The following is a 139,553-nucleotide window of genomic DNA, read 5'->3' as shown; positions in this document are numbered from 1 at the left end:
AATTTTGTTTAGCTGTGTATTGATTTAAAACATGTCCCCTTTCATATGCACATATGTGTTTTCCACAGATTCTAAAAGGTTAACACCTGTTATATATCATCATGTACTAACAGTGTGGTCTAATGGATAAGAACTGAATCAGCAGTCTTAGTATCTTCCTCTTAACTCGATGACCCTGGCAAGCCATTAACATCTATCACCCCAGTTTCTTTTTCAAAACAAATAATAGTAATTGTTGAATTAGGAAAATATCTATAAAGTTTATTAAGAGCCTTTAGTGAAAAATGAGAAATGAATGTAAATGAGTATACTATAAAGACCCAGTTCAGTCTACTTTTCTAATACATGAAATTTCAATTTGATAGAAATGTGTTCTTGGATTATAACTAAGATTATTGGCTGGCATGTAAATTAGACTCTTAGTACATTAAAAACATATTAATAAATATCAGAATAATATTTTGACATAAATTTTCAATGAGAGACATAGTATGACATGTAAATATATATAATTCTTTGCATGGCCCAAAGATAGGATTTACAATTGTAAAGAAAAAAAAAAAGAAAAAAAATTGTAAAGAAAAGAATTAATTGGTAACTGCTGCTGCTAAGTTGCTTCAGTCATGTCCGACTCTGTGCAACCCCATAGACGGCAGCCCACCAGCCTCCTCTGTCCCTGGGATTCTCCAGGCAAGAATACTGGAGTGGGTTGCCATTTCCCTCTCCAATGCATGCAAGTGAAAAGTGAAAGTGAAGTCGCTCAGTCATGTTCGACTCTTCATGACCCCATGGACTGTAGCCCACCAGGCCCCTCTGTCCATGGGATTTTCCAGGCAAGAGTACTGGAGTGGGTTGCCATGTCCTTCTCCAATTAATTGGTAAAGATGACTGTTAATTAGCAAATGGCAATCTCAAACTAAAAATTTTAAACTTCCTTTCAAATGTATAGTAATAATTCTACAGATTCACATATCACTGTAATGATACTCTAACAAAATTCCTACTTTTTCACAAGTAATTGAAGAAATATTGCAGCAAAGATTAATTACCATTCTATTGTCTAAAAGTGTACCTTCAAGCTGTTAAATGAGTGAACAGAGATCTATTATGACCTTAACAAGAACGTTACTCTCCATGGGGATTACTGCCATTAACAGTAGGAAATGCATCATTTAAAGACATTAAAATTAAGTGGAAATGTTTTTACCCATTTAAATAAAAGTCCTTCATCTTTACTTCACAATAAAACTTGCTTTCACTTTATTCAAGTGAGTTTATTGTAGGAGTTTATTCAATTTCATTGTAGGAGTTTATTTAAAATTTTCCTGGTCAAGCCATTTCAGATGGTTTTTATACTTATTAATCTCTATATTCCACTTTCTTCCATCTCCTCACTTGTTAAAAGGAAAAATGTGCTTGCAATTCCCAACCCAATGATTTTTTTTATGGTTATAAAAATACTCCATTCTCATTATAAAATGCTTAGAAAGTACTGAAAATTATTAAGAACCAGAAAAAAATCACCTATAATCTCCTCAATCTAGAAACTACCCCTACTATTTTTTTGACACAGTTCCTTTTAATCTTTTTTTAAAAATTCACTTTCCTATCTGCATTCACAGTTAGATTATCAAACACATGCAACTTAACTTTATTATTATTTTTAATTGAAGTATAGTCAATTTACAGTGTTGTTTTAGTTACTGGCATACAGCAAAGTGATTCAATTATACATATACATTATTTTTCATATTCTTTTCTATTATGGTGTATTACAGGATATTGAATATCCTTGTGCTATACAATAGTACCTAGTTGTTTATCTATTTTATATATAGTAGTTTGTATCTGCTAGCCCCATACTTCTAATTTACCCTAGAGCCCATGCTTCACAACAAAAGAAACCACCACAATAAGAAGCCAACGCACTGCAACAAGAGAGTAGCCTCTGCTCACCACAACTAGAGAAAAGCCCATGCAGCCAACAAAGACCCAGGACAGTCATAAAAAAAATAAAAACTTAAAAAAAAAAAAGATATGGTATATATCCTACAATGGAATACTACTTAGCCATAAAAAAGAATGAAATACTGCAGCAACATGGGTGGATCTAGAAATTATCATACTAAGTGAAGAAAGTCAGACAGAGAAAGAAAAACATTACATGATATCACTTACATATGGGATCTAAAATATGACACTAATGAACTAATTTTAAATCAGAAACCAACTCACAGATATTGTAAACAAACTTATGGTTACCAAAGGGGAAAAGGGTTGGGGGAGGGATAAATTAGGAGTATGGGGCTAGCAGATACAAACTACTATATATGAAATAGATAAACAACTAGGTACTACTGTATAGCACAAGGATATTCAATATCCTGTAATAAACCATAATAGAAGAGAATATGAAAAATAATGTCTATATATAATTGAATCGCTCTGCTGTATGCCAGAAACTAACACAATTTGAATATTTTCAGTAAACCAATACTACTTTTACATCTTTTTTTTTCTTAATTTGGGGTAAAACCTAAATCCATTTGTGGTTTCTTGATCTTAATTGCTATAACTTTGAATGAAAGAGTAATGAGCTAAATCACTCATATCCAGTTTAGCAGGCAATAGAAGCATGCAGCCTGCAGGTCAAAGCAAGACTGGGAAACATTTAAATACATGTATTGTTTCCCTCAGAAGTTACCTGAACTTTTACATCAACTTTCCAAAGTATTGCATAAAGAAATGATTACAGTACTTAAGGGATAGAATTGAATAAATGAAAGATATAAAAACTACTGGAGTTAATATCCAACATATACAAATAGCTCACATCAAAGTAAGTCAACATCAACCTACATGATTCAAAAATGGGCAGAAGAACTGAACAGACACTTTTCAAAAGAGGAAATGCTGATGGCATTTTAAATATTTCCTGGGCACCACCTATGTAGTTAGCACTGTGCTAAGCTGGTAGCAATTGTTACAGAGGAATGTGGAAAGGCCACTATTACCTCCATACAATTAGCTTTTAAAATAGAACTTTAAAATTAGAAGGAGTATCAAAGCAGTCATTTCTTACTTTTTTGATTTGTATGTGCTTAGTCGTTCAGTCGTGTCTGACTCTTTGCGACCCCACGGACTGCAGCCCACTAGGCTCCTCTTTCCATGGGGATTTTTCAGGCAAGAATACTGGACTGGGTTGTCATGCTCTCCTCCAGGGGATCTTCCCAACCCAGAGATCAAACCCAGGTCTCTCTCATTGTAGGGAGATTCTTTACTGACTGAGCAACCAGGGAAGCCCAAGAATACTCCAGTATTCCTTCTCCAGGGGATTTTCTGGACCCAGGAAGCAAACCAGCGTCTCCTGCACTGCAGGAGGATTCTTTACCAGCTAAGCTACAACAATTTTTAATGAACTGATGATTCTATTAGATGGTATTTATTTTCCTTAAAGCCTTCAGTTCAGTTCAGTTCAATTGCTCAGTCGTGTCCGACTCTGCGACCCCATGAATCACAGCACGCCAGGCCTCCCTGTCCATCATCAACTCCCGGAGTTTACCCAAACTCATGTCCATTGAGTCAGTGATGCCATCCAGCCATCTCATCCTCTGTCATCCCCTACTCCTCCTGCCCCCAATCCTTCCCAGCATCAGGGTCTTTTCCAATGAGTCAACTCTTCGCATGAGGTGGCCAAAGTATTGGCATTTAGCTTCAACATCAGTCCTTCCAATGAACACCCAGGATTGATCTCTTTTAGGATGGACTGGTTGGATCTCCTTGCAGTCCAAGGGACTCTCAAGAGTCTTCTCCAACACACAGTTCAAAAGCATCAATTCTTCGGTGCTCAGTTTTCTTCACAGTCCAACTCTCACATCCATACATGACCACTGGAAAAACCATAGCCTTGACTAGATGGACCTTTGCTGACAAAGTAATGCCTCTGCTTTTTAATATGCTATCTAGGTTGGTCATAACTTTCCTTCCAAGGAGTAAGCGTCTTTTAATTTCATGGCTGCAATCACCATCTGCAGTGATTTTGGAGCCCAAAAAAATAAAGTTTGACACTGTTTCCACTGTTTCCCCATCCACTTCCCATGAAGTGATGGGACCAGATGCCATGATCTTAGTTTTCTGAATGTTGAGCTTTAAGCCAGCTTTTTCACTCTCCTCTCTCACTTTCATCAAGAGGCTTTTTACTTCCTCTTCACTTTCTGCCATAACGGTGGTGTCATCTGCATATCTGAGGTTATTGATATTTCTCCCAGCAATCTTGATTCCAGTTTGTGCTTCTTCCAACCCAGCATTTCTCATGATGTACTCTGCATAGAAGTTAATAAGCAGGGGGACAATATACAGCCTTGACGTACTCCTTTTCCTATTTGGAACCAGTCTGCTGTTCCATGTCCAGTTCTAACTGTTGCTTCCTGCCCTGCATACAGGTTTCTCAAGAGGCAGGTCAGGTGGTCTGGTTTCCCATATCTTGAAGAATTCTCCAGTTTATTGTGATCCACACAGTCAAAGGCTTTGGCATAGTCAATAAAGCAGAAATACATGTTTTTCTGGAACTCTCTTGTTTTTTAGATGATCCAATGGATGTTGGCAGTTTGATCTCTGGTTCCCCTGCCTTTTCTAAAACGAGCTTAAACATCTGGAAGTTCACAGTTCACGTATTGCTGAAGCCTGGCTTGGAGAATTTTGAGCATTACTTTACTAGCATGTGAGATGAGTGCAATTGTGTGGTAGTTTGAGCATTCTTTGGCATTGCCTTTCTTTGGGATTGGAATAAACACTGACCTTTTCCAGTCCTGTGGCCACTGCTGAGTTTTCCAAATTTGTTGACATATTGAGTGCAGCACTTTCACAGCGTCATCTTTCAGGATTTGAAATAGCTCAACTGGAATTCCATCACCTCCACTAGCTTTGTTCGTAGTGATGCTTTCTAAGGCTCACTTGACTTCACATTCCAGGATGTCTGGCTCTAGGTGAGTGATCACACCATCATGATTATCTGGGTTGTGAAGATCTTTTTTCACAGTTCTTCTGTGTATTCTTACCACCTCTTCTTAATATCTTCTGCTTCTGTTAGGTCCATACCATTTCTGTCCTTTATTGAGCCCATCTTTGCATGAAATGTTCCCTTGGTATTTCTAATTTCCTTGAAGAGATCTCTAGTCTTTCCCATTCTATTGTTTTCCTCTATTTCTTTGCATTGATTGCTGAGGAAGGCTTTCTTATCTCTCCTTGCTATTCTTTGGAACTCTGCATTCAAATGGGTTAGTTGGGAAAATAACACATTTGAAATCATATGAGTTCTCTTATTTTAAACTTTTACAAGTGTATGAAATCCAAAAGCTTAGAAATAATTTTCCTAAAGGTCATCTAAAGAAAAGTATGTATTTAATTCCATAGGCAACTGGAATGGTCTGTAAGTAATAGAATGGTAAGATTGAAGCAGTGTAATTGTGACATATTAGAGGCTCATTATTTGTTGACAACTCCTTACCAGATTTTAGTAAAGGCAATTTAGTGAAATGTAAAAAGCTAAAAATACATAAAAAGGAGAACCTATTGCATAGAATAATTTAATACAGAAAATACGAAAGACAAATAGAATGACTAGGATATGTTTCAATGGTTCAAATCATTTCCAAACATACCCACATGCACACATACACTCATATTCAGTGGTAATATTGACATTTCAAAATCAACTCAATACATTACATATACCCTGTTCAACAGTGCTGTTCACTAAGCCTAAGGAAAACAGTAAGTCTCAAGGTGTTGCCTCTAATTTTTTCAAGTCAGCGAGATATTATTTGTTTAATATTTTTGTAAGTGGAGTTAGTAGTGCCCCATTTTTAATTTTTGATGATGACACTGACCCAAATATAATTTGTCACTGCCTTGGCTTTCTCAGAGTAGGCAGTAAGAGAAAAAGGAAGACTGATAAACTCTCTTACTTATTTTGGATGAATGTACCAGGAGCAGTCCTGCAAATAATGGGATGAATCACTGGATTCCAGAAGACAGCATCTGCCAAAGTTCCATTTTAAAAAGCTAACATTTCTATAGCTCCCTTTGTTCTTCCTTTGCTGTAGGGCAGATGTCTCACACTATTTGGAACATCAAATAATGGCTGAACATCAGGACTCAATAATTTGACTGTCAAATTGACAGCTTCATTTTTATTTCTCTTCTAAAATATATATGTTACCTTTGATTTTCTTCTTGTATCATTTTTCTATTGAAAAGCTGCTCTTTTAATTTTTTATCTTTACACAAGACTTATCAAGCTCTCTGCTCTGGGCTTTGTGATTATACCCTGAACACATTTGTTTATAAACATGAACTTCTGGATATTATATTAATATAAACTATTTGATTCCAGCCTTGATCTTCAAGGAAACTTTCCAGGGCTTGTGATTTCTTGTGTGAACCTGCCTGGAAACTACCAACATTTGCTCACTGGAGCCACACCTTTGTCCTCAGCAATAGTTCATAACCTTGATGGCATTAGAATCACCCATGTGGCTACTTTGGAGGAGGAAATGGCAACCTACTCCAGTACAGTATTCTTGCCTGGAGAATTCCATGGACAGAGGGACCTGGAGGGCTACAGTCCATGGAGTCACAAAGAATTGAACACAACTGAGTGACTGAGCATTTATGGCTTCTTAAACACATGGAGCCCAACTTCAACCCAGTTCAATTAAGATGAGAAATTCTGGCGATGGCACCTAGGCATATGGATTAACAGTTTCTAACTGTCTCTACTTTGCCTGAAATGAGAAACACTGAAAAAAGAAATTAACTAGTATGTCCAAAGTTATCTCATTGACTTGTCATTATTTCTTTGTATGTCTGTCTCCTCTGTTAGAGTGTGAATCCCTTGAAGATAGTATTTGGTATAGCAGATTTTCAATAATTTCGTTAAAAAAAATCCAAACTTTTTACCATGGCCTACAGGGCCTGATGTGATCTGTTTCCTGCCTGTCCACCTCATAATCACCCTCCTCACCCCTGAGTTTCTTGCAAACATTCCAAATTTATTCTTACTTCCTGGCCTTTGCATTTACTACCCACTGCCCACCCCCCAAACAGATACACTCTTCTCCCAGTCCTTTATTTATATGGCTCTATTTCATCATAAAAGTCTCTGATTTGTCCTTAGAAAGTCCTTTCCTGATCGACCTATACAAAATAAGCACTCTCCCCACAGTTTCTATTATCTCTCACCCTTATTTCCTTCATGTTACTCACCTCTAAAACAATTAACATTCTTATTTATTATGTTCTTATTTACTGTTTCCACACACCCATTCCACTCACCCCCATACTGGATTCCAAATTTTCTTAAAGAGTCAGAACTTTGACTTCTTTGCCATTACAACCCCAGAGCTTACTTATTGTGCTTGGATTGGATAATAAAATAATAAATAATTTTGAATGAACATTGAATAAGCATGTAAGTGTGTAGGGCCATCCAAGACAGATGGGTCATGTTGGAGAGTTCTAATAAAATGTGGTCCACTGGAGAAGAGAATGGCAAATCCTTTGGTATTCTTGCCTTGAGAACCCCATGAACAGTATAAAAAGGCAAAAAGATAGGACACTCAAAGATGAACTCCCCAGGTCAGTAGGTGCCCAATATGCTACTGGAAATCAGTGGAGAACTAATTCCAGAAAAAAGAGATGGAGCCAAAGCAAAAACAACACCCAGCTGTGTATGTGACTGGTGATAGAAGTAAAGTCCGATACTGTAAAGAGCAATATTGCATAGGAACCTAGAATTGTTAGGTCCATGAATCAAGGCAAATTGGAAGTGGTCACCCAGGAGATGGCAAGAGTGAACATTGACATTTTAGGAATCAGCAAACTAAAATGGACTGGAATGGGTGAATTTAACTCAGATGACCATTATATCTACTACTGTGGGCAAGAATCCCTTAGAAGAAATGGAGTAGCCATCATAGTCAACAAAAGAGTCCAAAATGCAGTCCTTGGATGTGATCTCAAAAACGACAGAATGATCTCTGTTCATTTCCAAGGCAAACCATTCAATATCACAGTAATCCAAGTCTATTCCCTGACCAGTAATGCTGAAGAAGCTGAAGTTGAACGGTTCTATGAAGACCTATAAGATCTTCTAGAACTAACACTCAAAACAGATGTCCTTTTCATTATAGGGAACTGGAATGCAAACGTAGGAAGTCAAGAAACACCTGGAGTAACAGGCAAATTTGGCCTTGGACTATAGAACGAAGTAGGGCAAAGGCTAGCAAAGTTTTGCCAAGAAAACGCACTGGTCATAGCAAACATCCTCTTCGAACAACACAAGAGAAGACTCTACATATGGACATTACAAGATAGTCAGTACTGAAATCAGGTTAATTATATTCTTTGCAGCCAAAGATGAAGAAGCTCTATACAGTCAGCAAAAACAAGACCAGGAGCTGACTGAGGCTCAGATCATGAACTCCTTATTGCCAAATTCAGACTTAAATTTAAGAAAGTAGGGAAAACCACTAGACCATTCAGATATGACTTAAATCAAATCCCTTATGATTATTTAGTGGAAGTGACAAATAGATTCAAGGGATTAAATCTGATAGAGTGTCTGAAGAACTATGGACAGAGGTTTGTGACATTGTACAGGAGGCAGTGATCAAGACCATCTCTAAGAAAAAGAAATGCAGAAAGGCAAAATGGTTGTCTGAGGAGGCCTTACAAATAGCTGTGAAAAGAACAGAAGTAAAAGGCAAAGGAGAAAAGGAAAGATATATGCATTTGAATGCAGAGTTCCAAAGAATAGCAAGGAGAGATAAGAAAGCCTTCCTCAGTGATCAATGCAAAGAAATAGAGGAAAACAATAGAATGGGAAAGACTAGACATCTCTTCAAGAAAATTAGAGATATCAAAGGAACATTTCATGCAAAGACGGGCACATTAAAGGACAGAAATGGTAGGGACCTAACAGAAGCAGCAGATATTAAGAAGAGGTGGCAAGAATACACAGAAGAACTATACGAAAGAGATCTTTATGACCCAGATAACCATGATGGTGCGATCACCCTCCTAGAGCCAGACATCCTGGAATGTGAAGTCAAATGGGCCTTAGGAAGCATCACTATGAACGAAACTAGTGGAGTTTGGTTCAACCAGAATTCCAGTTGAGCTATTTCAAATTCTGAAAGATGATGCTGTTAATGTGTTGCGCTCAGTATGCCAGCAAATTTGGAAAACTCAGCAGTAGCCACAGGACTGGAAAAGGTCAGTTTCCACTCCAATCCCAAAGAAAGGCAATGCCAAAGAATGTTCAAACTACTGCACAATTGCACTCATCTCACACACTAGCAAAGTAATGTTCAAAATTCTCCAAGCCAGGCTTCAATAATACGTGAACTGTGAACTTCCAGATGTTCAAGCTGGATTTAGAAAAGGCAGAGGAACCAGAGATCAAATTGCCAACATCCTTTGGATCATCGAAAAAGCAAGAGAGTTCCAGAAAAACATCTACTTCTGCTTTATTGACTATGCCAAAGGCTTTGAATGCATGGATCACAACAAACTGTGGAAAATTCTTCAAGATATGGGAAACCAGACCACCTGACCTGCCTCCTGAGAAGTCTGTATGCAGGTCAAGAAGCAACAGTTAGAACTGGACATGGAACAACAGACTGGTTCCAAGTCAGGAAAGAAGTACATCAAGGCTATATAGTGTCACCCTGCTTATTTAACTTATATGCAGAGTACATCATGAGAAATGCTGGACTGGATGAAGCACAAGCTGGAATCAAGATTGCTGGGAACAATATCAGTAAACTCAGATATACAGGAGACACCACTCTTATGGCAGAAAGCGAAGAAGAACTAAAGAGCCTCTTGATGAAAGTGAAAGAGGATAGTGAAAAAGTTGACTTAAAACTCAACATTCAGAAAGCTAAGATCATGGCATCTGGTCCCATCCCTTCATGGCAAATAGATGGGGAAACAGTGGAAACAGTGACAGACTTTATTTTGGGGGGATCCAAAATCACTACAGATGGTGACTACAGCCATGAAATTAAAAGACATTTGCTCCTTGGAATAAAAGTTATGACCAACCTAGACAGCATATTAAAAAGCATATTGTTACTTTGCCAACAAACTTCTGTCTAGTCAAAGCTATCGTTTTTCTATTAGTCGTGTATGGATGTGAGAGTTGGACTATAAAGAAATCTGAGTGCCGAAAAATTGATGCTTTTGAACTGTGGTGTTGGAGAAGACTCTTGAGAGTCCCTTGGATGGCAAGGATATTCAACAAGTCCATCCTAAAGGAAATCAGTCCTGAATATTCATTGGAAGGACTGATGTTGAAGCTGAAACTCCAATACTTTGGCCACCTGATGCGAAGAACTGACTCATTGGAAAAGAACCTGATGCTGGGAAAGATTTAAGGCAGGAGGAGAAGGGGACAACAGAAGATGAGATGTTTGGATGGCATCACCGACTCAATGGACATTAGTTTGAGCAAACTCCAGGAGCTGGTGATGGACAGGGAGGTCTGGCGTGCTGCAGTACATGGGGTTGCAGAGAGTCGGACACGACTGAGCTACTGAAATGAACTGAACTGAACTGAACTGAATAAGCATTTGAATGAATGAAAGCATCAACCCAGCAGACTGTTCAAAAGTCAGGACTTCTTGGCCTGTGTTTTAGTAACATCTTTTGATGTTACTTTCTTATCACTCTGTTTCCCTTTGAAAAAGTGTCAATAAATGTATTATTCCATTCATTCTTTATTTTAAATTGTTGCATTAGATTTTTCTGTAATTTCCTCCCTTTTCTGCCCAGATTAACTTCTGTTTCCTAAAGTCATCAAGAAACAGAATATGGAAAACCACATGCCATCCTGCTATAGATTATTGAGGTCTAGAGGCTGATTAATTATTAAGATTATTCATCCTACGGTACTATAGTCAATCAAGTCATTGGCATCTCTCTAGAATTACCTTTATTTCATTGTCTTAAAAATAGAAATAATCCTAACTTATTTAAATTTATATATTAAATATACATAAATGTATAAATTAAACTTGAATTAAATTATTATATTTTCATTTCCCTTCAACAGATAATGTTTGAAAGTTAAAATTTCAAATCTTAAAGTCAACAGTGCTTTCAGAAGGATCGATTTCTAATTCAATAGTGAGATCTGGTATGGAAAGCACTTAAAATGTAAAAATTCACTTTATAGAGGACAGAATTCATTTCTTCCATAAAGCAAACTTTAGCTAAATAGCTCATGTAATAAACAAGATAGGAAAAAATATTAACAAACTATATTCAGAGTAAATGTATTGTGGTATCTATTACTATTTACTATTCTGTAACATAACACTCAACTATTTTTTTTCAGTTGCTTATATTTTTGATCACACACATCAACCCTGATCAAATGATCATGGAGGACCTTTCAAACAATGGTAACAAAATTCAAATTTTATCTTAAGAGCTATGCAGTACCATTGAGGGGTTGGTTCTTAAGCAAGGAAAATATTATCAGGTTGGTGTCTTAGAAATTTCACTCCACTGCATGGTGAATGGAATAGAAGAGATCAGAACTAAAGGCAGGGAGAACTATTGATCTAGAATTTGATAGTGACAACATGTGTGTGTGTGAAATTTGCTCAGTCGTGTCTAACTCTTTGCATCCCTATGGACCGTATAGTTATTGGAATTCTCCAATCTATAATACTGGAATGGGGACCCTTTCTCTTCTCCAGGGGATCTTCCCAACCCAGGGATCGAACCCAGGTCTCCCACACTGCAGACAGATTCTCTAGCAGCTGAGCCACAAGGGAAGCCCAATAGTGACAATAAACGTGAGGAAAAACAAACAGATTCAAGACAGACTCAAGCGGAAAAAAACAGAACTTAATCATTGCCGTTTACTATATCCTGTCCCCTTTTATTTATACTTTTTGTGTATTTTATATAAGGGGAGGGTGTTCAAAGTTTGCGAATTAAAGTTATTTCACATTAAAGACTGATGGAAGCAATATCTTATCTTGCTCCCTGTTCATCCCCAAATCTTGGAAGGGTTACAGAAGCAAAGCTATAACAGAGTCACAGAATATTGATCAGATAAAGCATCAGAATATTTGACATGTGATTTCTTTTGTCCTTTTTACAATATCCTTGTTACAAATTTTACATAAGTTATTTTTCTAGGAATTTCTAGAAAAGAAAACAATCACGTCAAAACCTTGAAAAAGAAAACTTCAATCCCATAATAAAGAGACTGAAGATGATCAGACCCACACATGTGGCAGCTGTGGTATAAGTTGTACCTAATACATATATAACGGAGAAGGCAATGGCAGCCCCACTCCAGTACTCTTGCCTGGAAAATTCCATGGATGGAGGAGCCTGGTAGGCTGCAGTCTATGGGGTCGCTAAGAGTCGGACACGACTGAGCGACTTCACTTTCACTTTTCACTTTCATGCATTGGAGAAGGAAATGGCAACCCACTCAAGTGTTCTTGCCTGGAGAATCCCAGGGACGGGGGAGCCTGGTGGGCTGCCGTGTATGGGGTCGCACCGAGTCGGACATGACTGAAGCGACTTAGCAGCAGCAGGAGCGATACATATATAAAGAAAGCTGAGCGCCAAAGAATTGATGCTTTTGAACTGTTGTGTTGGAGAAGACTCTTGAGAGTCCCTTGGACTGCAGGGAGATCCAACCAGTCCATCCTAAAGGAGATCAGTTCTCGGTGTTCATTGGAAAGACTGATGTTGAAGCTGAAACTCCAATACTTTGGCCACCTGATGCGAAGAACTGACTCATTGGAAAAGACCCTGATGCTGGGAAAGATTGAGGGCAGGAGGAGAAGGGAACGACAGAGGATGAGAAGGTTAGATGGCATCACCGACTCGATGGACATGGGTTTGGGTGGACTCTGAGAGTTGGTGATTGGGCTTCCCTTGTGGCTCAGCTGGTAAAGAGAGTTGGTGATGGACAGGGAGGCCTGGCGTGCTGTGGTTTATGGGGTCGCAAAGAGTTGGACATGACTGAGCGACTGAACTGAACTGAATACATAAGTAACATATGAGACACAAGTTGACAAACAGCAATACCCTTGTTTGTCTGTACAACCAAAGGACCATGGCAGGAGCCTCCCTATGCTCCTCTGTAAACGATATAATGGTTCATAATGGTCTTCAGGCCCTTTATTTTCTTTCCTGCCCAAGACTGCCTGTCCAAGTCCAAAATATACCCCCAGCTCATTTTAACTGCCATCTCTCTGCCCTGCAGCTGTCTCAGATCCCAGAGTCTGTAAGTATCAAATCTTTTCCCCTACAGAATTCCCATATTTCTTTTATGACACTTCATGGGCTACTTTGTGTAAAGCTCTTATCTAAGGTAGACTATAAGCTACTTGTAACCAGGGTCTTTATCATCTCTTCTATGCCAGGCACTTAGCATAGTGCCTGGCATGTAACAGAATCTCCATACATATTTGTCAAATGAATAAATCAATAGCTATTTCCAGCTGCTCTTTCCACCTCTGCCTTATTTCACCTAGATCAATAGCAATGGAAATGCTGCCAAAGATCAAAGCCTCATGGGATGTTCTGAATTATAGGTTCAGCAAACAAGGATCACTGGCAACTTTGTACAAACTATATCGACTATTTCACTTAAAGAGATACTGCTAAACCACCTCTAAACTTTTATTTATAGTCTCTCAGACAACAATCCCAATCAAATATTTTAGCATAAAAATTCTAACCACAAGTTTCTCTTCCCTCGTGGCTCAGATGGTAAAGAATCTGCCTGCAATGCAGGAGACTGGGGTTCAATCCCTGGAATGGGAAAACCCCCTGGAGAAGGAAATGGCAACCCTCTCCAGTATTCTTGCCCGGAGAATCTCATGGACAGAGGAGCCTGGCGGGCTACAGTCCATGGAATTGGAAAGAATTGGGCACAACTGAGAGACTAATACTTTCTACTTTCTTTCAACCCCCACATATCAAACTATACATAAGAAAATGTCTCAAGATAACCAGATTGGGGTGCCTGTATTGAAACGCAAGTGATTATTAACATTAAAATAAACTTTGAGCTTCACATTCATTTTATAAATGGTTTCCTAAGGAAAGCAATTTCTGGAAAAGAAAACAATCACGTCAAAACCTCGAAAAAGAAAACTTCAATCCCATAATAAAAAGACTGAAGATCCCCTCCCCCATCCTCCCCTCCCTCTCCCCAGGAAAAAAAAAAAAAAAGGCTGAAGATGATCAGACCCACACATGTGGTAGCTATGGTATCTTTCAGATGTCTAGCCTGCTTCAACAGGAAGCTAGCCAAAGTCTTGCCCATGTAGGCCCAGAACATACCTATTTTTTAAATTCCTTTCTTACTGTATGGAATGCTGCAATCTTTCAATATTATGAATATTCTGTAAGCCTGGTACTGAGTTAGAGGTGTATTTGGCTTCTGTGGTTTTAGGAGAAAGGAGTTTAAGCTCCTTAAAGCCCAGAATACTTGGGTTTATAGCTGAATCATTTCTATTTGTATTAAATAACAATAACAAAACAAGGCTATTAAAAAGGGGGCATTTGATACTGAAGTATTTAGAGATAAAATGGCATGAATTCAGGATCTCCTTTAAAACATTTCAGCAAAGGGGAAAAGGAGATAATAGATGAAGAAAATGACAAAATCTAGATGGTGATTTAATTTGGGTAGTGAGTTTACAGGGGTTCATTACACCACCTTTCTACATTTGTGGATGTTTGAATTTTTAAGTATTACATTATAGTAAAAACAATTTTAAATTAAAAATTAAAATCCAGACAAAGTGTGCCCAGAGTCCTGAATCATCCTTGAGAACTGCAGGGTGTGTTGCATTATGGGTCACCTCAAACTGCAGGGTATGTTGCATTATGTGACCATAATGCAACAGTCTTTAAAGCTGACTCTCAGCTTTGATATCATTTGTTTCATGGGAAAAAAAAGAAAAAGAAAGTGCTTTCAGAGAGCCATCTGGACCTGTGGCCCAGAACACTGAAACATAGCCAGAATTTCAGGATGGTTCTTGACTTCATCTATCCCCCTAGATAACTGGGAGTTTCTGTGACATCCAGGCTGGGGCTAGAAGAACAGGAGTAGACATTTGCTTAAGATTTCCTCTGGCTTGTGACCCTAGAATAAGGAAGATAATTTCCAGAAAGAAAGCTGAGACCAAGCAACACAATCCCATCAAAGCAATAAATTGAGGGGGACGGGCACAGAATGAGACAAAAACAAATGGGAGCTGATGAAGAAATCAGGAGCAACTGGTTGGAACAGAAAGTAGAAGATGGAAAGCCTCCGAGACCCAGGTTTTGACACCTGGAAAAGGGCTATGAAGGTACTAAGCTGTCTCAGATGAACAGTAAGAAAAATGTTGTAGAATCATCATTATTTTAACTATGCTAGTGAAAAAAAATTCACTTGTCAAAATGAAAATCAATTGACATCAGAAAGAGAAAAAGATCACGTGGATTTTCTATCCTATTACACCTTTTTTGCTTCTTTAGACCATGAAGTGAAAAGAGTGTATTAGCAATCAACATCTACCCCAGTTCCCCTCTAGTGTCCTTTCCAGTTGTGCAGAGACTAGAAAACTCATAAGCATATTTCCCTACATTCCCCTGTAGCAAGAGTTCTGGAATCAGGACCCACCAAACAAATGTAACTGCATGAGATTTGGAAGGTGGAGGGAGATGAGAGCAATCACTCTGCTCTTGCTTTGCTAGCTGCTGACAAGTAGGATGGGGAGGCATGGTTGGATGGGGGGGCGTGGTCAGAGGGGGGACATGTTGGGTTTTTCTGCAGCATAATCCCAGAGTGCAGTCACAAGATCTGTGAGGCTGTTGTGGGGTGTTCTTGAATTCCACAGTTCCATACTGATTCCCCATCTTCCTGATCAAACAGCAGCTAAAATTTCACGCCAGTTCAGCAGTTCTGGGAGTCACTCCTGCAGGCCCAGCCATGTACTCACAACTCCAAACTTAAAAAAAACAAAATACCTTATATTTAAATCTCTCCTTAAAAGAGCGAAATGGTTTCTGCTTCCTGAAATTGAACCATGAAATAGTCTACTTCTTGAAGCATTACAGGTTTGTGATGATAAACAAGTCAAGCCAAATATGAATCCCATTTATAGGGAGGGGTCATTTGGACACAAATGATAATACCCATAAAAGAAAAAGCATTGGGGTGTATGCAAATGAGCAAAGCAGCAAAACATACATATCTCTGCAGCAGCTGATAGGGTCTTACTCTTCTATCTTTGTCCTCAGGTAGAAGAGTTTCCATGAGGCAAACTTCCCTTAGGCCAAGCCATCCGTTTAGAAGTGTTAGCCAAATTAATTAGGTTACTGGTCCTCACTTGTCATTCCCCCATTGTAGGCACTTAGATCAAATGTGGAATATTAATAAACTGAATAGGTTACCAAATACAGTGGTCTCATCAAGATGGAGCTGTTCGTAGAAGGTTATGAATCAGATTAAAATCCTCATTTGTCACAGAGCCAGAGAGGTAATACTCTTCCCTTAGCCACAGATCCCTCCACACTTTTCAGAAAACTAATTCTATAAACCCAGATTACAATATTATTAGAAAACATTGCCAATTGGAGTATGCAGATCGCTACCTGTTTCTCTCATTAAGAGCACAGCAAGTAATAATAACCATGAAATATCCTGGGAAAAGCACAGGCTTGAAAGTAAATACAGCAGTTGAATTTGGAGTCCTGTCATGGCCCTGGAGGGAAGGTAATTCACCTAAAACTTGGTATTTGTGAAGATCTGACTCAAAACCTATACCATTTTCCAGCACTGCAATTAGGACACAGAGGGCTTTTTTCTTTTTTCCAGTGGAATTAGATGGGAGCTCCCGCTGTGTCCTGCGTTTAGCACTGCCTCAGAGTCAAAGACCTCTAAAAGACCTGGGAGTCCAGTCCCTACAGTGCTGCTGCAGTGGAACTTTCAAAGTGACTCTGGCAAATTCTAAAAACAGGGTCAATTTGTGAGCTGCAGTGGTCTTTGAAAAGCTAAAAATGAGAGAAACTTCAGAGAAACAGAGGATTTTTATGATTATTTATTTTTGGGCTTCCCTCACAGCTCAGTTGGTAAAGAATCTGCCTGCAATGCAGGAGACCCAGTTTCAATTCCTGGGTCAGGAAGATCCCTTGGAGACGGAAACAGCAACCCACTCCAGTATTCTTGCCTGGAGAATCCCATGGACAGAGGATCCTGGTAGGCTACAGTCCATGGGGTCACAAGAGTTGGACACGACTTAGTGACTAAACCACGACCACAAGTTTTTGTGAATAATTGTTAAGTGCACTTTACACCTGGAAGAGATTGTACATATATGATATTTGTATTTTTACCAGTTGATTGTAAACATTTCAGTAATTATGCATATGCTAATAATTTATCTTTTTTTAAGGTGTTGTTGCTGTTCAGCTGCTAAGTCATATCTCACTCTTTGTAACCCCACAGACTGCAGCACACCAGGCTTCCCTGTCCTTCACTATTTCACGAGTTAGCTCAAACTCATGTCCATTGAGTCAGTCATGCCATCCAATCACCTCATCTCATTTTTTAAGGTGAGTGTATCTATTTTTCATGCATGAGAATCTGAGGGGAAAAGTGTTACATGAGAAAACAACAGAAAACTCTCCACTTTAGTCATCAAAAGCTAATGCAGTAATCTGCATTCCTGTTGCTTACCTCCTCCAAATGTCTATCCTCTTACTAACAATTCTGCTTTATGAAAATAACTGTTTCACATGGCATTTCTACAACAAGGGAGCATGACAATCAAGCCTAAATCCATATTCTGCAGCCCTTGGTATGCTTGGTGTGCTTCCCCTAAACTATCATTTTTAACCAGGCTATAAAGATTTAAGCAAGAAATTTAAAATGCAAGCAACTTTTAGGGATAAAGAGCTACCAAAAACAAAACAAAGGCTAAATTTTACCATAAAATGCCATGTGTAATTTTAAGCACTTTAGAATATGTTGTTCCACCACTGTAAAATTAATTCTTGATGTATGTATGTGTAAAACATATACACACTCAAGTACAAGTATTTGAAGATATGGTTAAATTAGAATATTTTAAATACAATAAAAACTTATTAATTGTTCCCCTATGGATCTTAACTTTACAAAGCAGGGAGCATCTAAAGTCAACATTAAACCCTCAGAAATTTATTTCATGGAGTTGGCATGGAGTTGGCATCCTTGTCACCTATGTGTATATCAGGCCTTGCAAGTGATTCTGCAGTTGCCTCAGAATGGGGCCCTCCAAGTCTATTAGATATCTGATTCCTGTGCTCTGCGACATATCTAACTTCTGCATCCAGCAGAGCTCAGGGTCATTCTTAGGTCACAGTGGTTAAAGATGGCTGTCAATTCACTGCATGGGCTGTGTTTCAAGTCTCCTTTATCTCTGTCATATTGATGATTCCTAGTGATATCTTGGGAACTTAACCACACCATCAATATGCATCTTAATGGCATGTTTTGTAGCACCAAAGTGACTGTGTTTAAAGCTCAGTGTGCTGTATTTGAGTCTGTTACCCTTTGAAAGCTAAGAACTGGAACAAATACACACTTGTGTCTGAATAAACCATATGGTTCTATGCTGCCTTGGAAATTTTTTAAACGGGGGGTTGGAATAAAACAAGTTGAAACTAGCTGATTTTGCCTTTTCTCAGTACAAAAGTAATTATTATTCAGTCAAAAAATATGCAGTGAAAAGAATAATTGCATAAGAGGACAATATGATCCTGAAAGTATCCACCTTGTGTTTTTATTTTGATGAATACCCTTTTGGATCCTTAGGCCTGCACAACTTAATGGTTGTCACAATTCTCTACGACTAAGGAGAAAGATGAGCCTAAATTGTAAATTTGCACATGCTTTATTGCCAATGCAATGGCATGAACACATTTAATAGGATTGTCATTCCATTTAATTACTCCAATTTTGACATCGACCTACCACAGATAAAATTGATGGCATGGGTTAGGAGTACCATAAAAAATCACTGCTTTCTCCTCAAGGGGTGAGTATTAAGGTGTTCTTCCATATTCTCTACAGCTATCTGCATTAGGCAAAGGAAAAATAAAGCATGGTAATAGGATACCCATCCTCAAACTTCTTCCTTCCAAAGTGAGATATGACTGTGACATGACAATGATGTATGGTCATTTTTTTAAGCTTGCCTGGGTAAGATCTGTGACTGTCATAGAAAAATAAATAAATAATAGGTCAGTGGACAAAACTAGAAAAAAGTTTTCTGCCAAATGAATCCTATGTTTAATTTCTGACATATTTGCTATTCCTCAGCTTTTTCTCAGCAATATTTAATGATATTCATTATATTTTTGCCTGAAACAAGTGAATCAGTATCTCAGGAACTAAGCACTAAGCTTAAGATGTGGGCAGATGAACAGGAGGTATGACATGGCTATGGTAACAGTCATCGTCATAAATATAAAACTGGCAACAAGAGGAAATCAGCAGCTCTATTCAAGAGAGAGTGGTGGTGAAGCGCCTGGCATCTTGGCACATGTAGCCAAGTGGAAAGGTGCCAGATACTAGCTGGAAGAGCGTAAAGAGCTGGCTTTCCCCTCCACAAGTTGAGGGAAGGGCTTTAGCAGCACAACATCAATGTTTTATTTGGCCACATTAATGTGTCTGCCACTTGAGTTCATTTTCCACATTCTAGTTTATGACTCACTGAAAATAGGAGCTAGTGTCTTCTTAAAATGTCTCTATAAGCCTCCTTCTCCAGCCCATGGAGAAAACCTAAGTTTCTAAGTAAATCTATAAATCGATTACTCAAATAGATGATGAATCAAAGCATTTTTTTTTTTTTGGTCTTTTAAACTTGAAACTGTCATTGAAAATAAGCTCATATTTATTTGGCTATTGATCAAGTAGAAATCTTCAATAAAAATATTCTGCCATTTGGTTCCATCCCAAGCTTCCTTTGTCTTTCAATTAAGAAATGGTTTTATGCTACACCCATAGAATGAGATATTCAGAGAATTAAATCAATAGACTATAAATTATATGTAAAAGAAAACATCAGGTCATTGCCCTGACACAACAGATTTATTATTAAAGTAGGCAACTCCATGGCAATTCACTACATTAGTTTTTATAAAGTAAGAGACAGGGAGAGATCAATGATAACTTTGGCTTACTGTTGCTTTTAATGGTTCATTTATAATAGCTACTTATCTCCTATTATTTTAGCTTGCTATAATAATGTCAAGCCATGAAAAAAAAAAAAAGATAATCACCATTATGGGAATATATATTTAATTTACATCTGACTGACTATTCCTTAATCTGATTCATGTATTTGTAGAGTAGCCAGAAATACACTAAAATGCATAGTGATTCTTAGGTACACATAAAAACTCCATTATACCAGTTACATTAGGTTTAGAGTACAAAAAATTAGGCAGTTTTGGGTGTACTTTCATAGGTATGTTATTAGATGAACATACACATTGCAAGGCCCACCCACAGCCCATAAGCTCAAATCTGCTAGGAACATCAAGAATAATAGCTGATGGGGACTTCCCTGGTGGTCCAGTGGTTAAGAATCTGCATTCCAATGCAGGGAATGTGGGTTCAATCCCTACTCAGGGAACTAAGATCCCACATGCAGCGGGGCAACTAAGTCAGCATGCTGCAACTACAGAGGCTACATGTCACAACTAGAGAGAAGACTGCACGCCCACAACGAAGACCCAATGCAGCCAAAAATAAACAAATAAACAAAAAACTTTTTTAAAAAAGAGTAACTGCTGAATCCTAAAAGGACCCTTCAGCTTCACTATGTTTCCTGGAAAACTATTGTCATCGACAATATAAAGCAAATTTTTGCTGCAGACATGCATATGGACCCATACTCCATTTGTGGATTCTCTACATTTGCTTTGCCATTCTTGAATAACTATTACTCTGATTTCAGTGGAGGTTTGATCAGGCTTCTAAAGGCCATCTCAAATGAAGGAGGAATAAACTCATCTATTTCTTTTGATAAGGCTGAAAGAAGGGGATCCCTAGCAACCTACTGCCCAGATATTTTCTCCCAGGGAAAATGGGATTAAATAAATATTAAAAGGGATGAAGCATGATTGAATCAGGGAGGCAAGGCTCACTACCACCACTTTTACTTCTTAGTGACACAAAAATGATAAAAAAAAAAACACCTCGGGTCTTCTTGGCACACATGGTAGCTCCACCACTGCTTACCCTTGCTGGTTGTCTTACTACTGATCACTCCAGATTCTCCACATGTCTGAATTGCACTACTGGTGTTGCGCATGCAATTTGACTCTATTTAAAAGTAGTGATAACTAATATCCAGACTATAGAGAATTGCTAAAACTCAACAATGAAAGACAATTCAAAAATGAGCAAAGGACTTGGTACGCATTTCTACAAAGAAGATATACAAACTACCAATAAGTACATGAAAAGATGCTCAATATCACTAATCATCACGGAAATTCAAATCAAAACTACTACAGTGATGGAAGCAACCTAGATGTCCATCAACAGATGAATGGATAAAGCTGTGGTACATATACATAATGGAATATTACCCAGCTATTAAATAGAACACATTTGCATAGTTCTAATGAGGTGGATGAAACTGGAGCCTATTGTACAGAGTGAAGTAAGTCAGAAAGAAAAGCACCAATACAGTATACTAACGCATATATATGGAATTTAGTAAGTTAGTAAAGATAACCTTGTATGCAAGACAGCAAAAGAGACACAGATGTATAGAACAGTCTTTTGGACTTGATGGGAGAGGGCGAGGACAGGATGATATGGGAAAATGGCACTGAAGCATGTAAATTATCATATGTGAAACAAATCACCAGTTCAGGTTCGATGCATGATACAGGGTGCTCGGGGCTGGTGCACCAGGATGACCTAGAGGGATGGGATGGGGAGGGAGGTGGGAGGGGGGTTCTGGAAGGGGAACACATGTACACCCATGGCAGATTCATGTCAGTGTTTGGCAAAACCAATACAATATTGTAAAGTAAAAAAATAAATAAATATATAAAAAAAATAAAAGCACCAATACAGTATGTTAACGCATATATATGGAATTTAGAAAGATGGTAATGATGACCCCATTTGCGAGACAGCAAAAGAGACACAGATATAAAGAACAGACTTTTGGACTCTGTGGGAGAAGGCGAGGGTGGGATGATTTAAAAGAATAGCATTGAAACATGTATATTACCATATGTGAAATAGATCACCAGTCCAAGTTTGATGCATGAAACGGGGCATTCAAAGCCGATGCACTGGGACAATCCTGAGGGATGGGATGGGGAGGGGGGTGGGAGGGGGGTTCAGGATGGGGGACATGTGTACACCCATGGCTGATTCATGTCAATGTATGGCAAAAACCACCACAATATTGTAAATTAGCCTCCAATTAAAATTAATTAATTAATTAAAAAAAAAACTACAATGAGATACCACCTCACACTCATTAGGATGACTACTATTTAAAAGTGCCAGAAAACAAGTATTGACAAGGATATGGAACAATTAGAAATCTAGTGCACTGTTGGTGGGAATGTAAAATGGGACAGCCTTTGTGGAAAATAGTATGGCGGTTCCTAAAAAAAATTAAAAATAGAATTATCATATAATCCAGCAATTCCATTTCTGAGTATATACTCAAAGGAAGTGAAAGCGAGGACTCAAAGGAAGTGAAAGCAAGGTCTCAACGAGATATCTGTATGTCCATGTTTATTTATAGCAGTATTGCTCATAAAAGCTAAAACGTAGAAGTAACACAAGTGTCCAATGATAAATGAATTAATAAGCAAAATGTGCTAAATACTACTTAGCCTTAAAAAAGAAGGTACATGGGTGAAACTTGAGGACATTATGCAAGTAAAATAAGCCAATCATAAAAAACAAAGACTGTATGATCTCATTTATATGAGAGCCGTCAAAATCATAGGGACAGAAAGGAGCATGGTGGTTGCCAGGAGCTGGAGAGAAGAGAGGAATGGGAGTTACTGTTCAGTGGGCATAGAGTTTCAGTTTTATAAGATGAAGAGTTCTAGAGATGGATGGTGGTGATGGTAGCACAACATTATGAATGTATTAAAACTACAGAACTTTATACTCAAAACTTGTTAAGACAATAAATTCTATGTTATGTGTATTTTGACACAATATAAAAATAGGAAAAAAAAAAGGGTAGTGGTACTCTAGTCTACAACTCTCTATAAAGGCTAAAGCATAACTGACAATTCCAAGTGTTGGCAAGAATGTGGAGTAATTAGAACTCTCATACATTGATGATGAGAGTGTAAATTGGTACAACCACTTTAGAAAAGTTTTTGGCAACATACGTTAAAACTAAGTATATGCCTAGCCCATGATCCAGCAATTCCACTCTTAAGAAAATATCAAAGCGATATGAGTGTACATTTTCACAAAAGTCATCAGCAAGAATGTTCAACTTTCCTCAAAATAGCCAAATGTTAGAAAGAACCCAAATGCCATCACAGTAGGATGGATAAATGAAATGTGGTATATTCATACAATGGAATATTATACAGTGATTTTTTTAAATAAAAAACTATTATTATTAGTTATAACATGAGTGAATCTTATAAGTATTACATTAGGCAAAAAAAAAGTCATTATAGTACTGTATAATTCATTTATATTAAATACAAGACAGATAAAACTAATACATTGGTAGAAGTCAGAATAGTGAGAGGAGGGTAGTGACTGGAAAAGCACAGGAGAGAAGCTTTTGGGGTGCTGGGACAGTATTAGATCTTGATCTAGGTGGCAACTATACAAATATGTGATGAATCTTAGAAGCATTATGGAAAAAAGTCAGAAAAGTCTACATAGGATATGATTTCACTTATACAACATTTTGGAAAGGGCAAAACTATAGGGATAGAAAACAGATCAGTGGTTTCCAGGAACGTAGGGTGGAAGGAGGTGACTGACTTGCAAAGGGACACAAAGGAACTTTTGGGGTTGATGGAAATAGCCTATATCTTGACAATGGTGGTGCTAGATGACAGAATACAGCTATCAAATTTTATCAAACTATATATTTTAAAAGGTTGAATCTTCTTATAGCTGCTGAAATAACTTTCTAGGCCCAAGATGGAGCCACTCCTGCCTAGGATGCTGTGTCAGGAAACCAGAACTTAGATAACTTTTGTGTCCCTATGACTGCTCCACTTGACCAGAAGCTTAGCGTACCCAGTCAGCCAACTCCCAAGGGCCAAGCCAACGCTTGGCTTTCTCATCCCAAACAAGGTTGCCTATGTGGCCCCACCCAATCATATATTTTCTATTTGTCTCTTCCTTGTTCTTAATTCTTTTCCCTGTTAAAGGATCCATTTTGCAGTTCTCCGAAAGGAGAATATCCACTTCTTGAACTGTTAAATAAGTTTATTTGTATAACTTGAGTTGTCTTTTTAAAGTATTTTCTAACATAACTAAATTATAATTCAATACCTACTTTAAAAATATTGAACAATCTGTACACTTCAGATTAGTGCAACTTATTAACTTACTATACTATGTATATTTTATATTTCAATAAAAAATAGAAAATTAAAAAATTTTTAAGTAGAGGTTAAGTGGGTCCTAAGACCTGTGTTCCAGTCCAAACTCTGATACCAGTTTGCTGTGTCAAACACTCTAGCTGTTGCAACTGAGTAGAAACAGTATTATGTCTGAAATGAGCCCTGAGATTCACACAGGCTCACATCACCCCAGAGAGGAGAAGTGACCTGTGGTGTGCCACACAGCTACTCAGTATGGAGCCAGAAACTAAAAACTGAAACATCTGACTCTCAAACTGATACTCTAGTTCAATTCCAGTTAAAAGGAGATTTTTAAAAGAAAAGAAAGAAAAGTCAAACTGATCATCTGGCACTGCATAAGCTGCACATTTTCAACCAATTGTACAGCACTGGGTCTCTGCTGGCATGTATTTGAGCTCCACTTCCAAAGATACTAAGAGAACCAATCAGAAGTTTGCAAAGTGCCTTGAGCTATTTAAGCAGCTCTACCTGAATAATCTGAAGTATCAGAGATCCTTTGATAACAGCAATTTACCATAAAATGTAGAGGATGTCAGTCCCCATTTAGGGAGCTCCAACTCAAAATCCAGTCTTGGCATATCCCCTACATGTTCAGGGCCATCTCCAAAACCGCTTAGTCAGTCACGCAAAGTACACAAACTGCTCTACTCCTCAGAGAGTTATTTTAGGGTATAATCTAGGCTGTATGACCCTTAATCAACTCCTATGAAAATGTAATTCCTCTGCAACAAAGTTAACTTGTTTACATACACATATGCATACACATACAGATTTTAACAAATCTTACAGAGCAGTGTTCATGTAACCAACAGTGTCCAACACTGTCCTAACAAAAGCACAAACATGAGTGGCCATACCATGCTTCTCTCTAAAACTGAGACATTAAGGAAGTGCTCAATCAGTGACCCCTAGTTCCCCTTTCTGCGCTCTGCTTCTACCTAGATGACCCTTTGACCTCCCACCCTTTCCTGCTACCTCTAAGGCCAGAGCACCAACTTCTCTCTAACTTCCACTCCACCCCACCACCTTCCTCACCCCCCAATCCCTGTCAAAACAGAAAAGGCTCTAGTATCAGTTATTTACACTTTTTGACTGATTGGTTACACTTTAGCTTCAATAAGCTTTGGTGGGTATGTTAATTCAAGCAGCATTTACACTTAAACCATTTTACATTTCATTGTATAATGAAGCATGAAAGTATTTTGAACTTCTATTTAACTTTAGTAAGCAAGTAAGAAAATATTTTGGAAACATGGAAGAACTTGAGATCACACTATGTGGACTCAGCCTTGGTAAGCCATGAGCCACGTTAGAATAGCTGAGAGGCTATAGAAAGAACCCAAAGAATTTTTCCCTCACCCACTCACTCATTCACCCATTCATCCATTCAGCAAACATTTATCAAGTGTCTACCGTGTGCCAGGGATTGTACAAGGCAGAGAAAATGATTAACAAGATATGGTCTTTATCTTGGAGTAGTTTACAAAGAAGAGTAACAGACTGGTTAAAAGAATGTAATGCCCAAAAGTAGGAAGTGCTCTAACAAATAAAATGCTGAAGGAGGATGATTCACTCTTTCTGGAGCAGGTTTCACAGAAGACAGACCCATGAGCTCAGCTGGAAGGAGTCTGATAGGTCACAAGGCAGAAAGGGGGCAAAATGGGTTCCCTGAATCTTTTAGCCAAATATATTGGGGAGATGGGAGGGGAATGGTAACCTTTTTTTGTGCAAGGAGCTTTGAAGGCAGGAAGGGTCTCCTGCGGCCATAAACAAAGAGGACTTGGGCTGTGGCAGCAGCTGGGCCCCTTCCTTTCATCTCTAGTCACCTGACCAGGCCAGCTGATGATAAGCCAAGATGCCAAGTCACGCAAAGGGAAGGACAGGTGCAAGGACTGTCATACAGCTCCACACTCAAGCCACACTTGTAAAAATGTGACTTCTCTATCAGGACACATCACTGAAACATAAATTTTATCCATATTCTTTAAAATAATTACTATTTGGGGGCTTCCCTGGTGGCTCAGTGGTAAAGAATGCACCTGCCAATGCAGGAGACACGGGTTTGATCCCTGATCCAGGAAGATCCCACATGAAACTAACACAGCAACTAAGCCTGCACGCCACAACTATTAAGCCTGGAAGCCCCAACTACTGAGCCCATGAGCCTACAACCCGTGCTCCCCAACAAGAGAAGCCACCGCAATGAGAAGCCTGCACATGCAACTAGAGAGCAGCCACCACTAATGAAGACCCAAAACAGTCAAAAATAAATAAAATTATTTTAAAAAATAGTACTATTTTGTTTTGCTCTATTTTGGTCCTTAGAAATTCAAAGCCTTTGTTAGAGTCAAGTCTAGGTTAACAAAGAGAAAAGGCTGGTAATCAAGTAATGCCCTTCCTTCAGACTAGCTCCTTTCTGATCAAGGAGTGTTAGTCACTCAGTCGTGTCTGACCCTTTGTGACCCCATTGACTGTAGCCCACCAGGCTCCTCTGTCCATGGGATTCTCCAGGCAAGAATACCGTAGTAGGTTGCCATTCCCTTCTCAATCCAGGGGATCTTCCCAATCCAGGGATTGAATCCAGGTCTCCTACATTGCAGGAGGATTCTTTTACTGTCTGAGCCACCAGGGAAGCTCCCTTCTGGTCAGGGAAGTCTTACCTAACTATAGCAGCTAAAAGTTTATTTCTGGGCGCTTGCTGAAGACAGAGAATTCATCTCCCAATTCGAACAAAGCCAGGTGCACACCCACAATACCCAGAGCTGCCCATGCTCTCTTTGCTCAATTTCTTGGCCTGAACAAATTTCTTAGACCTTTAAACTCCCTTGTTCCAAAATTTTCAGGTGAATAGGTTGTGTCATGAAATGTATTTGATGTTATCTTAGTCTGTATCTAAAGTTTTTGTATCACAAATATTTTTCTAGAGTTCTAAAACATAGCCCTCAAACCCTTATGTCATTCCAACTCTGATAATGTAAAAATGAATATTCATTCTTTCAACATTTAGCCAACAGTGATACAAATGATTAGTTATCCCTCAAATACTGATTCTCTTTTTCTTCCATTTTAGATGGCTATGGGCACCGCCCAAAGACAGCATTTTCCAGTATCCTCTGCAGCTAGGTGTGGCCATGTGACTAAGTTCATCACAATAAAATGTGCCTACAAGCCACTTACTTTGTAGGAAACTGCTTGTCTTCCACTTTCCCTCTACTACTCTTCCTAAAAACTGAAATGTGAAGGTAACACAGCTTCAACTATGCAGGAAAGACCTAAGGAATGTAGGAACAGCACAGTGGAGGAAATCCAGCTTGTGAATGGTTTCATGAAACTAAAGCACAACAGCAGTCTGAGCTCTTACATTTTTCTGAAAATTTACATGCAAGAGAATTAAATTTAGCCACATTTAAACTACTGTATTTTTAGATTTCTTTGTAACAGCAACTTAGCTAGACCATAGTTAATATAAACATTCATTCAATGTCCATTGAGCATTTACTATATGACAAGAACAGTATGCTGAGGAAACATAAAGTAATGAATGGACAGAAAAGCTCTCTGGACATAGGCCGCTATGGTCTAGAAGAAGAGACGTGTGTGTGTGTGTGTGTGTGTGTGTGTGTGTGTATCTCCATGAGGTTGCAAAGAGTTAGATATGACTGAGACTAACACTAACTAACTAAATATACATATTTACTTATATATATAAATATATTTTTATTTTATTTAGATGAGCTTCCCTGGTGGCTCAGACAGTAAAGAATCTACCTGCAATGCAGGAGACCTGGGTTCGATCCCTGGGTTGGGAAAATCCTCTGGAGAAGGGAATGGCAACCCACTCCAATATTCTTGCCTGGAGAATTCCATGGGCAGAGGAGGCTGGCGGGCTACAGTCCATGGGATCGCAAAGAGTCAGACACAACTGAGTGCCTAACACTTTCACTTTCATATTTATTAAACATAAATATATTTTTATTTATATATTTATTTTGTCATATATATTTTTAGCTAAGGCTTCAAAATCTGAGGAAATAATGGGACAACCTTGATTCCAGGTTGCAAGTCCCTGAGACAAGAAAGAGATTGGCTCTTTGTATAGAATTCAAGGCAAGTGAACAATGTGAGTAGTGAGGCATTAGAAGGAAAGGTTTTCCTAAAGAGATACTCACATATATGTATTGCTGCATAGATATATTAAATTATCTTGCTTTTAGAGTTGTTCCTAACTCTATGTTTTTTTTTAAGCAGGTTTTTTTTTTTTTTTAATTCCTCTAGTCATTCACATATTCCAGCACTGGATCACCTTGAAACCATAAGAATCTTGTCTAATTTGGTAGCATCCCTAGATTCTATCTATAGAATTTTCCCCAAAATTAAATCCTCTTTTTCCTAAGCACACAACTTCACCAGGATCAGTTCCATCTATCTCATCCTCCGTTTTCATCCTTTCTAACTCACAAAACCCAAAAAGCCCCAACTTTATATAATTCTGACCCTCTCCTCTTTCCATTCCCTTGCTTGTCACAGTCAAATGGGGGACATGAAGCTTATGTTGACATTTCCCCAACATCTTGTCTTCTCCAGCAAAGGTCATCATAAAACCTTATCAACTGACCTAAATGATATGTTGATCACAGTCCCAATCCGAATTAAAGGCTTACTCTCAAGTTACACATTTTGGGGAGAAAAGAACGTCACCTGCAATTACTCTATAAGTCTTTTACAATAAAATCCTAAAAGTTTAAACGTATAACTAAGTTCTAATAAAAATATTAATTTAAAATGTTATATAACATAGATCAAGTTATATACTTCATTATGAAGTGTAAACTCCTTGAAAGGAGATGGCATCTTCTCTCTGTAAAATTTTGCATCATCTCTGAAAAAATATTATAATTAATGAAGGAGCAGCGTCATAAGACAGGATTCAAATAGAAGGCAGCAAGAAAGAAACCAGATGACAAGAGAGCAGAAGTTCCATGTGGGGGGAGGGACGGAGGTCAGGAAGAGGTGAAGCCAGGGGAATTCCTGGAGCCAGGAGAGCAAAACTAGAAGTATTCTCAATGGCACCTGCAAATAATAGGTACTGAATCACTCACCTCCCACAATTATAGATGCTCAGTTACAGACTGCATGGGATGCCTTCGTGTCATTCTCAAATAAGAAAGAAAAAATTAGAGGATGAGAAAGAGGAAAAGTAAGAGAAGGAACAATTGGATGAGTCAAGCAAGTCAGGGGAAAGAGTATATACAATGTTATTAAGAATGAATCCTCAGGAATCAGATTGCAAAGTTGAAAAATAAGTGTTATTCCATTTTCTAGCTGGGTGACCCCTCCTCTCAGTTAAAACAGGATGAGGTCTAGTATCTATTCCCCATAATGTTGTGGAGAGGAGTTTAGGGAGACAATCCAGGTAAAGTGCTTAGCCCAGTGCCTAGCAAAATGTGAGCTGTCAATATGTGTCAGCTGCTGCTGCTAAGTCGCTTCAGTCGTGTCCGACTCTGTGCGACCCCATAGACGGAAGCCCACCAGGCTCCCCCATCCCTGGGATTCTCCAGGCAAGAATACTGGAGTGGGCTGCCATTTCCTTCTCCATATGTGTCAGCTACTCTCCTACATATAGGCTCAGCCTCAGAATAACTAGTCGAGGTGATAAGATAGGAAAGCTGTAAAATAAAATAGGAAATAAGTTCTGTCCTACAACTCAGTTAGATAAATTTCTGTTTTCTTGGTGGGCAAACAAGGGGCCAACTTTGGCTCTTTTCATGTACTTGTTCAGATTTCACAAGGTGAAAAGGGTGTGTTAAAAGAGTCCAAAGCTGGGGAAGGAGAGGAAATGGGATTAAAAGAAGTTGCCATCTGGCCATCTTACATAGATACTCTCTAAACCATATAGTCCAACTTCCCTCCCACAATCCCAGGCCATAAGTCACAATCTCTGAAAAAATTCAAAGCACCATCATTTGCTATGTCACATGGCACATTATCAGGACTCTTCTTTATAAGCAACAAAAACTAACTATTGGTTATTTAATTGGAAAAGGGACACATGGATAGCTCAGAAAATTGCTAGGAAGACTGGAAATCAAACTTGAAAAATGGAATATTTGGCAGCCAGAGCCAGAGCTAAACATCCACACAGCCAGTTTGGTGAGGAGACAACTACCCTCACCACAAACCCTGATGCCACCAAGCCACTAGGCCTGATTCCTGCTAGATACAATCTCTTGCACCTTCATCATGGCTATGTTGGAAATAGCAGAGGAAACGGAGAAAGTAAGGATACGGCCTTTTCTGGCTCACAGTGAAAAATTCCCTAAACATAAAAGGTTCACATGCTGGCCAATCCTACTCAAAAAAAAGGGAAGAGGGGGAGGAAGGAAAAGAAAGAAAAATATCTTATATAATAAGTAATGATACTTCCATTGTTTTACCTAAACATCAAATAAAAATTATACCACATAAACACAGATGTTTATGATATAACATAAGAGGGAAAAAGTGGGCTTCCCTGATAGCTCAGTTGGTAAAGAATCTACCTGCAATGCAGGAGACATGGGTTCGATCCCTGGGTTGGGAAGATCCCCTGGAGAAGGGAGTAACCACTCCAGTATTCTGGCCTGGAGAATTCCATGGGGTTGCAAAGAGTCGGGCACGACTGAGTGACTTTCACTTCACTTCACTTCAAGAGGGGGAAAAAGCAGAATTCAAAATTGTGACACACAATAATTGTCTTTAAGTAAAGTATCTGCTATGCTTAGTTGCTCAGTCATGTACAACTCTTTGCAGCCCTATGGACTGTAGCCCACCAGGCTCCTCTGTCCATGGGGATTCTCCAGGCAAGAATACTGGAGTGGATTGCCATGCCCTCCTCCAGGGGATCTTCCCAATCCAGGGATCAAATCCAGGCCTCCTGCATTGCAGGTGGATCCTTTACTGTCTGAGCCACCAGGGTAGCCCAAGTAAAGTTTGAATAAGGTCAAACACTGAACAATAGAAAAAAACTATATTTGGAGGAATGTGATGGTACCTGGGTTATTTTCTTTATTAACAATTGTATCTGTATGCTATTATAGAACCATGCTATTTCTTTACCAGGCTATGAGTATTACAAGCAAATCACTGTTATTCTGAGAGCTTTAATTCTATCAGGAATAAAACCCCAAATAGAAAAATTAACTTTTCCCTATGCATGTGCATAATTATATATTTTTAACAGAACTAAGATCATTCATAGTGTACATATAGGCTTACAACAATCTGACGCTAGGCTTCTAAAATATAAACATCTTAAATCTGAAATTAATTTCAAGGTTAGTCTTAATTACATTATTACTGTCACATATGAGAGTAATATGAGGCTTCAACACGTGAGAATTAAATACATGGGCTGTAAATTTCAACTTTACTGACCACTCACTATGTAATGGTGAGAAACTGAGAGAATTTTTCTAAGCTTCAGTTTCTTGATCTGTGTGTGTGTTAGTCACTCAGTCATGTCCCACTCTCTGCAACGCCATGACTGTAGCCTGACAGGCTCCTCTGTCCATAGAATTCTCCAGGCAAGAATATGGAAGTGGGTTGCCATTGCCTTCTTCAGCGGATCTTCCCGACCCAGGGATTGAACCCTGGTCTCCTGCATTGCAGACAAATTCTTTACCGTCTGAGCAACCAGGAAAGCCTGTTCTCTATCTGTAAATGAGGATAATAAAACTGATATCATGATGGCCATTAAAGACATGAAAAGATGCTCAACAAAGATAAAGATAATCATAGAAAAATGTAGATCAAAACTACAAAGAAGTATCACTTCATACCAGTCAGAATGGCCATCATATATATATATATACATACCTACAAACAATAAATGCTTAAGAGGACATGTACAAAAGGTAAACCTCTTGCACTGAAGGTGGGAATGTAAATTGATACAGCCACTATGGAGAACAATATGGTGGTGATTCCTTCTCTTTAACAAGTGGTGCTGGGAAAACTGGTCAACCACTTGTAAAAGAATGAAACTAGAACACTTCCTAACACCATACACAAAAATAAACTCAAAATGGATTAAAGATCTAAACATAAGACCAGAAACTATAAAACTCCTAGAGGAAAACATAGGCAAAACACTCTCTGACATAAATCACAGCAGGATCCTCCATGACCCACCTCCCAGAATATTGGAAATAAAAGCAAAAATAAACAAATGGGACCTAATTAAAATTAAAAGCTTTTGCACAACAAAGGAAACTATAAGCAAGGTGAAAAGACAGCCTTCAGAATGGGAGAAAATAATAGCAAACAAAGCAACAAACAATTAATCTCAAAAATATACAAGCAACTTCTGCAGCTGAATTCCAGAAAAATAAACGACCCAATCAAAAAATGGGCCAAAGAACTAAACAGACATTTCTCCAAAGAAGACATACAGATGGCTAACAAACACATGAAAAGATGCTCAACATCACTCATCATTAGAGAAATGCAAATCAAAACCACAATGAGGTATCATTTCACACCAGTCAGAATGGCTGCTATCCAAAAGTCTACAAGCAATAAATGCTGGGGAGGGTGTGGAGAAAAGGGAACCCTCTTACACTGTTGGTGGGAATGCAAACTAGTACAGCCACTATGGAGAACAGTGTGGAGATTCCTTAAAAAACTGGGAATAGAACTGCCATATGACCCAGCAATCCCACTACTGGGCATATACACCGAGGAAACCAGAATTGAAAGAGACGCGTGTACCCCAATGTTCATCGCAGCACTGTTTACAATAGCCAGGACATGGAAGCAACCTAGATGTCCATCAGCAGATGAATGGATAAGGAAGCTGTGGTACATATACACAATGGAATATTACTCAGCCATTAAAAAAAATACATTTGAATCGGTTCTACTGAGATGGATGAAACTGGAGCCCATTATACAGAGTGAAGTAAGCCAGAAAGAAAAACAACAATACAGTATACTAATGCATATATATGGAATTTGAAAGATGGTAACGATAACCCTATATGCGAGACAGAATAAGAGACACAGATGCATAGAACAATTTTATGGACTCTGAGGGAGAAGGTGAGGGTGGGACGTTCTGGGAGAATAGCATTGAAACATGTATATTATCATATGTGAAACAGAACACCATTCCATGTTCGATGCATGAGACAAGGGCTCAGGGCCGGGGCATTGGGATGACCCAGAGGGATGGGATGGGGAGGGAAGTGGGTGGGGGGTCCAGGAAGGGGAACACATGTAAACCCATGGCTGATTCATGTCAATGTATGGCAAAAACTATTACAATATTGTAAAGTAATTAGCCCCCAACTAAAATAAATAAATTTATAAAAAAAAAAAAAACTAGGAATAAAACTACCACATGACTCAGCAATCCCACTACTGGGCATATACCCTGAAAAAAGCATAATTGAAAAAGGAACATATACCCCAATGTTTATAGCAGCACTATTTACAATAGCTAAGACATGGAAGCAACCTAGATATTCATCAACAGATAAATGTATAAAGATACAGTACATATATACAGTAGAATATTACTCAGCTATAAAAAAGAACAAAAATTTGTCAGTCCTAGTGAGGTAGAGCCTGTTATACAGAGTGAAGTCAGAAAGGGAAAAACAAATACAGTATATTAATGCATATATATGGAATCTAGAAAAATGGTATTGATGAACATATTCACAGGGAAGGAATGGAGATGCAGATACAGAGAATGGATTTGTGGACACAATGAGGGAAGGAAAGAGTGGGACAAATGAAGAAAGTAGCATTGACATATATACCATGTGTAAAATAGATAGCTGATGAAAAGTTGCTATATAACACAGGGAGCCCAGCCTGGCACTCCATGATGACCTAGAACGGTGGGATGGAGGGAGGAGAGGGAGGGGAGGGAGGCTCAAGAGGGAGGGAACATATGTATAATTACTGCTGATTCACGTTGTTGTACAGCAGAAACCAACACAACATTGTAAAGCAATTTTTCTCCAATTAAAAAGAAATTTGAAAAAGCCACATCACAAGGCTGTTATGAAGACTAACTTAGATATAATACAAATAAAATTCTTAGCTCAGCATCCGGTACTAAGAAAATGAATAATAAATATTAAGATAAAAAGAATAAGTTCTCACAACTTGCTAAAGTCTGGATCTCTCTCATAGAAGGAGTGTATATGTATTAATAAGATAATGAATTGCAAATGAAGTCCTTATGGTTCATAGGAACCAAAATGCTCTCAACTTCCATGGTGCCTGAATCAGGGAAAACCAAGGAGTTAACGTGTCATCTGAGTGCCTTGGGCAGGGCAATTAAGAAGCCTGATCTTTTCTTGATTTTGTCTCTGTTTCAGTAAAAAAATTTCTGAAATGGAAAAAATAAAATGGATCAGCCAGTTCTTTATCCATGGGATAGGAAGGATCTGAGCAGTCACCTTTTCTGTAGGAGTCTAGGAAGGAAGAAACCCTCTGGCCGTTTATCTAGTTATCCAAATCTACTTATTCTTAATAACTTTTGGATCTTCAGCATTTAATTATTATTGAAATTAATTACTATAATTACAATACTTAACATAGTAATCATTAATGTTATTAATATATCTAGCTTGAGATTAACTTTTGCCTGCCAGTTTTAATACCCACTTAAGTACATATTAAAGATATATGTAAATATTTTTTCTTACCGCTAGCACTGCTAGCACCTTTCTGGGCCTTGGGTTCTTCACCTGTAAAGTGGAGAAACCAAGTTAGATGACTTCTAATGTCTCTTCTTACCTTATATTCTATGATTCAAAGCTAAATAACATCAGCAACAGTGTAATTTTTGCAATTATGCCAAGTCCTTGTTCACTTATGGAAGTTAGAAAGGTAAGAGGAAGTAAATTATAGCAAATGTAGCACTTTTCTATATACAACTCAGCCTGACTTCATGCAAATTGAGTTCTGAGAATAACTGGCTTCTAAAGATTGGATCTCTTTAGGCTTCATAATATATGCCTCTAAGTTCTTGTTGAGTCTGGTTCCTCTTGTTATTCTCAGTCAGCAAGTGTTAAGTGGTAAAATAACAGGGTGAGTAATCCCTATTGGTGAGGATGAATTATTCTTTGCTTTTTTTCTTTAATGCAAATTGTGACTGGATTTTCGGTATATAAAATAAACAAACGGAAACTGGTGTGTGGGACATCATGCATGCAAATGTTTCCAGCTGTATGGATGCTAGCTTTCATAGAGACAGCACATCTATAATTTACATTAAATATTTCTAATTTTGTCCACATGTTAGGCATGCCACAGACATAATTTGTGAATATAAGTGGTATCTTTCCTTTCCTTGCAAATAATTTCCTTAACCAATTACTGTAAGATATGAAAAAACATCTTTTATTCTTAAATCAATCCTCTCACTGACTGAATTGTTAAATTTGATCTCTCTTTAGCTTTGCTTTCATTCAAATATTTGCCATTTGCTAATTTTCCCAAGAATGTACAGCCACAGTTTGCATATACATCTGATATTAAACAATTTCCCAACTCTCTAATTCTTTACCAGTGAGCAATCATCCATGCTAGTACCTGTATCAAACACTGACAGTCTGATAACTCTTCGCAGAGGACTTACGTGGTTAGCTATCTGGAGAAGCACTACAACAAAATGGATAAGAATTTTGGCTCTGGATTCAGTGGACAAGTCACTTAACATCTTAGAATTCTCCATTTCCTTATCTGAAAATCAAAATAATAAAATACTTCCTTCTCTGGGCTGATTAAATGAATTACTATCTGTGAAGTATTTGACATAGGACCTGGCTTACGGTAACCATAAATAAACACCAGATTTACAAAAATCTGAAAAATCACATAAATTTTAGAGAATAACTTAGAAGTCAACAAAAACATACATCTTATTTTATAATTTAAGAATCTCAAAGCACAGAAACATTAAGTATCCTACCTAAGCCTATACTGTGAAGGAGAAAAGATTAAACACAGGTGTCTTGAATTCCAGTGCAGAGCACTTTCCAGAGAGACTATTTCATCATTATTAAACGTCAAGAGCCCTGCCCTCAGGAAGCATAAGATCTCTTACGGGGAGTCAAGATTAACATACAACTCCAGTTAGTTGTTCTGTAACAAAAGATGGAGTACTGAGGTACTCAGCTGAAAGAGTAGGAAGTAGTTCAGGGAACCTTCTAGAAAGAAATGAGACCAGAAGCAAGGCGGAGTTTGACTCTACAACTGAATGAGAAGACGGACATTTGAGAACCAAGGATGTTTCCCTGAGCAGAGAAGTATTTGTCTCTCCAGGAACATTCACTATTGAGGAACTGTTTAGAACTCACCACACCTGCAAACCCCCACCTCTACCCTCAGAGCATCTAAGTTGAACCAGAAGGGGAATTAATATATTACTCAATTAAATACACTTTGAAAATCTGGGAAGAGGAGACAGGCCGGGAGTAAAGTCTCCCTGCGCTTTCAAATCTAAAAGGTGAAGTCTAGGCTTCCGACCTGGGTTTCTTCTCCTCGGGGAGAATGTCCTGTCCAGCACCCCAGGTGGGTTCGCGGGCGGGACACAAGGCCCTCACCTAGGCCGCGAGGAGTTAGGCGGCCGCCTGCGGCATTGTAGGCCGCAGCTCAGCCCCTGGGACTCGCTCCCAGGAGCCCAGACTCAGGGGTGCTGGCTGGGAAAGAAGGAGGAGACGGGAGGCGAGATGGTCCACAGAGGCACTGCGGGGCTCTCGGCCGCCGCAGGGGGCACGCCCCGACTCCCGCGGCGTTCACTGTCAACCCCGCCGACGTTCGGCCGGGATAGGCAGCGCCCGCACACCTCGGAGACCCGGCTGCTGCTGCCTCCTGATCCGCATGGGTCCCGTGAGGACGCGAAAGGCAGCTGCGGCGTTCGCTCCGGGTCTCAGAGCGAGAGGGCAGAGAAGCCGAGGTGGGGAAGTAGTAGTAGCCGTGACGTCTGGGCTCTCTCCACCCCCGCGGGCCTGTGGAGACCGGACGGCACGCCCCTGCCTCCGCCAACCCAGTCCCCAGAGGCCAGGTCTCTGCGCCCGCGATGCTCTCCCCGAGGTTCAGGCAGCTGCTCCCCGTGAGCCCTGAAGCAAGGACCCTATTTGCTTCTCAGAATGGAAAATTCCTGTCCAAGAACATTGCTGATATTGGGTGGGGGCGGGGGAAGGGTCCCTACCATCTTAAGTCATTGCTTTCTGCCTTTACGTTATGGGTCTGGGCGATTTTTCTTTTAAAAGGCAGCAGGTCGTAATTTGTGAAATGTCCAGCGCGGCTAAAATGTTTCCCGACTTAAAAAGAAAAAAGCCATTCAATAATTTTTCCTTTTTTTTTTCTGTTGCAAACAGTTGCTTAGTGCTTAAAAAACAAAAAACACCGAAAAACCAAATAACCACCCAAACCTAAAAGGAAAACGTAAAACAATCTGATTTCTATTGATTAGCCCTGTGACTAGACGTTTTACAAACACATTTTTAACAAGAAAAATATAATGGGATTATATTTAAAATGGAGACATCCTAGATGTGTCTAGAAATGTTGGAAAAAATTGGTCTTTTCATTTATTTGAAATAAGCTAAAACACAGTCTTTCTAGACTATTTTGCATGGTATAACTGGGATTTGGGATGGGGTGGGGGCGGACCACAGGCTAGAGTCTACTGAGCAGCTTTGCTTGCTTGATACTTGGTTTTCAGTTCTGCAGCCCGAAAGGCGGCTATATTGGATAATTGGTTTTATTTAAAATAAGGCTCTAAAACGCTAGGGATTCCAGTCCAGTTCTTCAAACATTGACAGGCATAGATGTCTCTTTGGGCAGCAAGTTCTGCTGAGATCAGGACCCACTGAGGAAGGAAATCAAGGCATGTTGTGATGCAAGGAAACCTGATGTTAATTGTTTGGGCTTAGAGTGTGTGCTTGTGTATGTGTATCTATGTCTGAGTTTTAGGATCATGAGTGAGTCTTGGAGAAAATTAAGAAATTTGGACCAGACACCATTTAGGAGGATATGCTGTGCCACAAAACAAACAGAAACAAACAAGCACACACACACACACATAAAGAGTCAGGGTTAAGACACCCCCTGGAATCTTCCTGCATCTCTAAGCCTTTTCTGAGTGATTCCTCTTGCAATTTAAGGGAGGTAGAACTTGGGTTCAGGGAACTCCTCTTTCATTTACTCTTCTCTAGTATAGATTTAAAAACAACAAAAATATATGTATGTTGAACATTGCCTGCTCTACCTCTATTTTTATATTTTAAGAACACATGTGCTTAACAGCAAGTAGCCCAACATTTTGTTGTTCAAACAAGATGACAAAAACATTCCATCTGCCATACTGGGAAATTCGTTTCAAAGATTCTGTTATCCTGATGGCCTCAAAATCAAAAGCTTGACTGAGTGTGTGGTTAGTAAGCCAGAAGTAAAAAAATTTAAACAATATCCAGCCTGAAACTAATCATATTGAATAAAATAGGAAGAAACAAATAAAATTAGGAATTTAGAATTCAGAGCACTGACCTCAGGTGCTAAGCCACTCTGGTTTTCATTCAGGAAGTGAGAATATTGATATTATGGGCTCTGTGGCAAATTAATACACCTTTGGGTGACTTATCTCTCTGATTCATAAAATGGGAGCTTGAGTAGATGGATTTCTTTCTGTTCTGGTCACCTAGGTACAAGAATTCCTAAGACAGAACTTCTAGATGTTCTCAGAAACGCAGGCCAAAAGGTGATTATTTACAGCACAGGGTCACCAAAGTTAGCAGTCTAGTGAGTAGCTTATCTGATAGGGGCATGCTAATTCATGTGTGTATTGAAAAACCATAGCATTTCTGAGAGAGGTATTGTTCAGTCCCAACCAATATAAACAAAGATACTGTTCATGTACCAATTTCAAAATTTTAAAACAGAAGTGTTGCCTGTCATTCAAAATAGTAAATTAAAGACTCAGACTCCTACTCAGACTTCAACGGCAAGGATGATTATTCTTCAGGAAGAAACACAATCTTCAGTGACCGTTTTTCTTCACAGACGTGCTCGGCCATTAGAAAAGCTTAATAAATCCCTATTTAGTATGCATTTATGCAGTGATTACATGAACTTCGACCTCTGAAGAGCTGTAGCAATTAGCTTCAGTGTCCAGCATCTTCTCCCACCATTCCCCACTGGCTTCCTTGGGTCTTCCTTTCTCATCTCAGCAGTTTGTGTGCTAGGAAACATACAGTTTTAAAGTTGACTTTCCGCCTGAGGTATTTGCTTCTGCACAAGTCACTTCCCCCTCTGCTCCCCCTACTCCTGTCTAAACAGCCATCTCAGATGGATATTGGGGCTCTGATCGTTGATATTACTCAAACGCAAATGGATTTCAATTCAATCTTGCCCTGTACTTTCGCAAAGAAGATAAACTCTAATGGCCCAAAGAGTTTCATTTCATAGTTCGTGGCATCTGAAATAAATCGGATCTCTTCTGTCAGGCTAATTTAACATTTTTTGAATATTCAGTGTAATTTATTTTAAGTCAAATGAAACCTAGTGCCTTGGCAGAAAACTAGAGGAGATGGCAGGAGGACCGCTGAAAAGCCCGTCTCCATGCGCTAACCACCCTCCCCACCAAAAAAAAAGCCAGGAAGGCAGAAGAAAGTGTTTTTAAGTTTCTAGTAAACACCGTTTAGCAAAAGAATAATAGGAAAGTTATCCCTTTCTCAAAGAGGGATGGAACTATAATTGTTGCCTTTAGCGGAGAGCTCAGATAAACCGCTGGGACTCATTCTAAAGTGACCCATCACTGCATTCATCTCTTCTTGAACTTTCGGTGAACCTGAGATTAAACAGGGGTGAGCAGCTAAGCAGTTTGTTGTTAGCAGCCTTTTCAACAACCCTTTCAGACTGAGTAAATATTGATCGGTTTGAATCTGATTGCCCCAGAGGAAAACACCAGGGCATCTGAATAGCCTCCAAAAGTAAACTTCCAAAGGTGAAGCCGAGAACAGACTTCAGAGTCACAGCACAATTTCAACTCAGTCTCATTTGAGGACACCCTGAATTTCTGGAGTACTCTGAATGAAGGTGAGAGAAGAAAGGAAAAGCATTTGAAAAGTGGAATTTTATACTGCGATTAGCCCAAGTCCCTAATTGAGACTCTTGTCCTTTTTAAATTTATCAGTAAAATGTTAATTTCTATTTTCCATCCTCTGTCATTTCAGTTACCATGGCTATCATTTTTTCAAGGAGCTAACTGTGCTCTTCAGAGACCTAAACAGAAAAAGAGAGACCTTGAAATAAGATGTGTTAAGTGCCTTTGATTTAATCCATTGGGACAACTAAAAAGATACAAATGTTTTCCTTGTTGAAAGGTATATTAATGCTTCTTAAATGCATTGCTTGTTAACTGATTTATTCCATGACCTAGAGAAGGCTTGGGATGTTTTGCCATAATTCATTGTTCTCCTCTCAGCTACATTAAAACAAACCAGCACCTTGAAGATTGGAATCTCTGGGATTCCAGTGCGTCGGCTCTGCTTTTAGATATTGAAATCTCGGCAGTGGCATGCAAATGACACTTTAACACATTAAAGTATTTCAAAATCAGCCATCTGTTTTGCTGTGTGGTCTTATACTAATAAACAAAAGATACTGTATATGGCCAGGCGGGAAATGAAAGAAAGAGTTGACTGACTTTGAAGTTCTCTTGCATCCTCTTGAGTCTTTTAGAAATAACCCCAAAACCCAGGAGCCCGGGAGTAGGGGGCGCTGGGTATAGGGTGCTCTTGATATGGCCGCGGCAACTGCGCCTGCAGAGTCCAGGCTTGCTCCCTTTGACAGGGAACTACAGGAAATCTCAAGGATGCTCTAGGAGGCCTGCAAATTATAAGCTTTTGTAGGATTTCTCCCCTCTCACCCTGAACCCCAGCCCATCCTTTGTAAAACACCCTTTGGAAAGGAAGGAAGTCATATGTCTGTATTTGTTTGTGATGCTGTAAAATTTCTGCTCTGCTCTTGGGGCTAAATTACAGCCTCCAAAAATGTGTGAAAGTAAAGGGAACATGGTAACAGGTCTGGGAGAAGGGTCACTTAGAACTCTTTGCTTTGCTGGCTTCCTCTATTTGAGAGCAGCAGATACAAGGTTGGTCAGAAGCAACTTGAATATTGACCAACTTCAGGGTGGCTTCCACAAGTTCACCTGGAAGAACCTGTTGAACCTAGAGAAAATTAATTTTTTTTCCTGGGATATATGGCATGGAATTAGAGCGGTAGACCCTTTAAAGCCATGAGAGCTGTGAAATCAAAGCTGAATCTGATGGGAATGAGATGTGTAACCCAGAAGGAATTGGGAGCAGGGGTTTAAAAAGTGGCAGGAAGGAGTGGGTATTGACAGGAGGAACTGGAGGAGGGATGCGGGGTTTACTCAGTACAGACCACACTGAGTTTAAATAGTGGAATATTTTGGCACACTGACAACCCAAAAAGAAGGAAGAGGGGTGGGGTGGGGACCTCATCCTCAAACAGCTTTATACTGGAGCTAATTAAATGTGAATCTCTTGGTTCACTGATGTGAGGAAAGACTGACTGAAGAGTTTCAGCTTTTGAAGGAGATTCTGTTTATACATATGTCAACATTGAGTTGGAGGTGAAAAGGTTAGCACTTGACCCAGGAAGTATCCATGTTTGTTTCAAAAATAGATCTGCTTCATAAATTTCTTCACCATTCATTTTTTTTTCCATGATGAACTTTGATTATAATATAGCAACTGCTGCTCTTTTAGAGAAAACCAACCTATTCCATAGACAATGTTAGGTGCAATTACGCTCATAGGGGAAGCTTTAGCTACATGATGAAAAGCTTTTACTTTTTTTTCCTCAAGAAAAGGCCCACCTCTTTGAAAATACACGCCATGCTTCTCCCCTTCCCCACATGAAATGAGCCAACTTTGGAGAAACCAGCAAATTGTAGCCATGCTAAAGCATATCTGAAACTTGAATATATTTATTACAGACATCTTAAGACCCGTAAACTCTGCTCTGGATCACACCACCCCGGGATCCCAGAGCTGTTCATGATTGTACAGGAAATGGGAAATATCACAAAAGGATAACTGATAGAACTCAGTGTGGTACTTCAGGGACACTAAAACGTTGTGGGACATGCAAAAGACTATTCACGAATCACACAAAATATACATTCATTGTGCCATCCATCACATTAACAATTGAGCTGAAAATACATATCCAGCTAAGATAACTGTGGAAGGAAGAAGCTGGTTTGAATAATACTTTTAGGTCCCAGATAATCCAATACAAATTTTAAATAGAGTGTGGCCAGAGAAACAAGAAAGGGGTGGGAATGGGGAGAGATTTAGCCCAGGAAGCAAGGTTTCTGACCCTTGTATTCTACAGGCCTTCTTAACTCACTGAAAGAACAAACTGAGGCTACTCTCTGAGGCATCTGATTGATTTTAAGTGAGAACTTTTATTCTTTAACCTATAATCACATACAAAGTTGTACCAGCTTTGAGAGTTTGCCCACCCTGTTTTAATCTAAACATTAATCTAAACATTTCTAGAAAATCTGTATAAAGATAAATCTTTCAGGACAAAGTATTTACAACCAGCAAACTCACGCACATGGAATTAAATTAAATTAAGGGATGAATTAACTGTGTAAACATGCTCATAGAGAATCTCTTCTTCATGAGCTCTTGGACTCTTTTCTCTCTCTCCAGCATACTTTCAGGGCAAAATAGGAGAGAACTGTAAATATACAGATAGATAAAAGATGAGAGGCCTCCCTCTGATATATTTCTGCTGGCAAAGGAGACTGTTTTCCAAAGGGCATTTGAAAGGAGCAATAGGTTCAGTCAAAATTTCCTAAAAGTAGGGGTGTTAGGGACCATCAGAAAATTGATGCTGGCACTCAAGCTGCATTAGAGAGCTAACACCCCTTTCCACCCCACCGCCCCAATCAAGTCCCTCATCCAGAATTCTCTGGAAACACATTATCCCCAGCCAGGAGTTCCCCAGATAGGATCAGAAAGGAAGAGAGAGATTGTAAATGGAAAGGAAGATAAGCTAAGAATGTGCTTTGGGTAAGAAGTCCCAGTCTGAGGAGGAGCCCTGGCTGCTGAGTGGGGCTGGGGCAGCCTCAGTGGGAGGTAGGTAGAGTGTCTGAGGTAGAAGAACCCGGGGAAGGAATGCAGGGCGAGGAGCTGGACTTCTCTGAGGATTCCTCAGCCTTCTCCTCACTTCCCGTCGGAGTGGCTGGAGAGATGGGCAAGAGACCCTCCTTCTCTCGTTTCTTCTGCTTCATTCGGCGGTTCTGGAACCAGATCTTCACCTGGGTCTCATTGAGCTGCAGGGATGCGGCAATTTCCACCCTGCGGGCGCGTGTCAGGTACTTGTTAAAGTGAAACTCCTTCTCCAGCTCCGTGAGCTGCTTGGTGGTGAAGTTGGTGCGCACCGCATTGGGCTGACCCACGTAGCCATACTCTCCAATTTTCCCTGGGGGCAATGAGAGGAAAAGGTAAAAATGTTTATAATCATATCAGATTCCCTACACGCTTCAGAGCAACCTTCAGGTAAAGGAGGGAATCAAGACTTTCTCAACCTAATCCGGTCTTAGGAGGGTGAATGATGAGGTGTAAAGTGTTGATCTGAAGTCAACCATTAGCATGGTCAGACCATGATTAATGGAGCCTGGAGATATTAACAGAATGCCCTCCACACACACACACACATAAACACACACACACACACACCCCTACACACACACACACACCTACCCACTTCCTACTTCCTAAACCTCTAAAATTAAGCCCCTTTGGAAACACAGAAGTCCCAGACGCTCCTTTGCCTCCAAAGCACCTGGGCAATCTCTCCACACCCTGTAACAGAAGTGGGAAGCAAGAACTTTTCTTAAGAGGAAAAAAAAAAAAAAACATGATTAATTTTCCTTGGAAACTAAGTACACCAGCTCCTTCCAGAATCATAAAGGAGCATTTATGGTAAGACTGACCTGTTTTGGGAGGGTTTCTTTTAACTTTCATCCAGTCAAAGGTCTGTGCTGGAGAAGACGCCTCTGATGCAGGGGAGCGACAGGCTTCCTGGTGGCTGGCGTGGAGAGGGGACAAGGAGTTATTATACGTGGCCAGGGCCAGGCTCTGGTGCTCTTGTCCATAAGAGTGGTGAATGTACTGAGGCGAGCCCACCGCGCCCCCGGCATAACCCTGGTGGTGGTGGTGATGCTGGACCATGGGAGATGAGAGGTTTCCAGAGTAAACAGCGGGAGCGCACGAGGGGTACCCACCACTTACTTCTGCTTCCTGATTTAACGCATAGGGGCTGTAAGGCGCGCCGAAATTCTGCGCGCCCGCGTAGCTTGGACCACAACTCGAGTGGGAGTAGGACACTCCCAGGTTCCCAGAAGTCTGATAGGTGGTCGGCTGGGGGTGGTGATGGTGGTGGTGGTGGTGGTGGGGCGGGCTGATCTGCACCCCCCTGCCCATTAGGAAGCGGTCGTCGCTGCCACAGCTGTTGGCACTGACCGCGCACGACTGGAAAGTTGTAATTCCGTGGTCGGAGGGGTAGGCTCGCGCTGAGCAGGTCCCCGAGTCGCCACCGCTGAGGATGGGGTATTCCAGAAAGGAGCTCATTCTTGCATTGTCCATCTGTCACTGAGTGACCGGGTCCTGCGAAGTCCTGGGTGACCGTGCCAACTTTCTCACTTCCTCCATGGGGCCCGAGAAGAAAAATGATATGAATGTACAGTGCGCAAGAGGGGGGGCGGTAGGGCCGAGGGCGCTACGGGAGGGGCACGTGATTCTATCAGCCAATGGCGGAGCCTCCTGAGAAAGTTTGTTGGCTCCTGCGGTGATGGATCACCGTTTCAGTGGCATTTAAATCCCCGGCGCTCCTCAGTCTAGGTGACGCGCAGTCGCCCCCCCAGGCAGCCTGGGCGGCAGCGGCAGCAGCTGCGGCGGCCGCAGGGGCAGAATCGGAGCGCTAAGGCGAAGGGGAGCAGAGGCTGCTTTCTGCGCGCGCCGACTCCGATCGCCCTCCCCCCTCCGGGAGGTGGGGGCTGGAAGGCATCCCCCGTCACCGCCCCCCTCCCTACCGCGCACGGAAAGATGAATTGGCAAAAGGTGAGAAGCACGAAGGGCTCCGCGATCTCTCGGGCTGGGAATCAGTGGGGAGGAGGAGCTCGCTGGGCCGCCACTAGCACACTGGCCGAGCCCGGAAAGCCAGGAACTGAAAGGGTCGCTCTCCAGGCTCTTTCCCTTCGTCCCTTCTATGGTGCCTTGAGGAGGGCCGAGAACGGTGGCGTAGGACGTGGTTAGGCCACCAGGTCTCTAAAGTCGGGATGGAGAGGGAAGTACGCAGAGGGCTGGCTGGGAGGAACCCGAGTGGGCGTGGAGGGAACGAGGGCAAGAAAGGAAACTTCCCTTCCTCAAGAAGGGTCTTGAAGCCTCCTTTCCTCCCCACCCCCACACCTCCCCATCCTCCCTACCCTCTGGCTATTACTGTGGCAACCCGGAGCTTCTGTAATTCGACGCCCGGGAGAGGGGGTGAGCCTTGGGAGCTAGGCTTGCTGGCCAAGGCTGGGGGTGGCCCGGCTCTTCGCCCTCCCTCTCTCCTCGCTCTCCGCCCCTTTCTCCTCCCCACTCAGTTTTGCTGCGGGAGCCCTACGGGATCCGGAGCAACTCCGCTGCTGGATTTTGAGGGGTAGGAGGAGGGGGGAGAGAGATGACGATAGCGGACGTGGCCAGCGTGGGGGCCGGGCCCTGCGCTGCAGGCCATCTGCCGGCTCCCTAGGAACCAGGAGCCTGCAGGCTCCCACCAGGGCCTCAAAGGGTGAGACAACAGCTACGGCGAAGTACGATGAACTCCTCCTCCCCACCCCCACCCCCGCAAGGTTGCTTGTTTTCTGGAGGGGGACGTTAGAAGTGGTAGAGCCTCTTTTATCTACACCACCCCCATTCTACTGCACAGCTTAAGTGGGGGTGGGAGCTGGCATGTGGGAGGGGCGGGGGACAGATGGCTGATGGTGGACGGGACATTCTCTTCTTCCCCAGCAACACCTCCTCCCTTTTGTAACTGTGTAGTTCCTTGTGTAAACCTGCAAGTCTACCCCTAGAGAGACGCTTGCAAATCTGAGCGTCATCCCAGGACAGCGTTCCTGTTCTCCATCACCTTCCTCTTAGCCCGATGCCCACGGGGTCGTTAAATGCTCTTTACTATTAGGCCTCGTGTCAGCCTTTGGCTTGTAGAGAGAAAAGGCCAAACAGAGGCCAAGAACTGATGCATTCTTAGGTAAAAGAAGTCCAGACATCATACAAGAATTTCGCAGCCAATGGTGAACAGATTTTTCTCTGACCATGTTCACCACATGGGGATCCAACGGATCAAATTTATCTGATGATTGTGTGTGGCTTTGGGGTTCCCACTCCCCTCCAGCTTTCCCTCCCCAGTTAAAAGAAGGAAGTGTTGCTTGAGGCAGGCACATTTCAGAGGTGTTAGCCTTTCAGGTTTCTGTGTTCTGTTCTCCACCTATACAAGTTCCCTCCTAACCTGTCTCACCAAGAGGGAAAACGGACAGACATTTGACCGTGGATTCCCTAAGAAGCAAAGGCGCATTTTTTCCTAAACATTTCCTTTTGAAAGGTATTTTCCTGTGACCTGTGACCTATCCCCAATCACAGTTAAGAGGGAGGCCGGGAAAGGTCACTCCTGCCCCCCAATTTCAGCACCTGGAGACCTTTATCCTGGAGAAGGGAAAAGGCAAGGAGGCCCTCCTGGAGGTGGCTTCCTTGGGAGTGCCAGGCATCCAGCCAGCGGGGAGAGAAGGGGCTCTTGCGGGGGTTGGAGACAGGACATTAGGGGGTCCAGGCTGGCTTTGCGGACGACCTGCTCTTCCAGCCGAAGCTCGTCGGTAGGTTCTGGCCCTTGCCTCACTCCTGTCCCTTTGTTGGCTTCCTCGGCCCGGGTCTGCACGACCCCCTCCGCCGTAGGGCTCGCACCACAAAATCACCCCAGTCTGCAACCTCTCTCCTTCCTCTGCTAGTTCTGGGCCTCTGAGCTCCTCTCCCTCCACCTCTCTTCCTCCCTCCGGGCTTCTTTTCCTGGCCTTCGTGGGTGGAATGTTTTTCTTGGGATCACACATAAGCTTGCGCTCGCACATAAGTCTGCTGCACAACGGCGAGCGACCGACCCGCCTCCGCGCACCGCTACCAGCAGGCAGGCTCCAGCGGCCGAGCCGACTCCGCCCAGGCTGGTCGCCCAGAGCGCCGCTCTCCCCGTGCGGCTCACAAAGGCAGCCTCCTCTGGCCTGGAGCCCGGGGGCTTCCGTAGCGCGGTTCCTTCCCCACCCCCAAGAAATCCCAGGGCTCATTCCGCCGGGTAAGAGACCCGAGGTCCGTGGGGCAAGTAGGCCAGCGCCCCACGACTCGAGCCAAAATCTCTTAAACCGCCCGTGAAGACTGGGTGAAAGGCGAGCCCGGTCACTTGCAAGCCGCTTGTTGGGCTCAAAGCGCGTTCTGCTAGAAAGGGAAGGAGCGAGGAAGAGACAAAACGCCGCCGAGGCCCGGATCTGTTCATGGCATCCGCAGCTCAGCCAAGCTGCTGTTGTTTTAAAAGAGCAATAAAAATGAATTATGACTAAACGCCTTCTAACTTAATGCTTTCGGACGGGGATCCCTGGCAAATACGTAAGAGGATTTTTATTTGTGCATGTGTTCCTGCAATTGATCTCTTTGATGACATTCTCATTCATAGAAAGCGTTTGATTTATGAGTGGAGGTTGAATCGCAAACAGCAGCGGCTTAGCCCTGGCCGCGGCCCGGCCGCCTGCTCCGCTCCGCTCCGCGCCGAGGGCAGGAGACCTGCCCGGGTCCTCACTCGCCTCCGCCGCTGCCAGGATTTAGGGGGCAAAAGGGTGGGGGAGGTAGGCAGTAAACCCGTGGAGAAAGATCGCGATTTCCTCATAACTTCCAATCCTTTGCTATTAAGAGCCGGGTTCTTAAATCAACCCACCCCCCACACATGTTGCTTACACTCTGCGTTTTCTCACGGTAAGTAGCCATCAGAACAGAGCTCAGTAAGGGAAAAATAAACATGGGGAGACATAAGAAGGGAGGAAAAAAAAAAAACAGAACAATCCAGCAACATCCCTAGATCATATTTTATTGATATTTCATTTAAAGTGCTTTTTCTCTTTCTCTAGAAACTGGGTTAATCTATAAACTGGGGTGTAGAAACACTCCACTTTAAATCTCATCTTGCTAACCTGACTTCAAAGCTTTAATGATCCATTATTTGCCATGTAAACAGATTTAAGAATGAAATATTGATTTTTCTGACCCTGGGGGGAAAAAAAAAAGACTCCTAGAATGACTGAACCAGAGGATTGGAGAGAACCCTTTCTGAAGTGCATTTTCCAGCTAGTAACCATTGTTTTGTTTTATTTTTGTTTTTCTGTTTTAGACCTGTTTGCCTGGACCCGTCAACAGCTGGGAGACTAATCAACCACACTGAAAATGTTTGGAGATTTGTGGGGGAGGGGGTTGGAATGTAGATATTTGAAACAAACATGTATAAATAAATGAATTGTTGATAACTTAGTTATTGACCTGGAGACTGGTAGCTTGTTAAAGAAACTCCATGTTCCTCCTTCCTGGAGTTGGAGGTTTCTGTAGGCACTTTATTTCTCCACTTTCAAAAGCTTGGGCTTGGCCCAACTCTGAGGCTGCCCAATCCTGTTTCTGTTACCAATTTAAATCTATGGCTTGAACCTCTACGTTGAAAACCTAATCCATTCCCTTAAAAAAACAAAACAAAACACACTTCTCAGAAGCCCTAACCCTTTTCTGGCTTTCCTTTTTGTTGCTGTTTCTGTCTATTGAAGACTTTGAACATGCCCATTCAATAAATATATTAAAATTGGAAAAGAAAATGGATTGTGACCAGAATTTTATTTACCAAGTTAGACTAAAAGAGGAAAAAGAAACTGTTATGAGCCTTGAGAAAGAGGGGGAGGAAAAAATAAGAAAGTTACTTATAGCAAAGGAGAATTTATTCTACCAAAAATACGCATGACAATGCACCCTAATGTAATACAAAAATAAAAAGAAAGTGAAGATACAGTTATATGATCACTTTCTTGCAGGCCTCATATATTGCTTTCAGGAAATCACATAGAGGGTTGTTGGATTAGATTTAAAACAACTAAAACTCCAAAATAGTCTGGAGAAAAGATGACTCTGAAACTGGGTCAAGGGAATCACTAAACAGAAAAATCTTCCAACATTTAAAAGAGGGAGAGGGTAAGTCAAGAAAAAAATAAAAATTAGAATAAAGGAAGGCAAAACCACCTGGTCAAAGGGTTTTTTTTTTTTTGTGATGCTTTGTTTTGCTTTAATGTTTTTAGTAATTCAGATGCTGCAAGTCGATTGTGGTGAGTGTGTCTGTAAAAAAGTCAAAGCTGTCAGCTGAAATATCTACTGGACTGTCGAGGGAACCCGGCAAACTGGGCGAGACTGCATCTGAAAGCTGCAGGCAGGAATCTGTGGAAAAAACGTTAAAGTCCTGCAAAGAGGGGACCTCGAGGGCCTCGGGACTGTCATTGTTTAGGCCAGAGCCACAGTTCTGGCCCATTGTTGACAAGCAGTTAGGAACAGTGGGTGACTGGTGCTGAAAATGTTTCAGATTTTTCTCATTGCTGGTTAAAGGCGAAACTGGGAAACTTTGGGAGTCGCCATTGTGTCCATTGGAAGCCTGCTGCTGAGAGAGGGCATTTTGCTGAAAAGTGTAACCTTCCCTCTCCAGAAGGGCCCCGGAGACGCTGAGGGCTTGCTCAAAGAGCGACTTCTCTTCCTCGTCCTCGTCCACTTTCTCAGAGTCCTCGAGACTTTTAAATTTTCCTTCGCTGTTTTGGTTCTCCTTGCACTGGGTCTGCCTCTTGTGCTTCATCCTCCGGTTCTGAAACCACACTTTCACTTGTCTCTCAGTCAAGTCCAGCAGCGCTGCAATTTCCACCCTTCGGGGTCTGCAAAGGTACTTGTTGAAATGAAATTCTTTTTCCAGCTCTAAAAGCTGCGTGTTGGTGTAAGCAGTTCTCAGGCGCCGAGAGCCCCCGCCGCTGCCATCGGCGATTTCCAGGGATTCTGAGGAAAGGGAAACCAACAAGAGACACACGCACAGTTGGAGGTGGAGGGGTCCGAGCGGGGTTATTCCACTGGAGAATAAATATAGCAGAAAAGATCAACTGCAACAAAATGGCCGCCCCTGGATGCAGTAAAGCTATTGTGCTGCCCTTCCTGGGAGCCTAGCCTGGGGAGACCCCATCTCTTCCACCTCCATCAGATTCCTGCCTGTAGCTCCCCCCAACCTCTCCATCCGGGAGCAAACTTTATATTAGCCACACCACAATTTATAATTAATGCATCAGCTGCTTAGCTGAGCAAGAGCGATCTATCACTCTTCATTACTGTCAAAAAGCCAAACTCTAGGACAACTAGACAAGAGGAGGTCAGTTCCAACTCAAATAAATCATCCCACATTACACAAGTTAGGGAAAGTTCCCCCACCCCCTCCTTAAAAATATATATATGTCTCATTGTGGATCCCTTGTCTCCACATCAAACCCACTCCTGAGCCCACAGGGGAAGGGAAAGCAGCCAAGCATCTCTCCCTCTCCCCCTTCTCTCCCAACCCACGCTCCCCTCCCCCATAGCCGCTCTCGGGGCAGCCCAGAAGGGGAAGAGGGTCCCAGGACCTGGGGCCAAGTCTTTGGACTGACCTTTGTGGCTGAGGCAGGCAGGGCCGGTGGCGGCGGCGGCCGAGGCGGGCGGCAGCACGGTTTTCTTGGCCGCCTTCTTCTCCTTCATCCAGGGGTACTCGGGCGGCTGCAGGGCGCCGGCGGGCACTGGGCTGCCGCGGCTGCCCGCGGGGCTCGGCTTGGGGCGGCCGCCAGCGCCGTGGCGAGGGTGACTGCCCGGGTTCAGGCTGGGAATGGTCTGCTCAAAAGGAGGAGGAATCAGTGTCGAGTGTGAAAGCGTCGAGGTCTTGATTGATGAACTTTGAAATGTATCAGCGACAGGGGGAAAAGATGTCAGGCACTCAGCGAGCGACGGCTGGCTATTGATAAAACCAATCTCTCGCTCAAATTCGTAATTCATGGCCTTCTCCTTGGAGCCCCCTCGGAGAAAAAGTTCCCTCTTCTGGAGGGGTTTGGGGGGGCAAGGCCCAGGAAAAAGGCGAGCGCGGAGGGGGAAAAAAAATCTATCATAGAAGATCGCTGCTGGGGTGTTTTTTTTCTAATTCACTGATTACAGCCGTATGGGGACCGCGCTACTATTAAACTATTGAATTCATGGAGACAAGGTTGAAATTGGACCGAATTGGCTGTCACATGATTGCTTCTGCCCAATGACAATTTGGGCTTTAATCAAAAGAAGCCACTGTCTGTTTGATTGATCCAAAAAAGTCGGGAAGGAACGCCTCATTGGGGGCCAGCGAGGCTTTATTTACACTTTTTTCAGGGCAAAAATACATATATGTGGGTGTGGGTTGGGGATGCGTGGCAGTGCGTGAGAGCGAGGGTGCCTGCTTGCCTCCTGATCCACACGGAGGTGGTGTGTGCGCCTGGGAGTGTGTGTGAGTGTGTGAGTGCGTGCGAGTGCTGATCCCTGCTGCCGGTCCCGCCGGCCGCCCTCTGCCTCCCCCGCACACTCCGCGCATTGTTTGGGACTGTCGGGAAGACGCCTCGCACCTCACAAATCATTTAAGCACCTCAGTTTGACGCCTGCAGTCATTAACAAAGTAATCCATTAATCTTCAAAGTTTTGACACCCGAGGGCCACGCATCCCAGCCACATAAGTTCTGCTAAGGCAGAAGGAAGAAGCAGAGGGAGAGGGGAGATGAGACAGAGTAAGGGGGGGTCGGGGACAGAAAAAGAGAGGATTATTTAGGGGACTCCCCCCTTTTATTTCCCTTTTCCTCCTCCGCTTTTTCTAAAACCAGTTCCTAGATCTCAGAACTGATCTGCCTCTGTTTTCCTTCCCGTCGTTCCCTCTTTTCCTCTTTTTTCCTTTTTCTTCCGTCTTCCTCCTCCCTCTCCCCTCTTTCCACCTCTCCTCCCCCCACTTCCCTCAGGCCCTCACCCCTCCTCCCAAAGCCCGGCTCGGAGTCCGCGTTCCCCGGACCCCGGACCCCGGCCCATTATTAGCCGGCTTTTCCACGACAGCTTCGCATCTGGCTCCAGCGGGAAGCGGAAAACGGGAGGCAGCTCTCCAGGCTTCCCGACCCTCCTGCGCCATCAACTTTTCAGGAGTGGCTCGAGAAAGATAGAGGCATGTGCCAAGCGAGACAACAACCCCAGATCCATGTGCCCAAATCCCTGTAGCCAGGGCGGCGGCCAGCCAAAGAAATGCCGCCCCGAGCAGGCGCGTGCGGCTCCTGGCATTCTGGGTTTCATACCCGTAGGGCTCGGGTGCGGTAAGTATTTCTGATTTCCAGGAAGTCTGTTGGAAGTGAGCAGCACGGAGGGAGAAGGCGCTTGCTTGTTCTCTCTTTTTTTCTTTTTCTTCTCCTTCCCTTCTCCTCATCCTTGTCGCTCTGATGGGGCTTGTTGATTCAGATGCAGTGAGTGCTCCTTGGCAGCCAGAATCGTCTCCTGAACTGTCTCGCTTCTTGGCCACCAGGGATGTTTGCACTCGGGGTCTGTTGTGGGAAACAGCACCGCGGGTGAGAGAGGGCGACCCAAGGAGGAATTGTAAAGGTTCTGTTTCTCTGTTCACTGTCTTTTTATCCAACTCGGAGACTTGAGACTGAGCGCATCTTGGACTGTGCTGGAGAGTTCAAAAGATAACACCTTTAGATACCAAACAATAACTCTGCAAAAATCCACCAAGCCAGAAAAAGGGAAGGAGGCTGAGAGAGCAATCTGAAGGTATCTCTTTTCCCCCACACCGAGGATGATGATTCGCTTTTGCTTCCTTTGAAATGGACCAAGTGATCAGACTCCCCCTGGCCGGCAGGCATCGGTGGCAGGAAAATAAATCATTCTGATGGCCAGGGAGAGAGAGATTGTTGGGGGAGAAAAATCTACCTAGAAAACAAGAAAGGCTGACCAAGCCACAAGGACAGGACTCCATCTCTTGAGGCTGGCATCAAAGAGGGCTTGGGTTGGAAATTAGATAGAAAGTAGCCTCTCTCATTGACTAGCCCGGAGCAATGTCTTACAGATAGAGATGCTATTTTCGAAAATGTGAAGTTTTTTCAGTTTTCTTGCTTTTATTCCAAACAAAGCTCTGAAGGAAGTCTGGGTGCGATCAATCTTGCTCACCAAAAGCCTTGACAGCTTCTGGCCCTTAAGAACACATTTCAGCTTCGAGCTCTTTCCAAGATCAAATGTGGCCGAGCAAAGAGGAGAGCAGGAAACGCAAGTAAACAAGGAAAACTAGTCTTTTTAAAGATACTTTTGGCAGCAGAGTTAGAGGGCTGCTTTTAGGAAAGGTGCTTTGCGGACTCTGGGATGGTGGCTTTTGGCATTTGCTTTTACCAGAAAATATTGAGGGGTTAAGGGGAGGGGGAGTGCGGAGAGGAAACAACGCTGCCCCCATATCGCTGAGGCTTTGTCAGGGGCTGCGTGGGTGAGAGCTTTCTGCTTGCCTCAGCGGCCTTAATTCAAATACCATCTGGAAGAACTCCCCCCCCTCCTTTTTAACCACTCAACACTGAAATCTTCCCCAAATCTATTACTTTAACTCAGGAGATATTTTAATACAGATTTCTTCTTAATATCTAGAAAGTGGAGGTTGAGATTGATATTTTTTCTCTGAAAGTCAAAATGAATGTCTTGACTGGCAAGATATGGGAAATCATATTGGAATCTCACTTTAAAAATCTGCCCTGAGGGAAGGTGGAAGCCTCCAAACCAGTTCTTCCTCAGCTAAAGGGTAGATTTTAGAAACTACACATAGCAGTATCCCTGAAAGATTTTTTTCTCTCTAGATGGGTAGCTTTCTCTCTGCCTTCTCTTTCTCCCCTCCCCCCACTGTCCTGTATTCTCCCAGGTAATTTTACACACTTCTCTAAAATTATTACTTAACAGAAGACTCCCTTGTCTGCTCAGTCTACTGTGTTCATATCTGAACAAGCAAAAGGGTGGAAGCTCCAGTCCTCACTGGAGAAAAGACTGGTTTTCCAATTCTGCATTTCTGAGTTGTGCCATATTTCAGCAGGGATGTTGGAGTGGGGTAGAGAGCAAAATCTACTTCTTCCACATCCTAAACTCTTTTGGAAAAAAAAAAAAGAAATGTAGCAGGAGCTCCAGGACAGATTTGGGGGAAGCACCTCTAGCAGTGAAACATCCAGCTCTTTACAGCTGCCTGACTTTGCATTTTCCCAGTCTTTTTCTTTTCTTTTTTTTTTAGACTTCAGGAGGCTCCCTAAAAGCAGCTCCTCCAGGCCCAGAAGGTACCCCTAAAATGGCTCCATTGCCTGGTTTGAAAGCTCATCTTCGGAAGTTTCTCAGGGGAAAGATAGAGACCATGATGATGTATATTTTGGATTGCAAACAAAATGGCGACATTTCCCATCTCTGACTCTGAAAGATACAATCCAGGGAGATGGGGGGTATATTTCTCACATCAGATGCTCCTGATACCCAGACACAGGTGGTTCCTCACTTCCTGCTTTGGAGGGGGGAGTTGCTGATGGGGATGCAGTTCCGAGGTTTGCACTTTCTGATTTTGGTTTCTTCTTTGAGCAATTCTTTAATCTGAAGATGAAAATATTTCCCTTTCCTATGCCTGCCTTTGCGTCTGCCAGCCAGTCAGTAAGCAGCCCTATCTTAAATCCAGCAGTAGAAATAAAATGTTTAGCTCCTGTAGCATCAAATAAAACAAGTACTTGTAAAACTGCATTTTTATTAGAAAGATACCAATCTCTCTCTCTCTCCCTCTCCCTGGACCATAAAAGGAAAGCAGGGAGGGAAGGAGAGGAAATAAATCCAGAGAATGCCAAATCCTATATTCCGGGAAGAAGCCAATGCTAGGACTCAAACAGTCTATGGAAGGACTTGAAGAGGCTTCTCGGAGTTCAGCCGTTCTTTTGCTGGAGTCGTGGGTGAACCCTAGTCTCTTCCGAACTGCCCCAATCCCAGGGGCGATTTTAGCTGTGATTCTTTCCTCTTGGCGCGGTAAGGAACAGCGAAGCATCCGCGGACCTTTGGGTTGCTCCTAGAAAATGCATCCTCAGTGCGGCCGGCGATTCCCCGAGTTAAGGCGTTGGCTGGTCCGCTTTGATCCGAGAAAGATCGTGGAGAAGACAGCCCTACCTTACTCCCTGTCGGGGCTGCCGGGTCACCTGTGCGCCCCTCGCCGCGTCTCAGCCGGGCCTCCTTTGTTCCTTCCGCACTTAGCACTCTGCCGCCCCTGCGCCCGCGGCTGGCCACGGTGGCAGCTGGGAACCGGGCAGCCCAGCGGGCTGGCAGCTCGGCGTTTCCAGAGAGGCCGCCGCCAGAAGCTCCGGCTGCCTTCCCCGAGAATTCGCCGCGCTCCCGGGCGAGCCGCCTGGCCAGGCCTCACGCCGGAGCTGGAGGGCTGCCGCGGCCTGCTCCGCCAATTCGCCTCTGCCTGGACTCCATGCAGACCCTTCTCTTCGGCCAAAGAATCTCTTCTGAACACGGATATTATTCAGAATAAAAACTTTATTTTTTTGTTTTGTTTCTCAGAATGTGAGCAGCAAGGAATGTAGAACTCTCAAAACAAATCTAGCATTTTTCGCGTTTACAGATTTTTTTTTTTTTTCAGTTTCGCCGGATGTTACAAACCTAAATCACTGTTTTCAAAAGCTGGATCCTCTCTGGTATTATTGCATCATTACCATCTTTATAAAGGAATTATATGTCCCTTTTGAATAAATTTTTTTTCTATGTACGCCAATACACCATTGAACAAAAGGCCCAAGAAACCTTCTGAACAATCAGGGTACAGAATTTCTTTAATATAAATACAGACGGATGGGGATAAATAATATTTAAAACTTAAGATTATTCAATGCTTGCAAAAAAAATATAAATAAATCTGACTTCACCAGCATACACACACGGAAAGACGTACACTTAGTCATCCTTGTACAGGGAGCCCCTGTCTCAAAGCGCCTTTGATTTTTTTCTCGCTCTTTACAAGAAGTGCAATAAAAAAAACACTAAAAATTAAAAGTAATTGCTTCCCCTCGGGAGCCATAATGTACGAACAAATTCACACTGAACAACTCGGCTAGAAAATTTGTTCATATACCCTGTTTCTGATCAAAGAGTAGAGAAGGTAAAGGGTGCAAGGCCAGCGGCCCAGCGAGGGGCGGGAGCAGATACATATCGCTACTGATACCGACAGCCATTCCAGCAACCAAGATTGCTACGTCACATAAACCATAAAAACGTGTTACCAAAGAAAACAAAACTCGTGGCGGCGGGGAGAGCGGGGGCGGGGGGGGGGGTGCCGGTGGAGAAGAGAGGAAAGGGAGGAGCAGAAAAACCTTAAACGAAACAAAACAAAATAAGCAAATGAAGAAAGATGGTGGGGGTGAGGGTCGGGGGACTCTCCTGGCGCGCAGCCCCAAGCCCACCATCACAGATGGGTGAGCTTGGGGGCTTCCTGAATTCTTCCCTGAGAAGGATGGTGGGCGGTAAGGTCCGTGTAGGTTGGATGCGGTTCCCCTGGCCCGGGCCCGTGATGGTGACCGCTACCCAGTGGCCCAGCGCCCCCATAGTCCATGGCAGCCGAGGTGGCGTGGGGCAGGTGAGTTAGGCCAAAGAGGGGCGGGCCAGAGTTGCTCATAGGCTCCACATAGCTGCCCCCCACGAAGACGGGGCTTCCCTGTAAGTGTGGAGTCCCATAGCTGCCGTTGCCCTGCAGGCCATGCGCGTGTGGATCATAGTCGGGTGTGCCCCCCGCGCCCGCCCCTGCCGCCGTGTAGCGCTTCTGTGGAGGCGGCGGAGGTGCACAGCTGGGCAGGGGAGCGGGGTAGGAGGCGGGGGGCAACCCATAGGCGCCCTGAGGGGGCTTGGAGAAAGGCGGGGGCGACTGGGGCTCGTATGGGACGCTGTTAACCAACGAATGCATAGAGTTCAGATACCCGCCAGGGCCTGGGGGCACGGGACTACGACTCGGGGACTGGCCCCCTGATGACGTCAGCATGCCCTTGCCCTTCTGATCCTTCTTGTACTTCATGCGTCGATTCTGGAACCAGATCTTGATCTGGCGCTCAGTGAGGTTCAGGAGGTTGGCCATCTCCACCCTGCGCGGCCGGCACAGGTAGCGGTTGAAGTGAAATTCCTTCTCTAGTTCCACTAGCTGCGCGCTTGTGTAGGCCGTGCGCGCCCTCTTGGATGATGCCTGCCCAGGTGGGCTCTTGTCACCTGCGCAGCTCTCCCCTGCGAGATCAGAGGAGAGAGGAAGAGTGGCATCAGGGGCTGCCCCGCCCAGCCCCTGACCTAGCCAGGCCCATCCTTCCTCCAGGCCCCGAAGATCCCTCCATCTATCAGGGCCCAGAAAGAGGAAGGAGGACGTAGGTACTATTTTCTGTCCTGGTGGGTAAACAGTGTCAGCAGTTTCTCACTGACTAAAGCTGCAAGTCATAAGCCTCTCCAAGGGGGCAAGGAACAGAAAAGCAGAACGCCCTGTTTGCATTCCTAGTCTGTGTTTCCCTTCTGGAGCTACTCAGTTTCTGATTCATTTCCTGATCCTTTGCCCTATCAGACTACAAGTTCTGCGTGGGCAGGTCTCATCCTGTTTATTCCCTTCACAGTAACTGGAATGTGGGGCACCTAGTATACACTAAATAAACCTTCCCTCCATCACTATCTCACTGAAGGAGTGGACAGTTGCCTCCACTGGCCTCTTATTTAATCTGTCCAGTAAAGAGGACTGGAGTGGAAGCTCCAATCTGGAAGGCTTTCTCTGGCCAAAGAAGGAGATCCCATTGAAAAGAGATCCCATTTCTGGTGGGGAGGCCCAGGCACCTGGTGCTGGATGCCATTAATTAAGGTTCTTCATGTCACCAAGCAGTATGCCCCAGCTATGCCCACTAAATCCTGACCCTCCTTTTCTCCCTGCTCCCCACTCCCCCCAATTCCTGGCTCCGGATGGCTCCACATGCTCAGGTTCAGAACAGAGCACTAGCAAGCGGAGAAGGCAGTGGCAAAGGAAACCAAGATGCTGGGAAGCACAAGACCCAGAGCCTGTCCTGGAATCTGGTTCCAGGAGGCCCATGTGGTTCCCATTAGGATGACAAGTCTGAATCCCCTCCCCCAGGAAATCCCTGGCGACCTTCATTGTACTAAGTCTGAGCAGGGCCTTCCCAGAGGTAAGGCAGCCACTCCATCTGCTGGAGCAAAAATTAAAAATAGGCTCTGATTATAGGCAAACCATTGATTCTAACTTGGAGGCCTGCTTTTATTCTGCCACATTTCCTTGTGGGGTGGGTACCACTGTTTCATTAGAAATGAGGAGCTGTGCTAAAAAGAGAAACAGTGGTGCCCATGTCGATTCTGCCCAAAAGTCCTAATTCTACAAGGAGGTATTCCAAAGTCACTAGGGCCCACTTGCTCTTAGAGAGATCCAGAAAGACTCCTCCCATCAAGTCTCCCTCTAGGGTTTCCCAAGTACACAGGGTCCAATCATTTCCCTAGTTGCAAAGACTCTGGAAACCTTTGAGGGTTGGGGAAGAGGAGCAGTGAATTCTGGAAATATTCCAGCACTCCCAGACCCTGCTGGCTGTGGCTGGAGGTGGCTTGGGGAGCTGGAAGCCAGGACGGAGGGCCCTCTTGCGGAAGGCACCTCTTTACCTGAGCTGGAGCCGCTGGTTTTCTGCTTTGTGTTTTGCCGAGACTCTTTCATCCAGGGGAAGATTTGTTTGGCCACGGTGGGCGAGTTGAGTAGGGGGCTCTTGGCTGCACTGGCGGGGGTGGGGTTGCTGCTGCCATTCTGAGGTGGGGAGACTGAAGAGGGGGGCGGGGGCGCAGCAGGGGTGGGCGCAGGGGGTTGCGGCGGGGCTGGAGGCTGCGGTGGGGCAGGGGGCGCAGCCTGGGGTGGCGGTGGGGCCAGGGGCGGCTCGCCGAGAACCGGAGGCTGGCTGGGCGGACCGCTCAGGGTGCGCAGACAGGCCTCGCTCAGCTCGTGCGCCTTGGGGTGGCTCCCGGCATTTGCAGGCGACTGCAGTGAACAGGCGGGTCGGTGATACTCGCCATCGGCGCCCAGCGCTGTGGATGCTGGGTACGGCTGCTGATTGGCATTATAACCGAACCCGTTGGCTGCCTGGTAAGGGTAGCCACCGTAGATCGCCGAACTGTCGTAGTAGGTCGCTTTTTGCATCGCGTTGTTTCACGATCTTGATCGCACACTCTGACAGGGGCTTGACACCCGTGAGGGCGCACATTGGCACGCCCCCGCGGTCACGTGACGCTCCGCAGCCAATGGCCGCCCCGCGCAGACCTGGGGGGCGAGAATCGCAGCGCCGTGAGGGCTCCGCGCAAATCCATCTTACTCTCAATAGCTAAGTGACATGAAAGCCATAAAAGAAAAAGTGGTCAGCAATATTTAGCAGCACGACTTGGCCCCGGGCGCAGAGAGCCGCGCTATAAAAAGCCGCTGGAATTTACTGGCAGCTACAAATATTTGCTTAACTTGCGTCTGGAGTTGGGGGGTTTTCCAGGGAGAGAGGAGGAGAGAGAGAGGTAGGGAAGCCGGGGCTGGAGTTCAAAAGGATAAAGGCCTGATGAGCTAGAAAGGAACAGGGTCCGAATCCCTTGTTCTCCAGGGAAGAAGAAACTTGGAGTCTCAGCTCCTTGCATTCCTCCCTTCTGGAGATCATGGGGAGGGGCAAAGGAGAGTTTGGGTCACCAACTTTTCCTCCAGTATTCTCTTTAGGATTAATATTTGCCAAAAGAACCATGATGAGGGGTGACTTCCCATCCAGGCCCTTCTTGGACCTTCCAGCACCCAAGAGAGGTACGCACAAAATCTTTTTAGGCAATAGCCCTACTGGACCCTTGTTGATTTCAGAAACTGAGCTTGTTAGACACTTAATCTACCCTTGTGTAAGGATATGACCCACCTCCTCCTAATGAGACCTCTGTGGTCAAGAAGGGGAGAGAAAACGTTGGATGGAACATTCTTGGTGGGAAGAGACAGACCACAAGACCCTCTCCAGAAAGTCAAACTCAAATCTTGAACAATTCTTTACTTCTCCCTCTCATTTCTCAGGCAGGTCCCAGCAGGCCACTCCCACCTCTTTCCCCCTGTTACAGAAGTCTCCAGACCCTCCTTAGACTTTCTGAGGTCCTGTTATTCAGGACAACTATCAAATTCTACCTGTTAAAACATGATGGATTAGAGGAAAAAAAAAAAACCATCAGGAACCTGAAAAACCAGCGTCATCTCCATGACCACGGCTTGAACTCTCCTTCCAACTTAACGATAATAGGTTCTGTCTTAGAAACTGCTATGTAATTTGATGTATGGGGGTCATTTGGCTCCGGACGAGGGATGGAAGCACAAGCCATAAAATCCTGCCAGAGTTCTCTGATCTTTGTGTGCTGTTGTTGTTGTTGATATGTGCTACTTGGCCTGTTTACCTGCTTCAGAAATACAAAGTAAAGGACAAACCTGGAAATCTAAAAAGCAATTGAAAGCCTTCTCAATCCCTTTTCATTTAGAAAGCATGTTGTAAAAGTGAAATCTGTTTTATGTTTTCACCTTTGCATGGTCAACCTCTGGCTCTCAGCTCAGAAAACTTTCATGTGAGTTCATATAGTCGCCCCCCCACCACGCAATCAGAATGTTAGTCTCTCAGACCATTTAAGAAAATTACAATAACAAATTCATGAAAAGGGTTTACACTTCATACCTCAACTATGTGTATTTGTGCCCTGGAGTTATTCAAGATTTCCAGAAATAGCAGACCCTTTGTTAACTAGAAAAAAATTAGTGTAATAAGCATCTACCAGTGAATGATTATAATTTTGGTTTTAATAATAGACTCCTTTGGATTTCATTATTAAACCAACAATATGACCAACATCTGGAAAACAGGCACAATTAATTTTCCAGAACCACAATTAAAAATCACAGCATCCTTTATCCAGAGTTATTGTATGTGATCTTGAGCCTGTACAGTTTCTCTTTTGGAAACAGATAGGAAGCTACAGATCCCATGATCAAAAGTAAATAAAGGATAAAATAAAATTTAAAACAGAATAGCAATTTAATGTCTCTGTTTCCTGTTCTTTTACTGAAAACAGTTCCAATTACATTTGGCAGTGTTAATGTCTGCCATTATAAATTTTTAAGATACTGGGCTTGTATGTCTTTGTAAAATAAAACGTCAGGTTAAGAAAATTACTCCAGACACTTGAACAGCAAGATACTAGATAAAACAAAATTAAGCTGATCTTGAACATGCAATATTTCAAGTGACTTGCTAATCCATTATCAGAGGCTACACCCGCCTGTGGCTTACTTAAGTCTTTTCATCAAGTTATGCATTGCCTTGTAAAATAATTTAAAATACCTTTAAACCTCTAAGAGCAAACAACAAACTCCATAATCTTAAAATGTGAACTCACCCACCAAAGCCCTTTCTATTGTTTGAGGTCAGCAGATAACCACCTTGGGGCCCACACAATCCACAAACCTCCTCGCTACCCCAACCCAGCCCCCAAAGTTTGCAACCTGGTAAAGAAGTTGGAGATTTGCCAGCCAGGAAACTTTGCTTTGCACCCCCAAGCAAAGGTTGGGGATGGGAGGAGATTCCTCTGAAAAGCTCCGTTTCTGGAGAATAACCCCCAGGTGCAAGAACTGAAAGAGAGTTGAGAAGGCTAAACTGACTGCAGGAAGCAAGCCCTATTGTCTCTCTGGAAGATCTGCCCAAATTGAACCTCCTTCCTTCAGACACCGCTCTCTTTTCCCACTCCCGCCCCTTCCTCGGCCTGCCTTCAACCCGAGTTCATGCGGGAACGGTGGGTAAGAGACCCCGCGTCCCTTCGCCCACCCCTTCCTCTCCTTCCTAACCCCGAAAAGTTGAGGCTGGGCTTGGAAGACGGAAGAGGTGGGGGCGGGGATGGGAAAGCGGCCTGAACTCGAAGTGTAAGGGTATCAGTCACTGCCGGGAAGGAAGCTCCGGCTTGTGAACTCTTCTTGAACCGAGATTTAAGTCTGCAGCCATAAATCACCGAGACGTAAACTCCACCATTCAGCGCTGAGAGCGGCCGGTTGGAGCCCTGCTTACCTTAACTTCTGACGAGCTCGGGCTCGGGCGCAGGCTCGGGCTCCGGCCCCCGGCCCGGCTCGGCGGCCCGGCCGGGTCCCCTCGGCGCGGGATGGGCACCGACCCTCAGCATCGGCCGAGACGGCGGGCGGGAGGGAGACCCCGAGGCCCGGACGTCGCGGTGCAGAGCGTGGCCGCCTCGCTGCTCCGGCACGGCTAGCCCAGGGCGGACTGGGGCGGCTCGGACCCCCCCTCCCCCCTCCCCACCCACCCTCCCCTCCCCCACACCCCCGCCCCCTGCCCTTCCCGAGGGCAGCAGCCGCGGCCCGGAGATAAGCGCTAGCGCAGCGCGGGGCTCTGCCTGGGCTAGTGGCACCGACTTGGGTATGTTTCTTATGACTATTACACGCGGAGCAGCGTCTGGTCGGGGGGTGCGGTGGGGGTGCTGGGGGCGGGCGGGAAGGGAGGCCGAGACGGCCGGATGGGGGGGAGGACGCGGCCGGCGTGGGGGATGGGGCGGAGGCGAGCGAGAGGGGGAGATCGGCGGCGGTGGGGGGAGGGCAGTCTCCCCCCAACCCCCAACGCCCTCCCTCTCCCCGCTCCTAAGTGTCACTAAAGTCTAGGAAAATTATGCTAATGAGGACAAACGGCTCTCACAAAGGGGCTTTCTTGCTGGGCTCTATTTCTTAGGAATCCGTTTGAGAAACTAACACCCCGTGCTCTGAACATTTCCAGTTGCGGGGCAAAGGGAAGAGAAACAGGAGAAGAGAGTCCCCCAGACTTTGGGCAGTTTACCTCACCTGCCAACCCCAAGCTGAGAACCTCAAAGCCAGTCTCTAGGGGCTGGGATAGGGCCTCCTTTCTTGGGAGTCCTCCCCCAGAGCCAACTGGGCTCTCCTTGGTAATATATTTTTAGGTGGAAATCCTTGAAATCTTGGTGGCCGGGAGGGAGGTAGCCTGGGGAAGATACAGTTTGTCCAGGCAGTGAAACGGGCCGCTCTGGGCTCAGGTACACACAAAGGTGTTAGAATTCTAGGTGTCCAACTCTTCTGTACCCATTTCACAGTACAAACACGCGGCTCACTCTCGGGCTAAGACAGACAGAGCTCCGACCCCAATAGGAAACTGCGTCTATATTTTCTGCCCTAATTAGCGGCAGATAGGGACGCTGAGCAGACGAAAGGCCCAATACGCCCAGCAATATTGCCAAAACTTTAAGGAGGATAGTCTTTCTCCCTCCTAATGCCTCCCTCAACTTCTCAGATTCGGAAGTGAACTCTGTAAGGATATGTGTGTGGCAAAAGAGAGAAATGGAGCATTCGTGCAATTCCAAGGTGTCAACGGCCGGTCCTTCTCAAAGGAAGGTGTGAAAAATATAAGTAGTATGTTTAAACTGTCAGGGAGCCAAAGTGTCACCTTAGAGCAAAAACAAAGCCAAGGAAAAAGGGAGAAATCAAAAAGCACTCCGGGCCAGGGTGGCCTCATGCATACCAATGGTTTTTGTCATTTATGGCTGGGCAAGATTTATGACTCGGCGCCCCAAAGCTGTAAACAGAGCACAAAAAAGCAAACACTTGCTCCTTATGGCATACTGCTACAGCGCGACTTGAAAGGGGGAGCGAGGCAGCGTAGGAGGCAAGAGCCCGCCGCAAAAATCCGCTCGGCGGCATTTTCTCTTCAAACCGGCTGGGTCGGATGTAGCATTTGAAGAAAGAAGGCGTGGGTCAATAATCAACCCGCACTTTCTCCTCCAAACTGCTGACGCGACTCACCGCCTTCTCAGCTAAGCCAGCTGCCGGGAAGGCCCGCTCTCCGTGAGAACCTGCCAGGGGAGGGGACGGCCCGGGGCGCCGAGGTGAGGGCTGGGGCACTGGGACGCATACCTTTCCGCCGGCGCCCAGAGGGGCCGGGAGCCGCCGAGCAGGGAGCCCAGGGAAAGACAGGGCGGGAGCTTGGGCCAGAACCTCCTCTGGGCAGCGGGCAGAAGTGGGGCTTGGACCTCAAGACTAGGGTCTGGCGACCTAGCACGCAGATTGCCAGGGCCCAGGCCTCTCTGCTAAAATCCAAAGGACTGACCTTCGGAGCTAGACGGGCGAGTTGATTAAAAATAATAATGTATAATAACTGAAGGATTTTTGTTTGTTTGTTACTGCTTTTTAAAAGAAAAATACCGCCTGTCGATTTCCGCCCCTATTCAAGCTCCCTGAGTAAATCCCGCAGCCATTCACCCGGCTCTGCCAAAACCACTGAGGTTCTCTCTGGGGAGAGGACCCCTTGGCTCCCCAGTACTCATAAGCCCTGTTCCCTGCCCCCATCTTTCACCCATGAAGACTAGAAGAAAACATATTTTCAGCACTAGAAGAGTATCTGGAACATCAGAAGTGCCCTGGTGCCTTTCTATCCTTTACAGGAGGACCTTTATGAACTTATCTGTGAGAGCCTGCGGGTGGCTGTGCAGCCAGGGAGGAAGGTAGGGAATAACTGTTGGCTAGAAGAGGCACAGAAATCCCAGATTGGGGAAGAAAGTCAATGAGGAAATAAACTTGCTTCTGAGGATGAGGTTGGCATTTTGAGGGTAAAGGGGAAGACTAGCCTTTATTTTTTTAATGGCTGTAGTTTAGCTATGATGGAGTGGCTTTGGCTCTTTCCATGGGGAAAAAACCAACCAGTTCTCTATAAACACCTCTATTGGCTTCTGTCTGTGTACACTTTTATACAGAACCAGCTCGGGAGTCCATCCTTAGATATTTATTCTGCTTGCTGGCACTGAAGCGACAATAAAAAGATGCGTTTAACAAACCTCTATTCCTTCTCTCATTCCTTCTAGTGAAACTATATTATTTATGAGTCTTTAACTGGGTCAAAAATGCACCAGAACTGGGTCATAAATCATATGAAATGCTGACAAGTAATTGAACAGCAATTAAAGCTTACATTTTATTTCCAAGGGGTGTTTTAGAGCACTTGAAACGGCCTCAGTTAAACACGGTTAGTGCCTGGGCCAGCAGCGGGGAGGGCTGAAGCAGCCCTTCTGTCTGGGGAAGTAAATCTCACTCAAGTAGGGGAAATCTGATTTGATTTCTTTTTTTTTCCAGTGCAGAAAGAAGTTTTGTTTTGTTTTGTTTTTGTTTTTGTTTTTGTTTTAAGTCAGGAGACAGATCTGATTCCCAGCTCCTTGGTAGGCATCCCTTTCCTCTGCTCCAAGAACTCCAAGAGCAGAGGAAAGTGAAGTTTCCCTCACCTTTTTAGGGAGTTTCCATCCTTCCTATGGGGTCCCTAAAGCCCAATTAGCTTGGGCTTTCCCAGTAATTTGGAAGCACACTATTTAACTCGCATCTGCCCGCATTCTGACTACGGCATCGCTCCTGGGACTCTGAAGATGTCTGCCTCTGCTTTCTGCAGACTTTGCTTTCAGACTTCCCTCCAGCCCACGGCACACCGGCCAGTTCTCCAACTCTCCTAGCCGGCTGGGGGTGAAACAGGGGGCGCCCCAGCCTTGTGTCTTACGAAGCTCAGCTAGCCCCAGCTCCCTCCTTTCTCTGTCTCCTGAATGTTAGAATAACAGAGCTTCTGGGCATTCAGCATGCTTGCCCCCAGCCCAAGCCTCTCCTAGATTTGAGCTGTCCTTCTCCACCCCTGCTCAGGCAGAGCGTACTTAGGCAAACAATGGCTAGTCCTCAGAGTCTGGCTCCTTCAGTCTGGCAAGTGGGAAAGCGCGTGCAACCACCTAGCACTGAACAAAGTGGCCCGAAGCATCATCAATAAAATGGCAGCACATCTGGACACTCATTGATTTCTCTCTCCCAGCTGCTCTGGCTGTCCAGGTCAGCCTTCACCCTCCATCCTGGCCAGCAAACAGGGCTAAACAGGGAGCAATTCCCCTTCTCCTTCACTCAGTCCCCACCCTCTCCAGGCAGTTCCATCCAGCAAGCTGTGAGCTGTGCTCGGGCCACCTTGGCTGGAGCCGGCAGTGCTCCAGGACTCCCGGCCGCCAGGGGCTCAGCTTCTGGGACTCAATTCCCGCTGCAGTGGACAAAGCCACTCGAGTGTTGGAGGCCACCAGGCCCACCTAGTAGCCCCCAAATGCCGTTTCCTTTACACCCCCCAACACTTGCCAGGGAATTAAATTCAGTCTGAGGCACCACTGGGGATCTCTCAAATGCTTTCGATTCTAAGGGAGAAACAAAGGAAGAGAGGCGCTGGGGGTCCTGTCCATGAACCAGGGTCTCCTTGCCTGACTTTTGTCTCTCTCACAGCCATAACTCACTCTAGATATGAACAATCAACAGAAATACCTTAAAATAAATTCCATTCTCCCGGTGTGGCCTGGAGTCCCATCGGCTAGCTCGCCCAGAACCGCTCCATGAGCGCTGAAAACTGCAACCCGCTAGGAGAGCGCTCTCCGGAGAAGGGGAAGAAGGAGGAGGTGGGTGCGTGGGGGTGGGGGAAAAGCTCTCGCTCTGTAGAGAATCTAGAAAACGTAATCACAGGCAAAGCCCGTCTGGGTCTCCGCTCCAAATGCCACAATAATGCGCTGTATTATGTGCTCACGTGGTCATACGTCAACTTAAATCCTTTTATTTGAAATAGGGAATCACTGAAGGAACTAGGTTTCCAATCAGAACATTTAGCTTTCAGGGAGGTGAATTGGGGGACCTTGACCAGCAATGGGGAAGTTTTATCCAGGACAGTAGGACACTGGGGGCATCTCCCCCCATCCCAACACACGTCACACAAGGCCACTTAGCTCGACTTAAACATTTCTACACACGAGTCAACACAAGGGAACAGCAATTCTGTCCCCGTTCTCATAGTCCACAGAACTTTCCTTACAGTCTCCCACTCACACACAAGCTGAACCCAAAACGCCCAAGCCCTCCAGTCTCCCCTGGCCAACTGGCCAATACATCAAAAGGCAAAAGGTGCTGGCCCTGTTTCCAGAAGAAAACCCAGTACTGACTGGCCTAGTCAGTGGATTCCCTAATGGCTTGCCATTGTATGGAGTTTGCTAACACCCACACTATACACCACAGCCACTGGAGAAACCCAAAAGGCCCATAATTACCTGACAAAAGGCCGAGGCACCTCCTCCAAGTCCAGCTGGTTTTGTTTGATGGGAGCCCCCTACAAGAGAGATGCTTGGCTCTAGAGTGGTGGGTCAGGGTTTGTAAAATCTGGAGGGACCGAGTGTCCTGGCCAAATCTGCACTTAACACATTTCCTTAGTGCATAGCTGAGTGATACATGAAATTATAGGCTTCTAATGATGAAAAATGTAAGGGGAAATGATCCAATTGTCTCTGCAAGAGAGGGAAAAAAAAAAAAAAAACCCCAATGTTTGCTGGCATCCCTTGAATTAACCTACAAGACAATCTAAGACCCTCTCTGCAGACAAGTATGTCCACTTTCCTCCAAGACAACTCTGTGTCCACCATCAGAAACTGAACGGGACCAACTCTGCTCATGAGGAACCTGGTATTCCCCCTCCTCATCCCACTCCAACTACTGCCTTCTGCTTGGGGACTCTGTCCACTGACTTCAACACTTCACGTTCTCAGAAGCCATCTAAAAACTCCCTCTTTTCAGGTCTTTGTTTCTAAACTTGGGGAATGCTCTGAGGTGGTAAGATCCTCATGCCATATTCTTTTGTTCCTTGAGAGTGGGTCTTCAGCTGGCTATGCCTCTCTAAGCATGAGGGCTCTCTTGTAGCAGCTGCAGAAAGCTGTGCATGGTTCCTTCCCTCCCCTTCTCCCCTGCAGAGAGACAGAAGGGGCCTGGTGAGAAAATAAGGCCCTCAGCAGAGGCCTGGTCATGGGGATGTCCAAATGAGAAAGGCAATAAAAGAGGAGGAGACCTAATTCCTTGGAAGTAAGCCCCAGCCTAAGCTGGATAAGCTTCTGTCTATGGAATAGCTGGGAGAGAACCTCTATGTGAGCCTTCCCAGCTCTGACCTAAGTCACAGGCTACAAAGAGAAAACCAGCTTCTCTCAGGTTTGGGGGGTAGGGGACAGGACCAAAGGCTGGTTTCAAAAGCACTCTCTGGTTTCCCAAGGACTTAGACAACTAATACACTGTCCTCTGCTCCCCTTACCCCATCCATCCGTATAATTTCACCCTGAGCTCTCCAGATAGCCTGGCAAACTCCCTTCCTTGCCAACTAAAATTTCTGCAGAGGCTTCAACTCAAAAATGAGAAGAGGCCCCCTTTAGAACTCTCAGAGTAGTCTGGAGCAAACCGAAACTCCCGAGGCCATAAATCAATGGGAGAAGTCTTTGGTCCTGCTTCAGAGAAATGCCTTAACGCCAGCAAGGCCCAGCAGCATCTCAACTTCAGCTAGGAGCCTCTATACCCCTATTAACAGCCCAGTTAATGCTTCAACTGCTGTTTAACAATTAACATTAACGACTTGGGGTGGGATGGGGTGATTGGGTGGGATGTGAAGGGAAAAATCTGAACAAGTCATGGAAGTTTAACTTTTGAAGTGAAAATGGCTTCCCTAAGAGAGATCTTGATCTGGGCAAGCCCCCAGGGAACCAGCAGCTGAGAGTCCTCCTTCACCACTCTGAAACCCACTTTCCTGAAGCAAGGCTATGGGCCTTTTATGGTTCGGTTTTGTTCCAGAGAACAAGAATAGAGATGCTCAAGTATCAAGGCCCAGGTTGGGAAATCCAGCTGCCAATTCCCCCTTTACTGACTCCTCCACTCAACCTGGCCAGGGCTCAGGACACATGCCCTAGATCCATGCAATGGAGCCAAAATAGCACAAAGTTGTCTTAGAAGGAGCAAGTGACCAAGGATACAGAACTTTAGTCAATATTTGCAAGGCTGTTGGCAGATTAGCTATATCTGTATTCAAACACTGTAATCTGATTTCTCTGTCAAAAATCCACTTAACATTTTTCTCCCTTTACTTAACTGTAGTGGTTTTTTCTATTCGGTGTCAGGTAAGGCCCTTAGCCCACTGTGTGTGTGTCGGGGGGTGGAGGAGTGGTTATAGATCATTATTTAACATGAGATATTTCCTGTGGGTGCAACTACAGTACAAATGGGCTCCAAATTCTCTTGGATGTGTATATCATTTTATACACATGGCCACAGACCTCTGCAACTATTTACACATGCGGTAGTTCTGTTATGTTCCAAAATGCAAATCCTAAGTACACTTGAGTTACAATTCCTGAAATGCTTTATCTATACTTGGGATAAATAAACATACAGTAGCTGAGAAAGTACCAGCTTTACTATTACTCTGTTTACTTCCTATCTGATAAAGTAATAATTGTATCCAGAACACCTTATCAGCTCTAGAGCATCACTGAATAGTGTTTCAATTAATTAACAACCTGATATCTATTGTAGGAGCAGATTTTAGGGAAGACTGAGGCCTAGGGAATAGAAGATTAAAAAAAAAATCTCAGAAAACTTTTTAAAATAAATAATTCCTGAAAGAACAAAGCAAATCCATTCCTTCATCCCACGCTTTTGAAAGGTATTCCAGCGGCCCCTCCCCCAAATAGGCACGAAATTTATGGATCTTTTACAAGGTAATAAACCACAGTAATTACCTCCCTGCATCCCAAACTAAGAGAACAAATTAAGCCAGAACTTGGAAAGAATTTTAAAGAGTTTTCTCTTGTTGTAAATAGGAAAAGAAAACGCCGAGATACAGAAAACCCGTGCTTTTCCCACAGGAAGATGAGTGGAGTCCGGCTGAAGACCCGAGAAGCCCAGCAGCCAACGATGATCTACAAATTTGAAATACAGCAACTTCCCTCTTGCCAAGGAAAGGCAAAAGGGTAGGAGAAACTGCAGGGCGGCGAGGCACCTTTTCTGCGCGCAGAGCTGAGGCTGACCACAAAGGCTGAACTCCCAGGCTCCGCAGGCGCCGCGAACAGCCCACAAGGAGAGCGGCCCACTCGGCCGTCGCCGCGCCCGTGGCCTCTACTGGCTTTGGCCCTGCTGTTCCGTGGAGCGGTTCGGTTCGTCTGAGGCATGCTCGAAGGAACACACACACCCTTCTGAGCCCCCCACCCGCCTCCGCCTCCCACGAATACACATCTTTGGTTTCTGCAACCGCCCCTCCAGCACGAAGCCGGTCTGGGGCAGAGCTTTGTCGCCCAAGCCCTCGCTGGCGGGGCGCGCAGCTGAGGGGAACTCCTCCGAAGTTATATATTGACCAGCACCTCTTTCAATACTGACCAGCTGCAAAGGGTGGCAGCTGCCAAGGAAAGTAAACTCCTTCACCAGTGCGAGGGCCGGCGCGGTGAAGAGTTGGGATGCAGTGCTTACCTCGAAAGATGTGGAAGGCTGAAGCCGAGAGTGTCTCCAGCTCCGGGCGCTCAGGGACTCCCCGTTTCCGGCATCCGGCGGCTCTGCGGACAAACAAACAGCAGAGGGTGAACCGAGGCCGCAGAAAAAGGAAGTTGGAGGAGCAGAGTTGGAGGCGCCGGCGGTGCTGGTGCCGGGGTGGCCCCTGGGGTGACGCGGACACGGAGGAGTCGCCAGGACACTCGTCCATGTGGCACACTCATTGCTCGAAAGGTTCCGGTCTACAAATGGCCTGAAGATGGTGATTTATTTTTGTAAAATAAATACATACTCCATCTCCGCACCCACACCTTTTTTTCTTTCTTTCTTTTTATGGGGCGAGGGTGGAGGGGTGGGCCAGACGGAGGAAGACGGGAAGGTGAAGAGGTTTTCTGTTGGTGCCCTCACTCTGTTGCGAGAGCTGCTCTCGCACCTCAACTTGGGAGTGTGAATGCACGCTTTATTTTCTTCTGCTAACAAAGGGAAGCCTTGCCTGGGAGCATTCAATCACGGGCTCTTCTGAAACCTCACTAATAGTGTTCATTTCTGTTTGGCGCGAAATCAGACTCCGGCTCAGTCCATGGGCCAGGGGCAGTGTTGGAAGGTTTTGTCTTCTGGTTCATTCAAGCCCTGGGGCGTCTTCTCTCTGGGTCCCAGTGGGCTGGCGGGATCACCACAGCGCCCAGTCTCTCTGAGTAAGCTAGCTATGGTTGCTGGAAGTGGGGGAAGTTGGGGAGGATGCAGGTATTAGACAATACCCCATCTGGGGACCCTATCCAGCTTCCCTTTGCACAGCAGCGGCCAGTCCCTCCAGGTCCTAATTCTGCTGCTGCCTCCTCCCTCCAGATATTTGCAGCCCTCTCTTGCTCTCTAACTGGCAAATGGTCAGCTAACTTTCTGGGGATAGGGGGAAGACATTGAGGAGGGGCAAAGAATCCTCCTGGGCGCTGGGTCCCTGGCTTAGAGAAGTTCTCTGCTGGGCTAGGACACTGAGGTCCAGTTGCTTCCACAGCCCCGTTCCTGCCCCACTATCCCTTCATCCAGGTCATGGCAGCCTTCTTGCACTCCAGCCTGCCCAAATCAGCCCCAGTGGCTGTCCTGCATCCATGCAATCCTGCTAAGAGTGCCAAGAGGGGCTACCAAATAGCCAACAAGTCCCCTGACCCTCAGGCTTCATGGACCCCTAACACACTGAACAAGTGGCTGCACACCAGCCCCTAGCTGCTCTCTGCCACCACCTCGACCTGCAGCCCCCAGTGTCCATCAAGCACTTGGAGCTCTGAATCCATGCTGGGCCCCTTTCCTCTATTCAAACTTGTCCTCTATGTCCCCAAAGGGAGTGCCCCCTGGCCTTGGGGACAGTGGCCTGACCCTAAGCAAGGTGGGGCTTCTCTACCCTGCAGTTGCCATTCAACATAGTCCCAGAAAGATCCACTATGCCGCCATCCACCGCCACCCATCCACCCACCCCGTGACTCTTAGAAGCACTGTAATTATTATGGTTATTATTGTTGCTGTTTCCTTATCCCCAAGTCAAATATTCATGGCTGCTGTTCCACCATAAATCGTTCAGACTAATGAGTCACAAAGAAACGCTGCCCAGGTCTCTCCCCTGCAATGGCTGCCGCCGCCTCCACGGCCTCTCTCTCCGGCGTTTTTGGCGCTCGCTTGCTCCCTCGCTCGCCGGGCGCGGGTGATTTATGAACACCGGGAAAATTGAACAAAGCCGCGCGCCCGTCCTGTGGTATCTCTGCAGCCTTCCCCAGCGTGAATCAGGACATTACCAACTGTCTGAGCATCAGTCCCACTTCATCACGAAAGCCAAGATGTGACCGCAGAAATCCCGAACCCGAACTCACGTTTCCCCGGCCGCGCCGCGCTCCCCAGACTCGCAGAAACCCTACGGAAAAAGCCCACGACCCACCGTGGGTCGGCCAGCTCCTGGTCCTACCCGCTGACGGGCTCTCTCCACCCCTCCTGAAGCAGTTAAAAAGCTTTTGGATATAAATCTGAGGGTGTGTGTTTTTAAAAATCAAATAGGAAGTTGGGGGACTCACTTCTGAGATTCATTCCTAGTGAGGCCCTGATGACTCCGATCCATTCCTGACGATCCACGTTAATTATTTAATGAGTCACGTGACCACAAAGATTACAATTTCAATATCTCCCCGGAACAGGCGCTACACCTTTATCTGCTGCAACCAGGCTCCTTGTTTGGCTTTTTTAGTTCCCAGGCCTCCAGAACCCAGACGCCCTTGATGGGCTCCGAGGCAGCACCACCTACAGAAATCTCAGGGCTAGCATACTAGAATTAGTCATTCCAGGACTAGGAGAATTGTGGACAGTCAGATGCCCTGACATCCGTTCCCTCCTGAGTCCAGAGGTCAACCCACCTGTCTTAGCACACTGGCTACAGCAGTTTGGTTACTTGCTTCGGTGGCTCATCAGGCAAGAAGCCACCCTTTTTCCCTGGCCCCTGGACACCTGAGGCCCTCCCCTCAGTTTTGAGTGAAGCCCAGATGCATATGTCCATTCCAGGCAGAAGAGGCTTCTGCAGAGAAAAGATGTCTGTACACTCACCCCATCTAAGATGAGACCAAAGACTCTATTCAAGCTACATACTGATTAACATAAAGAACATAAAAGGGAAGCAAGCATTCAGCTGCCTCAGTTTCCTTATTAGTAAACTGAAAAGACTGAACCAAAATGGCATCCAGATCTCTTTCACCTTGGCCATTCTTTCAATCAAGGAATCTCTTTTAGCCCCAGGAATCAATCACAGATAGAGTAGGGCTGGCCTGAAAGTGAGGGTAGGGAAGAGTGGTTACTCCTGGAGTTTGGGGCCTCAGGAAGAAAAGATGCCAGAATTCAAGACTGAAGTTTCATGCTAAAACGCCTCACAGTAGCCCCTGTAGCCTCCCTGCTACTGTCAAGGAGTCAGAACACACTCTCTTCCTCCTCCTTCCCGGCCCATATTCTTTGAGAGAGGAAGCAGAATTATTCTCAGGCTGGTGTATAGTACAGAGAAGGGGCAACAGGAGCAGCTGTTGGGAAAGGTGAGACTGAGTTCTTCCATACCAGACCACAGCTAGGGATGCAGAGACTAAGGAAGTACAAAGAACTGCCTATTGCCCCACAGAACCAACTCATCCACACCGGAAGTCCAGGTTTCTGTTTGCTACATAGATTCTTTGGGGTTTTCTTTCTTTCCATTTCAAAGAGCCCTTGATCTGTTTCTATGTTGAAAGGGTGGTAGGACAGGCAGTGGTGAGAAAAGCAGCACAGTTTGGAAGCTCAGGGAATGCAAAGGGATAGAGGGAGAGATAGTGATACCCACTCCAAGGGGAGGAGGCTGAGAGGTGGGGGAAATGTGGGCATCCTGGGACAGCTGAATATAAAGTCAGAGATGCTGTCTGGAGGGCCCACTCACCATATATCGAGGTAATCTTCCCAGGAGCTCCATCCTGGGTGTTAAGTACTCTACTATGCCTGTCACAGTTGAATTCCTGCTGTAATAAAACATCGGGTATATCGTAGATTTCAGCAAAACTAGGAAAGAGAGCCTGCAAAGTGCCATTTTTCTTCAGGGGGGATAGTGTTAAGTACTTAATTCAAACTGTGACCATTAAAGTGTCTCCAATCCGATTTAGGTTGATTTCAGATGTTGACAAAACTTTTATCTCAGGAGTCATGCACAGTGTGGCTCTGTGACTAAAACGGATGAGTGTGTGTTAGAGGGAAGGAGGGGGAAAGAGAAAAAGAAGGGAGCATGTTTAAGGGTCATTTTGGTAGGAGACTTACAGAGCTTACACAAAATACTGTCTTTAAAGGTCAAGGGTTTGTGGGGCCCATAGGGTTCACTTTAAAAAAGAAAAACAATTAATGAGATAGAAAATTTGTCCTTTGGGTGAACTCTTATGGTTGCCCTAGCAAGGGGCAGACAATGCAGGATTTTGAAACACAAAGTGAGATTTTCTAAGCTGTTATAACAAGCTCCCTTAAAGACCAAATCTGAAGCAGGTAAATCACTTGAAGAAATGACATAATCATTTGGATCACTGTGGGTAATTTTGGCTTTGTAAACCTTACCAATACCTTAATAATCAAGACAACTTGGGCAAAAACTGACATTCGGTCAGGGAATATTAGAAAAACAATCTTGATCATCTCTCTTTTCTTGGATAGATTAATAAAATCTCCTTCCACCCCCAAACAAATACCTCCATATGAAGTTAATGAATGCCCCCGTATCCCTCCTTTCCTACCAAGGAGAAATATAAGAATTTACCTTAAATGATGATAATCTGCCAATTGAGGTTTTGCAGCTCGACACTCAATTTCCACCAAGAGTCTAGGCATTTTTTGAGCAGACAGCCAAGATGCTGAGTCTTTGCCCGAGACCACATTATTTGCAAGAAGATCCCTTGCTTCTCCACAGACTTTTCCCAGAGAATGCCTTTCAGAATTGCTGTTGAATTACAAAGAAGTATTTATTGTATGAGGTGATTAATGATTCCTGGGAAAATTGCTATTTTCAGCATGATTTAATTTTGTTTTACAAGTGCATGTAGTAGGGGGAGGGTTAATAAGTTTTAGCGGCAGTTGCAGGGCTTCCAGAGCTCCCTGGCACCCGTTCACTGTTCACACCTTATAAAATGCACTTTATGCCAGGTTTGGCCTGACTTGGGAAGGAATGTATTTGTTTGCTCCTGAATTTTCTTGGGGAGAGGAGGTGGCCCCTCAGAGACTGGTGTCCACTTTCCTCTAAGATCTGGTTTGTTCCCAGGTAGAAAACGGATCACCCTTGCCTGTGGCACACAGACGAGTTGAGCAGGAAGGTCTAACAGCACTGACCACTGGCTAAGGGTAGTTAGCTTCTGATGAGAAAATGTGGTTAAAATTCCTTTGATACTGCAGAGATGGGTGAGACCCCTTTCCTATCTCTGCTAAAATTATTACATGAACTAAAAACCATACTCATTCAAGGTCAGGTGATAGTTCTAATATTCTGGGACTAGGGGCTGTTGGTTTTCTCAATCTTGTTGGAGAGTACTCCCTTCAGTGACAATCAAGTCTAAATCCTCTTTACTAATTTGTAAATCAGTAAGCAGATACTAGGGCTATGAAGATTGAGAAGTGAGGTTTGATTTCAGCCTTTTGAATCTAGATCTCTAGGTTGCACAGTGAGATCTGGGAATATTTAAGGAAGATGTCCCTAGTTCAGAGTTTGGCTTTCTTCCAACACTTAATACTCCCAGATCTCCTTTGCTTAAGGTGTCATTATGCTTAAGGTGTCATTATTCTTTCCTCCAAAGAAACTGTGGAGGGTGTACCAGAAAAATTCAGTTTATTTTTAAAGGTCTTGCTTGGAAAAAAAAAGAAGAAACGAAAAAACAAAAATCCCAAGTTGCAGTTAGTGAAAAGAACCTTACAAACAGCCAAGAGACAAAAAGCAATCTCAACTCTTTGCATAAACTATTTTTTATCTCCAGGGAAACAGGCAGATTAACTGTGAAGGTGCAATAAATACCAAAGGGACCACTTCTTTCCAAGTGTGCTCAGAGTTCAGCATGTAGAACAGCTGCAGAAACTCGTGGGCCTGCAGCACTGCGAGGTTTCACCTTTCACTGCAGAGAAGGACACGTTTCTATGCCTTACAGAGACTTGAAGCTTGAAAGCCTGGCCAAGTTTGGGAAGAAGAGGAGCCCTCTCAGAGCTCAAGAGTTTTCCTGCTCTTTGGAACTTTTCCCACAGTGGGTCAAACTTGACAAGAGTTCAGCTCAAGTTGAACAAATTATGTGAGCAGTCAGTCCAAGTGAATGCAACCCAAACCCTCTACAGGATTTTTACACAAAAGGTCAACCATTTCAATTCAGAGAAGTTTTCTTTAATTAAAAGTAGGAAACACACAAATATGTCTTAGAACTTTGTTTTTTAAAGAGTTTATTCTTAGCACATGGCTTTCTACAGAGCCACACCACAATTTGTACAGCTGCACTAGACTAAATGCACTCTCCCTTCCAAGATTGTGCCTCAGAATAAGACAATATCCCCATAACAGTATTTTAAATAAATGAAAGGAAGGGAAACTAACATGTGTCACATCTACCATCAAGGTCTATACATTTTTGAGAATTAAATAATCTTGTGAGGTCCACAGTGGCTACTCATTTATTCAGTTCAGTACAAGCTTTTATGAGCTGCCTTAACGAAGGAGGGGAAGGTAAGGAAGGTAGGAAAAGGGTCTGTTTTCTTCTGCTTGCAACAAATGTACATGTCCCCAGTCAACACGAGTTGTGCAACTGGCTTCAGCCATCTCAAAAGTATTTGATGCCAAGTGGTCCTTCTCAGGTACCCAAACCTGGCAGCCTTGTCCAGGCCAGCAGGTTGTTCCACCAGCCAACATCCTGGTCATTGTCTTCTCTTCAGTGGCAACCAGTTCACACACTTTCTTACCCGCAAAACATCTTTTTATTATCCTTTTCACCAAGATGAGTTTTGTTTGGGGGTCTGTTGTAGTCCAGATGAGGACGGGTGGATGGGAAAAGGGGCAGAAGAGAGGTGAAAAGCAGGTGAGGGACAGAACTGGTCTAGAGCTCTGGAAGATTACATAGAGGAAGGAGTGAGTGCGGCAGTGCCCTGGTTGGGGTGAGGCTGCGGGCTCTGAGTTTGTGGTTTTCCTGGCGGGCCTGCTGAAGCCGAGCCGGAGTTGGAGGATCGCATCTTAGTGTTGGGCAGTTTATGATCTTTCTTCCACTTCATCCTTCGGTTCTGAAACCAGATCTTGACCTGGCGCTCTGACAAGCAGAGTGTGTGGGCGATCTCGATGCGGCGACGCCGGGTCAGGTAGCGGTTAAAGTGGAACTCTTTCTCCAACTCCAAGACCTGCTGCCGGGTGTAGGCGGTTCGGGAGCGCTTGGGCTCCCCTCCATTATAACTGGGGTTGACTGAAAGCCCATAACCCCCAAAGGAGAAAGCCATGGAGGAGGGAGTGGAGGAGAGGGAAAGGAGGAGGAAAGAGAAGGTGGGGTGGGGAAGAGCAATTGGACATCATCATTATATAATAACCTGACACCAAGTTCACGCAAGATACATAAAACGGCAAAGAAAATGTTTCACAGGCTATTGACAACGGGAAACACCCGAGAGCCATAAAGAATAGTGCTGGGCATTGGGGCTGAAGAAAAGCTTCAAAGACACATGGCCTGAAGCCTCTGCCAGGGCAATTAAATTTATGGGGGCTATAATTACTGCCCTAACAGTTTGTCGTCTCGTAAATCTCCAGATAAAGGGACCCCGGTACAAAAGGGTTCTCACACTGGAATCAGGCGGCTGGCTGGCGCTCACACACCCACATCCCACTGTAGCTTGGGCCAGTTGGGTGCTCCCCTCCCGAGGCCCTCTTCCCCTAGGGGCCTCTCCCTCTGACCCCCGCCCCGACCCTGGAACCCGGGCTCGGCCCCAGCCCACCCTTCCGCGCCTCTCCAGCGGCGCCACGTACCGGCGCTGACATGGATCTTCTTCATCCAGGGGTACACCACGGGCTCCTTGCCCTTCAGGCCCGGCGGGCTCTTGTCGGCCAGGAGCAGCGGGCACGCGGGGGCGCTGCCCCCTGACGGGACGCCCGGGGTAGCGGGAGCCGCCTCGCAGCGCCGCGGGGGCGCGGGGGCCGCCACACGATGCTGCGGGGGAGGAGGCGGCAGGACGTGGCTCGCGTGCAGGCCGTGCGCAGGAGCCTTGGCGTGCGCCGGGGGTTGCTCGGGCTGCGGCGGCTGCCCGGGGCTGGCGCCACCGCGGTAGCCATAGGGGTAGGCGGTGTCGGCCGCCCCGTGCGCGGGGTAGAGCGGGGCCGCGGGATAGGAGGACTCGCGGGCGGCTCGCGGCGCGTAGTAGGAGGCTGGGGGCTCGCGACTGCCGCCCGCGTGGGAGAGCTGGGGCTGCTGCTGCGGCGGCGGCAGGTGCTGGGCCGCGGGCGCTGGGGGCTGCTGGTAGCCGGAGCCCCCGCCCGGGCCGCCGTCTCCGCCGCCCGGGCCGCTGTGCTGCGCGTACTCCTCGAAGGGAGGGAACTTGGGCTCGATGTAGTTGGAGTTTATCAAAAACGAGCTCATGGTCATTAATTTGTGAAGTGCAAAAATACTAATTTTTCTCGCGTTGTCGTTTTTCTGTGCTCGCCGAGGCCCCTCCCCCTCCTGCCTCGTTTCCCATCCCCCCTTCCTCCGCTCCCTTCCCCTCCCCCGCTGTCAAGCGCCCACCCCTCCCCCTCCCTCCGCTGCAGACGCCACCGAAGTTTGCGCCGCTCCCCCCCGCCCCCGCGCGCGCGCCCTCTGTCCCGGCCGGCGCGCATCCCGCCCCGTACCTCCACGTGACTCGCCCCCGCCAATATGCGCGCCGCGCGCGCGGACCCGGATCAGGAAGCGCGCGGGCGGGTGATGGATGCTGCTGTCCCACTTCAGCCGAAGGGAGGGAGCTGGCGCTTTGGTCCTCCAACCCCCCAACTTTGAGTCCCGCTGGCAATTCGGGGCCCACAGGCTTCTGGTTCTCTTGCATGCCGGGACCGAGCCCTACGCGTGCCCTGGCCTAGGCCTCGGGGCAGCCAGGCGGCCGCGGCCCAGCGCTGACCTCGGGCCCCAGCCTAGCTTGGCTTGGAGTCCTCCAGAGTTCGAGGCCGCCTAGGGGAGGGAATGGCGTCGGGACCAACGCGAGGGGGGTGGTATTCCGTTTTTCATCCTGGCCCCGGAATAAAACGAATGGGGCCAACAGGCCGGTTTTCTCACCAACTGATTCCTTCCCCACATCGTGCTCACCGCATCCGCGCCCGTTGTACCCGCCCGATGTACCTTGTTTGAGAAGTCAGGCAGGAGCCAAAAAGGGTGGGTGGGTAAGCAGCTGAGGGAAATCGGCCCCTAGATTTCAAACAAGACTATTCCAATACAACCGGATGAGCATTTTTTTTTCCTTTTAGAAGCAGAATTGATTTGGTTATTTCCCTAAGAAAAACCAGAATTTCTTAATAGCGTCTCATTTGATGGAAGTGTCGATTCAGAATTAAATGTGCTCCAATGTAGTAGGTGCGATTGTGAGAGAGAAAGTGGCCCAAGGGCGGGGAAAGAGAAGCGACAATGCCTTCACAAAATCGACCATTGAGACCAACAATTTCCTACTTCAGAACAATCTCCAAGCAAAAACAAGCTAAGGATAGCATAGGCATTGTGCCGACGGGTCTTTTCCCGCTAAGAATTGTGTTTTGTCTTCGGGTGTTGCTTTTCCAGGCTGTATCTGACGTTAAAGTTATGTTTAAAGATAATCTATAATTTCTGAATTGCTGAAAATTAGCATAGTAACGATGTCTGTAGCTCTGGAAAGTGGAGAGAGAGGACTGTTGCCTGCCATTTGGTAATTGAAATTTGATGGCTAAACTAATTACGCCATTATTAACAAATAAATTACTTATTAATTCCACCTAATGTTGATCTTTGAAGTAAATACTGATGCCTTACTCGCAGTGTGTACTTTCCCTTTACTTTTCTGAGTAATAGACACACCTAGATCCTCTTTTCAGCCTAGATTAAAGCAGTGCAAAGTACCATAGTCACCATTCTAAAAATACTTTCATATTGGCATGCAAAGCAAGTATTTTTCAGCTGGTGCACCTTAGTTGATTTTTCAAAGAGCAGTATAAACAGCCTTCTCACAACAGTCTGGAACGCAGACAAGGAAAGTTATAGCCTAAGCCTGGAGACACTTCAAAAGGAATGTCAATTCTATCTTCATATATATGGGTTAGTCATATGAGTTACTAAATGCTGGAATATATCCATTTGATGGATAGTCTTTAATGCCTAGCCACATAAAGCCTATTATATGGGACTAATCTTTAAACTAATTTAGGAAAAGAGGTTAAAAAAGGGATCATGTTAGCTTTCTATCTGCAGTCATCCTGAAGTGGTACAAAGAGGTTTTCCACATTCGAAGAGAGATGTCCATCGACATGGGGCATCCTAAACATTTTTACAAATGAAACCTAAGCCACAGACAGAAATCAACACTGAGTGTAATCTTTAGACATCCTCTTTAGACTCAAGGGAGATACCTAGCCTGTGATAGAACTGCCTAAACCAATATCTCTGTACCACAAGGAAAAATATACATATGTATACTATATAACATGAATAATATATACATACATAAAGTAATTAGCAAAACTGCTCACTGAGCTTCAGGGAAGAAAAAACCTGACAAGAAAATGTTGCCTCCCTCCTCGTGTCATCAGACTAGGGTTTAACCATGTCTGTTCAATATTATTTACAGACACTAAAACACAAAATTCATGTTGTTTAGCCTCAGAACCTTCTACCCAGTTTCTATTTAAAAGTATTAAGGAGGCTCGGGCACTGTTTTGTATATGGTTAACCTAAACGAGTTAACTGCGCCTGTGTTTCGTGTGGCTCTATTCCTTTAGGAAGATGGGCTTATGCAGAATCCCCCCAAGGCCTGTAACTTGTCTTTGTGGTTCCTATCATAAACACAAACGGAGCCAGGACCACCAAGTGTTATCTCGCACACCGACATTTTGACATTTTACTGCAAGATTTATGGCTGTAATAAACAATCTCAGTACCTTTTTTGATCCTTCCACAATCTCTCTTTGCAAGCCATAGCATCATTCCACTGAATGAAATAATCTTTTGAAAAAACAAACAAACAAAAAAGCCTCTTGCCCTCACATGAGATTCAAGACACCAACGTAAAGCCAGGAAGAAACTAACTCAATTAATAAACTGGCAGGATCTTGCCTGAAAAAAGATGGGATGCCCTGAAATCAAGCAGAGTGGGAGCATGCTAATCTTCGCACACCAACTGGCTCCAGTCCCAAGCACGGTGAAAGCGTTATCCTTTTCTTGGGAAACTGGTAAGCATATTTCCTCATTTCCATGTGCAGGGATAACATATATTCCTAACCAAAGCTTTCTTAAAATCCCATTAAGTGAAATAACTTTTCATCATGTCCTCAAATCCCAAATGGAGAAGGAAAGCAAAAGGAATCTGAGGGAGAAGGAGGGTGAGAGGGAGGCAGTGTTTTGCAGCCTAGTTTGAATTTGATTTGAATTATTTTGAATATATTTGGAACAGCCTTCCCTCTTGAATGCAACTCTGTCCCAAGTTTCAAAGTGACCGAACAGTGACACCGTGTGCATTTTGTTTCTTATTAATCTTACACATTGACAGTCTTTGTTAAATCACAAGGCGCGCCCTTCACCAGCCGACATTTTCATATTTGTTAGACGCGCTGACCTGAAGTTCACCTCGGCCTTGGACTTTGCGCTTCTAAAAGGTCTATACAGTGCCTTTTAGAGAGCAGGGTGCTTTGCCCAGGTCACTCCTTCTCAGGGAAAATCAAGGCAGGGGCGGGGGTGGGGGGAAGCAAAGGAAATGTAAACGTTATGGAATGTATTGACTGTATTTGTCCTTTGTTCTCTAGAGCTAGAGTCCCTCAGACTGACTGTTCGCTATCTGAAGCACGTCTCTGGAGCGCTCAGGAGAAGGACTGAATTTCAGAATGCCTGATGGTGGCATTTGAGGGCTTCCCCCCCACCTATACTCCATAGGATTTTAGAGAAGCAATACTTTATCAGCCATTTGATCAATCAATTGTTTTGGGGGTAATTTCCTTAACAGTAGTTTATACTAATGAACACAACCCAGGCATAAGGCATATGAAACTCATATTCGGATTAGATATAAATTTTAACCAGGGTTGTGTCAGAGGCCTAAAGATTAAAATCCTCCAAATTAAAAAAAGTAAGCACTCTAAAAGCGATAACTTCTGCAGGTACCTTTTCTTTGATTTGAAAAACTAGCTAAGAGGTGTCTGTGATTATTGAGGCTGACATGTTCCTAAGGTGTGGCATGTTTTTAACCAATAACAAGGTTTTCTTGAAGACACACATAATTGTCTTTGTGAGGAATACAGGGGGTTTCCGCTTTCTTCATCTCACTGGCCCAGATGTGGTGAAGTGTTCGCTGCTCTAACAGCAGTAACCACAGTTGTTCCCTTTCCTCTGTTCTCATCTGGCACACCCCCATTTGGCTTCAAGCTCTTGGCCAGAGTGAAAACTTTACACATTGCACAGTGGAAACAATCTGACTACTTCCAGGAAGGCAGTGTTTGGGAAATATTTGCTTTATACCACTGAAGTTACCTGGCATCAGCAAATCCAATCAACCAGATTTTAGTGGGATGATCTTAAATGTCCCTGCAAAGATCTATATTCTGAGTAGTTGAATTAGCTTATCACCAAAGTTAAAAGAAAAACCTAGGGAAAAAATTTCATCTTTCTCTTCTGTTTCCCTTCATAGGTTACTTGAAGATCAATACATAGAAAAGGAAACCATGTCCCCCAGAAAATAGATGCTAATGGCACCAGCACTTAAGGTTAATATAGGTGCATGAAAAATAAAATATTGTTTAGCTCTCCAGCTGCAACGCACACGAGGCATTGTTCCAGTTGGCTTCCCTCACACACTATTCCCTTTCTTTCCTATTCTCCCTCCCTCCCTCCTTAGCTTGCTTCCCCTCTCCTTAGCTTTTACTCCAAATGTATTTTTAAGGAGTATTTTCTGGAGAACAGAAGTCTGTCACAGTGGTCTCATGAAGTGGTCTGGCATTTGTGGATTCCACCTTCCAAATGGCATATTATTTACAGTTTATTCACCCATAAATTGTAACATTTCTTTTCCGTTCAGTGTAGGGTTAACAGTAAGCATAAAGAAAAACGTTTGACAACAGGAATATTTTCCTGGTACCAATAAGCATTTTCTCACTGGTGGGGAGGTAGAGGGTTTTCACTTCCTTTCTCCCCTTCCCAGCTCTTAGCATTTAGTGAGTGGAAGTTTCAGAAAAAAAGCATTCTGTGCTTGAAAATGGCAAAGGATAAATTTTGCAAGCAGTGCCTATGTTTGCCCTTGTTTTCACACACTTTAGGGATCATTATAGGCACCAAAAAGGTAAAAAAAAATTAGCCCATCAGCATCACAGTTTTCAAAGAGAGGAAGTTCCCTTCTCCATTCTTTTCCCTTTGAAGGTATGATGGAACATTGGCAACTTCCTACATAATTTTTTTAAAGGTCCACTAATGAGTTTTCAGTTTTTTATTTTGAGACAAACCCACAGATTCCTGGATTCTCCAGCATCTAAGTGTTGGTGTTTCAATAATCTATGCCTATTTACCTGCTGCTATTCCCTTAGAATGGGAGTGATAATTCAAGATGAAATACAGCATGTATTACTCTTGAAAAGAGGAATTTTCTATCCTTTCCTTCGTAATTGAGGTCATTCAACCACTAGGGTTCACCTGGAGTCCATACCATGATACACGCGTCACTGTGAGCCATTTTATCTTTTGTGCTGATAGTCAAGATCGCAGCTCTAACATTGACATCAAACTCTGTCTGGGCAGATGACTAAGAGTGCTGCACAACGTAAACTTTTGACCCTCAACTTTTTGACCTGCAGTTACAACCACAAAGATACACAAATCTATGCCTCTTCTTTCAAGGGGAAGCACCCCCCACAACCCGAGGAGCTCAGGGACGCCCTGCTTCTGCCACTGCCTTTTGAAATAAGAGGGCAAATTGGATATTTTTGTGTGTTTTAACTGTATTTCCTGTCGAATCGGCCTCCTGCCTCCTTTTGTCATCACTTAAATAGGAATGAGATTATTTTAAAATCACTCATCATTACATTTACTGGGAAAATTTGGAGCAGGAGACTTTTTCGAGGGGACCCTCACAAAAAGTGAAAGAAAAAAGAAGATGGGGAGAAAACAGGCAGTGGAAGCTGGAGACTTTTCCTTTATTTAAAAATAAAGACGCAGCCCTAATTGTTGAGAGAGCTGGCCCAGGCAGGAGAGTTGACTGTGAACTTGTACTAAAGCGTGCTCTGCTGGCGATTCCTAGGGTGTGCAGATTTATCTTCTCTGCATTTACTTAACCCGGCAGTGAACTGCACGGGCGTCATTTGTTAGGCGATGACAGACTTCACCTCCAGCAAGGGCTGCTTCACAAAATCGCAATAATTACCCAATAACCTTCATAACAAATATTATTATTGAAAAGACTGGTTTGTGGGGAGGAGAACTGGTGGGGGAAAGGCAGCTTTCTTTGCAGGAAAAACACCAAATAAAACAGACCTTAGGCAGACCTGCCAGTTCTGGGGTTTAGAATGGCTAGGACTGTGGCTCCCCTCTCCTATGTGGGTGGGAGCCTAGGCAGAACCCTCAGCCCAGTCTGGAAGCCCCGTGTATAGTTTTGTCATTGTCTAGAAAGATGTTCTGCCTTAGAAGCCAAAGGGATGGCACCCACAACATTCTGCACTCTCCATGGTGGGCAAACCTCAGACAGACTCCAGAGTGAAGGTGGGGGAGAGGCTTTGAGGGCATCTTTTAAGCTAAAAGAATTGTTTTCCTCTTTAATAGCCTATCTTTCAGGATGTAATTTGCTCTCCCCTCATTAATTGTTTGGATATAATACTCCTCACATCTCAACAACTGAACATGACTCCGTTTCTAGTAGAAATTTCTGTGTTGTTCTCTCAGAATGCCAACAAGGAAGCAGGGGGAAAGAGTCGGGGGCGGGGAGGAATCTTGGCATAATGTTGTGAAATTAGACCATGGAAACCCTAACAAACCCCTAAGTAAGTGTGACCAGAAGCTTCCTATTATATTTATAGTTCAGGAAATATTGTCTCTTCAGCCTGTAGAAACAAATGGGCCCCGGCACATTTCGGATGCCTTCTCCTTTTACAAGGCTAGGATCACAGACAGACACTGCAGCCATCGGCTGAGGCTAGATGTCTTCATAAAGCCCTCAGTGTGACAGAGATTTTTTTTCCTAGGTAAGTTCCTCTGCAAAAACAACCCCAAAAGAATGCACAAGAAAAAAACAACTTTATCTACAAAACAAGCAGATAACCAGCCATCCTCTCTATGATGCTTCCTATGAAAATAGGAAGAAAAAAAATTCCTCCAATACTGTCATATAGGTCTGACTGGATGCTGTATTTTTTAAAGTCGTTTAACCCCATGTGCGTTGGCCTGCTCTCTTAAACTCTAAAGTTTTATGATAATTACAATAGACAGATAAGCAAGCTGACAATATTTATAGCCCATATTTTCTTTAATGCATGGGAAAGATTCCCCCACATTGTGTGATCCTGGTCCAGAGCCTTTCTGCCCATTCCCACACCCTAGGGGGGGATGTGATCACGGAGGTGGTATGGACACTTCCTCCAGGCAAGTTACCTAAATGAACCTGTCAGGAGCCCTATCCCTCTTTTTTCTGCCACTAATTTTAGTCACCAAGAAATCACTCATACAGAATCACCAAATGAGTAACTAAAGTAAAACCTTAACCTAGTGTTTTCCATTAAAGAATCCAAAACTCAGAGCAGCGAAGACTCCAGAATTCTCACAAACACATAATATAATAAAAGAGAACCCAAATAAAGTTAATATCCTGGTTCTGACTAAGATACAGACTCATCTTCCTAAGTGCTGAACTATCAATGCTCACTTTAATAGGTTACACGAAAGGACTTCAGAGATTTGCCTTCCCACTACTCAAGAGGAGTGGGACTTGTGAGAGGGTTTCAATTTTTCAAAAAACTTCTGAGGTTTTGCTTTCTGGACCTCTGAATTTGGGGACATCTGTTGGACTTAGGTTGAGTGAAAGTGGCCTCTGCACAATAAAATTTGTGGAAATTCCAAATTACACATTAAATGTTTCCACTTGAAGGACTTTACCAGTCAGCACTTGCAGAAAATTTCCCTAAGGAGAAAAGCATTTGGAAACAGAATATCCCAATTTCTGTTTCATTTCTGGATTGGGGGATTTGGCTTAGTTCTTCATTCAGGATGGGGAAAATCTGCTAGATCCTTTGTGGGTACCCATTCAGAGAAAGGACCCAGGACAGGCCACAGGGTCCCCAGTCACGGCTTTGCCACTGAAGAATGTAGGGGGTTGGGGCCAGAAAGGGTGGCTGAGACCAAGCTGCAATTGTACCCAGGAAAAATTTATCTCACCCATTGGTGCAATATTGGGAACTGTTTTGGAAATCATAGATTATGTAGATTTCCTGGGATCAAACAGAAAGAGCAGCTAACAAAAGAAAGGCGGAAATCTCCCACTGACAAACGACCAATTTCTCCCCTAAACTACCCTTTATGATGTGTGAGGAAAAACAACCTAATGGCTCTGGGGGCTTTTAAGTTGGGCATTGAAGACACTTCGATTTCCCCCCAAACTTCAGGGCACAGTTTGCAACAGAGAGTTTGCCTGTATATTGAGGGGGAATAAATGTCTCTAATCTTCAGTGTTATCTAGGGAGATGGCTAAGTTGCCTTTGAGGGTCCTGTGCCTGGATGGTTTAATTCTGCAAAGGAGGAGAGGAAAAGGAAAGAAGAGAGGGCAAAGAAAGACAAGGCGGAAAAAAAGAAAGCGCTGTAACTCCTTTCATTTAGACTGGGGATTCAAAGACTCAAGTTAAATCCGGCCATAAAGTTTATTGCTTCAGACTCACAGGCCGGTGAGAACAATCTCACCGAAATAAAAAGAACGTGCAAGCAAACAAGGTTCAGGGCCTCATCCCGGGTGGGGGGGGGGATGCTGAGCCCTCCCCCCAGGTGGGGACCTGTGGTCCCCAGCGTCCCTCGGGTGCCCGCGGCCTGGACTCGGCCTGGCAACCCTGGGGCCCAGCCTGGAGGTGTGCCCCGTCGGCCCCTGCCATCCTCGGGCTCTACCGAGCCGGCCTGCGACCCGGCCCCGAACGCCATCGCCTCGATTCAATGCTGCCAAATGACCCCGGCCCGCGAAGACGTATTGCCACAACCCCGTAAGGAATCCCGCCAGAGTCCTCCTCGGCCCTGCTCGGGCCTTTCTTTCAAACTCCCCAGCGCGCCCGGGAGCAGCGCGGCCTCGGGGCCCGCAGCCCGCGCCCCCCGGGGCTCCCAGCCCCCACCCAGGGCTCCGCAGACCCCGCAGAGCCCGGCCCGCCAGTCCCGGGATGGGGGCGACCCTGCCCAGTCTCCGCATGCAAGCCCACTCACACACAAAAATCATCTTTTTGCACGCCGGCGAGAGCAGCGGAAGTCATTAACATCCGCGCTGGTGCAGCAATTAAAGTTAGGCCTGGGGATGCGACGCGGCCACAGGCGCCTTGCACCGTGGTGCCTCCGAAGCTAGCTCCTGGCGCTGCTAATTTGAGCCGAGGGAAAGTCTGCTCTCCCCTTTGGAATTCTGAGGCAACCCCAGAGTTACTGAACCAGAGAGAGAAAGAAAGATGGAGAAAGAAAGTTTTCAGAGTACAAATAAACTTGATAGCGCTCAGGGGACGAGCTTACCTTAACTCGGAGGTAGCCATTTTTCAGAGAGTTTTGAGAACTTGTGGTTTGGACACTTCTGGACCTAAAATTGACAATTTGAATGACCAGGCGGCACACGTAGCCTGCAAAAGAGTCAAATGGAGTCCAGCGTCAGTGAGATTATATGTTATGTGGTATATAATGTTGGATGTCAACTCCCCAAAACCATAAAACTTACTTTAATGGCCCCACGTGACGTTTTATAGCCAGTGAGCCGATCTGTCTGTGCTATGGATGATTTTACGATCTAATTCATAGACAAAACCCTATTCATTTGGCACCCAAATGTCATATAGCCGGAACTGGGGCTTATAAAGTTTACTGTTTTATAACTTTTAAAAGGAAAGACGGCATCAGTGTAAGCAGTCGGTAAATGTGCAAATCTCTAGTTGCTGCTTTAGCTGCTCTGAGGAGTTTCCCACTCAAGCTAGGATGGGGTAAGTACCTTCCATTTGTAGCAAATTAATTGTAGCAAAAGAAGCCAACTGGGTTCAGGAGGGCGAGGAGTGGGAAAGGGTGCCTGGGTGGGTTAGGGGTAGAGGGTCTGGGGGCCACAACTTGACACAGCAGCCTTTTCAGCAAGTGGAGGCCTAGGATGGCCTTCAGAGAGAGGCAGCAACTGTGTGGGCCCCTGAGGGCCGCTAACAAAGCCCTGGGCTTTTTCTTCTTTCTCTTTTTTTTTTTTGTACCCAGCCAGTTAACTTGGTTTCCTCAGAAATGGGCAGGTTAAACTCAGGCTTTGCAAGCACCTAAGGCTTTTCTACCTCCTGCTCTGAACTCTCTGCTGGGTCAGAGTTAGGGAGGCCGCGGGTCAGGCTGCTGGTTTGAGGTTCCCTTGCACAAGCAGGCTGCTCAGGTAGCCACAGACTCACTGCCTCCCCGCATCAAACAGACAGACAGACAGACAGAAGAGCAGAAAAAGCCGCTTGCTATTTGGCACAAACCAGACCAAGAGAACTTACAATAGAAAGTTTATTTTTTGTTTCCAGTCAGTATTTTTTCCTTAAAAACAAATACCAAAAAAAAAAAAAAAAAAAGCTGATCACAGTTTGCTTAAACAGCCAGACTTGGACAATATTTGTAACTTTGTTCACAAAAACATACATCACTGAAGCTGCGCTTATAAGAGCCACTTCCAGAGTTCGTGCAAAGGGTCCTACAAAGGCACGCAGGGACACACCGCTCAGAGTCACAGTTTTCGTCACAGAGTCACTAGTCACTACACGTCGAACAAGTTAAGTTGTGTCTCATCAAGTCACCTCTACAACAGCATTAATTACACAAGGAATATAGGTAGTTTGAATAAAAATATCTTTAACAGCTTGGAGCTATTGAGACAGGGACACTTCCACTCACATGCACAGTTAAACAACTGGAGTGCAACACACAACATTGGCACTAAACGAGGTCGAAGGGGGACTTTTTGTGTGTTTTTTTCTCTTTTCTTTTTTGTTATAGTTACTTCAAGTAACACAGCTTGCTTCATATAAATAAGTTAAAACATCTATTTTTTTTTTCAAGACAAAGCCATTCAGGACAAAGAGATGAACAGAAAGCATATCTACTTATACAGGCGCTATAATGGCAATAAACAGGCTCATGATTAAAAGATGAATTAGAGCAACGAGAACAGGGCTTCTTCACAGAAGGAACACAAGGGAATTTCAGAAAGTCACCTTAGTACTGACACTACGCGGGATCCGCTAATACTGCTCAGTACTTTAAACGCTCAAATACTCAGGGGCGGAAGGCCCCTCCCGCCGCCGCCATGCTCATGCTTTTCAGCTTATTATCTTTTTTCCACTTCATTCTCCGGTTTTGGAACCAGATTTTAATTTGTCTCTCCGAGAGGCAAAGAGCATGTGCTATTTCAATCCTTCTTCGGCGGGTCAGGTAGCGGTTGAAGTGGAACTCCTTCTCCAGCTCCAGGGTCTGGTAGCGCGTGTAGGCCGTTCGGGCCCTTTTGCCTTCCGGGCCGCCTATGTTGTCTGCAACAGAAAAGTCAGCGGTTTAGCCACCCACTCCTCAGCCTCTGGCTACCAAAAAGTCCGCCAGCTGGAACTGCCAGTGTCCTGGACAGGGAACAGGGAAAAAAAGCTCAACAAGTCTTCCCTCCTCGCCCGCCCACCCACCCCTCCCGAATTTCCTTCCCTCTTCCTTCCTAGAGAGAAAACAATACGGTTTGGACTATGGGAACAATCGGCCCATCCGAGGTTGAAGCCGCGTCCCGGGAGGATCACCCGGCTTTCCTCCGTCCCTCTCTTGCCCTTTGGACCTGCCTCTGGCGTCCCGAGGCAGGGCACAGCCCTCTCAGGCTGCCCAACACTCAGACACCCACCAAGGCAAGGCCCTTTTCTGTGCGCCCAAGTGGCCTCCAGGTCACCCTCAAAGTTCCAGCCCCGCGAGGCGCCTCCTGTTCCAGCCTGCACGCTTGGGGCGCCTGCTTTCTTTCTTTTTTTTTCTTTCCCTCTTTCTTTTTTTTTTTTCTTTCCCTTCTTCTTCCCTTTCCTTTTCTGCTCTTCCTCCTGCACCCAAACTTCAGAATCTCGCCAGCTCTCGCCTCGATGATTCCCCCCCCCCAAGCCCCTTTTCGGGGACTCTAATTAGTAACGCTGTTTCCCCAGCGTAGCCCTCCTCATAAATTATCCGCCTTGACAAGCCCGATTCACGGCCCCTACTGCCATCCTCTACCCCTCTGCTCCCTGCTCAACTGGCCTGACCCGTCAGCGCGTTCCGAGGCGCTGGGGTTCGATATGTTTCTGTTTTTCCTTTTCCCCCTCTTTTAACGTCTAAACTTGCCTGGCCAACGGCCCCTTTCCCTCCAACCCCCCATTCGTGAGCACCCAGCGCGCAAAGAGAAGGAGGAAGAAGGCAGGCAGGAGAAGGAGAACGGCGGGGAGAGGCTCCTTCGGGCTGGGAGAGGGGAAACCAGGAGAGAGACCGGGAGAGAGAGGGCGGTAAAGGAGATAGGAGGGGGACCGAGAGTCGCACCCCCGCGGCTGGATTTAGGAAAAGGCTGGCTTTACCATGACTTATGTGCAGCTTGCGCATCCAGGGGTAGATCTGAGGTTGGGCGGGCGGCGCCGGGCTCGGCTCGCTCTGCGCGCTCGCCTGCTCGCTGCTGGCGGGGGCGTCCTCCTCGGCTCCGGACGCCGTGCCAACCCCCTCTCTGCTGCTGATATGGGTGCTGCCGGCGTTGGCCGAGGCGCCGCTGGAGTTGCCCAGGGAGTTTTTCCCGCCGTGGTGGCTGTCGCTGCCGGGCGAAGGGGCCACGGCGGAGCAGGGAAGCGGGTCGGGCGGAGGCGAGTGCGTGGACGTGGCCGGCTGGCTGTACCTGGGCTCGGCGGGCGCCGCGCTGGCGCCGGCCGCGTAGCTGCGGGCGCGCTCCCCGGAGCCAAAGTGGCCGGAGCCCGAGCGGCCGACGCTGAGATCCATGCCATTGTAGCCGTAGCCGTACCTGCCGGAGTGCATGCTCGCCGAGTCCCTGAATTGCTCGCTCACGGAACTATGATCTCCATAATTATGCAACTGGTAGTCCGGGCCATTTGGATAGCGACCGCAAAATGAGTTTACAAAATAAGAGCTCATTTGTTTTTTGATATGTGTGCTTGATTTGTGGCTCGCGGTCGTTTGTGCGTCTATAGCACCCTTGCACAATTTATGATGAATTATGGAAATGACTGGGACATGTACTTGGTTCCCTCCTACGTAGGCACCCAAATATGGGGTACGACTTCGAATCACGTGCTTTTGTTGTCCAGTCGTAAATCCTGCCTGATGACCTCTAGAGGTAAACTCGTGCACTAATGGGGGAGTTGGGTGGAGGCGAGAGGGGTGGCGCGCGCGCCCCAGGCGCGTGCCCGCCGCCCGCCGCCGTCGTTCAGTCGGACTCGAGCGCCACCCGCTGGAGGCAGAGCGCATCGCTCCGCTTCCGACCCGGGGCTGCGAGGGCCGGGGTCGAATTGAGGTTACAGCCCATTATGGCAAAATTATTGCATTTCCCTCGCAGTTCCATTAGGATGTACCAATTGTGAGGCCGTCAGCTGCCGATCGCGTGCCCGGCGAGGATGCAGAGGACTGGGGGAAGACGGTGACTTGAATTTTATTTACAACAACTTTATTTCCCCGCTGTGTAGCCCCTCTTATTTTTGTGGCGAGATTGAGGTCGGTTCTGCCCGTCGTGCCGACAGCTCTGAAATTTGAAAATACAGATATCACCTTCGGGGAAGGGGGGGAGGCCATTTAGCCAATTGGAGAAATAAATCCTACCCGCAGCAGCAGTTACAATTATGGCTCTGTTTTTTCGAGCGCGTGAGGGGCAGTGTCCCTGCCGCTCTTAAATGACAGGCGTCTATTAAAGATAGCTTTTGTATAGTGTTTCTCCGAGGCGAGGTCAAATTCCATACACTTGTATAACCAGAGTCGATTTTTCTTGCGTGTAAATATGGTTCTCCTGTCATTAGTTTGCTATTTGATTTGCTTTGAGTATCCAGCTTGGAGAATCTTCACCACTCAGTCCCTTTCCTCCAGCCAGCCGGGCCCCAAGTCGGAGGGTTCTCGGTGAACCCAGAGAGTGGGCCCAGGCTCCTCACAGCCACAGAAGCTGTTTGGGGCTGGGAATCCGTGGGCCGAATTATTAGGGTCTTGCTTAGACCTCCAGGAGTAAAATGAGGGCGCTAATGAAAGCATTTTGTGGCAGTGCCTAGTACCTCCGTGGTTATCTTTATGGGTTCTGAAAGACGAAAGTAAATCACAAATATAGCCTAAAAGCGAGGCGGGGGAGTCTCCCCGCTGGAGGCCAAGCATCTTAGGCGCCCCTGGCACGTTTGAAAACCAGGACTCTCGCTGCTCCCATGGTCCTGGGCCGTCTCCTTAGGTCCTGAAAGCTGTTGTGGTGGCAGCGCCGGCGCTATCGGAGGCGGGGAGCCGGAATCCGGAGCTCAGAGCCTTCGGGGAGCCCAGTCGCTTCCAGGGCTGTGACGTTCCACCCATGCCCAGGTTGGCTCGGCTGGGCTGAGGCTGCTTCTTTTCCACGGACGGTTGTGCGCGGGGCGGAGAGACAAGGCTCTCTCGGTCCCTCTTTGTTCCTCGCACGTCTTCCTGTCTGAGGATGGCCTGGAAGGCCACGGCAGAGCTGGGGCCCCAGACTTTAGACCCCTCTTCCCAGTGGTGGTTGATTTGGTGATCAAGATCTCTGGGACTTAGTGACGAGGAACAGAGGCGGAAACGCCCAGACACCAAAATGGGCTCGGTCCCTGGGTTCTTTCCTCTCCAGCAACCCCGCGACCCGAGCTCAGGGGCGTGCAGAGGCGCTAATACAAGAGCCGGGGACGGATTCGGGGCGGGCCCGGAGATCTGGATCCCGCTTGGGCAGCCTGGGAGATCGGGACTGCGTGTGCAGTGCGCCTCACTCTGCCGCTGGGATTGGCTGTGTGGGATTTTTTTTTTCCTTGTAAGAAATAAATGCTCAGGCATTTGCAAAGCGCCGGGCTCCCCTGAAGCTTCGAAAGCCCCCGGATGAGAGCAGGCGGGAAGAAAAGTTGGGGAGTAGGCGAAGGCAAGGGGGCAAAACCAAGGGAGGCTGCCGCGCGGGCCTGGTCCCTGCCCAGGCGTCTATTCGCCCGCCTTTGCTTCAGCGTCCTCCCCGCTGGGTTGTGTGGAATTGATGAGTTTATTTTCCTTTTTCCACTTCATGCGGCGGTTCTGGAACCAGATCTTGATCTGGCGCTCGGTGAGGCAGAGCGCGTTGGCTATTTCGATGCGGCGGCGCCGCGTCAGGTAGCGGTTGAAGTGGAACTCCTTCTCCAGCTCCAGCGTCTGGTAGCGCGTGTAGGTCTGGCGGCCACGGCGCCCGTGACTCCCATACACAGCACCTGCGGGCAGAAATGGCGGGACGCCAGTAAGCCAGGATCCAGGCAGCCTCACCAGTCAGCCCTGAGCCCCGCGCCCTGGACTCGGGGCTGGAAACCACCCGCCTCTCCCACTATGTCTGGGGTCCGAAAGCGGACTGGATGGGAGAAGATTATTTCATACCAAGCGAGATATTTTCCACCTAAAACGACTTGGGGTGGGAAATGATTGTTTTTGTAAAATCTGCTCAGTAAAAATATTACAAGAAAAAAGAATAGAACAGCATTCTTAAATCTGGGCACCTAAGTCTGTTTTGTGGGGGTACAGTGTGGGTGTCTGGAAATGATGGGTATGGAACCCTGTGAGTAGGGTACACACTCCAAATTCATATGCGACTTCTGTGGAGTTATTACTGTGGTCAGCACTTCAGGACACAACATATTTTTTGAAAAATTTTAAATGGTCAGCCCTCTTATATCTTTGCAAATGCCTTCCCATTGTATGGCCCTTCTGAGAAAAGCAGAGCTCTTGAAAACATAAGTGAATTTTAAAGCAAAAGACTGTAAGTTTTAAAATCCGCATTAGGCTCTGTCCTTCTCCAAGAATTCCCTGTGGAGTTTTTGGAAATCAGGGGCAAAGACATGGAGATATGGGCCATCTGGGGCTTCTAGAATGTAGGGCTGTGATGGGCTATCTATTCTGATGCCAAAAAGACCCATGGGTTGGGGGCTCCCCCCAAGTTGGGTGTGTGAGACTCAGGCTGGGCCTCAGAAGGAGGCAGAAGTTGGCTGTGAGTGAGCAGTTGAGTGGAGGGGGGAGGGGGGAGGGAGGAGAGAGTGGAAAAATCCTGAGGCCGGGGATGTGGCCCTCCAAGGCTTTGGGGAGACACTGAAAGGGGCCAAATGAGGGCCTCTCTCTAGATGGGTTTCTGAAGGGCAGAAAGGTGAGGAGACAGTGAGGGAAAGAGGCGTTCAGGCCATCATGACTAGGGGATCTGAGCAGGGTATTACCAGGGTGCAGGGTGGGCAGGCATACTCTCCCATCCAGCCTTGCTCTCTCTTCAGATTGCCCCTGTCACTGGGTCTCACATAGCATGGAGTGACCCCCCCCACGCTCCCCTAAGGTGTCACCTTACATGGGCACTAGTGCCCTGCCTTCACTCTTTCACAGCTTGATTGTCCCATTGGGAATGGGTTGGGTTTTTTATTTTTTTTTAAAAAACTCTTTTTTAAGAACCAAAGAAACTTTGTTCATTCTTTCCTCCTCTCTTTCTATGTCCTCTTTCTAGTCTGTCTCCTCCTTCCTTCCTTCTTTCCCTGCCTCCTCCCCCCTCTCCCTCCACTCTCTTTGAGGGGCTGCAGGGAAACACCTTACCCGCGCAGGAGTTCATCCGCTGCATCCAGGGGTAAACAGGGCTCGTGTACTTCCGGTCGGTGCCTTCGTCATGGAGGGCTTTGCCCGGCACGCTGCTGCTGTCGGGTTTGTATTGCTGCTCGGGAGAAAAGTGCAGGTAGTCCCCGGGGCCCCTCTGTTTGCCACTGCCCGAGGGCGAGGCGCCACTGAGGTCCTTATCAGAATAGAAACACGAGGCCCCGTACTCGTAGGATGCCCGGTTGCAGGCCAGGACCGAGTTGGACTGTTGGTAGAAACAAGGTGAGGTGTACGTCTTGTCCGGGAGGCTCGACGCCCCGTACGAGGCCGGGAAGGGCCTCAGCGCGTCATAGCCGGCCGGATAGAGGGGCAGCTGGCCCAAGAAGGAGTCCTGGCCGCTGGGCAGGCTCCCGGGGAAAGTGGGATTCACAAAATAGGAACTCATTTGCGCGCCCCTCTGCAGGACTGTGATTTGTTGTGTATTAGTACATCTGGCTATAACTATTAGTAGTCATCGAACTGGTTTGTTTCTGGATGGCCGAACGCCAAAAGCGACAGCAGCAAATCGCACCAGCTGACGCGGCGGCGGCCAATGGGAGCGAGCGCCGGAGCCCGCTCCCCGGGGACCGCGGCGACCGAGGCAGCAAAGTTACAAACAGCCCCCAGTCCGCCCGCCCGCCGCCCGCCCGCCCGGCAGATTGATGGGCGCGCACAACCAACCCGCCCGGCTCTCTCCCCCAAAGCCGGCGGCGGGCACAGCCCGGGCAGGGGCGTGCGGATCGGCCCGTGGTACGGGCAGGGCACTGGTGTCCCGGCCGCCGCAAAGGCCCAAACAGGCCCTTTCTTTCCTCCTTCCCTTTTGCCTTGTTGGATTTTGCTGGTTTTTCTCTCCAAACAGGAAACCTGACAGCCCCGCGCCGGGAGGGGCGGTGACAAGGATGGCTCTACTCCGGGCGGGCCTGCCCTGCCGGCAGGGCCCTGAGTTTGCCCCTCCCCTTGCACTCCTCTCCCCAAGGGTGCGGGTTACCGACATGGAGAAGGGATCTGAGAAACCAGGCCTTCGCCCCAGTTCCTCTCTCCTACGCCTTAGGAATCGGTGCATCATCTCCTTCTCTCTTTCCCCACTCCCACCAAGGGCCTGGGCCTCGCGACTAAAGGGAAAGGCTCACCTCGAGCCAACCAGGACTAGGATCAGGCTAGTCTCTTCCCCTGCCGACCCCCTACAATGGCCAGCTATTGCCTGGCCTCAAAGCGCGCTCACACACACACACACACACACACACACACACACACACACACGCTGTAAGCCCCGCTCTGGCTGCCCCTGAACCCAGGAACGCAGAGGCTGGAAACCACTGGTTTCAACAAGAAAGGAATCTACAGAGGAATGGCTGTGAGACTGAGTTCCAAAGCCAGCCCTAGGACCTGCTCCCCTCTCACGCTCAGGGCTGGGTGATAGAGATGAGACAGATCCAGATGTGGAATCTCTGCCCTCATTTCAGAGGTGCTAGTGACCCAGGGTGTCTGGCCCAACCCAGCAGAGAGGGCAGCTCTGCTGGCCCAAGGCGGTGGCAATAACAAATGTGCTTGGTTTCTGGGTCACCAGTCCAAAGGGCGCTATCCTGGGATATCCCCTTTTCCTGCCTTTTCTGGGACTTTGGGGGAACCTGCCACCCACTGTGGCTCCAGAACCAGAAACAGTTGTCTCCCCAGCTCCAGAAATTATCTGAATTGTGTTTACCACAGTCGCAGGCCTGGCCTTCCCCAGACAGGACATGAAAAGCCTGTCCTGGGCCGTGCTCTCTTGCCTGAGAGCTGTGCCTTCAAGACAGTTGACTTTTACAGCGCATAGATCAATCTCATTTTGTAAAATGTGGTATCGTTCCAATGGCATTTTTACAACTGTATTTGTTAGGCTTGTAAAACCCTTGAATTAGCTTTAAAGTCCTCAATTCTGTGGAGCTTGAAGAAAGACTTATTTATATGATTTGGTTGAATTTCCGGAGGGTGTTTATAAGATCTGTAAAACTGGTGAATGCAGGCTGATGGGCCTCAGAACTTGGGGGTGGTGGTGGCAAGGGCCCCCTAGGAATCTGGCAACGACTTCCTTAATCTCTTCCTTGCTTTTCAATGTTTCCCCCTCACTTCCCCCAAGGAAAAATATTTGAGAAAAGACTGGGCTCTGATTGGCCTCCCCAGAGACTATGGTGCATCCTTGAAATCAGCTGCTGCCCACTGAATGGGGGCTGCACCCAGAATCCTTCCGCCTGCGCCCCAATCAATTGAACCTGGGAAAGTTTCTCTTTTGCATATATAAATAAGGGCCTGGTAGGAGAGGATATAATTTTAACTTGCCCTCGAATTTCTTTAGGGAAAGGATCTGATAGGTGAAAATTAAAACTCGAGAGTCGAAATTTTTAAAGGGATTTTTTTTTAAACCTGTGTTAGAAGAAAATGTTTGAGTTGTTCTTTAAACAATGCCATCAGATGACAGTGACTTCAAGCAAGTTATTAAGATGAAAATAATCATTTGGAGATGTTGATAAATGTTTATATTTATCATTTCTGCTTTATTCCTCTAGGTTCCATATAGTGTTGGGGCTGGGGGCAATTTACTACTATTGTTAGTATCTGTTATGGTTTGACCTGGATTCTCGATCTAATCATTGTCTCAGTCAACAAAATATTTGATCTCTCAGCCAACAGTGAAAACAGCGTATTTCTAGCTTCTATAGGCACTAACATGGAAAAAATATATTATACTGAAATCTCTAGGTGTTAGCCAAGGCTGATACATATCATGTTGGCAGCTGCCCAATTTATTTCTCCAACCAGCATTAGCTGCATATATATATATATATATATATAGAGAGAGAGAGAGACAGAGAGACAGAGAGAGAGAGCGCGGGCTCCTTTCAGGCAAGAATAGAAGCCCCAGACGCTGGAGGGAGCCTCTCCTGGGAAGGTGAGAATGGCCACCAGGGCTCTTTCCTCGGTCAAAGCCACATGGAAAACCCACTTACCTTTCAGCTGCTCTTCAAGGCGGACGGGATGGTGAGCAGAGCCTCACACTTCGCCCTTTCCCTAGGCTGCCCACTGAGCTCCTCGACCTCCGCGGGTGTGGAGGGAGGCCTGCTGTCGTGCGGTGGGGAGGGGGCGGGCCCGCTCCTTGAGGGCCCCCGCGTCCACTGGGCTCGCTGGCCCAGGCCAGAGCCCATAGCACACAGGTGCGGCCTCTGCCTGTCACAGGCCCTCGCGTGGAGCCAAAGCACGCCTCCCTTGCCATAGCCAGCCCTCAGAGCCAGCCAGGCCTGCAGGCCCCAGGACTACGAGTGATAGCTCCAATTTCTAAATCCCAAAGCGGGCGCGTTTCCCGAACCAGCATGCGCCCCCGGGGCGCCTTGGAACGCTCAGTTTGGAGAGAAGCAGCCATGACGTGCCAGGCGGCCTGTGCGACCAGTCTCCATGGTTGCTGGGTGGGAGCAGGACCCGAGTCTAGTCGGGCGTCCAGCTCCCGTCAAGGGCGGTCAAGGGGGGGGAGGTTCCCGGCCAGTCAGGCCCCGGGAGGCCGCCCTTCAGTTCCTCCCTCGCCCCCCTCTCCTAGGGTTGCTTGGAAATCTCTGAGGGGCCCGCGCAGCAGTCGCGCCAGGCTGCGCGACGCGGGGCTGCGATTGGCATCGGTTCCGGAGACGGCCACAGCGTGGCAGCAGCGAGCGCCCGGCGCGGTCGCAATAAATTATCTGCCCGCGGCAGCCGCAGTCGGGCAGCCCACGGCCCCGCGATGCAAATACGTCGCTTTATCCGCCCCAGCGCATCCCGCTCCACCCCCGGCGCGGGTGGAAGTCCCCAAAGTCCACAGACCCTTCTCAAGTATCGAATGCATACCAAGGCTTCATCTTAAGGTGGGGAAAACAATAACCACCAAAAACCAAGCAACCAACCAAACAAACAAAAAGAACTCGGGCCCAGAACTGCAGGGTCATTTCGCTGTCCCAGGAAGCTACTGGGACAAATCTGGCCGAGGTTCACCTAGGCCAAGTCAGCTCTGCGACACCGCTCTCCTTCAAGCCCACGCCCGCCGCACCCTCCGCGCCTCCTCCCAGGCGGCTGCACAGTCCTCTCCCGGCTCTCTCGGGAGATGGGGAGCGCGGTCGCCAGTCAGCCCTTTGCGCCGAGGTGGTTGGGGGGGGGCGGGTGTCCCCCTATCGCCTAGACTCGGTTTGTGTCCTTCCTTCAACCTTAGCTGCGGCCCCTGCCACTCACAATAACACCACTACATCCTCTGCACCGAAACTTCCCGCCAAGCAACACCCAACAATTAACCCCATCCTCTCCTTCAACACAGAATTCCACCCACGAACCTGTTCCCTCTCCCCGCGCGCTCCAGACATCTCTCTCATCGGAAAACCACGCGAAGCGAAGCAGGCACTCAGCAGAGGACTCTGGCTGAATTAGTAAGTTTTCGGTTTTTCGCTTATTCTACCTTTACTCTCTAGAAACCACTTCCCAAGGAATAGAACGTACTGTGATAAAAAAAACGTCTGTCGATGAAGTCACTTTGCCCTCCTTTCTTACCATCTTCCCACCTCGGGAACGCGAACTGTCTCCAGTTATTGGGGGGATTCAATCCTGCCAATTGTGTCATGAATGAAAAAAATTCCAAACCCAGGAGGCTGGTGGGGAACGCAGGGTGCAGGGTCACTTCCTTTTGGGGGCTCTGCGAGGTCGCTGGGGAAGGGGGGAGAGAAGCCCTCAGGGCTTGCTGCTGCCCCGTGCCAGGGAGCTAAGGCACGGAAGGAAGGAGGGCACTGACTGCCAAGGTGAGCACGCACGGGAAAGGAGAGGGAGGGAGGGTGTATGTGTGTGTATGTGTGTGTTGGCGTGTGGGAACTGTGGTGTGTGATGGGGGGGTGCGTGTGTGAACGGGTGAGGGGGTGGGAAAGGGTTAGGTCTGCCCCCTTTCAGTGCCGCCCTGGGGTGCCCTCTCCCAATGCCGCCGGCGCCCGCTGACTTCTCACCACCTTTGCTCCTATCTCTCCACGTGTCTCACCTTCAGATGGCGGTTCCCAGAAGCTCCAGTCCCTCTGACAGCTGTCGCTTGGGCAGCCCGTGGAGACGAATTGTCCTTCGTGGTGCTAGAGGACGCAGGAAATTAGCCAGGTTGCGAGTTGCAAAGCGGCCGCCTCGGCGCCGGGATCTGGGCACATCCCACCTCTAGTGGGAGCGGCCGGGCCGGGCCGGGCCGGGGCCTCGTCTCGCTCGCCATCGCTGGACAAAGCACAGCCGAGCCTGGCTGGAAGGCTGAGCTCCGAAGCAGGCAGGACGGAGCGGAGCAAAAGAATGCGGCTCTATTCTCGCAAGGGAAATTATAAAAAAGTTCATGTTCACGGTTCCCATCCACATGACCGACAGCGGCCAATGGAAGGGCCGAACAACTCATAAAGTTGTATTGCAAAGTTGTAAATTTTCATAAACAACAACGGATTTATGACCCTTTCCCCATCACTAAGAGGAGGCAGCTCCTACACCGGCGCCATCTTACCACCGAGGCGGCCCGACTTGGGGCCGCAGGTTTTACAGACCCAGTTGTGCCGGGGGTTTATTAAAAGAGTAATAAGAAGCGGGTCCAACCCAAGTAGGAAAGGGGAGTCGAGGTCTTCGCCCGCCGAGCTGCCACTGTTCTGCGCTATCCCCACCGCCCCTCGCCCCTTCCCCAGCCCCAGCACCTCATTTTTCGCATCCAGACGCCCCTGCCAGGGTTTCGCAGCGGGGTCTGCGGGCAGTGCCCCTTCCTACCCCTCAGCTTCAGTACTGGGTTCTGGGGCCACCTCGCTTTTCCTGAATGTGGGGCTGGGGGCGGCATCAGAGGACCTGAATCCCGCGTCCTTTCCCGGGGCCCGGTTCAGGGCTCCTGGGGAGTTCGGAATCAGTCGCAGGATGACATAACTTTCGGAACCCACTCTATAACCTTAGAGGAAAGGGTGGACTTGCGATTCTTTCGTGGAATCCAGGCAGGGTTTGGGGGAGGTTCATAGAATAGACTATAATGTATCAATCGAAGATTTCCGTTTTAAAGGGATCTGGAAGGTGTTTGTATACACACCCAAACCAGGCAAAACTCTCCACACAGAGAAATGTACATGTACAATTATGGACACACAGAAATGTGTGCACACAATTATGGACACAGAAATACATACAATTGTGGACTCACAAAAATACACACACAAAGAGGTACATACAGTTATAGAAATCTCCATAGCAATCCACGCGAAAGGGATTCAACAGGCATACACACTAATAGATGACACCCAGCACTTGAACCCTATCCGTCCTTCCATTTTTGCTGTCCCAAAGCCCCTTTGGCTATACACACCTAGCCAGGGCTTGCTCTCCAGTCATGCTTCACCCTCTCTTCCCCAGCACACTGTAACTCCCAGATAAAGCAGTCCACAGTTCTTTGTCATCAAGCATCTTTATTTTTCTGTTACATAAAACACTGTTAACTGGGCAAGATGGGAAGTGTAGGAAAATGTACCTTCCCGTTCCTGGAAGCCCAGGCTAGAGCTGAGAGGGATGAGGGGGACACAGGACAACACAGGAGATCAAGGGCGCTGGGGAGGGCATCAGTCCCCTCACCGGCTATAGAGTTAGCTCAAGACAACACACCATGCTACAAAGTCACCCCATTAACGCATCCTTCCCAAGTCAGGACATTGCCTTACAGATGAGCTCCAAGACTATATAAATGACAAAAAAAAAAAAAATCGTGTTCAAATATACAATATTTGCCTTTGTAGGAAAAGTCAGGGTACACATATTCAACATGGCTGGACAGTAGGACACAGGAGCCAGGGGAGGGACAGGGAGGCTGGGAGCATCTCTGTAGTCCTACTAAGCAGAAGCGAACCCAGAGGCCCAGGCAGGTAGCTTGGGAATGCTCCAGAAGGAGGGGATGATGGGCCTGAACACGAGGTGCCCAGACCAAAGAAGGAGGGATTCTAGATTGAAGCACTTAGAATGCTTTGGAATAAATATATTATTTTTCCATTTAAATAGAAGCCAATGCCCTGGTCCCCGGATCCCAGCGCCTTCTCAGCACAGCCTCAGGGACCCCAAAGGCTACTAGCCGGAAGCAGCAGAGGCCTGGCCGAGGAGGGGGGCGGGTTCGGCACTAGGTAGCAGGCGAGCCAGCGAGCACAAAATAGGTAGTTTGGGGCGAGTAGGTAGTACTGAGAATCAGGTCCTTGCCGGTACTAGGGGAGGTGCTGGGGGTCTGACAGTGTTGGGACACTTCTGGGCTTCCTGGGAGTGGAGGCCCTCTGGGGCTGGGCCCATAGGTAGTTTGGGAGTGCCTCTCCCGGAGGAGACCTGTGCTAGGTAGTATTTTAACCGTGCCAGCGCAGAGCTGGTCGGCCTGGGGTTGGGGGTGTCTGTTGGGGGTCCTCAGAGGCAGAGGGGATCCCCAACGGGACCCAGTCTGGTGACTGCTCAGTCCAAAAAAAAATTGGAAGCTGCAGTGGGTAATGGGGTAGATTGGGTGCAGGTTGGGAAGTGGGGTTTTTTTTTAACATTTTCTTTTTATTTTTTTTCCACTTTTGTAAATAAAATCAGTCTCTAAAGACGCTTTCCAGACTGTCTGGTGCAGCCAGGCCCCTCATTCCTCCTCCTCCTCGTCCTCTTCGTCGTCCTCCTCGTCGTCGTCCTCCTCGTCGGCCTTGTCCGCGGCGGCGGTGGCGGCGGCGGCTGCAGAGGCGGCGGGCGCAGCACCCTCGGGGGCGCCGGAAGCGGCCGGACCCTCCTCCTTATGCTCTTTCTTCCACTTCATGCGGCGGTTCTGGAACCAGATCTTGATCTGGCGCTCGGTGAGGCAGAGCGCGTGGGCGATCTCGATGCGGCGGCGCCGCGTCAGGTAGCGGTTGAAGTGGAACTCCTTCTCCAGCTCCAGCGTCTGGTAGCGCGTGTAGGTCTGGCGGCCCCGCTTTCGGTCTGGCCCTGCGAGCAGACACATGGACACATGGACACATGGACACAAGGACAGACAAGCCGACAGGGACACAGGCCAGGGCATCAACCGGGCTGCCATCCAGGAGCGCGCACCTCCCTCCGAGCCCTGACCCAGGTCCGAGTTCCCCTCCTCCCTGAGCCCCCAACCTGAGCTGGGGGAGGAGCGGGAGTGTTAGCGGAAGACCCCGACTGCGGTGCCAGACGCGCAGGCAGCTCTGTGAGGGGGGAAGGCTCAGAATCCCAACTTTACAACCGCTCTTTCCAGCCGGCTAGGCTTCCACAATGTCCTGCTTCCCCCTGACAAAGGGAAATTGTAAATATAGAGTGTGGGCAAGTGGGAGACGCTGCGCTTTTGCCATTCAAAGGCGAGCCAGCCGCTTCTCCGCCTAGCTAGGCAAGTGGGTCACCCTCTCCGGCGGCCCTCACTCCAAGGGCGCCTTTCCTCCCCAGCAGCCCGCTCCCCCATCCCCGGACCTTCCTAGGGCACTGGGCTCTCTATCTCCACTCCAACCCATCCATCCCCCTCTGCCTTTAAATGGCCCCTGGCACAGGGGCGCGTGAGGGACCCTAAAGGGTTTGGCTCTCCCTGTTTTTGAGAAGAAAAGCCAGGCTGAAAGGAAAAGGAGGGAGAGAGAAGAAAGGGAGGGAGAAAGAGAGAGGATAGGAAAATAGCGAACAAACCAACTTAATGTTGAGATTCCAAGGCAAATGGAGTTAAATAAATTTACGAGGATCGAACCCATTAATTGGGCCATAAAAAGTTTTATGAGCCTCATTTACATACAATGCTAGGAGCTCTCCCTGCTATGGCGCCTCGGCTCTAATTAAAACCAGAAAGGCAGCGCCGCCGGGAGTCACGGGGCCGCCGGCTCGCAGCCGCCTCGTTCAGCGCTCCGCGCCCCCCAGCCCGGCGCTCCCAGCTCCCAGTCCACCCGCCCACCCGGCCCGCCTAGCGGCTGCGCTTACCTGAAGACCGCATCCAAGGATAAATGCGGAAATTGGCCTCTGCCGAGCCGTGCAGCGCGCCTTCGTCTGCCTTGTCGCAGGCGCCTTTGGCGAGGTCACTGCAGAGCCCCGGGATGTTTTGGTCGTAAGAAGCGCAGGGCAGGTTGCCGTAGGCGTCGGCACCCAGGCTGTAGCCAGACGCGAAGGGGTTCTGATAGAGGGGGCTGTTAACATTGTACAAGCCCGGTACGGTCGAAGGGAAGGCGCCAGCGGCCGCCCCGTAGCCGCTTCTCTGCGAGTTGGGCGCAAAGGAGCAAGAAGTCGGCTCGGCATTTTGGAACAGAGAAGCCCCCGCCGTATATTTGCTAAAAAGCGCGTTCACATAATACGAAGAACTCATAATTTTGACCTGTGATTTGTTGTCCGGCAGCTTTCAGTGTCGGTTTTACGAGGTAGCGTGATATATGATAACATTACACCCCCAGATTTACACCAAACCCCATTTTCTTTTGGACGGAGCTCGCGGCAGCACGTGACCGCCCACATGACCGCCTCCGCCAATCTCAGCCGCCCTCACAGGTGGTCTCGCTCGGCTGGGCCCGCGGCAGCCTAGAATGGAAGGGAAAGAGGCTCAAATATGTGGCCAACGAATCTGTCCGCGCCCAGCAGGCCTGGCGCATCCCGCGGGAAAAGGACTCCCGAGGCGCCGCGTGGAGGCTCCGCGCGCCGCCAGCCCGGACCCCTGGCCGGCAGAGGCCGCGTGGAACCGGCTGAGCGCAGTCCCTTCCTTGCTTATTCCCGGACGCTGGACCAAGCTGGCGGGTCCTCCCTGCCCCTCTTTTCTGCCCACTCACCCAACCCACGGAGGGTCTCTGCGCTCCCAAGTACCGGCCCTCTACTGGGTGGCCAAGCGGACAAGCCTCAGCTCTGGGCAAATCGACTCTTTGCCTATGTCCCCCTCCCAAGTCCAGTGGGCCAGAGGCCGACTTAGACTCCGATCCAGATGGGGCCGGCGCAGCGTCGCTTTCAGCTGCAGCAAGAAGGCCACCGCAGACTGGAACCATGTTGTTGGAATAAAGTCAAGGTCTCCCAGCTTCCTTTCCTTAATCGGTGGCGCACTGTTTATCCGCCTAAAGGAAACAGTGAAATATTTATCTATTAATGAGCCTCATTTGCCAGCAGATTTATTAACACGAAGTTTCCCTCCTCCTCCCGAACACCGCTGGCCGGGCAGGCTCTGTACCTTCTCTCCTGGGCACCTGGCTGGCCTCTGGCAGCCGAAGAAATGGGTGGACACTCTTTTGCCCTCCCTACAACTCTTGGTTCCTCTTCGCTCAAAGGGAACCAAATCTCTTTCCCCCAGCTTGTTGGGACCTCAGGCCCACACCTTTCCAGGTGCCAATGTTACTATAAGGTTTCTGGTAGTCTTCACTGGGGACATCCCTGGGCCTCAGCTACCTTCTCCTGGGCCCAGATGCCTGGGAGCCAAACATGCTTTAGAGCCAGTTTGGAGAGGAGAGAGGCCCCAGGGGCCTGGGGACCACAACCCCTATGTTTCTTCATTTCTTTTGGAGACCCCCAAACAAAAGGGGAGACCCCTCCCCCCCTTTCAGACCTTTTCCAAAAGGCACCCAGCTCTGGCGGCTTCACCTTTCCAAAGACTGGCTTTACTTTTCCAAGACTGGAGCACAAAGTAGTCTCACTCACTCCCACCCAGGGCCCCCACTCTAAGACCTTACTTTCCCAAGCCTCCAATCTCCGGCGCAGGGTTGGAGCACCCTAGAGGGTGGTGGGGCGACCCTTCCCCTAAATGCCTCATAAACTGCCCAGACTGCGATGGAAGCCCAGCGGCCGGGTCAGTACGCCTTTTACTGCTCAGCTCGATTGCACATCATAAACCCGACCTCACAATGGAATTGCCCCGGAAATTCTCCTCTGAGTTATAGAGTTTGATTCCTTGTGTACAAAGCACTTCCCATCACTTTCAGAGGGTTCAGGCTGTCCCCGTTCACCGCTCGCTCTCAGGGGGTCCCAGAAGCACAAAAGGTGACAGGAGGGTTCACGCTTGGTTGAAAACGGAGTCCCAGCTCTGGCCTAGTGGACTGCCTGAGGCATAGGTGGGCAAGAGGGGGCTGTCTGAGCAGGTGGGTGCCTGGTGGTTTCCCCTGGGGGCGCAGGGGCCATGATGTGGCAATATCCAGGGATGCCCTTTATGGAGGACCGGGATGACAGTGTGTCCCCGTTGGGGAATGCAGGGGGTAAGACTGGTAGGAATGAAAAAAACCAAATATTCCAAATAGCATTACTTTCTGGCAGGAAATAAAAACCTAAGAAAATTAAAGAAAGACCAAACAAACAAGAAGGCTAGGAGATCAAAGAAGCGGAATTAGACAGCTTTAGGCCAATAAATTGTTCCTCGGGTGACACAGAGCAAGATGCAAAGAGAAAGACCGGCCCCGCCGCCGCCGTCTGTCTAGACTTCTGGGCTGGAGCAACCGACAGCTATGGCGTTTGTAGTAGAACCTGCCCTAGCGGGGCGACCGGACAGACCGAGGGGGAGCGATTTCTGGGAGCGCAGGAAAGGGCCCGTTCCCAGCCAAGAGGTCTGGGAGCCCGTGCCACAAGCTCATCCCTGCCCGAGTTTTGTCGGGAGCAGGTCCAAGCCGTCCTGGCAGAACGCACTGATCCTCCTCCTGGGCCGAAGAGGATACAGATACTGCCAGCAAGGCCTCGGTCTCTCTGGGCTCAAGTCAGCCAGCCGGGCCGAGCCCCACGGATGCTGAAACCTCCCTTTCGTTTCTGAGCTGCTCTCTCCTCTCTTGCCTTCCGCAGCGGGGTTTTAAAACGGAAAAGCCAGACAAGACCAGGCTTTCAATATGGCCTCTTTAAACGCGTGTTCTCGAGCCTCCGGCTTTCTATTTATTTGGCCGAACAGACACACATGCGCTGGATTAAATGTGATAATATTCACACAAATACTCGTTGACGCTGAACCTGAAGCAGGCCATGTGAAGGCGGGTTTCTTATCAGCCGAGTCGTCTTTAGATAAAGACCTTTTCCTAGGGCTTTCCTGGAGCTGGGGTCCTACCTACCTAGCAAAGTGTTTCCCCTGCTTCTCTTTACCAAACGGTCCTCAGTATTGAAATCCAGCTAAGAAGGTAAACCCAGCTCTGGGGCAGTGAATGGAGCCTGCCAGGAGTCCGGTGGCGGAAGATTTGCTTCTATAAAACGTTGCCACCCGCACCCCGCGCTCGGGTTGTGCGCCTCTTATGCACCCAATGCGCAGTCTTCCATCGCGACGCGGACACCGATTCATCCATGGCTAGTGCAGAGGCGCTCCGGCGGACGCGGGGTCCTGTCTGCGCCCTCCCGGACACCCGCCGGCCAAGGGCGAGAGGCCTTGCCCAGGGCAGTCCACGAGGCCTCTGAGTTCCCCACAGGCTTGCACCTACGTGGGGCCTCCGTGACTGGTAACCACCGATCTGCTCCTTCGCCGTTTATTTAAAGTTACATAAAATCGAGCTCTGTATCTGCGGCTTGGAGACACGGCCACTGGCGACTCTTGGGGAAGCTATAAAACCCCTTTCACCAAAGGCTGTGAAATTTTATGTATTAAGTAAGGAAATACAATGAAGGCGTGTGTCTGTAATAACCAACGTGTGTATATAAACAGAAAGGAGAGGGGAGAGAGACACACGGATAGAGACACCCAGGAGAGATGTCAGCCAAAAAAACGTAGACCCGGGTTTTACAGCGTGTACAGCGCCGAGATGTAGGTTGTAAACATTTTGTGGGCTTGGCAGAGATTATTACAACCCAAATAAACGCACCGCGTGGCGTGTTCACAGGGCTCAGGAGTGCTTCGGAGGGGTTCCCTGTTTGCTTTTGCATTTTCCTTCTGAAACCATTCTGCACCCGGGGCTGATCCTCGAAAACGCAGGACCGTACCCGGGCCTCCTCCTGGAAGGGTCTGAGGCGTATATCCCTACCCAGGGTCGAGAGTAGGCTCCAAGGGGATTGGGGTTCCCTCCCTCCCCGTCCTCGCCTCTTAAGCAGGGGAAGGACGCCAGAGTAGCCTTGGTGCCTCCACTACCCAGGAAATTCGAAGGCGAGAGAAAGCAAGGGCGGCTTTCACCACGTGAACTCCTGTCCTGAGCTGGGATGTAAATATAATTATTTCAAATATCATGTATTTTAGAATAACCAAAGCAGTTCCTCGTCCGGGTCCCGGGATTCCCCATCCTTCCAGACCCACACTAGACAGCAAGAATGCCTTTACGCCCAATTCTCAGCCGCCTGATTGTACCGTGACGTTTTTAAGGCGGCCGAGTCCCGGGGTCCTGGTTCGCCTGCGAGTGCTGACTCTCCTTGCACCGGGACGCAGCCTTCGGGGGGTCTCTCGGGTCGCCACAGGACCCTTGGCCACTGTATATGCCCTCTGCGCGCCCTCTGGAGGGTCACCAGGTCCACGGGCTGTAGGCCTTAGTCCTGGTGTCTGTCCGCCGGTCGGTCGCGTTCTGCGAGAGTCGTGAGGCCCCGAGGCCTGTCCCAGGGTGGGAACGGTTACCCTAGATCGGTCCCCGCGACTGGAGCTACCGCCCCGCAGCCTCGGAACAGCGGCAGCACCGCAGCGCTAGGCCCCCGCCCAGGATGGGGAGAGAAGAGGACGCGAACTGTGCAGGTCAGGCGAGACCCCGCCGCTTGCTTTTTTTGTTTCCCAGCGAGGCTTCTGGCCAGGCGTAAGCGGCACCGAAAATATACGACCGCTGTTCGCTCAAATCTGGGGCTCCCATTCCAGAAGAGCTTGCATGAAGTCGACATCTTAGGAACTTCCCGGGGTCGCGGCGGCGGGAGATGGCGGCGCGAGTGCCTCTTGCGTGGAGCCATACTGCCATCTGCTGGTCTCGAGTTGATACTGCAACCCAGCCGCCCAGCCTGAACTTCGTCAGCAGCCGCCGCGGGTCGAGGGTACCATTTTCCAAGCCGGGCAAGGGCCCATCCCCGGGGGGTCTGCACGGAGCCCGGAATCTACGCTGCCGAGAGGGCAGTGCCCATAAAAAAGAGAGCTGTTTCCGCAGCTGCTTTATCGGCGACAGACAGAGCCAACAAATGAAAGGGCTTTGGTGGAAAATCTTAATTGGGGCTGGACAGCTGTAAATCCATTAAGGGCCGAATTCCAGACAGTTCGCAGACCCGGCCTTTATGGCATACCCTCACTGCCCATTCTTTGAAGTTTCCTCTGTCTGCAACAACAGAGGGCGTCCCAACCTGGCGGCAGGGTGGGGGGTGGGAGTGAGCGGACGCTCCATCCTCCGTTGTCCCCGTTTCCCTTTTCCGCGCCCAAACACATATAACTTTGCAGAAGTCGAGGGCGTGGGGGGGGGGGCGGGGAGGCGAGTAAAGAAAAGTGGGGTAGGAGGCTGAACCCTCCGCCACATCTAGAAGGCGCTCGGGCCTCCGAAGTTGTGGCCGTTCCCCCCGCAGCCCTTTACACCCCATAAACGGTAACAGCCCTCATTTTCTTTTATGGCGCTTGGGGCTGGTCGGTTGCCTCGGCTTTGCCTCTGTCAGGACCTGTGCTTGGGAGAGGTGTGCGGGGCGGGCCGGCCTGGCAGGATGCGGGGTGCGGGGTGCGGGGGCGCAGGCAAAATCAAGTCCCCTGGGAGCCGCCAACTGTCCATACCGGCGGCCACCTTGGGGCGGCCGGGCTTCAGATTACCTCCTGGTAGAGGCCTTAGGAGGCAGCTCTCGGTCCTGCCACCGCCCTCCCAGCTCCCCCCACCCACCCCGCCAGGAAAGATCCAGGCCCCCCTCCAGTCACGGTGGACCTGGGTTTGGTGAATTCTCGGGGCGCCAAGACGAAAGAATGGCCATTCTCAGCCACTGGACAGCTGTAAGCGACACCCCAGCCCGGCCAACTTCTCTGAAGCCTCCCCGCAGTCCCGAAACCGGACACAAAGCCGGCAGCAGGGCCTCTCCGCCCCTTGTTGTCCCCCCTTCCTCTGCTCTCTGCCTGCAGTCGCCAGGCAGCCGGCGGGGGAGGCAGAGCGGAGGGCCGCCTGGGTCTGGCTGCTGCAGGTTCAGGCTCCCAAGCCAGAGACACAACTGAGCTCTGTCCTCCTTCATTTCAGCCAGTCTGCCACTCCAGACTACCCAGGCTCCACTGCCCCGGAGAAGAAGGTGCAAAGAGCTGACCCGCAAAAATTAGAAAAGAATCATATTTTATTGGCAAAAAGTTAAATATCATTTCAACACAACGATTTGGTCAGTAGGCCTTGAGGTAACTATTGCAAAATATACAGTGTGCGTTCAGCCTGATGGAAATCCCAGCTTCATCAAGGATACAAATCTACAGTAGCCCAATGGCGGTTTCATAGTGTATAATTTATTATCAATAAAATTAACTCCATTACAATAAGCATTCATTTTTCCCCCAATTAAAATTAAATGTAAACCATAGGTAGTAACCATCTGCACATATGTATAGCTCCAAATTTCCTCACTGTTTGGTGCAAAAACAATATTCAAGCTTGTTCTTCTTTAATATGTGGATTATATATATACAATGGACAAGAACGGTCTAGAGAGCATGTAGAAACTAAAATGTCTGCATTTCAAAACTGGAGAAAACCATGAATCTATGCATCCTGTAGAACACTTTCTTTCTTTTCTTGTTTTAAAATTTTATGTCACTGGGAAATCTTTACAGCTAGTATACAATCAAAGGTTAACAGCCTAGTTACACAGAAGACATATTCCACTACAGAGCTATACTCTATGCAACTGCTTTCTCCCCTCATAAACAACCTGAGTTCAAATCGAATTCTAGCTTTCACAATCACAACGGGTGCGTCACCCATCACAGAAGTTTGAGTCACAAAACATAATTACCACAATAAAACACAGTATTCAAGTATCTGGGCAGATCGCTCTGCCACACAAAGAGCAAATTAAATTAACTACACACAGTCTAAAAACTATACAGCCCGCCGTCATAGTTGTGCATTATAAAAAGGTAGTTTTTTTGTTTGTTTGTTTGAAGTCAGGAACAGGTAGATTTTTTTTTTAAACATATACAAGCTAGCACATAGAACCGTCATCGCTAATGCCTCCGCCTTTTTTTTTTTTTTAATCTTTTAGAAAATGGAAAGCTTACAATACCTCCTCCATCAAAGTGGCAGGCCAAGGAACCAGCATGAGCAGAGTTTGCCTAGGACATGAGGCCTGGAGTTTCCAACCGCCTTGTGTGGGGTGGTGGAAGCTGGGGTGGGGTGGGGTGGGGTGGGGTGGGGTGGGGTGGGGGTAGGAGTAGGGGACGGGCAATTCTTTCTCTCTAGCTCACTCTCTCTTTTCTAAATGAACTCGAGTCGCATCACTCGTCTTTTGCTCGGTCCTTGTTGATTTTCTTCATTTTCATCCTGCGGTTCTGGAACCAGATCTTGACCTGCCTCTCCGTAAGGTTGAGCAGTCGGGCCACCTCGTACCTGCGGTCCCGGGTGAGGTACATGTTGAACAGAAATTCCTTCTCCAGTTCCAGCGTTTGGTGTTTTGTATAGGGGCAGCGTTTCTTCCGCGTGGAGCGAGCGTGGAGCCAGTTGGCAGCCGGGTTACCTGCGGGTGGGGGACAGAGAGGAGGGATTTAGGAGGCGAATAAGCACACCCACCCCACTCCGCTGGGGGCTAGGAAAACTCCTGGGGTCTTCAGCCAAAGTGCAGGACGCTGCTGAACTGGTTAGGGAAGGCAGCCAAGCCTCGGATACAATGGAACCCTGGCAGACAGACGCAGGGATGGTCACTTACAATTGCACGCCAGAAAACCTCGGCTCCCCCCCACACCCCAGACCCTCCTTTCTCCTCCTCTATCCTCCTTTCCCTCCTCTGCTTCCTCCCACTCTCCACACGTTGTGTAAGAAGTGAAGTTTGCAAACAGATCTCTTTCTTGCCACACAGGAGGAAACCACGCTGCCCTGTGTTCCTTAGCAAGCTTAATAGTCTATTCTCCCTCTCACTGGCTCTCTTTCCTTCCCACCTTTCCATCTACTCTCCCCATTCCTTATTTTGACCTCCCTGGAAGGCCGTGGGAGCTGGCCAGGCCGGTATGGCGCCCCTAGGCACCCCAAGGCCGTTGATCACTTCTCCAGTTTATTTCAATAATCTAGCACGGGGACTCTCGCGTCCCAGTCGCCTGCAGCCGCATCTTGGGCAGGGTTTACGCCGCCACTGGCTGAAGCAAGAAGTGGAGAGAATCGGCCGTCTTCCCCAGCGTCCCGGGTCAGGCTGCCCGGGCTGCAGTTGCTACCGCCGCTTCCGGACAATCTAGCCGCACAAAAGGCTTTCTCTGACGCGTCGCTTTCGAAGAATCTCGCCCAGAGTATCTCTGTCTTGGTCCCAGGCAAGCCAAGGAGAGGGTCACCAGGTCTCGGGTCGTCCCGAAGCGCCTGCCCCGCCCCCTCTCCAGGCAGCCGCCGCCTCCCCTCCCCCGAAGCCCGGCGGGCCGGCTTGTCACTGCTTTCTGGACTTAGGGGGCCCCATCCGAGGAGGCTTCCCAAACAGCAACTTCTGGCTCCCGGCCTTTGCTCAGGAGGCTCCCAGCGAAGGCGAAGGCAGGCTCCGGAGAAAGCTGGAGGGCCGGCAGATCCGGGTGGCCGGCGTGGAGGCGGTGGCCGGCCTGGAAGGAGGAGACACTTACTGGGATCGATGGGGGGCTTGTCTCCGCCGCTCTCATTCTCAGGATTGTTTTCGGAGAAGGCGCCTTCGCTGGGCTGTTTTTCTCTATCAACTGGAGGAGAACCACAAGCATAGTCAGTCAGGGACAAAGTGTGAGTGTCAAGCGTGGGACAGTCACCCCTTCTGGCCGACAGCGGTTCAGGTTTAATGCCATAAGGCCGGCTGGAGGGCAAGCCCGCGAAGGAGAGCGCGCCGGGCGTGGGCTCCAGCCAGGAGCGCATGTACCTGCCGTCCGGCGCCGCCGCCGCCACGGGCGCCTGGGGGTGCACGTAGGGGTGGTGGTGATGGTGGTGATAAACGGCCGCGGGCACCGCGTTGGCGCCCGCCGCGTGCACCGGGTTCCACGAGGCGCCAAACACCGCTGCCTTGGACTGGAAGCTGCAAGGGCTGAAGTCGGGGTGCTCGGCCAGCGCCGCGGCCTGCCTGGGGGGCTGGCCCAAGGCTCCCGGCGCATAGCGGCCCGCGCCCAGCTCATCCGCGGCATCGGCGCCCAGCAGGAATGAGTCCACGTAGTAGTTGCCAAGGGCCCCGGTGGTGGCCATCGCCGTGCCCCGCGCCCGGCCGGCCCGGCCCGACCCGCGGAAATTATGAAACTGCAGATTTCATGTAACAACTTGGTGGCACCGGGCGGGGGGAGTACAGTCACCTAATAAGTTGCCGGCGCCCGCGCCCCCATTGGCCGCGCGCGTCACGTGCCCGCCAGGCAGAACAATAACGCGTAAATCACTCCGCACGCTATTAATGGCCCGGTGTTTTGCAGTCATAATTTTTATAGCAAAAGCCATATGTTTTTATGCAAAGGGATCGTGGCGCTCCGCGATCGGGTTTGTTTTAATTGTGGCCAACGAAGATTAAAAGATCAAATCTGGCCTTGCCTCTGTACTCCCTCCCCTCCCACCGCCACCACCAGACACACACTTCTTAAGCGGACTATTTTATATCACAATTAATCACGCCATCAGCAAGACGCGGGTCCCGCGCGCGAGTTCGGCCAACAGAGCCTCTCACATAAAATTAGACAATAATTGAAGCCATAAAAAGGCAGCCAAATCGCATTCTCGCTCTACTGTATTTAAATCTATATTTATGATATTTCATAAGGAGTTATTGTTTCAGAAGCCACACAGGCTGGTGGGAAGTTGGGAACGACCAACAGATTCGTTTGCCTCCTCGTGACTCCCAGCTGTAAAAATTTACGAGGACTTGGAAAGGTTAAATTAGACTGTTGTGTTTGGTTGGCGAGCTCCCTGTAAATAATCCTTGCGGTCCCTAGAGATGCGAGTTTATCCGGGGCTGGTCGAGAAAAGTCAAATTCAACGCAGTATCCGTCCCAGACTGAGCCACCAGCAACCCTGCCAGAGCGCGCTGGACAGGGACAGGCCACCGAGAAGGCAACACCAATTGTGAACTGCCCCCGGCATCTGGCCGACTGGAGCGCAGGGCGCCCGGGCAGCTCCCCAAACCGCCGCTGAGCCTCCAGCGAGGGCCCCACCGAGAAGCGGCCGGGGAGAGAACGGCCAGTCCTCCTTGGGGCGATGGATTGGAGGACCTGATTGTGCCGCGCGCTCGGCTCCATCCCCGCGAACACGCACAACCAGCGCGCCCCGCTCCGCGGTCCGCCGGAATCAGTATCCACATCCCCGGCGGACCCAACAGGCGTCCCAGCCGTGTGTTCCGACCTTGGAGGCTCTAACGCTGAGCTCTGCAAGCCTCGTCGCATTCCCTGAACCCGAGCTGCGAAAAAACACGAGGCAGGATCAATGAAAGGCGAGTTCGCGGGCGAAAAAGCAGCTCCGCGTAAGAGACCCCTTGGCGCTAGTAGCTGGGAAGCCGGTACCGGAGCGGTTAGCCTCTGGGCCCCTGTATGAGTCCTTCTGGGCTCTTTCCTTTCTGGCCACTATCCCGGACTCGCCTAGGTTAGCCACCCGACCCACGGCTCGGCAGTTACAAGGCCCCAAACTCGGGGCTGCAGATCAAGTCCAGGGCTAGAAATTAAAACAGGGAGGGGCACAGGGCATTGACTTTTAATCCGATTTCTTAGCTTGGCCAAATTGAGGAAGGTATTTCTTACTCCTTAGAGTCCTTCAGAGGTAAATTAAAAGGCCTCGGCCTGTATGTTAATTGGGAAACAACAACAACAAACAAACCTACCCCCAACCCGAACAGAAAGAGGCGACTCCTAAAAAGGGGTAATTAAATTCACGTGTGAACATTGTGCCTGCAAGAGTGTGTTTCTCATTAGCCCTCTTCCCTGGCGGCGAGGGCGGGCAGGCGGCATCGGTCGCTTCCATCTTCTGTTTTTCCTTCCTCCTCCCCAACAGTTCCGGTAATCCCCCCAAACCCTGATACATCCCTGTCCCAGGCGGGAACCCGCAAATGCCAGGCTCTCCCGGAGAATGAGGCTGCGGAGCCGCGCAGACAGCCACCGGGCGCCCCTTCCTCTGCCCGCGCCGGAAGAGGGAAGTGGCCGACACAATGAACTCCGACGTGGCCGGTCCAGGCCGCCTCAGCCCCCTCCTCCCTAATATTTTCCTTTCCTTGTAAATTCCTCCGCCGTATCCCCACCCCCACCTCAGCCCAGGGTGTCCTAAATATCGACCCCTTAGATTTTCATTAAGAAAAATTAACTCTGGAGGAAACCTTCATTCCTAATTGTAATTGTCTGCAAACAGGCTGGACATGCCTGGTTGCCTTTTACTTTTTTTTTTTTGGTAACCAGAGAAGACACCAATTATCGCTAGTAATGTTTAAAATAAAACACGCTACATTTCCTATGAGTCCTTCTGGGCTCCTTAGACTTTCCAAATAGAATGGCTTCTAAATAATTATCCGGCGTTGAGAGTTAAGCAGTCCTTAGTGGTGCCAGGAAAAGAGGGAAGTCACAAAACTAAATGTTATTCCTATCTAGCCCACAGGTTTGGGGAGAGAATATTCAGGCTTTTGTGTTTGCTTTTATTTTGGAGGTGAAAGAGATTATGTGTGCATAAAGAAACAATAAATGGGTGTAATTATAAACTGCCCTTTCTAGCCTGAGAGTTCAAAAACCTTGGCCTCCAAAACGAATCCACTACTCAGTTCCTGAAAATGGCAGAGAGGAATTGAGAATGCCCTGTGACAGCCTTTCGGATAACAGGAGGGCAGGCTGGGCAGTGAAAATAGTTTCTGGGCTGCTGGAGCTGGGAAGGGAAGGGCTGTTCCGTGTGCTTGAGCCTGAAGGCCCGCAGGCCTGTTGGAAATAGTTTTCAGTTCCCGGTAGAGAATGGCCCCACTGGCTTCAAACCGTGGCCTACAACTTGGAACGTGGACTCAGTGTCTAGAATTTAGGCCTCCTTTCCCCTGTTATTTGAAATACACTGGCACTGGAACGGTTCCCTTCTCTAGCACTGTCCCCACAAGGATGCCATATCTAACATACTCTGACTCTGATAGAAGCTACTGGCAAGCAAACAGCCAATCTTTGCCCTAGCTGGGCTCCCTTATCGCTATTAAAGCTGGAACCTGGACCAGCAGGCCGGGAAAGCAGAGGAAGCTTTGTGGCAGTTCCCTGCGTGTCGTTCCACCGAGCCTGGCTGAGCCCAGGACTCAGCTTCATCTCCCCAGTGAAGTCAGTGAAGGCCTCCTTGCCCTCGGAATGGGCACACAAAAACGACGAGAATTCCCCCCCAATCAGATCGCCTAGGCTGCCCTTCAGGACCCGCGGAGTAGGAACGCCAGGCCGCCGCCATCCGGTCGTGATCATAACCGAGGCCTTGTCTGGGCCACGGCACACCAGGCCGAGATGCACAGCCCTAGACAGGCGCGCCCCTCCAGCTTTTCCTCAGCAGATTCCCACCTCTGCTTGAATGCGGATGGAAAAATAAAACACCCCCCACCCCGCTCTCTCCAAACAAGCCCTGTATTTCTCCCCCGGGGTTCCTCCCAAAGGAATAGTTGGGGAGGAGACAGAAAGAAAGAAAACTGGACACAGACTGAAGGTGAAAGAAAAAAAGGAAGGAATAAAGAAAAAAAGAGGAAGGAAGGAGGGAAGGAAAGAAGGAAGAGTCAAAGGCAACTCTTGGGAGTAGACAGAGGTTTACAGAGAGAAGGGTAAGTGACAAGGCCAGTATCCCAGCCCCTGTCAGCCCTGTCTGCTTCCTAGTTTAGGCTGAATCTCCACTGGCAAAGCGATCTTTCCTCATCTGGTACCCCGGATTGGGCTGTAGGTGCCCGGCCTTGCAGGAGAATGGCAGAGTCCCTGGCCAGGCGCAGGCCGGGAGCGGGAGAGGCCCAGGACAGAGGCGTGCGCCCCTGACCTTGAATGGCCCGGGGCCCAGAATTCCTACCACGCCCCTGGCGTCCGCGAAGGAGAAGGTAACCTGACCATACCTGCTCCAGGCCAGGTAGGGAGATGGGGGGGGGATGAGGCCGGCAGCCTGGCAGAGCGTTGAGGAGGCAGGGTCCAGGCTCGTGTGCGGGATAAGCCGAGGTTGCCACCGCAGGCCTGGCACAACCAGGGGTTGGATGCCCCGCCCGGCCCGGCCCGGCCCGGCCTCCGCGCGCACAGGTACCTGGAGACGATTTCAACTGAAGTAATGAAGGCAGTGTCGTGCTGTCGAGAGAAAGGTGGATCCCAACAACAGGAAACTACCTAAATCACCGACCAGTTCTGTTGCTGCCCGCTTGGAGCTGCCTCGCCCGCCGCCGCCGCCACCGGCGCCGTTACTGCCGCCGCCACCACCGCCGCCGCCAAGCGAGAACCCTGCGATCGCGCCTGGCCCCTCGCCAACCTGCGCCCGCCGCTGCCGCTCAATGTCCCCAGGGCTGCCGCTAAGGCATCGCGGAGGAAGAAGCCACTGGCCCCGGTAAGGTAAACCTGGGAGAAGGAAGGTAAAGGAGAGAGGGAAATGGAAGGAGGAGAGAAAGCCAGAAGAGAGGAGGGAACGAGCAGCGTGCGCGCTTGTTTCCCAAATCTTGCAGCTCAGCGAGCCGGCGCGGCGCCGAGCGGCGGCAGCCCAGGGCGATTCGCATGCGCCAGGGACGACTCGGAGCCCGGCTCCCTGTCTGGCCTCGGCCTCCCGCGCTCGCTCCCCGCCACTCGCTCTCCCCCTCTCTCCCTCCCCGCCAGCCAGCCAGCCGGGGCGCGCGCTCCCGCGCCCCCTCCCCCCTGCTGTTGCCCCCCCCCCCGCCTCCCGCGAGCAGGAAACGCGTGGCCCCGCCGAGGGCGACCAGGTGGGGGAGGCCGTGCTGGGGGCGGGAGGACCCATGCAGCCCCGCCGCGGTCTACCTAACCGCTGCCGCGGACGCTAGTGACCCCTCTGTGGGCCCATCCTGCTCCCCGGAATCCTAGGCTAGGGGTCATCGAGGACCAAGAGACCCACGAAATAGCCAGCCTCTGCGAACCTCCCAGGGGGCTCCCGAAACAAATCCTGTTTGGCTTCCTCTGTCTATGCAGCTCCCCTCTCAACTGAAACCACTGGTCCAAGACAGCCACAATCCAGATATACTAGCAAGTCATAAAACTGAACAAAAGCCGACAAACCTTACGGCACCAGGGCTATAGGGCCCAGACAAATTACGACCGTCTAGGTAATATTTAAATAGATGCCTAAAGTAATTGCAGGGGGCGCGGGCTAGTCCTCCTGTTGTAAAAGCGGTGGACGGGATAAAGTGGAAGGTGAAGATAAGAAGTCAAAAAAAGAGGTAAAATTTAAAAGCTTCATTCCACAGCTTTTATTCTTCTATAAGAACATAAACATCATCTTTTTTTTCCACGCACAGCAGCATTACAATATTAATTTATTCTGATTTAAGATTAGAAGTAAATAGAGCTAGAACTAACATTTATAATAATGATAGAATGCATTTGCATAAAACAAGATTGGCAATTTTTCATAATAATAGACATTTATACAGATTTGTATTTTATAGTTTTTTCTTTTTCTGCACCTACAGGTTTGACCCTTTTATGCATGTAACTTCACAGTATAAAGGAAACCCAGCAATGTCTCCCTTCTCTAGTCTATTCTGCTTGCTCCAGCCCTCCTCGGCTTCTGTGAATTTTGGAAAGAAAAGGGGGAAAAGGGAGGGGGGAAAACCTCTGCAGGTTAGGGAGAATTGTGGTGTGCTTGTCGTATGTTACCAGTGGTAACAATTATTTAATGACAAAAAAATGCACTAAATCTGCATGTATAAACAAAACTACGTTCTATTATTTATCTACAGCCAGAAGGACGTGGAAATTCAAAGTAACTGAAATAATTTAGTCCCACAATGCAAGACCTTACACAAACTGGAAGAGACGTTTGCTTCTCCTGGTCATTTCTTCTTCTTTTAAAGCTGAGCTATCTTACAGAGAAAGGAAAAATGAATCTTTCTGACTTTCTCAATTTTACCAATCAGCCAAAGTCAAACCGTTTTGCCATCCTGCATGTCCATTTCTGCAAGCCCTTCTCTTTGCCAAGGAAAAAAGAGAAAAGAAACCCAAGGGCCTGTGCCCCCTGATTAAACACAGCCCTGCACTCCAGGCAGGCAAGCCCGGTGGTGGCTCCTTGCACCATTGACCTCAGGCCAGACACCTCAGCTGCCTACAATGGGACCTCCGCCTTCCGGCTAGGTCGCCGGCTCTGCAGGAAACCAGCTGCACCCAGAAGACAGAGGCCATTTCAAGCAGTGGAACCCCGAGACAGCAAACCATCCCAGTCACCACTTGACACTTAGGACAGCATCTCTCTATAGAATTTTAGCGCGATATGGCTTTTTCCCCCAGAAAACAACAAATAAACCAGCACCAAGCAAACAGACAAAGAAAAAGTCAGAACAAACCAGCCCTGCACAGATGTAACGGCCAGCGAGATGGCGAGTGTGGGAGGGAGGGATGGGGGGCTCCGGCACAGGTGCGAGTTCCTGGGCAAAGCCGAAGACAAGAGGGAGGAGAAAGGTTCTCTGGACGCAAAAAGAACCACATTGCCTGGAGCTTCATCAGGAAAAATTAAAGTTGGCTGTGAGCTCCCGGATCCGGTTTTCTCGGTTCATTTTCTTCAGTTTCATCCTGCGGTTCTGAAACCAGATTTTAACTTGTCTGTCCGTGAGGTGGACGCTGCGGCTGATCTCTAGGCGCCGCTCTCGAGTAAGGTACATGTTGAACAGAAACTCCTTCTCCAGCTCCAGCGTCTGGTGCTTGGTGTAGGGGCAGCGCTTCTTCCGGCCGCTCTTTGCAGTGAGCCAGTTGGCTGCGTTTTCGCCTTTGGAATTGCCTGGCATTTGAGAAAATAAAGAGGGGAAGGTTAAATCGAGGCCATGCGGGCTGCACGCAGAGGGGAATTCGGGTCGTCTCTACAGGATGAGGGATGCCCTAAGTCACCCAGAGAGAGTTATGCGCCCCCCCAGCCCCTTTTAGTTTGCCCAGGGAGAGCAGTTCCTCCAAAAGTCATGTGTAAAATCGAGTGGGCCTCCCATCTACACCTACTCTCTTACGTTTTCCTCCACTTTTCCCACCAAACACCTGTTTTAGCACAAAGCTGCCATGCGCTTGCAGAAGGAACGGACTGGGAGGGCAGGCTGTATATCTTGAACTTAACGCCTTTTTTTTTGCCTCTCGCCCCAAGGCAGACAAGCATTTCCTGCAACCCCCAGGCCGGGGGGACAGGGGTGCTCACTTGGAAGAGGGGGGACGGGCAACGCAGCTGTGTCTCACTCCAGCCCCGTGGTTACCCAGGGCCTGTTGAGGAGAGGGAGAAGGGCATAGCTGGGAGCTAGGGAAGGCACAAAAAAACTGATTGGGGTCAAGGGCCCTCCCTCACGTCTCTCCAGGAGCCAGGGACGTGCAGTCTGGGCGGTTTCGAGTTCCAGGGGAAGCGAAATGACCCCTCTCTGACTCTCAGATCAGGGCCCAGGCGTCCCGGATGGATCGGCCTTTTCTTCTCCCCGCAACGAGGATTCCCGCCCCTCAAGCAAGTTTGAAAAAAGCAAGGGGGATCGTAAACTCGAACTTCGCCGGTTAATGGGCTTATTTATTGGTGCTGGCGGCTGCTTATTTTGGATGCCTTACAAACATCCGCGCTATCTGCGGGCGAGCCACTTTCCCTCCCTCCCCCTCCCCCCCGCGTGGGCCGCGCCTCGCAGGCTGGGCCCAGTCTCGGCTTTGGGTGCTCCGGGGCACGGAGAAAGGCATGCACAAGAGGGGAGTTGCTCGCCGGTGTCCTCGGCTCCAGTCGGAGTGAGGGGAGGCGAGAGCAGAGAACGTCTCGGTGTGGGGCGCTAAGCCCGGACATGAATTTTTTACTGCGTCCCCACGCCCAAATATTAAAAAAGCAAGTTCACAAGGTCAGCCTGCCTGCAGCTCGGGCCAAGGCCGGCCGGCTGCTGTGAGGACTCCTGGTTCTCTGCTCCTTCCCTTCTCTGGGTCTGCCTGTCTGCCAGCCCGCCTGACTGCGGAGCCCTTCAGCGCGCCCTGCTTACCCAGGGAGTCCTTCTCGGGCGAGGCTTTGCTGCTCTCGGAAGGGGCCGGGGAGAGCTCCTCCGCGGCCGAGGACGACGCGTGCGCCTCCTCATCGCCCTGCGAGCCCCCGCCGCCGCCGCCACCGCAAGCCAGCGTGGGGGGCGGCGGTGAATCGAGGGCTCGCTCCTTCCGGGCTGCATCCACCGAACTGGAGGCGAGCGCGGGTGGCGGGTCGAAGCCGCGCCCCGGGGGCTGAGCGGGGAACGGGCCGGCGCCGAGCTGCGGCGCGCCGCCACCGCCGCCGCCGTAGCCCTTGGCGGTGCCATAGGCCTGAGAGAGGCGGAAGTAGCCGGGCACTGGCACCCCGCTGGAGGTACCCAGGGTGCAGCCGTCGGGCGGCGGGCCCCGCGGGAAGGGGGCCAGCTCGGCAGCGGCGGACGAGCCTTTGGGGCATTTGTCAGCCGAGTCGTAGAGGCAGTAGGAGCTCTCCTCTTTGATGTTCTGCGCGAAAGAGCACGAGGTGGCCTGCGGCGGGGGCTGGGGTGGTTGCGGTGGGGGCGGCGGCTGGGGCTGCTGCGGCGGCGGCGGCCCTTCGGGCTGCTCCATACGGCACGACCGGGGCGCTTCCAGCCACAGGTCTATAGGCGCCGGCGCGTAGCCGTGCGCCCCGGGACCCAGGCCCCCGCTGCCACCACCGCCGCCCGGCGACGCCGCCTCATTGCGCTTGCCTCCCAGAGCCGGGAAGATCCCGCAGCTCTGCAGCCCATAGGGCAGGTCGGTGGCGGACGGCAGGTAGACCCCGCCGTGGGCGTAGTAGCCGCCGCCGCCGCCGCCCCCAGCGCCGCTGCCACCACCGCCAGCCTCGCCTCTGCCGGAGCTGATGAGCGAGTCGACCAAAAAAGAGTTCGCGGCGGGGCTCTCCGAGCATGACATTGTTGTGGGATAATTTGGCGAAGGGAGCAGATAGCCCTTTCTGGCTGACATTTCTTGTGCAAAACATGCTGAATACGATTAGCAATCCCCCCGCACCGCGGCGGGCGCCCGCAGCCAATCCTGAGCCAGAGTTTCCGCGCGACCACTCCCAGTTTGGTTTCGTAGGCGCGGGGCCGCTCTCCGAGGGCGCCCTCCAAGCCCGCGATTGATATAAATATGTAATCTGTATTGATGGGCCGCAAGACGCACACCCGATACCTCAACCCAAAGGCCAGAAGTGACCGGGGCTGCCCCAACGTGGCTGGTGGGGGGCCTGGCCCCTGAGCTCGCTCCGCCCATGCCCGGACGCGCGCCCTCCTTTGGGGTCTGTTTGAAGGGCCCCTGGGCCCGGTGCAGTTAACAAGTGGGATGTTTATGGTGCGCACCCCAGCCCTCTCTGGGGGCTCCGTTTTAATTTTTCGAATGAGCCACCAGACTTGGGTGCACTCTTAAAACACTAAGGGGGGCCGTCAGTGCCTCAAGTTCTTCCCATTCAGCCTCACACCCGGAGCTTTATCCCCAAGGTGGGGGACCTAGTCCTAAGATCACCAGGATCTTCAGAGTTTCCGAAATCCAGAGGAGACTGGCAGCTGGCTATCGCCACTTCTTTCTAGCATTGCTCACCGAACTTTCCTCAAAATGCAATGCCCTGGCCTCTCAGCCCCAAACCCGCTCCACTCCTCCACCAGTGGGTTGATCCAGTTAGGATCTTTGCCTATGGTGTGCTCACCTGACTTGCTTCTCTGCAGCTCCTGTTGGTGAACCTTGGTGGGCTGGCATCAGTGGGGGGGGGGGTCCAGGCGACTGACAGCTTTGGCTGAAAGACTTCCCCACCCTTACTCCAAGGCCAGAGCCAGGTCCAGGCACCCCACAGCCACATCACCCTGGCAGCCTCCAAGCTCATACGCCTTTGGGGGGAAGTGAAAGAAGTGTTGATCTTGAGGGTCTTTGGCTTCCCCAGAGGGGAAGACCTGGAGGGGGAAACTTGGGTGGGGGACAGCCAAGAACACCTCTGTCACCCAATTCTCAAATTCTCCGTTTAGCCTTGGCATTCACACGCGGAGGCTACAAGAACCAGTGTCACCACACTCCTGCCTCTGTCCCCTCCCCTCTCCCCCTCCCCTCCAAACCCACGGATGGGGCAGCCCTCACTCCCGTGGTGTGAGCATTTTAACGAGGCCCGCGGTGAGGAAATCCGTTCCCTGTGAGGCCTGGCTGGGCTCGTGGCCCAGTTATAGGCGCGTTCGGAGGCCAGGCCCTTTGCTCAACAGACACCCAGGCCTCCTCCTTCCCTGGTCGTAGGGACCGCGCTCTTAGTGAACTGGAAACGGCTGGCCCAGGGCGCTAGCCCCCAAGTGTGGGCCTCATACGTGTCTCAGGAAACGCGACCTTTTCCGGCCGGATCCAGGGAGCCCAGGAGGTCGCTGCCTTGTCCCGGGCCTGCGGGCTAGAGCTAGAGCTCTCCAGGATGCCCCAGGCCTGCCCGCTCCGCCAGCTCCGGCCCCTGCAGCGGGCTTGACTCCAGCGGCTGCACGCCTGCATCCCGGGAAGCAGACCTCTCAGGCCTCGGCGGGCGGCGGCAGGGAAAGACCCTTGCATCCCGGGTGATTTGCCAAGCACTTGGCCTTGTTCTTCCCAATATGAACCCAGTCGGAGGAGGAAGCCGAGCCCGAGAGAGGACCCAGAGAGAGCGTAAGGGAGAGTAGGCGGCAGAGCCCCGGCGCTGGCTTCTGAGATGGAAGCACGCAGTTGCGGTCTCTGCCGGCAGCAGCTGCTCGGCTCGGCGCGCAGCACCCGGAGGCCGCGCCACCGCTTGTGCTGCGCTCCAGCCACTTTTACCTCTGCGCCCCGCGGTGACTAACTCCGCGGACTGGGCCTCTGGGGTGAAGAAGAGAGGAACAGAAAGAGAAAGAAAGGAAAAGAGGAGATGACAGAGGGAGAGGAAAGAGAGAGAGGTAGAAAAGGAGAGAGCCAACTCTCTTCAATCCGACAGGATCTTGAGGCGGCAGTAGCATCGCTGCCGAATCAAGTGAGGGGCCTGTGCCGAGATCAGGAAATGTCCTTCACTCTCCATACTGCTAAAACGCCTCAAACGCACAAGGCCAAGGCAAATTTTCATCAGGCTAGGCCCCCGAGGTCAACGAACTTGAGGACCAGAAGTTTCATAGTAAGGGAGCCTAGGACCTTTACCCAGATGGGCTTGGTCCTTACCTAGCTTGTCAGGAGAGTGAAACTGACTGGGACTGCTGTGTTCAGCAGTGCTACTGGGAAATGCCAAAAGCCAAGGACTGCCTGAGAAGGGGGCTTTGCCCCTTAGTACTGTTCATGCCTATCAGGAAATTTCTGCACAGGGGGAAGTAGGTTCTGAGTATAGGAGAGGGTCCCTTGAGAAGAATGAGCCCCAGCAGGCGAGTGGGCCAGGACTGGGTGCTTTTTCAGTCAAAATGATGTGGAAAGCAACTTCCCAGACCACAGGTTTGGAAGGGCCAGTATACTTGAGATAGTGGAGGATAAATAAAATAAAGTGAAAGACAATGATCTAAACTTGTCTTTCTTAATATTTTTTTAAAGTTGGACCCCCTTTGGTAAATCTAAAGCCATGTTCTGACTCTTACCCTATGAAAAATGCGTATCTGTGCATTCCCACAATTTGACCCAGTCATTTTCAGGGAATTCACAGACCCCCTCAAAGCCTTTTCCTTGGCCTCTCCAGAATGTTCCAAGACTCTGGGAATTCAGTAGCCCTGCCAGTTTGACTGGTAAGACAACCTGGGTTCCCGGCTGTAGGCAGCTCAGGCCCCGTCTAGTCAGAGCTCCGTAGGGTGGCCAAATGGCCTTCTAGGCTGAATGGGATCCAAGAGCATGCACGCTCCAACCAACGTTACAAATATCAGTTTGGTGCCGTGTCTATTATGAGAAGCCCACTGCAGCTGAGGAATAGAGGAGGTGGAAAGCCGGCTGTGGGCTCACAGATCATGGCATTGGCACTTGGGTCTCATGGGCCTTTGGGGAGAGTTGGATGTTTCTCCCTAGCGTCCTTCCCCCCTTCTAATAAGCCAAATGGGATGTTGAGTTTGTGCTGTTTCTTGCTTGAAAAAAAAAAAAACAGAATATGTAAGCCCGTGTGGGATCTTCTCTCTGGCCCAGGTCTGCCACTCTACCTCCACTGCTGAGCCGAGAGCGAGAGTCAGTGGAGAGCCCACGGGTGCACCTGGGACACAGATTGGCTTGCTCCACTGGTTTGGACAAGAAGATATCCACACAGAAGAAGCTCAAGTCAAATGCCTGCTGCCTTCTCAGTTAGTCTCCGAGCTACCAGCATCCCTGACTGCCCCCAAGGCTCCACACTCCCCAGACTGTAACACCGAGGTGTTAGCTTCCTCAATAAAATATTCCATTTATTGATCATCTCAGCTTTCCCAGGGCTCCCCACCCCCAAGAAATTAAGAAAAGCAATTTAATGGTCGGCTTCTGGACACACTCGCCCATTTGCCTTCTTTTTCTCTCTTTCCTCCTCTTTCCCAGCTGCCGAATTTCTCTCTTGGTGGTCAGAATGTCTTTGACCTAAAACTCTCTGGTGTCTGCCTGCTTCAACCAGGCCTGTGCAGTTGCCAGGGCCCACATTTTATTTAGGAGTAAATATTGCTCATTTCTACCTGGTTCATTACACCCCATTCAGCTGTGGAGCTGAAGTAAATGCCAGGCTAGTGAAATAAGCCCTCTGGCGAAAATTACCCTGCAGTTTACCAGATAGTGGATTCCCTCTCCCGAGTAGGCCCTTGCAAACCACGAGAAATAATAAACTGTTATTGCAAAAAAAAACTCTTACAAAGAATACCAGGTACTGAGATTGAGATAGCCAGTAAACAATTTGTATCTGGAGATTGCTCTCAGTGCTTTCTGGGCGCAGTATTATCTGATCGGCTGTGGAGTTGAGATGCAGCCTCAGAGAGGGAAAATAAATGCTACTTTGACATTTCGGCTTTAACAAAAATTCTGGACTTTTTCAATTCATGTATTCACCGCATAGTTTAAATTTTGGAAGGAGCAAAGACTTACTTCTCCCATTCATCTTTAAGAATGTGAACATTTTCAGGGATACAGTATTCGATGTGTCTTCTTAGAATCAGTCTAGCCCTAAACAACCTGCTTGAAAGTTTTTTCTAAATCCAACCACTGAGCTGGCCCTTCTCTCCTGATGGGGGAAGTGTTGGAGAGTTTTCGTACACCCCTCACATAGACCCCTCAATTGCAGTATCCTCAGTTTTGTCCATCATAAACTGCCTCTGGCCTTGAAACGATATTAGGAAAGGCTTAGGCTGCAAAGACCACTGTGTGGGCGCCCACTCCTTGCTTTATTCTGGCAGAGTTTGAGAGACCATACTCAACAAAGACTGGTGACTGTGATCGGCAAAATTATACACTCATACACGGCAGCATCTACTTTCTCTGAGATTGCCCCCACCCCACTCACCCATGCATGGTATATTTGTAAAAAGAAAACAACCATTTCAAGAAACTAATGAAAACATACTGGAATAAAAAAAATTAAATATAGGAAAAGAGGGAATTTGAGTCTGGCTTCCAAAATGTAAATGGTATGATTATTTTAATCTTGTTTTATGACAACTCTGATGGAGAGACTGTTTGATCAGAGTTTATCCCCAGTGCCAGCCTTGGGAAAATGTATACGTATTTACCAATACAATTTTTGCACGTTTGCAAAATATGCAAAAGATCTCATTTTTACATCTAAGAAATTGCTGCAAACCTCCAGTCAGGTTTATAGTGGTACAGTCCCAATAAGCAACACAGATTTCTCTGGCAGCCTCAAAAATATAATGCGACTTCTCCGAACTGGCCTTTTTCGGAACAAAGGTTACCTCCAGTCTGTTGGGCAAACCTAGAGAACGCACTTAGTAGGAAACCAGCTACTTCCCTAACTTCTGCCCCAGGGAATAAGCCCGTCCCAGTGACCACAGTCACTGACCACTTCATTGTTTCGAGGAGAAACTCTGTTTTCCCCAGTCCCGCCATCTCCTCTTTTCCCTCTTTTTTTTTTTTTTTTTTTTAACCACCATAAGCCGCTATGCCAGCACAGCCAGGAGGATGCTCCCCATCCCTGGTTCATCCCTTCTGAATATTCCTACAAAATCTAAAGATCGCCTCAGGTGAAATGCTGGTGCAGAGAGTTAAAACCGTCAACTTCTCCACTGGGGCCTCCCCCTGCTTTCCAACCTTAGGGAGCGATGGGAGAAGGGGGGTGGGGTGGGTTGAGCGCCTATAGCGTCACCCCCGAGCTCACACACCCAGCCACTTTCCCCAGCCCTGCTCAGACACCCGGCCCCGCTCCCGCCCCAGCCAGAGTGAAATTGCTAAACTTGTGGCCTCTTACCTTGACACATTTCCGAAATCACTGCCAAGGGACAGCTGGCTTCTCCGCGCCGCGACGCCTGCGAGGCCTAGAGAAGGCGCGTTGCTTTAAATTACAACACCAACCACTTCTTGAAGGTGAGCCCCCCTTTTTTTTTGATACGGAGGAGAGCGGGACAAGTGAAATAAGGTAACGTGCTGCTCTTAGTATCAGAAGCGAACAAAGGCCAAGAATCGCGCTGGGGTTCCCCGCTCCCCGGCGGCTTTGACATTGATCGGAAGTGCGCCATCTCGTGGCGGCCGAGCGCCTAGACCCCGGCCCGAACTCCTGCCCGAAGCCGGGAGAGGAGAGCAGACTCAAGGCAGAGACAAGAAGGAGAGAATGTGCCCAGCCCGCTGCTAAAGAGATCTCATTTTTACATCTAAGAAATTGCTGCAAAACCCCAGCCGGGTTTATAGCGGCGCATTCCATATATGCAAATTGGCCGGCCCCGGACGGGTTTACGACCACATTGTCACAGCCATCGGAGGATGGGCTTTTATAGGGCTCAGAAATCAAACCCGCGCCCGCTCGCCGCCGCCCGCCCGCGAACAGTCCTCCTGGCTAGACTCTCCCTAGCAACTTGTGAGACTTTGGTTAATCTTTAACCGTCCCAAAGGAAGTCTTTCCTTAAATCCTGGGCTTCCCTGCCCGCTCCCTCCCTGCCCCGCAGGAGAGTCCTTGTTCACCTCTGTGTGTCTGTCTATCAACCTAGACATTCATCTCGGGGTCTGTCCCATTCCCCTTTGAGCTTGATTTCCCCAGTCGCGCCAGTTAGACAAACACACAAACAAATAAACAAAGCGGGGGTCTGGGGTCTGCGGCCTCTCTCCAAATTCCATCCCCTCTGCTGCTCTCTCTGAACCTGCCTGGGTGGCTAGGGAGAGAGAATGGGGTGGGGTGGGATGGGGTGGGGTGGGGTGGGGTGGGGTGGGGTGGGGGTGGGGGGCAGTGGGGATGGGTGGAGGGTGGGGGTGGGGTGGACAAACAAAAGGCACTGGCCTTTCACCCTGCTCCTCAAGGTTATGGGTGATGTCCAAATTTAAGGCAGAAGTTCAAAGGCAGGAAACAAAGAAAACCAGTATCTTTCTTTCCCCAAAGGGAAAAGGCAACCTCAGCTGGGAGCTGGGGAGAAAGCACCCTTAGGTATTCCTGTGAGTCTGCTCTTTGTATCCAGACCAGTCTCCCCCTTGCTGAAGGGCTCTCCCCAGGGCACCCTAGAGTGCTTCCACTGCAGGCCTTCTATTCTGGAGATGAGTGAGCCCAGCCTGGGATCAGACCCATTGGCCACCTCAAGTCCCAAAGCTTTCTCCCAGGGCTGGGTCAGTCTGAGGGGATGAAGCCCCATATTCCAGGCCCTGGGATACCCCATTCCTGAGACTCCACTTCCCCAAAGGACCTGGCCATTCACCTTGACTTCCTAAGCCTGGCTTCTAATGGAGTTAAACCCTGAATAAGCCACCTCCCCACCTCCTCAGGGGCCTAGTAACTTGCCTCTTTCCTAAGGTGGGTAGTGGTGCGGGGGGGGGGGGGGGGGCTGACATTTGGCAGTAAAAGGCGAGTAGGGAGAGGAATGTCACACCAGGACCCAATACTCAAGTTTCCACAGTCTTTATTTTCCTTGTGCCCTGTCGCCTATATACATGCTGCGACTTATGTGGTGGGCTAGAACGGAGGACAGGCCATTACTCCTTTTACACGCAGAGCCACCAGACGCTTCTTCACATGGGGAGGCAGAGGAGATTTAATGGGAGGGTGTCTACTCTTCTCAGCTGAGGTCCCCAGACCCTGACTGGCTGAACTACCTCACAGTATCTCCCTAATGCTTTTCAAATATTGCAAAAAATTAAAAAGACCATTCCCAACACCCTTCCCATCCCTTCCAACACCCCAAAGGTAATCAACTAATGGCAAAAAAAAAAAAAGAAAAGTATTCAAACAAAATAGGTTATGGTTCCTTTATTTACAAGTCTTTTGAACACCATCCCTGTATGAAGCGTACATTCAAATATTTTTAGCAGTGAGTGAGTTTAACCATGGAACACTGTAAACAGATAGAGCCTTTAAATATTCTCTTCATCATCTTTTTCCCCCCTCTACATTGCATCTTTTAAAATTCACTTTGGTTCTTGCAGGGAAATATATATATATAATATAATATTTATCTTTTAAAATAATTCCAAATCACTCTTGAGCTCTTGGAAGGTCACCGAAAGCTTCCAAGCTCAGTTCTGGGGTGGCGAAGGGCAGAGTGCGGCGTGGAAACTGGGTGTTTGGAGGACTCAAGCCCCTCATAGCTGGGGACTGCTGGCCAGGCCTGCTGCTTCACTGAGCAAATCCAAGCTTGAATTAAGTGTGGCATAGACTTTGCCAAATTGCTGCACTCCACAGGCATTTCCTGCAGGGATCCGGGGGGCCAGCGGCCTGGGTGCAGCCTCTAGGCTTTTTGATGTCTTCCACCTCAGGGAATGGTCTGCTCTGCCACCAGGCTTTAGGCCCAAAGTGGCAGGTCAGACGAAGACCCTCGTCGGTAGGAAAAACAAGGTGGGTTGCAGAAGGCAGTCGACTGCTAGAAGCTCAGGCCTAGGACAGTGCCGTGAGTGGCTAGGAAGAGTGGAGAGCCACTGATGCCACCTGGGATGGTAGATTATTTTTCCCCTCAAGAATCAACAGCTCTCTTCCACCTCGCATCGACCTCTTAATCCAGTCATCTTTCACATTAGCTTTGGAAAGCAGCCCCAATCCAGACATCTAGGAATCCTCCCCTTTCCTTCTGCTCCCAAATTTCCCCAAACTGAATTGGGTTTGGCGATCTTGACACAGGGGTCCTAGAGGTGACCAGGCTCCATGTGGAGGGTCCTGGGTTGGGATCATTTTCCCCCGGGGGGGGCGGGAAGGGGGCCCAGTCCCTGATGGAGACCACACCCAGCCCATAGCTCTAGCAGTCTCCAAAGGTGAACCACCAGAGGCCCCAAACCATTCATTCTCGTTGATGCACAGCTCTCTGAATCCAAGTATCATTAGAAATCTTAACCACCACCGGGCGGCCTCCTTCCAGGCTGTCTCCGTGTATTGCCTTCCCTCTCTTGCACATCTCCTTTCTTCAAAAGTCACCGCACGCCTTGACCTTGTCAAGGGCAAAATCTGCATATTATCTCCTGTGTATGAAGCCCCCCACCCAGGTCCAGCTGGCTGGAGCCTTTAGAGAAGCGGATTGGCCGAATAGTACTGTAAACGGTCTCTGTTAATTTTTTTTTCCTTCATTCTTCTGTTCTGAAACCAGATTTTGACCTGACGGTCGGTGAGGTTGAGCATGCGGGATAGTTGCAGGCGTTTCTCTTTGTTGATATACACACTGAAGAAGAACTCACGCTCCAGCTCCCGGATCTGGTACTTGGTGTAGGGGCAGCGCTTCTTTCGGGTTCGTTGGCCACCTGTGAAGGCCGAAAGAGGCAGGGAGTGAGCCAGGTGTGACGGTTGCAATCCATTCCAGAGCCCCAAGTGAAGGGAAAGGGCTGGCCTCAGGGAATGGAAGCCCTGCCCCAAGCCCAAGCAAGGTCCCCCCACTAGGTCCCTGCCTTCAGACTGTTACAGCCAGCTGGGGGAGAGGCTGCGGGAGGAGGCTCAGCTCCGGATAAAAGCCAGCTCCCTAGATAGGCCCCCAGGGAAGCTGCTTACTCTGCTCCGGAGCAGAAAGGAGGGTTCCTCACTGCAACAGGCGAGTTAGTGCCGCGGAAACCGCTTTCAAAGCAGCGAGTGGGGGTTGCCGGCTGCCTCCAGCCCGGCCAGACTAAACAAACAGCCGCCCGCGACCATTTCACCTTCCAGCACCTGGGCGGCCGAGACCCGAGGCAGTAAAGGCGGCCCCAGCCCCAGACTTTACCGGCTTCAGCGGGACTCGGCCCTCGTTAACATCTGGGGGCAGCTGCCGGGTCTTTGTCAGCCTAAGAACTGGCCACCAGCTCCTGCCTCCCCGGCCAGCCCCCTGGCTTCCGCGGGGTGAGGTGGTGGCAGCTGAAGCCCCCTACCCCGGGCCTTCCCTAAGGACCAAGGCCACCCAGCCATCCTGGTGCTCTGGCAGGGCTGGGGTGCTGTCCCCGATAGGCTGGAGGACAGAGGGGTTTCCCAGAGCTGCGGGCAGGCTCGACTTGCACCTCTTTCAATAAAACGCCACCAGAAGTAAAGAAAAAACCCGCTTTTGACAGATTGAATAACAATTGTAACATGCAGTCGGACAGAAGGCAGCACACGTAATTGCCACTGCGCCCGAGGAAAATGGCTTCCTTTGGACAAAAAGGCCAACTTTGGGTTAATTTGTTTCTTTTAATATATTGCTCGAGCTAAGCGGGCTATTTTATCTGTTAAACACGCTCCTAGCGCCATCGTTAAATAGCGATGCCTTTGAATCCCGGCCGGGACTGGAGTCCCGGCGCAACACATGGCTTTTATAAAAATCTCCGGATTACCTCGCTATCAAAGGCTCCCGAACCCTTGCAGGGAGAATTTACAGGCGCCCACCTCCGGCTCCCCAGCCCCGAGCTGGCCCCGAGCGGGGTCGAGCTGCTGGGCTTGGGAGCCGAGAAGGGAAAAAAAGGGGAAAAGGGAGTTTTTTTGGTTTTTTTTTTGCAGGCATGCCTTGGCCGGTGGGTATTTCACGGCCAATTTCAGCACTCGCCACGTGATCCCGCCTTTTATAACAAAGTTTTGTTGGGGGGAAACCTAAAGGCCCTTCATAAACCTTATATGCTTATAAAACAGCATATAAAAATTTAACAGCGGTGCTGCGCTAGATTTCCAACTCCCCTTTCATAAAGCGTAGGGCGCGCTGCCTTTTATACGTACTGGAGCCGCCGGCCTTGTCCTCAGTGTGGCCGGAAGACGACTCGGGGCTGCTGCTGCTCTCGGGGCGCCGCCGCCGCTCCTTTTCCTCCGCCGCCGCCGCCGCCTCCCGGCAGCCGCCGGCGCCGCCGTCCGAACTTGAAGTTGCCGGCGTGCCCGTGGCCGCTGCCGCCGCCGCCGCCGCCGCGGAAGTCGCCGCGGCCGCCGGGGGCCCCTTCTCGGCGCTCTTGTCCCCGGGGTAGTCGGAGGAGGCGAGGTTTTCCGGGGTGCCGTAGGCCGTCTCGAAAAACTGGTCGAAAGCCTGCGGCAGGACGCCGTTTCTGCCCACGGTGCTATAGAAATTGGACGAGACGGCGGGGGTGGGGTGGTGGTAGACGTTGGCCGAGCTCTTGGCCAGCACGTCGCCAGGCACGCCGGCCGCGCTGGGCGCCTGCAGGCAGTCTCTGTGCACGAGCTCCTCCGCGGAGTAGCAGTGGGCCAGATTGCCGCGGGGGTGCCATTTAGTGGCGGGCTCAATGGCGTATTCTCTGAAGGTCACTTCGCGCACGGGTTGGACCTGGGGCAGGTTGGAAGAGTAGGAGTATGTCATTGGGCGCGAAGACGGGGTCTGGGGTAGAAAAGAAGGGAGGCTGGAGAAATCTGGACCCGAGACGTAGTAAGTACAACTTGGCAAGTACATGTTAGAGGAGCAGGGACCACGCTCATCAAAATCCATCATTGGGCTACCTTGGGCTCTCCGCAGTAGCCGAGCTTAACATGATTCTCCACTGCAGCTGCCTCTTTGAAGCGGATCCGTGAAGTAGAAATTTGGAGACGTAAGCTGACGTGGAAATCTATCCCCATCCTTAGCAGGGAGGTGCTGGTCATGTGACCTGATGTTGAAATTGACAAGCTGCGAGCGAGTCCGGGTTTTTTTTTTTTTTTCCCCTTTCCTTTTTTCCCCCCCTCCCTCCCCGGCTTCCTTTCTTTGTAGCCACCTCAGGGGAAGCAACAGATCGTCACTCGGTGTTCTCACCGAAAGCACGTAATCGCCGGTGTAACTCATGTTGGCTGGGGGGCCTCCCGGCGCGCGGCGAGGCTGGGTGCTACCCCGTGCCAATTGCTTGTGCTCAGCTGCACGGTGCTGGCCCTTGAGTGCGCCGAGGGCGGTGAGAGAGCTCAACTGCCACCCACTTCTCCCCGGGTGAGGGATGCCACCGGCTGGGGGTGGCCGGGTGGGAGCTCGTCGCTGCGTGGCCCGTGCGTGGTCTTGGAATCTATCCGCCTGGAGGCTCGCGTTCGCACCTCCTTCTGCGCTGTCCCCCTCCCACAGGCTTGCCCTGGGAACCACCTCTGCCTCCGATCCTGGCTGGACCCCCTTCGGGGCCAGGGTTCGCAGCCGTGGATGTGACTGCCTCGTGGCTTGCCCGATTTGCACGGTGACTTGATTACACGCTCGCATTCATGGTCACTTCCGAAGCGCTTTAGTGCCTTCCGTCCCTAAACCGCCAACAACCAGGGCGGCTTCCCCCGCGGTTTGTCAGGGATCCGCAGGTCCCGGAAGGGCCTTCGTCTCACCCGGGATCCACCTCCCTTTCATTCTCCCTGCCGGCCTCCTCACCCCTACGCCCTGCCCATGGAGAAACCCGCTCCTTCTCGCTGTCTGCCGGGGTTCGGAGGGACTCAACAGAGCCAGAGGTGCGGGGGCTGCGCCGCTGAGCACTGATCCGCCCGCCGGGTCTTCCGGAGCTGAGGAAACCATGCGATTGATGCGAGCCTGGGGCGGCTTCACAGGCGCTGACATCCGAGGAGACTACTCCTGGATATGCTGCACCTTCCCGGAGCCCACATCTGAGCTCCAGAGCTGCAGGGAGAGTGGGGGGCAATGAGCAGGGGTAGAGGGCCCGGGAGCCGTGGCTGAGAAAGAGGTAACGCGCCTCCTTTCCTCTGCAAAGCTTGAGGGCCAGGGATGTGCAGGGCAGAAACTCAAAAGGACCGAGGCCTTTCCTGCTACTCATCCCACGGAAGGGACACAATGCCAAAGAAAAGAGATATCCAGCACCTTGGATGAAAAGAACGCTTTGAAAAGGCTAGGTCTGAACTAAAGATACAGAGGTCATGGCGGCTAGGATGAGTATAGGTTTCTTGGGAAGAGGAGAGACAGAAACTTGAGATGGTGAAAACTGCTTGCCATCCTTCAGGACTGAATGAACAATATTTGGGAGAAGCAGAAGAGGAGGGCATAGAGCAGCCAGGCAGGGCCAGGAGCTGGGAGGGGCCCAGCTCTGAGGCCTCCCCACACCTATCTTCTTGGAAGGAACTGGATGCCGCTGAAGGAAAGTTGAAAACTGAAAAAGGATAACCTTTTCCCTTTCCCCATCCAGGAAATAGCTGAAGGTACTTATATATCTTGGGGAGATTTAGAGTATAAATTCTAAGATCTTTGGTTTTTAAGTGTCAACATCGATTTATTTATTTATTGCTGAGCTGACTGTAACTGACTCAATAACAAATCTAATCATGTATTGCACTGGAAAAGAAATTTCTCATTATGTATTTTCTCCAAATGATGGCCCACCATTGCATTTGAATACCTGCTGTAAATATCAATAATATCGGTAATTACTCTGTAGTGGAGTAAACTAATTTATTAGCATTCATGTTTATGTGGCTCCTAACCCCCTCCTTTACAGCGGGTGCATATCACAAATCAAACTACTGGGACACATTGGTTTAATGAACTCTTTATTCAGGATTTGCTGCAAGAACTTCCATGCCCCTTGAATCCCTGAGAGCTGAACTTAAAATTATTTGTGCATCTTCAGCTTGACATATTTGTCCACAGTGGCTTGTGTAGAGGGCAGTATCGGTGTGAGTGAGAAGGTCTGGTGGGAAGGAAGGTCGTTTGGGAAGGGTAGCTTGAAACCTCCTAAAGCTGGGAATCACAGTTGCAGGATTGCCCTACAGCAAAAAAACTTCTATTTCCAGCGGCAACCAACAAGGCAAAATATTTATTTCTCTACAGCATCTCTTTCTTGAAGACTGCATATAAAAGGGAGAAGGAGAGGTTTTCAAACAGCAGTATTGAAGTCATTCCCAGGCTGATTTTGGCTCTCTCCAACTTTCTCCCAGCAGCCCACCCAGTCCCCGCCACCCCGACCCTCGAACAAAAGGAATGCTTGAGGGGTTTCAGTGACTTTGCCATAACAAAGGCGCCACCACTGCGGGGCTTGCCCCGCCCCTGGGTGAAGGCAAACAAATTCTTGCACTTGTATTAGGGCTTTTAAGACTATAATTGAGCCCGGGGGCGTCTAGGAGAACCGAAAACAGTTCTAGACAGACCTGGGGTTTTATAGCAGTGTTGGCAGTCAACTTCAGCTTGTGCCTGAGCAGACCGGCTGCGGTGGCCCGCCAGCGGGGGACGCCAGGCTATCAACCCTGGCTGCACACAGCCCCTCTCCCAATTGGATCAGTTTTCCTCTTGATGCCAGGGGGAGGGTGGGTCACCGCAGAAAGGTTGGTATAGGGACCCTCTCTTCCACAGAACCACTGCCTCCCACTTTCTTGAGAGCCGAGCTGAGAGGGTGCTGGTCAGTCTGGATCCCATGGGTGTCTGCAGGAGACAAAGGCGAATTCCCGAGGAGAGGCAGGGGGTAGGGAAGGTGCTCTGAGAGCCGCTGGCAGAACCGAAACGGGGTGCAGGTAGGGTCTTGCAGCCTGGAAGGGGGCAAGTGGGGGCGCTGCCGTGAAGATAGTTGAGAATAAAAGCTTTTTATGCCACAAGAAGGGAAACTGCCTGAAGCTGTGAATGCTTTTTAGTTCTGCAGCAGGGACAGGAGGGGGTGCTCGGATCCCCAATGCTGTCCACAGTTCCCAGCTTTGCCTGCTTCTCCCCCTCTGGCCTGGAATATACTCGTGCTGTGAATGTTTTTTGGGGGAGAGGTGTTCGGAGGTGGGCGCAGATCTGAGGATCAGACCAAATCTTGGGAAGGCAGAGCTTTGGGTCCTTGGTTTTAACTTTGCTCTGAGCCTAATTGACTCTTCCACTTTGCAGGAGGCACAACAGCCGAGTTGAGCCCACCCGGCTCAAGAAAACACCCGATGGGGTATAAGTCTGCCCTGGAAGGCCAAGTGTGAGTTGTATTTCTTTTTTTTTTCTTTTGAGGAGTCCAAGATGGGCATGGCTGTGACATTGGCCCTGGAGACTGATTTCCCACGAGCTGTTCTTTCTCAGAAACTCCACAGTGCAGGATCATCTCCAGAAAACCGTCTTCAGCGTGTATTTCCTTTTATCGTCAACCCGGAGCCCCACGGCAGCTAATGCAAGAGGCCAAAAATGTTTTGGAGGAAGAAAAACAAAGGCAGGAAGTGGCGGCGGCCTGACGGTGCGTGTGTGTCTGCGGAGAAGGGAGGGAGCCATTTCAATCTCTTCTTGTTTTTCCAAACTTCAAGGTCTAGGCAGCCCTAGCAGGGCCAGCTCATCGCTCCCGGTGCAGCGTTTGGAGATGGCCACCCGGACAGGAGAAAGCTGGCGCCCGAGCCAGCCTCGTCAGGCGGAAACGGCTAACGAGGCGATTTGCTCAGCAGAGCAGACCAAGTCTTTCCAAACTTCATTTCATTTGGCCCTAAATGTCAGGGGTTGGGGGATTCTGCAACGCCTCCCAGACCTTCCTCGGCAGGCGGGCTAAGTGCGCCTTGCCGGGGATTCCTGAGCTCTGCACTCCACTCCATGCCTCTTCCCAGGCAAGATATGGGAATAAAGTGTGTCCAGGTGCATCTATCCAGCACTGCCGCCTCCCCTTCTTCTTGCAGCTGAGGGGTCTGGGAAGCAGCTGGAGGGTGCCTGTTGGCAGTGCCCAGGCTGGGTAACCTTGGCATGGTCAGTGCACACCAGGGCAAAGTGAGACTTTTCACCGGAGTTATCCTGTGTGTGCATGTGTGTTGGGGGGCGGGGGTAAGCAAAGAGTTGTTTCCAGCATAGTCATTCAAGGGACATGAGCAGAAAGGACCGTCACTTGATAGGCAGCCTAACAACTGTTCACTCCAAGGGAGGATAGAAACGGGGGGCAGGGAGTGCCTCCAGACTCTGGGCTTCTCATCCCTAACTGATCATGCTCCTAGGTTGCCGCCTTCTCTCTTTGGTGCTGACTTGTACTCTGGCAGCGGCTCATTGTCCCTGAATCTAAGAATGCGAAATCTCAGCGCCTGCACTTGCAGCCCTCAGACTGCTCAGTGCATAACCCTTAACATGAATGCCAACAGCAGGCTGCCCGCTCACTCTGTTTCCTCTCTAACCATCGTCTGTCTCTATCTCCCTGTGGCTACTGCTTGCCAGTCGCCTGCCGGGCCCCTTTTCAGCCAAGTCTCCCTTTCTGGGGCCTCTTGCCTCTGCTGATACTTCCCCTATGCTGAGCCAGAGCTGAGGTGCCACTGGAGGGCACTCGGTTCGAAAAGCACAGTTTCTCTGGAAGCTGGTTAGGTTCCTGACTCTTCTCCCAGTTCAGGCCTCCACCAGGGGTCTGAATTGGACCTTTCACCTCCTTCTTCTGAACATTCTATTCCAAGGCCCTACCAGGCTCTTTTTCTCTCCCTCCCTCTCTCATCAACACTCCCTTCTTCTCTTTTCGGAATTCAACTCCTGCTTTTCTAGGCCTGGCAGTCTTGGATGGCAGCTGGCCTGGGAGGAGCAAGGCCCACCTGACAGACCAAAATTCATTCCCAAAGATCTATGGTTGTTTGTGGATCACAGAAGGTACTTTTTTTTTTTGCTTTTTTATGCTGATCTGAGCTCCTATCTTCCTCTGTTCCTAAATGTCACACCTGTTTCTAGAAAACCATAGAAAAGACTGTGGCAACCCTTACACACTGCACACAGGTGCGAGAGCCAGCTGGAGGACCCAGGATGAAAATGGCTATCAAGCCCTTCACAGGGTTGGAGGCCAGGTCCCCATTTGGGGGCTTTCTGTTTCCAAGTGGGAGATACCCTGGAGGTACATCTGTCTTCCTTGGTAAAGCCCAGGAGATCTCCTAGAATTTGTTCTTAGGAAATGGTCTATTGGCAGATTATGGCCAACTTATCACATTTCAAGACACTCTCTAGAGGAGACACTGAGGCTTCAATAAAGTATCAAGAGACCCCCTGCTATCACTAAGGATGCAGGGGTTAATTTATCTCCTTGGCTAGGAGAGGCACCTGTTCCCCCCTCCCCCAAGCTCTTCCTCCCTTCCCTAAACACAGGAACAGGTAATGCCTTGAACTTGAACTTACGGTTGTCTCTTTTCTGACTCACAGTTTAAATCTCCAAGGTCCTTAAACACCTGA

The 139,553-nt window shown here is 48.2% G+C and overlaps 10 protein-coding genes and 2 long non-coding RNA genes across 14 annotated transcripts; 2 read left to right on the top strand and 10 right to left on the bottom strand.

The window, feature by feature from the left end:
* Positions 1–42,692: 42,692 nt before the first annotated feature.
* HOXA1 (homeobox A1) lies at positions 42,693–45,389 on the bottom strand. The gene is made up of 2 exons (XM_081536333.1): positions 44,738–45,389; positions 42,693–44,223 (listed from the first exon to the last, which is right to left on the bottom strand). Exons 1-2 carry the CDS (start codon positions 45,387–45,389, stop codon positions 43,868–43,870), a joined length of 1,008 nt encoding a protein of 335 aa, XP_081392459.1. The 3' UTR covers positions 42,693–43,867.
* Positions 45,390–45,646: 257 nt separating this feature from the next.
* On the bottom strand, positions 45,647–51,893 carry HOXA2 (homeobox A2). The gene is made up of 2 exons (XM_081536332.1): positions 51,515–51,893; positions 45,647–50,879 (listed from the first exon to the last, which is right to left on the bottom strand). The coding sequence occupies exons 1-2, from the start codon at positions 51,891–51,893 to the stop codon at positions 50,140–50,142; spliced, it is 1,119 nt and encodes a 372-aa protein (XP_081392458.1). The 3' UTR covers positions 45,647–50,139.
* Positions 51,894–56,411: 4,518 nt separating this feature from the next.
* HOXA3 (homeobox A3) lies at positions 56,412–75,763 on the bottom strand. Its single transcript, XM_081536329.1, has 4 exons — positions 75,584–75,763; positions 71,278–71,360; positions 59,571–60,216; positions 56,412–58,157 (listed from the first exon to the last, which is right to left on the bottom strand). The coding sequence occupies exons 3-4, from the start codon at positions 60,094–60,096 to the stop codon at positions 57,352–57,354; spliced, it is 1,332 nt and encodes a 443-aa protein (XP_081392455.1). The 5' UTR covers positions 60,097–60,216; positions 71,278–71,360; positions 75,584–75,763; the 3' UTR covers positions 56,412–57,351.
* Positions 62,958–71,603, top strand: LOC145524320 (uncharacterized). The gene is made up of 2 exons (XR_014067398.1): positions 62,958–63,373; positions 70,635–71,603. It is a non-coding gene; the product is annotated as an uncharacterized LOC145524320 (long non-coding RNA).
* Positions 75,764–77,221: 1,458 nt separating the features above from the next.
* Positions 77,222–79,528, bottom strand: HOXA4 (homeobox A4). Its single transcript, XM_081536334.1, has 2 exons — positions 78,797–79,528; positions 77,222–78,242 (listed from the first exon to the last, which is right to left on the bottom strand). The coding sequence occupies exons 1-2, from the start codon at positions 79,407–79,409 to the stop codon at positions 77,902–77,904; spliced, it is 954 nt and encodes a 317-aa protein (XP_081392460.1). The 5' UTR covers positions 79,410–79,528; the 3' UTR covers positions 77,222–77,901.
* Positions 79,529–89,666: 10,138 nt separating this feature from the next.
* On the bottom strand, positions 89,667–94,585 carry HOXA5 (homeobox A5). The gene is made up of 2 exons (XM_081536331.1): positions 91,739–94,585; positions 89,667–90,700 (listed from the first exon to the last, which is right to left on the bottom strand). The coding sequence occupies exons 1-2, from the start codon at positions 92,631–92,633 to the stop codon at positions 90,450–90,452; spliced, it is 1,146 nt and encodes a 381-aa protein (XP_081392457.1). The 5' UTR covers positions 92,634–94,585; the 3' UTR covers positions 89,667–90,449.
* HOXA6 (homeobox A6) lies at positions 92,808–96,378 on the bottom strand. The gene is made up of 2 exons (XM_081536336.1): positions 95,937–96,378; positions 92,808–94,585 (listed from the first exon to the last, which is right to left on the bottom strand). The coding sequence occupies exons 1-2, from the start codon at positions 96,376–96,378 to the stop codon at positions 94,326–94,328; spliced, it is 702 nt and encodes a 233-aa protein (XP_081392462.1). The 3' UTR covers positions 92,808–94,325.
* Positions 96,379–102,392: 6,014 nt separating this feature from the next.
* Positions 102,393–105,412, bottom strand: HOXA7 (homeobox A7). Its single transcript, XM_081536335.1, has 2 exons — positions 104,907–105,412; positions 102,393–103,928 (listed from the first exon to the last, which is right to left on the bottom strand). The coding sequence occupies exons 1-2, from the start codon at positions 105,283–105,285 to the stop codon at positions 103,591–103,593; spliced, it is 717 nt and encodes a 238-aa protein (XP_081392461.1). The 5' UTR covers positions 105,286–105,412; the 3' UTR covers positions 102,393–103,590.
* A 5,677-nt stretch (positions 105,413–111,089) lies between these two features.
* HOXA9 (homeobox A9) lies at positions 111,090–114,234 on the bottom strand. Of its 3 annotated transcripts, none has more exons than XR_014067394.1 (2): positions 112,915–114,234; positions 111,090–112,496 (listed from the first exon to the last, which is right to left on the bottom strand). XR_014067394.1 is itself a non-coding variant. In XM_081536327.1 (2 exons), exons 1-2 carry the CDS (start codon positions 114,152–114,154, stop codon positions 112,258–112,260), a joined length of 819 nt encoding a protein of 272 aa, XP_081392453.1. In that variant the 5' UTR covers positions 114,155–114,234; the 3' UTR covers positions 111,090–112,257. The 3 variants fall into 3 exon arrangements, 1 of the variants encoding a protein (XP_081392453.1); XR_014067395.1 differs by having other exon boundaries at positions 112,949–114,234; XM_081536327.1 differs by having other exon boundaries at positions 113,575–114,234.
* A 4,401-nt stretch (positions 114,235–118,635) lies between these two features.
* LOC145524312 (uncharacterized) lies at positions 118,636–120,604 on the top strand. Its single transcript, XR_014067397.1, has 2 exons — positions 118,636–119,291; positions 119,814–120,604. It is a non-coding gene; the product is annotated as an uncharacterized LOC145524312 (long non-coding RNA).
* On the bottom strand, positions 119,298–123,240 carry HOXA10 (homeobox A10). Its single transcript, XM_081536326.1, has 2 exons — positions 122,049–123,240; positions 119,298–120,844 (listed from the first exon to the last, which is right to left on the bottom strand). Exons 1-2 carry the CDS (start codon positions 123,010–123,012, stop codon positions 120,570–120,572), a joined length of 1,239 nt encoding a protein of 412 aa, XP_081392452.1. The 5' UTR covers positions 123,013–123,240; the 3' UTR covers positions 119,298–120,569.
* A 7,117-nt stretch (positions 123,241–130,357) lies between these two features.
* HOXA11 (homeobox A11) lies at positions 130,358–134,033 on the bottom strand. Its single transcript, XM_081536328.1, has 2 exons — positions 133,256–134,033; positions 130,358–131,847 (listed from the first exon to the last, which is right to left on the bottom strand). Exons 1-2 carry the CDS (start codon positions 133,968–133,970, stop codon positions 131,615–131,617), a joined length of 948 nt encoding a protein of 315 aa, XP_081392454.1. The 5' UTR covers positions 133,971–134,033; the 3' UTR covers positions 130,358–131,614.
* Between the last annotated feature and the right edge of the window lie 5,520 nt (positions 134,034–139,553).

This window comes from Giraffa tippelskirchi, chromosome 10 (genome assembly GCF_054371585.1).
Source record: "Giraffa tippelskirchi isolate mGirTip1 chromosome 10, T2T-mGirTip1v1.2.pri, whole genome shotgun sequence".
Lineage (NCBI taxonomy): Eukaryota > Metazoa > Chordata > Mammalia > Artiodactyla > Giraffidae > Giraffa > Giraffa tippelskirchi.
Note: the sequence above shows the minus strand (reverse complement) of the source record. Positions and strands in the feature narration are given on the sequence as shown.

Coding starts and splice junctions, on each gene's coding strand:
- HOXA1 (XM_081536333.1), bottom strand. CDS start 45,389: ATGGACAATGCAAGAATGAGCTCCTTTCTGGAATACCCCATCCTCAGC. Junction 44,224..44,737: donor AAGAAACCCTCCCAAAACAG/GTCAGTCTTACC, acceptor CATTGCCCCCAG/GGAAAATTGGAGAGTATGGC.
- HOXA2 (XM_081536332.1), bottom strand. CDS start 51,893: ATGAATTACGAATTTGAGCGAGAGATTGGTTTTATCAATAGCCAGCCG. Junction 50,880..51,514: donor TGCCTGCCTCAGCCACAAAG/GTCAGTCCAAAG, acceptor CCCTTTCCTCAG/AATCCCTGGAAATCGCCGAT.
- HOXA3 (XM_081536329.1), bottom strand. CDS start 60,096: ATGCAAAAAGCGACCTACTACGACAGTTCGGCGATCTACGGTGGCTAC. Junction 58,158..59,570: donor AACCAGCGGCTCCAGCTCAG/GTAAAGAGGTGC, acceptor CTGATCTCGCAG/GGGAGAGCTGCGCAGGTGAC.
- HOXA4 (XM_081536334.1), bottom strand. CDS start 79,409: ATGACCATGAGCTCGTTTTTGATAAACTCCAACTACATCGAGCCCAAG. Junction 78,243..78,796: donor GAAGATCCATGTCAGCGCCG/GTACGTGGCGCC, acceptor ATGGGCTTTCAG/TCAACCCCAGTTATAATGGA.
- HOXA5 (XM_081536331.1), bottom strand. CDS start 92,633: ATGCGCTCTGCCTCCAGCGGGTGGCGCTCGAGTCCGACTGAACGACGG. Junction 90,701..91,738: donor CAAGCTGCACATAAGTCATG/GTAAAGCCAGCC, acceptor TTTCTGTTGCAG/ACAACATAGGCGGCCCGGAA.
- HOXA6 (XM_081536336.1), bottom strand. CDS start 96,378: ATGAGTTCCTATTTTGTGAATCCCACTTTCCCCGGGAGCCTGCCCAGC. Junction 94,586..95,936: donor GCGGATGAACTCCTGCGCGG/GTAAGGTGTTTC, acceptor TTCTGCCCGCAG/GTGCTGTGTATGGGAGTCAC.
- HOXA7 (XM_081536335.1), bottom strand. CDS start 105,285: ATGAGTTCTTCGTATTATGTGAACGCGCTTTTTAGCAAATATACGGCG. Junction 103,929..104,906: donor TCCTTGGATGCGGTCTTCAG/GTAAGCGCAGCC, acceptor GTCTGCTCGCAG/GGCCAGACCGAAAGCGGGGC.
- HOXA9 (XM_081536327.1), bottom strand. CDS start 114,154: ATGGCCACCACCGGGGCCCTTGGCAACTACTACGTGGACTCATTCCTG. Junction 112,497..113,574: donor CAAGCCCCCCATCGATCCCA/GTAAGTGTCTCC, acceptor CCCCACCCGCAG/GTAACCCGGCTGCCAACTGG.
- HOXA10 (XM_081536326.1), bottom strand. CDS start 123,012: ATGTCAGCCAGAAAGGGCTATCTGCTCCCTTCGCCAAATTATCCCACA. Junction 120,845..122,048: donor GCCCGAGAAGGACTCCCTGG/GTAAGCAGGGCG, acceptor CTCAAATGCCAG/GCAATTCCAAAGGCGAAAAC.
- HOXA11 (XM_081536328.1), bottom strand. CDS start 133,970: ATGATGGATTTTGATGAGCGTGGTCCCTGCTCCTCTAACATGTACTTG. Junction 131,848..133,255: donor GGACAAGGCCGGCGGCTCCA/GTACGTATAAAA, acceptor CGGCCTTCACAG/GTGGCCAACGAACCCGAAAG.